Source organism: Amblyraja radiata, chromosome 14 (assembly GCF_010909765.2).
Source record: "Amblyraja radiata isolate CabotCenter1 chromosome 14, sAmbRad1.1.pri, whole genome shotgun sequence".
Taxonomy (NCBI): domain Eukaryota; kingdom Metazoa; phylum Chordata; class Chondrichthyes; order Rajiformes; family Rajidae; genus Amblyraja; species Amblyraja radiata.
This window is the reverse complement of record NC_045969.1, coordinates 21586234-21711627: the sequence shown is the minus strand read 5'-3', so window position 1 is coordinate 21711627 and position 125394 is coordinate 21586234. Positions and strand designations below refer to the sequence as shown.

Here is a 125394-nt window from a genome sequence, read left to right as displayed (position 1 = left end):
CATCCTTTAATTCTGAGGCCACGACCTCTTGTCCTAGACTCCCACTAGTGGAAACATCCTCTCCATATCCACTCTATCCAAGCCTTTCACTATTCTGTACATTTCAGTGAGGTCACTCCTCATTCTAAACTCCAGCAAGTACAGGCCCAGTGCCGTCAAACACTCATCATACTGTTAACTTACTCATTCCTGGGATAATTCTTGTAAACCTCTTCTGGACCCTCTCCAGAGCCAGCACATCCCTCAGATATAGGTGCCCTCAGATGGAAGACACATCATTTATTTATTTCCCTCAGATATGGTGCCCAAAATTGCTCACAATATTCCAAATGCAGCCTGACCAGCGCCTTATAGAGCCTCAGCATTACATCCCTGTTTTGGCCTACACGCCTTCTCGAAATAAATGCTAGCATTGCATTTGTTTTCTATACTCCCGATTCGACTTGAAGATTAACTTTTTGGGAATCCTGCACCAGCACTCCTAAATCCATTGCCACTCCAATTTCTGGATTCACTCCCCATTTAGAAAATAATCTACGCCTTTAGATACTACCAAAATGCATTGCCTCACACTTAGCTACACTACAGAAACACAGAAAATAAGTGCAGGAATAGGCCATTCGGCCCTTTGAACCAGCACCGTCATTCAATATGATCTTGGCTGATCATCCAGAATCAGTGCCCCGTACCTGCTTTCTCCCCATATCCCTTGATTCCGTTAGCCCTAAGAGCTGTATCCAGCTCTCTCTTGACTACATCCAGTGAATTGGCCTCCACTGCCTTCTGTGGCAGAGAATTCCACAGATTCACAACTCTGGGTGAAAAAGGTTTTTCCTCATCTCAGTCCTAAATGGCCTATCCCTTATTCTTAAACTGTGACCCCTGGTTCTGGACTCCCCCAATATAGGGCACATTTTTCCTGCATCTAGCCTGTTCAATCCCTTAATAATTTTATATGTTTCTATAAGATCACCTCTCATCCTTCTAAATTCCAGTGAATATAAGCCCAGTCGATCCATTCTTTCATCATGTCAGTCCCGCCATCCCAGAATCAATCTGGTGAACCTGCGCTGCACTCCCTCAATAGCAAGAATGTCCTTTCTCAAATTAGCAGACCAAAACTCCAAACAGTACTCCAGCTGCAGTCTCACCAGGGCCCTGTACAACTGCAGTGGGATCTCCTTGATCCTATACTCAAATCCTCTCGCTATGAAGGTCAACATGCCATTTGCTTTCTTCACTGCCTGCTGTACCTGCATGTTTACTTTCATTCCATCTGCCACATCTCTGTCCACTCTCCCAACCTATCCAAGTCCTTCCGCAAAGTCCCTGCTGTTTCCTCACTTCCTGCCCCTCCACCTATTTTCGTATCATCCACCAACTTGGCCACAAAGCCTTCAATCCCCTCATCCAAATCATTAATGTACAACGTGAAGATTCGCACCATCAAGTACCTTGGCTTTTCAACCTTCAGGATAACTTTGGCCTTTCAAAGAATTAAAGGATTAATATACTGGTACATTAGGAAAAAGTTTATGATATTAATGAACCAATATATTAATCTTTTCATTTTGGGGAAATCCAAAGTATATTAATAAACCAATAAACCATTTTCGGATAATTTAAGGTTTAAAATAGTATGCCATTTAAAAATATTCAGTTTCATTTGAATCATTTATTGGTTATTAAACTATTGAAAATGAGGAAGACAGTTTGGGCAAAATGTTTTGCAGGCAGGTGGTGAGACTAAAAATATTACCAACCGAACTTCAACCTCTGCTTTGTCTATAATAATAATAATAATAATGGATGGGATTTATATAGCGCCTTTCTAATACTCAAGGCGCTTTACATCGCATTATTCATTCACTCCTCAGTCACACTCGGTGGTGGTAAGCTACTTCTGTAGCCACAGCTGCCCTGGGGCAGACTGACAGAAGCGTGGCTGCCAATCTGCGCCTACGGCCCCCTCCGACCACCACCAATCACTCACACACATTCACACACAGGCAAAGGTGGGTGAAGTGTCTTGCCCAAGGACACAATGACAGTATGCACTCCAAGCGGGATTCGAACCGGCTACCTTCCGGTTGCCAGTCGAACACTTAGCCCATTGTGCCATCTGTCGTCCCATCTGTCTATCTGTATCTTTCATCCGGGGAAGTGATTTTAGCCATCTTTGTTTTAGGTAAGGCATTTGCTCCATCACCTCTCCCTAAAGAACAGTTTTTTCAATTCATGGCTTAAGTCACAAAAAAAATATTTGTTTAAACACATTTAACATTTTTTTCTATAACTTTATGCTCATCATCCACATCTTCCTCTACATTCTCTAAAAATTCAAACTTTCAGTCAACAGAGCAGATTTTAGTGCACATCTGAAATGTCTACGGCACTGTTCTCTGCAGTCTGCGTGATCTGCTCGTGGTATTCCGATGTAGAATTTACATCAGAATTTACTGAATTTAATAAATACACTATTCAACAAATAATCTAATGTGTATAGAAAATCAATGTCTGCTAGAGGTTCTTTAAAGACAATTTACAGACCAAGAATAATTTTTAAATGTGACATTGCCCAATCCTGATCTTTTAGTATAGTTGAGGAACGTTGAGAAATAGTGGAATCACATATGTTAATATGGAACTGGTATTAACAAACATATTGGTCATGCACAACAATCTGATGCCTTCTTCATTTTTCCCCCAAACTAGTATTTTCACTTAAAAAAACCCAATGGAATTCAATTTTTAAAACTGTCGTGGTTAATCTTTAACTCACCCTTTGTATTGTATTGCTCATGCAGGTCGTCAGATTAATGGTCCAATAAGATTCTTATTACACCAACGTAACATCACATTATTTCTGTGATTTTATTCAATGTGCCATTAGGCTATATTGTCGACAGTGAATCAGGGTTGATCTGGTAAGAGGGACACAGGGGAAACTGCAGATGCTGGAATTTGAGCAAAGCAAGAAGTGCTGGAGGAACTCAGCAGATCTGGCTGCATTTAGGGAGGGAATAGACAGGCAAGGTTTTGGGTCGGAACCCTTCTTCGGACAAAAGTTCTTTGATTTATCAATTTGTTGGGATTGGAACTGTACATTAAAAAACAAGAAAAAACAGTAGTGTATTATGCATTGGAGTAGATCAAGTGTATAGCATTTATATGAAAAGCGTGATGGACCGGTTGAGAATAGACCTCAAAGATGTATCTGCGCTTGATCACTAAATAGTTACTGCCTTTAATATGGAAAATCAATTTGCATTATATGGGGAATATGCAAATCAACAATCGCCTTTGCCATGTGCTTTCACTCTGGCACCACTCCTAAATTATAAAGGCCATCTTTCCCCTCTAAATGCATTTTGTTGCTTATTCACATATGAAATTGCATAAGCAATATATTTTTGATATGAATTGGTTTCCAGACAAATTAACATAGAAACTTCAATTCAACCAGAAAAAAGAATGGAAGTTAATATCAATTAAATTTTCAGTTACCGAATAATTATAACTATAAGATAAAAGGAAACTAAAGTATTTATGTCAATTCTATGTAAATCACATACCCTAAGAGAAGGCAGATTTTTCTTGTAACACAACAACGTACGTAACGCGACCAACGTTGCAGCGGCCTCTGCAGTCCGTCTGTCTTTTTTAAATTTTTTGTCCCATAGAATGTATAGTTTTGTTGTGGTTTTTATATTGTTTTTAGTTGAGCATATGTGGGGGGTGGGGGGAACTTTTAAATCTCTTCCCTGTACGGGTGACCCGACCTTTTCCCTGTCGGGTCTCCGTTGTCGTTGGGGCCTAGCACCGTGGAGCGGCCTCCAACCGGAACGACCTGGGGGCTCCAGTCGCGGAGCCTGCGGACTTACCATCGTGGGGCTGGCCGGCTTCGGAGCGAGAGCTGCAGTGGCGCGGCTGTGACCCGACTCCGGAGCTCGGAGGCTCCAGCCGCAGGTCAGGTGGACAGTGACATCGGGAGCTCGCGGGTCCCCTGGTGGGAGACCGCTTTTCGGAGCTCCCGCAACGGCAACTTCTCCTGGAGTTGACCTGGAGCGGGGCTTTGCATCGCCAAGTACGGCTTTAACAGCCGCGGGACTTGCCATCGCTCGCTGGGGGCTCCAACATAAGACCCGGAGCGGGGCCTTACATCGCCCGGCGCGGGACTTGCCATCGCCCGCCGGGGGCTCCAACATTAAAACTCGGAGCGGGGCCTTACATCACCCGGCGCGGCCTTAACGTCTGCGGGACTTGCCATCGCCCGCCGGGGGCTTTAACATCGGGAGAAGAAATGGAACACAGGGGAGAGACAAGACTTTGCCTTCCATCACAGTGAGGAGATTCACTGTGGTGGATGTTTGTGTAAACTATGTTGGCTGCGTGTCTTGGTTCTTTTCTTGTTGTATGACTGCAGAAACCAAATTTTCATTTGAACTTCTTTTGAGGTTCAAATGACAATAAAAATTGTATTGTATTGTATATCTGTAGACATCACACTCCCACGATTAAAATTAAACATATATACAGTATTGAAAACAGGAATGCTTGATATTTTAGTGCAAAAATTTGCATTTTTATAAAGGTGTGTTTTACAAGTTCCATTCAAAAATACATTGTGCTTAGTAAAAATTAACCAATTTCATGCCAATATTCAGTGACAACATTATGATTTAAATTTTACAACATAGTTGTACATACAGATGGGAATCACACCATAAAGGTTCAATATACAAACATATAAATGTTATATAAACAATTTACAAATGCTTTATATCTTGCACCAATTATTTAAAGGGAATAACTGCAACGGCTTAAACAAACAAGAATGCGACTATGTGACATATATGCACATCGCCATACAGAATTCCAAATACAGGACTTTTGAGTTCACTGATAACTGAATTCTTGAAAACATTTGCAGTTTTTCTTTAAAAAAAATCTGCCTAAAATATAATTTAAGTAGTGACTATAGGCATTAAACACTTTAGAGAATTACATATACACCTTAATGCAACTTTTGTTTTCATATTCTTTGTACATCTGGATATTATCTAAACAAAAAAATATTAAATAGCAATTTATGATTATTTGATTTTCCCTATTAATATCATACTCCTGGTAGCAATTTCTAACCCTATACATGTGTACTATTAACGTCTAAGAGATAATACACTTGTGTACACCCATACAAATCTGGTAAGAAGTACTTGGATCTGCATGCATGGAACACATTCTTTCAGAGACAGAAATGTACATATACACTAATTATACTTGCTGGTTTATATTCTGCTGAATTATTTAGACCCTGGGTTAATGCTGCATCAATTACTATTGTATAAAAGCTGTTTTAAAAATGTAGCATAAAAATCTATGCATATTGGTTGTTTTGTGCAAAAACTTTTTTTTAAGTTTTAGCTCTGAAAACTGACCTTTCCATATAACATTTAATATGAAAAAGTGAACAGATGTAAAAAAAATTGTAATGTGATAGCAACAATAATTTTTTTTAAACTTAAAATTCTGCAGAATATAAAAGCGATCTATTTCAAAGGAAATGTCAATTGTATATTTTAACTGTTTGAGATCTTGGTTGTGTAACTCATCTCGTTAATACTGAAAAGGACCAGTAAAAAACTGTATACAGCAACACCTATCCAGGGGCTGGATTTTTCTAAGTTCTATTTAGAAAAGACCAACATTGAAGAATTCATAGTTTCTAGAACATTAAAATAAGCATATTTTAAAATGTGAATTAGTACAAACACTTGTTCACAAGGAACAGGAACCTTTCACCAATGGAATGGCAGAAGCCACTCAATGTTTGAATTACAATGTCTGTACTGTAAATCCTACCTTTTAATACATAAAATATATTCTTAAATTTTAACGGTCTGTGCACAGAAGAAATAGTGAAAGTTAAGCTCAATGAAAACCTGGACTATTTTTCCAACTCATGTAGAAATCAAGTAAAAATCATTACAGAGCAGAAAAGAACATAAATATATGTAGCAATATTGATAAGCCACATATTATTTGATGGCAAACACAAAACAATCACAAATCAATCTTTCCTAGAAAAGGTATTGATTCTGAAGTTGTGGAAATCTTTCAAATAAAAATAAGGCAAGATACCGTTGAAAGAAATCACGCACTGTTGTGCAAATTTAACTGTAAACCAACAAGGCACTATTTTCAAGGAACAGTACATGTGTGAAACGATTAGTTAAACATGTTTCTTGAAGAAAATATCTGGGCAAATTGTGATGCTGCAAATTTTGTGTTTTGCTGTACTGAAGCTTTGGAACACAAATATAAATATTTTAAACCTGAACTACTTAAAAGTAGCTGAAAATATATATATTTAAAAAAAATCTTTATTCTGAGATAAGTTCCAATTGCAAGATAAGGATCAAAATTAAGTTCAAAATTAAGTTTCATTCGCAATTGCCTGTGATTAATATGGCATATCACTATTAGTAATTTCTTGAAAAAAGGATGGTAATGCAATTGGTTCTGACAATGTTTACTTTTGACAGGAATCCATATTTGTTCATTTGTTTAAAGTTTGGTAATTATTTAGGCTTATTGATGAATTATCACTTCTTACCAATGGACGAGTTCAGGAATTATATTATGCTTTTTGATCATCTTGTTATTCATCATGACTAAACAATGAAATCTATGATCTCAAGTGTGCATATGCATGATCCCAAGTTGTAAACATTGGTTTTAGTTCAACAGGTATCTCAACTGTATTAAAGCTTTTGTTTTTGTGCTACTTCTATTAATGCAAATGCTTGATCTTTCAGCTGCATAGACATTTTACATAAGGGCAATGTGCCCTTAAAAAAAAATGTTTGCAAGTTAACTGACCTCGTGGACCAGTGGAAATTTGACATGTTTCCAGCATTTTGTGAATTCAGGAAATAAAAGAAGAAATGGGAATATATAGTGAAGTCTGTAGAAGGGTCTCGATCTGAAACGTCACCCATTCCTTCTCTCCAGAGATGCTGCCTGTCCCGCTGAGTTATTCCAGCATTTTGAGTCTACCTATGTATACAGTGAGTTGGGTAATTTGGAACAAAATTGGTTTGGTCACAGAAGACACGACAGTGGTAGATTTTTTTTTGGCTAGTGTTCTGTGACCAGTGGTGTGCCGCAAGGATAAGTGTAGGACGTCTGTTGTTTGTACAACATGAATTATTTGGATGAAAATGTGTGATCTGATAAATAAGTCTGCAGATGACATGGGAAGTTGTTGGAGTTGTGGATAGCAAGAAAGGTTATCAAAGAATACAAAAGGGTGTTGATCAGTTGGAAATTTGGGCAGAGAAATGGTAGAAGAAGTTTAATGGACAAGAGGTGATGCACTTTGGGAAGTGAATTGATGGGGAAAACTATACTGGAAATAGCAGGACCCAAAGGAGCATTGATGTACAGAAATGGATCTTAGAGTGCATGTTTATATCTCCCTATAAGTGCTTGCCTTGATCAATCAGAGAATTGAGTATTCAAGTTGACAAGTCACATTGCAGCTGTATAAAGATTTGGAGTACTATATGCAGTGCAGGTCATCACACTATCGTAAGGACATGGAGGCTTTGGAGACGGTGCAGAAGAGGTTCACCAGGATCTTGCCTAGATTGGAGACTTGACTACAAGGAAACGTCATATATTATGGAAATTAGGTTTAAGGTGAGAGGGGGAAAGTTTAAAAGAGATTTCCAGGCAATTTTATTTTATCTACACAGAGTGGTAGGTGCCTGGAATGCATTGTCAGCGGAGATGGTGGAAACAGATATGATAGCAACTTATATGAGGCATGAAGACAGACACATGAGCAGACAGTGAATAGAAAGATCTGTACCATTAGGAGACAGATGGGATTCGTTTAAACTGGCAGCATTATCATCGCAGACACTGTGGGCCAAGAAGCTTGTTCCTGTGCAGTTTTTTATACATATACCTTGGACTGTGTTTATATTTACATTTAAAGGCAAGCAGAATATTTTAAACTGAAAAAATGTGAAATGTAAATTGTTAAATTCTGCCTAAGATCAGAATATGATCTTGTGAAAATTACAGAAGAGAACTTTGATAATTTCCTCCTGAACTGCTATTTTTGGATGACTGGTGCTATTTCTCTTTTTGAAAAACTGATGCCAATGTGAAATATTGTGCAAGACCAACATTTTATTTTCAGGAAACACTGAAAATATTTAGCTCATCAAGCAGGATCTTAAAAAGAAAAAGAATATTAACACTTGCCATTCATGACCCATTATCAGAACTGATCTATTGCTTATATCAACCATTTTTTGCTTTAATTTCAAATTTCCAGCATGCATTTTGTTTTTGGTTGATCCATTTACCCATCGCTTTTTACCAAAACACTTTTTGTCCATAGAATCACTGTACAAGAGTTCAACAATGAAAAACAGCAAACACTGGATAAAACATGAACCAAAAAAAATGTAGATGTTTAACATGAAAAATAACATGGATATCTTGGATGTTCCCACATAAGAGAACATAATCTCTAGCATGATCAATTTAAAGGACAATTACAAACTAGAAAATGTACAATTTTGATACTAAACGTTTCATGCCAGGTACGGCCACAAGCTTTTATCGAGTGTGGATTGAAGCCTGCTGGGCTTGTCATCCATTTCCACCACAGTTCACTCGACATTTTTATACTCTGGTGAAGCATCACATCTCCACCATAAAAGTTACTTATTGGTCAACCAGTAAGAAAGCATAATGATCAGAATCAGCATGATACTGAAAAACTACCAAGCAGTAAGAAACTGTTTGTAGAAATTATATTCCCATGAACTCCACAGAAAACCTCAGATGAAAGAAGCCCATACTGAATAGAGGGAAGATGAGCACTTAACATGTTATCCTTTTGGTAGCACAGTAATAATCAACAAAGCGAAATGTACTACTGGAAACGTTGTGTAATTTTGTTACTGGCACATGACCGAATAAAATTATCCAAGACCGTCATCAACAGAACACAATGACACTCAAGTAACTAAAATATGCAATGATAATGTAATTACATCCACATGAGGAAACAAAATATATATTACTGCACTGTTACATAATCAAGAATCAATTATTTGACGATGGGCAGTGCCAAAGCACGTTTTCGCACTTCCCATCGTCAACTAGACAACAAAATTCAAAGTGGTAAAGATAAATGAGCGTTACAAACTTATGTGGGGAAAGAACAGAAGTCAAAATTTCTTTTAAAAAGTTGCAATCTTTTCACTGTAACATTTTTTTTTCATCCATGACCCCAAATCTAGAGATAGGTATGTGGTGAAATTGATTCCAGCTGTATTCTTGCAATTTAGATAATCATTGCAACTTATGCATGATTTTTAAAATTTTATATACAATATATATGTAGTTCACTGTTAAGCACAAAATGTAAAAATTAAAACCTTCATCCAGAAGAGTTTTATTCACCTGGTTCAAGCCAAATGGATTGAAGCTTTTTAACTGTAATCTAAATGAATGAAAATATCATCTCAGTTGCATGATCTGCAAAATAATAGGCTCAATCATCTGTAACACATCATTGGTTGAAATGGTGTTAGTTTTGCATTTTCAGTTTATGAAACTGCAATTTGGAACAATGTAATTTGAGTTAATTCTATATATAATTTTCATAAAGTACTTTGTATAGATTTTAAATTACATACCAAAAATAAAATCCTTTTATCAAACTTTGACAAGCTGCTAATTGCGCACACCAAATATAATTACTAGTATATTTGCTGAAATGCCACTATCCATATGCTGAAATATAATGCAAGTAATGATTGTTATGAGGAAGAATAAGTACCAAATGCCAGGAAACATCAGCAGCTTGTGAATAAACTGTACATTAGTACATTGTAATATTGTGCTCTTGTGAAAACATGGATCCCAAGATATTCTCCAATAATTTCTCCCCAATAATATACAAATATATTTGCTATAACTACAAATTGTTTAACTGATACCCAATAATTGCAACACCATATGAATTATGAGCATTGTTAGAAATCATTATATACACATCATTTTTACACAGCTGATTAGTAGTTTCTTGAAAAACTTCAATTTAAAATAATTCTGCTCATCACTGGTACATTGGTTGGGAGTATTTTTACTTTATTACAGATTATTCATCTAAAATAATACTATGCACCTTTTTTTTGGAACAAGAACTACAGTGCTGTTTCTTTTAAATCATTGAGATTTGGCATTCTGGGACGTGCTGTTCTAGTTATATGTATAGAATGACCATTCTGACTTGTCTTGGAGATTATCTGGTCAGAGTTAATAGCTCCATCAATACCAGTCCTGCCACTTGGTATCACATGCCAAATTGGCTCCATTTGGCCAGGTAGTTGGAAATTTGGCCTAGTTTTTGCCTGGGAATCTTGTCTTATAGTGCTGTTATGAGTCTGTCCTGTTGCACGGTGGCGACCCTCACTGCGAGTCGATTTGGCTGGCTGACTTGGCAAAGCTTGAAATCGCACGTCTGAGGAAGTAGAGTGACTTAATGAAGTTGGGAGCTGCAAGAACTTTCGCAGAGATTTCAAGGGGTGTTTCTGTTGAAGATTAAAAAAACACGTTGATGAATAACTAACCCAACATTTTTTCCACCAAGCATAAAATCATGGCCTACAAAGTAGCTGCAATGTGGCATAGTTAAGAGACAACCAAACAGTCCATCACTGAGGCAATAATTACACTCAGTCAGTTCACATGCTGACAGCAGATTTCTGAAACAGGCATTCTACTCCAAGAACTGTCATATGAGGCGAATATCCAATGAACAGAAGATTCAAAAATATTTTCAAAGCCACCTTGAAAAGATGCACCATCCCCACAGATTCCTGATCCAAAGTCGAGAAAAATAATTTGAAATAGTATTGAAAGCCTTGAGTCCATTCATTGGGAGTAGACATAATCCCAGTTTAAATGCACAAGAACCACATCTTCTCAAACTACCCATTCACTCACCCGAAGATAGACACAAAATGCTGGAGTAACTCAACAGGACAGGCAGCATCTCTGGAGAAAATGGACATTCGACATTTTAAGTTGGGACCCTTCCTCAAAGCAGGATTCTGACCAGAAACGCATTCTCCAGCATTTTGCGTCTATCTCTGGTATAAACCAGCATCTGCAGCTCCTTTTTATTTCACTCCCCCATCCTGTCAGGTACCTCTTGCTCTAAATGTGGAGTTCTACAATGACCATTGCAGTCATTTTAGAACCCACAATACAGATACGAAAGCAAGCCAAATACAATGCAAAGTAAAAGTCTAAGAAAGGAATAAGTAACATTAGCACAAAACTACTTTTTAGGAAGAGAACAATTATTTGCATTGGAATTTACGGCAAAAGCTAATTCCATTAGGTTCAAATTACCTCACTGAACAATAGTGATTGCACATCAAAATTATTTAACTGGCTGTGAAACAGTCCAAGACTCCTGAGAAAAATACCTGAGACTGATCATCCACCATTTTGTCCATGGACCAATCCTTGCCTCTGTTTTGACAAGACTGTAGAGCTTTCTGTAATGCCTGCCGATCATGGCCATCACTGCTAGGCATCTAAGAACAAAGAGCTTGCATTACCACAGGAACTTTGCACATAATAAGAACATGTTCTTGGCTTTCAACTTTGCTAATGACATGCATTCTTTAAAGTTTAGCTCGATCACAGCCTGGAAACAGAGTGAATAGGATTTTGGTAATGTAGCAAATATGTATGTAGCCGGAAGTCAAGATGGAATGTCAAAATTAGACTGAATGAAAGATTACATAGCTTTGTCCAAAAAATGTTCCTCTATGGTGCCTATCAGAGGAGTTATTTGTAAGATTTATTGTTTTCTATAATCGCATAATCTAAACTGCTAATTTCAAAAAGAGACTTAACTCAGTTCTTGCAATACTTTGTTCTTCCAAGGTAATATAGAATTAAATATTTTTGTTATGGATGAGTGATCAGAAAATCTGACCCTTTTCTCAAAAGATATTTCAGAACCAAATAGATTACTAAGTAGTTACCCTGTTCTAAAACTCAGATTACATGAGTAAGACTTGTGCTTCAATACCAATAACTGTATTAGATACAGATCAGCAAATAAAGATTTGGGGTAAATTTAATAACTTTTGAAGAAGCTCATTTACAAAAGTGCTAATCTTGACAATAGCATGTCAATTGTGGCATGGATTTCTCCTTTCCTAATTTTATGTTCATTGTGGTACAAGTTACAGGGGATCTTTGGACTCAGGTAAAAACAGGATGAGCAACACTGAAGAATTATTTAATCTTTAATCGATAGTTTGAATTAATTTGCAGAGCACAAAATAAAGATTGGGACATGTGTGGAATTATAGTAAAATCCATCATAAATCAATAATTTTAAAAAGTATTGAATTTTGAAGTATTCTTTGGGGAATTCAGTTAACAATTAATATTTTGGAACAAAATATTCAGTTAACAATTAATATTTTGGAACAAAATATTCAGTAATAATTATTGTTTTAGAGAGGTCTCTAAAAAGTCTAATTTTAATCATTCAACAAGGACCATTTTAAAGATATTTTACAAAAAGCATGATTTCCATAGAGTTCATTTCAAAAAATAATTTGGAGAAAGGTTCATCTGTAAGCTTCAAAACTACAAGCTTTGGAAACGCATGGGATTACTGAGAGCCGTTATCTGGAATTATGCATTTGCCCACAAATGCAGATTTCAAAAATTGATGACAGCTCTACGGTGCAATGGCAGCAAATATGGGTCGTGTGTTATTGCTTTGGAAATTTTTTCCAATTGTGCAGAACATTCACTTATCAAAATCTGTATTCTACTACAAATATTTCAAGAAAATCTATGTTTTTGCTATGAATGAACTTTTATACAAGGGACAGATTAGTAGCAACATGTCTGCTATCTTGTGCAAACAAGCATTATTTCTATCTAAACCATTAGGCTACAATAATATGAACATGGTTAAAAGCACAACGTTCTATGTGGTCTAGTTTCAAATTAAATTTTTTGGTATATTTGTGAAGTGGTCAGAAACTAATCGACTTGAAAAATGTCAGATTGTTTTTCTCTAAGAAGCACCATAGCCAAGACATGTATATAATTCAGCATTTCCCAATTACATGCAGTTGTGTTTTTGTTACTGCTTCCCAAATTTGAAACTTTGATTCTTGAACATGCTATTAGTTCAATGGCAGCAAAAACAAAAAGCTCATTTTCACCGAAAAATTGAAAGTATCCAGTTATTCACAAAAATTAATTTCCTATCTGCATTCCCCGTGTTATTTATGAGAATACAGAGGAATACCCAAGCTTAAATCCATTTCAAATATGTGCATGCTCTAGCTGTTATGCGCTGAGGTATTATAGCTTGTTAGGAATACAGTATTTTAAAATGAATACCATGGGAAGATTGACTACAGGAGGTTGTCTTGAGGAACAGATATTTTTTAAATGGCTCTTTGCACTAAAAAGAGGAAAGAGGGATTTTCTGATACTTGGATTTGCTCCATCGTTGTTTTCCGTCTGTAATATAAGATATAAATATACCAAGTGCACACACATTGTAACACACATATTTCTGTGCTTTGAATGAAGTTCCTATTTTGCCAATAAGCAATAGGTACATACAAAACATTTTTCTTTTAGTGCAATCTATAAAGTAGCAAATTCAAATCACCAATTATAGTTGTGTCTACTTGCACTCATTTAGGGAGATTCAACCTTGAAATAACAAAAGTACCAACTTAGTTACGTAAATTCCTTGAATTCATGAGAACAAACAAAAAAAAAGTGCTGGTGGAACTTAGCAGGCCAGGCAGCATCCGTGGAGAAAAAAAAGGACAATGTTTTGGGTTGGGACCTTTTTTCAGACTGATGGATTAGAGAGAAGGTTGCGAAAGGGGCAAGAACTGGCAAGTCTTCGGTAAATTACGATAAGGAGCAAATTCAGATGATTAATGACATTTAGAACCAGAAGTGCATAGAAGAGAGCAAGGCGTGATGGGGGGGGGGGAGGGGATTAAAAAAAAATGTTGGGAGGGTTGGGTAGGAGATGAGCTGATGGGGGAGGGGAAAAGAACTGGGTGACAGGAATATGGGGAGTGGAAAAAAGGGTGGGGGGGGGGGGGGGTGAGGGGGAAGCTGGGTAGATGAGAAGTGGGGGGCTGTAAACTTCCCAAGTCAAATATGAGGTGCTGTTCTTCCAGTTTGCAACGTGCCTTGACTTTGGCTGTGTAGGATGTGGTGGATGAGGTTGACATGGGAATGGAAAATAAATTAAAATGGCTAGCAGTGAGCCCTGGTAGATGGAGCGTAAGCGTTCAGCTAAATGGTTGACTAGTCTCCACTTGGTCTTGTTGATGGAGGAGGCCATTTCGAGAGCACCAAATGCAATAGTCGAGGTTGGAGGAGGTGCAGGTAAACCTTTGTTTTACCTGCAAGGGCTGTCGCAAGCCCTTTCCGCAGAGACCTCTCTTTCAGCAACTATTTTTGCTCAGCCCTCCCCACCCATCCCTCACTTCACCACATAACTTCCCCTGCAAGGAGATGCATCACCTGTCCCTATACCTCCCTCCGGTGAACAAAACTGAACGCAATACTCCAAATCTCACCTGTCTGCCAATCATCACTCCACAGCTGAATTCACCTGAATTCATCTGAATCACTTGCCGACTCTTGCCTCACTCCTTCCTCCCATCTCTCTCAGTTTTTCCCCTCTACTCCATCAGTTGGAAGTGTCACAATCCAAAATGTTGCCTGTCCTTTTCCCTTCACTGATGCTGCCTGGACTGCTGAGTTCACCTAGCACCTCGTTTGTTGCTCTAGATTCCAGCATCTGTAGTCTTACGTTTTCATCAAGGACAACAAGGAACTAGAACATAGAACAGTATAGCACCAAAACAAACCCTTCAGCTCGTAATGTTTGTGCAGACCATGATGCCAACCAAACTTATCTGCCAGCACAGAATCCATATGTGTTTTTTTAAATACTGGAGAGATTTTGAGGAACACGATTATTACTCAGTTTTTTACACCAATACACTGTTCTTTACAAAAATCTACTCATCATGTAAACCTTATAAATAACATTAATAACTTAGACAACTTCAAGACCAAAATATCAAAAACTTTTTCATAACAGACAAATCTTCATCGTTTTACCACCAATTTGGACACCAAAAATGTGACATTAAAAACGCTGCCACATTTAGTCATGAATATTTAATTCATAAATATACTTCATATGGCCCCTCATACATATACATTTTGATAATGATCTAGGGAAATATCTTCATCAATACCAGGAGAAAAATACAGTAACATAAAGATAATACAGTACAGTAAAGATCCCATAACGGTCGTTGTGCTTGGTGTCCATTGTCACGACCGTTTATCGGGATCGGTACATCCGTAAGTTAAATCATGGAGGGTCCAAACCTCTAATGCTTTTCAAAAGCACAACGAGGTATCCTATAGTAGTAGCGATTTTTGGGCGAGTTAATTCTTTTTTCTTATTTTCCAATTTAATATATCGAAAACATCGTGGTGTCAAAAATGCAACGACCGTTTACGATATATTTTCCGACTTTTCAAAACCAATTTAAAAAAAATTTTGGACAGAAATTGGTCATCAAAACTAAGAAACTGAGCCAATCTTTAATTTGGCAACACACTGTCTCTTGTTTATCTTTCGTACGGACCAAGTCGCTAACTTAATTCCTTCTTGTCAACTTCGGGAAGCTCTGCAACGACCGTTACGGAGACATTTTACTTACAAAAAAATCAGCCCAAATCAAACGATCTGATGAATCATCGGCCATCGATAGATCAAATCCATAAGATAATGTACCGTTTAGATCACATTGGTGAAAATGCTTGGTTCTCGCTAATAATGTAACGTTCATTTTCTGGGACACCAAACCTTTTAGTGTCCACTGTAACGTACGTTTGTGTGTATGATGTGTAACGCGCGTTGCGGTGTCCACTCAGATGAATGCAGTATTCTACTACATGATCAGGTGAATGAAGTGGAAACGGTGTTTGCAATTTTATTGTTCCATGTGGTATTCATAAACATAGAAAGGAATATGAAATACATGCACTTACTGTGCCAACCAGGTCACTGGTGGACACCACGCGACAACCGTTATACAAAATGTATTTGTGTATTCTGATGCCATTTTCGGAAACTTGCCATCAATATGTTATATTTTCTTATATTTTTTTATTGATACTATGTTAGGCATGAACCCAATAAAGTGCTTGTCACTTTTTTTGAAGGGATTTGAAATTTGACCCCCTTTGTCACATTTTTGTGTACAGTAGTGTACAAAGACACATATTCCTCCATTCCATGCAAATCCAAATGCCTATCCAAAAGTCTCTTAAATGCTACTATCATATCTGCCTCAATGACACCCCCTGCATGGTGTTCCAAGCACTCACCCATCTTCTCGGCAATAAACATGTCCCGCACATCTACTTAAAATTTGCCCCTCTCCCTTCTAGTATATGATATTTCCATCTTGGATAAAAGGATTTGACTGCCTATCCTATCTATTCTTCTCATAATTTTACATACTTCTGGTAGGTTTCCCCGCAATCTCTGACATTTCAAAGAGAACAATCCAAGTCTGTCCAGCCTCTCCCAGTAGCTAATACCTCCACATCCAGGCATCATTCTGGATAATTTGGATGAGAACATACACGGCAAGATTAGCAAGTTTGCAGATGATGCAAAAGTGGGTGGTTGCGCAGATAGTGAAGACGGTTGTGAAAAATTGCAGCCGGATCTTGATCAATTGGCCAGGTGGGCTGAGGAATGGTTGATGGAATTTAATAGAGGGAAATGTGACGTGTTGCATTTTGGGAAATCTAACATGGACAGGACCTACACAGTGATGGTACGGTTCTGGGGAGTGTTGTAGAGCAGAGGGATCTAGGAGTGCAGGCGCATAGTTCCTTGAAGGTGGAGTCGCAGGTAGATAAGGTGGTCAAAAAGGCGTTTGGCACATTGGCCTTCATCAATCAAACTATTGAGTATTGAAGTTGGGAGGTCATGGTGCAGTTGTACAAGACATTGGTGAAGCCACATTTATAGTATTGTGTTCATTTATGGCCACCATGTTATAAGAAAGATGTTGTCAAGCTGGAAAGATTTACAAGGATGTTGCCGGGGATAGAGGGTCTGAGGTATAGGGAAAGGTTGAGTAGGCAGGGACTCTATTCCTTGAAGCACAGGAGGATGAGGGGTGATTTTATTGATGAATAAAATCATGAGAGGAATAGAATGGGTAGATGCACAGAGTCTCTTGCTCAGTGTAGGTGAATCGAGGACCAGAGGACATAGGTTTAAGGTGAAGGGGAAAAGACTTAATAGGAATCCAAGAGGTAACTTTTTCCACACAAAGTTTGGTGGGTGTTTGGAACAAACTGCCAGAGGAGGTAGTTGAGGCAGGGACTATCCCAACATTTATGAAGCAGTTAAGACAGGTACATGGATAGGACAGGTTTAGACGGGTATAGACCAAACGCAGGCAGGTGGGACCAGTATAACTGGGACATGTTGGACGGTGTGGGCAAGTTGGGCCGAGGCTGAAACTTTAATCACAGTATAAAAAGATGAAGGGAAGATGTGGGGCAAGAACTGGAAAGTGAAAGGTGAAACATATTATCACATGTTTGATAATACAAAGCAGGTGAGGAGGGGTTGGCTGGCAGACAAAGTCAGGCGAGGTAGGGCAGTGGCAAGAGGCTGGGATGCAGTAGTGAAGAGAACACAGGACTGCAGATTATGGAATCTAATAAGAAGGGGCTCAGCCTGAAAAATCAACTGTTCATTTCCCTCTACAGACACAGCTTGACCTGCTGAGTTCCTCCTGCAGTTTGTTTTTTGCTCCAAATTCCCTGAAATTAGCATCACAAGTGGACAGGGTAGCGAAGAAGCCTTTGGTACACTGGTCGCCATCATTAAGGGCGCTGAGTACAGAAACTGGGAGATTAAATTGCAGCTGTACAAGACATTGATGAAGCCACACTTGGAAGTATTGTGTTCAGTTTTGGTCACCCAGCTACAGGAAAGATGCCATTCTGCTGGAAAGAGTAAAGAAAAGATTTACCAGGATCTTGCCAGGACTCCAGGAACTGAGTTCTAGGGAGAGGTGGGACATGCTAGGATATTATTCCTCTGACTATAGGAGACTGAGGGGTGATCTGAGAGTAGTGTATAATATCATGATGACCAGAAAGAGAGCCTTTTTTTTTTTCGAGAGTAGGAACACAACTAGAGGACATAAGTTTAAGGTGAGAAGAGAAAGATATCATATGAATCAAAAGGGCAATATTTTCCACACATGCGTTTCTGGATGAGCTGCCAGAGTAATTTGTTGGGGCAGGTACAATAACACCATTTAAAAGACATCTGGACAGATTCATGGTCAAACAAGGTTTAGAGGGATTTGGGTCAAACATAGGCAATTGGGACTTGCTTATATGGGCATTGTGGTCAACAGGGACATGTTTGATTGAAAGGCCTTTATCCGTGCTGTAAGACTCTCTATGTCCATCTCACTTTTTTTCTATATGGCTATTTCAGCATCTATACTCTCTTGTGCTCCATAATAAGCAATAAACAGTCTATTTAAAGCACGGAAGAAACACAATGGTGTTTGATCAGAAATGATAATACATTTTCCCATATGGATAGGATAAACATACAAAAAATATTGTGATTCAAGAATAATTCGACTTAAAGTATGTGCATTAAATTACTCTCAGTCACGTACCCAATGTTGTCACATAAAAAGACAAAGGGCTGGAGTAACTCACTGGGTCAGGATAGGCAATAAGCAAACATGGATGGGCGACGCTTGGGACCCTTCTTCAGACTGATGGTAGATGGGGGGGAGGTGATGGGGGCGTGACAAAGCTTGGCAACTAATACAGTCAGGCAGATGGTTGGACAAATGCCACAGATGAAAAGATAAAGTTGGAAATAAGGAGATAAGGATAGAAGAGATGTGATGTGTGAAGCCAGAGTAAGGAATATAAGTGGAAGAGGATGGGGTGGGGGTTCCGGTGGGGCACTTGGAAGAGAGGGGGAAAAGGGGGGAGTTTGTACATTTTTGTTACCTATAATTGAAGAATTTAATGTCCCTACTGTCGTGTTGTATGCGACCCAAGCGGAATATGAGGCACTGTTCCTCCAGTTCACTCAATGGAGGAAGCCCAGGACAGGAATGACAGCATAGGAATGGGAAGGGGAATTAAAATGGTTAGCATCTGGGATCTGGCAGGCCTTGGGCTTGCCAATGTGAAGGAGGCCACATCGGGATCACTAAGTGCAGTAGGTGAGGTTAGAAGAGGTGCATGTGTCTCACCTGGAAGTGCTGTGGGAGTCCCTGGAAGGAGGGAGGAGGGGATTGTTTAGGTGGGAAGGTATGAGTGAACCAAGGAGTTGCTTAGAGTGCAGTCTCTATGGAAATCGGGTAGGAGTGTTCTTGGCGAAACAATCACGTAGTCCTTGTAACATCGGTTATTTGACAAGGGAACTGGCACATTACTTCCAACCTGGCTGGCTAAAGCTAAAGCATTGTCAGCAAATATTTTTTCAAACTGCAGTTTACCACTGGCTTGATGGTTACAAAGGTTTAAAATCAATACCAGACTAATTCATACCATCCTAATACTATTACTCCTAAATACTATGTGTCAATGGAAGACTGTGCAGTTAAGTGTTGTGGGTGCAACACATTTCACAACAGGACTTGGAAGCTGTTATTGGGTCAATCTTCAGGTGTGGGGAATAGTTATGGGGTTGTTTAAGCAAATATGAAATTTCACAAAGTCTTTTCATGAAGTGCAAAAAGATCTATGACAATCAATTCTATAAAAATTCATTACAAAAACACTTATTTGTGCTGAAAAGAAAAAATACATTGATTAAGAACAGTAAAGAAAATGAGAGTAGTTAGGATTTATAAAAATCATACAACTAAAATGGTAGCAAAAAAAAAAAAAAATTCTAATTTGGAAAATGTCTTGCGGCATTTAATTCTGCCCGTTTGTAAAAAAAAAACAGCTTCTTATTTATATATAGGTTGAATAATTGTGTAAGTATTAACATTCAGCGGTAGTGCTAATTATATTCTTACAGGAGAGAAGGGTAGGGAGTCAAAGTCAGAGTTCCACAGATGGCTAAGGCAGAAAGTAAAATAGTATGTAAAAAGATTAGACAGCTACCTAATTATTAACATATGAGAGAACCAGGTTGATTACAGAAAGTTTGGAAACTATCTAGACAAAATGGAATGCTGGAAAAGAGCCTGAGGGAAGACTGGCAGCAAACATTCGGAATCTTAAAACCTTCTGTATGCCTGTGAACAGAAAAAGGGGTGCAAGTTGACATTGGGCTGATCAGCAACCAAAAAGGAAGTCTACTCATACTGAGGGCACTAAATAAGTACACAATGAATAAAAGACACAATGTAAACTGAGGACACAATTCCAAAAAGGGTAAGAATAGAAAAACATGGGGCAATATTGAATATGGCAGGGCAGGTTAAAAAAGTGATTAAAATGCAGCTGGGATTCCAGTCTTTATAAGTAGAGTCACAGCATACAAGAGCAAGGTTGTTGGATAGGACTTTCACTTTAAATGGTAGGGTACTGGGGAATGTCGGAGAACAGAGGAACCTGGGAGTACAAGTATGCAGTTCCTTGAAAGTGGTGACTCAAGTAGACAGCGATAAAGAAAACTTTTGGTGCGCTCGCCTTCATCAGCAAGGGCAGTGAGTGCAGAAGTTACTGTGTTACTTTACAGTTGTAAGATCACATTTGGAATACTGTGTTCAGTTTTGGTCATCCTGTTATAAAAATTGGTGCAGCCACAATTTAGGGTATTGTTTCCAGTTCTGAACATTGCACCTTCGGAAAAATATGAAATCTTTAATGAGGGTGCAGAAAGGATTTACCAAAATGATTTCAAAGAGCGGATTCTTTACTTATGTGGATAGATTGTAAAATTTCACATTGTTCTTCTTGGAACAAAATAAGTTTGCAAAGACCGAGGAGGATCAAGGCTCGGTAACATAGTGTTCTCATTGTCAGAAGGTTCAAGAACCAAATAAAGATGATTGGCAAAAGTTCCAAGAGTAAAGAGAGGAAACATTATTTTACAATATGAGTGGCCTACATTGTGAGTGTCTGGGGGTAACAGCAGAGGCAGATTTAATCATAGTTTAAAAGGGAACTGGATAAGTATTCTACACTGATAGGATGGGGAGTAGGACTAGTTCGATTTCCCTTTAAAATGAGCAAATACTGAAATGAGCAATGACTTGCTAGGCCAAATGGCTTCCTTCCAAATTGTAACCATTCAAGAGTCAAGAGTGTATTATTTTCATATGTCCCAGATAGAACAATGAAATTCTTACTTGCTGCAGCACGACAGAATATGTATACAGAGTACACTGCAAACAATATGATAAACATCTGGGATTTGTCTAAACTTGACTACAAGAAAAAGTGAAAGCGCAAAATTCTGTTTAAAAAGAAAAAAGGTTTTATTTCATATTTCGCTAATATTCATCAATAAGACATAAATCGGCAGTTTGACAGTCTTTCACTTCATACTGAGGAGGAGCTTTTTACTGAGGACAAAACCCTGCGCCACCAACAGTACTTGCACCACAGCAAGGATCCATCACGTTATATATGCCTTCCATTTTCCTCCAAGGAACTAGATTTTAAACATAATTTAATACTTCCAACTCAAAAAGTAGATTTTCTATCATATTAAAATGGAAACTCCTTTCCGATTATAATTTTACAGAATTTTTTAACAAATTCAACCTGGAAAGAAGTTTTACTGAGTCATCTTTGACTGCCAATATAATTCACACGGGATATCTTATTTTCATGTCGATATAATTACTTGGATAACAAAATACATTAATTTTAAAAACCAAGTTTCCTAAAGGACATATCAATATTGCTGTAACCAGATTTTCTTTAGCAAACAACATCATATCTTTACCAAAACATTCTGCCCAAAGGGAGCCCTGAAAATAAATGTAAAATATTTGAGTACCACAACCAGGCACGAAGATCAAGTTATTTGGCGATTATGTATATTAAAATAATCAAATATAACTATTTAACTATAAACTGGTTCTCTGCTAATATATATATATATTTTTTTTTTTTCAATATATTTTTATTAGAAGCAGTGTACAAAAGTATAAACCGCGGCATATGACATAGTACATTTATTGTACAGCTTCCATTTTAATTTTAGCAAAGATGAAATAGAAAAAGAGAGAAAGAGCAAGAAAGAAAGAAAGTGAAAGAGAAAGTGAATGTGTAAGAATAGAACCCCTAAACTACCAAATGGGTGTAGTCAAAGAGTGGCTAAGTGAAAACTTTAAAAAAATTAAAAGACAAAAACGAGAAAAAAACAAAGAGTATTGATATACCTGCTTCATTTCTCACCCAGTCCGTAAATCGGTTTAATTCCGAAGTTGTGTTGCACCATACTATCCTTGTAATGAATCAATGAAAGGAATCCATATCTTTGAAAATTGCTCTGATTTTCCTGCTAAGACAAGTCTCATATCTTCAAGATGTAGCGTCTCAGACATGTTTGTAATCCACATTTTAAGAGTTGGGGGAGATGTATTTTTCCAAAATTTAAGTATACGTTTTTTCGCCATAATCAGGCCATAATTAAGGAAACGTTATTGAAAGCTCAGAGCTGTTCCGAAAATAATCAGTTTCGTATGGGGGGTCCAGTTTTGTTTATAATGATTTTGAGAAAATTTCAAAGATTCCTTTCCAAAATTTATGTAGTTTTATGCAAGAGGCAAAGGAGCGTGTTATAGTTGCTTCTCGAAGGAGACATTTGGCACAAATATGAGATACCTTTGAAAAAATCCTATTCAGTTTAGTCTTTGAGTAGTAGAGTCTGTGCAGTTTTTTGAATTGAATTAAAATGTGTCTAACATTAATCGAACAATTATGTATATATAAGAGATATTTTTCCCATCTGTCTTTGGAAATTTTAGGCCTAATTCCTCTTCCCATTCTCTTCTAATTACATCTGATGATGGAATTTCTATATTTAGAAGGATATTATACAAGTATGATGTTAGATTGTTTGACTGAGTTTCTATTCATACCTTCGTCTAATATATCTGGCAGCAGAGTTTGATAATCGTGGGTATATGTTTTCAAATAGTCTCGAATTTGAAGATATCTAAAATATTGATTACCTTTCAGACTGTATTTCGACTGTAATTTCTGAAATGACAGATTTCCCATCTCGTACAGATCTCCAAGCTTTTTAATTCCTAGTGTTTCCCAATGAATAAACGTTTTATCTATGATAGATGGCTTAAATGACGGGTTATTAGCTATTGGTGAAAGAAGAGATAAATTTCTTAGTTTAAAAGTAGATTTTACCTGTCTCCAAATTCGTAAAGTGCTGTGAATAATCGGATTTTTCTCATATATTGTGTTCTTCAACTTTATTGGGGAGAGAAGAATCGTGCCTATATTAAAAGGCGAGCAATCCTCTCTCTCCATTGCTAACCAGTCTACCTGTTGGCATGCGTTATCCAGCCAGTAAATTGCATTTTTAATATTCGTTGCCCAATAGTAGTATAAGAAATTGGGGAGCGCCAATCCGCCCATTTATTTGGGTTTACATAGATGTCGTTTATGAATTCTATGTGATTTATAATCCCAGATAAAGTTTGTAATCCGGGAATCAAGATTTTAAAAACATTTTTTAGGTAGGTATATCGGTATTGATTGAAATAAATAGAGAATGTTCTCTGCTAATATGTTTGAAGAGCTTGAGGGAAATGCATAAAACAGATAGTTCTACTACATTCACCAGCTTTATCAAGGATGCTATAAAGACCTTAGCATTTAATTTGCCCCCTTGGCTGTGTAATTAATTCTTCTTCTTCAGACCTGCCAGGAAGCAATTAGATCTAGACACACAACATAAACCCAGTAACTATATTTTAAGATTAATCTATAAGCCATCCCAACTTGACAATCCATTATAAATAATCAAACAGAAAGTAAAACTTACAGTTTGTGATTTCTTCTTTTTCTTTTTTATTGCCCTGAAGAAACCCTTCCCCTTCTCCTTAGTTTGCTCTGGGGGGTTAATATTAAGATTTTCTGTACTTTTCCTGAAATTAAGAATAATATCAATTTTCAGCATAACAATTAATTAGAGTTCAGAATAAATGATGGAATCCATTCTGAAGAATTGAATGAGATACAAAATTCTACACATTTATTGACATCAGATTATTCATGTTCTACTTGTCAGCCTCCCTTGTTCTACTCTCTACATTTTTCAAGACACCCATCATTTAATTTTTATCATCGCCAATATGCTAGTAGAGCTACCATGACTCCTAGTCAACCAATAGTTTAATTATAAAAGCCTTATCCTTGTTTTCTAACTCCCTTCTTAGCCCTGTCCTAACCAATCTCTGAAACTCCTTTAGCCCTATAACCTTTTAAGATAAACACTTCTCCAGCATCAACGATTTTATTTCCCCCACCATTGGAAGCAGTGTCACCAGCTCCAAGGACCCCAAGCTCTGGAATTACTTTCCATTTCTTCCAATGACACATCTCTCCTTGAAACCCACATCTCTAGACACATTTTGGGTATCTGCGCTAATATCTCAAGAGGAAGTTGCTTTCAAATTCTGATAAAATTGCCAGGATAGCTTACTACTTTTAATGACACTACACGTATTAATTGTTTTCCTAGTTCATCACATCACTAAATTGTAAACTTTCCTGCCTTAAAATCAACTGACTCCCCATTGATTTGGATACATTTTAGGTCAGTTGATAAGTGGATCACACTGTTGGAGCTTCTTTCCAAAAGTACTCTATTATTTCCTTTCAAAATAATGGTTGCTGGAATTAAATTGATTTGTACATCATACAGCTCAGCATATTGCTTTATTCCCTTTCCCGATGAAGGGAAAGTTTGCACTCACCTGTTTGTATCTAAAATGGATAGAATGTAGTTGTTACCTTTCACTAATCAATGAAATTACAGAAAAATTGTGATTCCAAAAAGAAACAAGGACGTTTACATAAGTTGAAATGCCATAGACAGGTGCAAATTCCAATATAAGGAGGCAGAAGTTAACTCCTTGCATTCCAGGTACAAAGGTTAACATTACAATCCATGGTTAAATAACACTTGTGACATTACCAAGAGCAATTCTGGCCACTTGATCTACACAGGTTTCAGAGGGAGAGCATGGGATATTTACCAAGAGAAAAAAGGCTCAAGTACAGGAAGAATTATTATTAAGATTGTATTCCTTGGAATTGAACGTTAAGTTGATTTGATTGAGATTTCAAAAAAAAACAAAAAAAACTGCTAAAGTGTTTGACTATAGAACAAGGTGACACAAGGGATTCATTTTTTATGCAACTAATGGTCACGATCTGGAATTCACACCCAAATGTGTATAATGGATAATTGAGGGAGTAAAACAATTGCAGTGTTGTAAGAAAGTGATTGATCAGATTTTTCTTTCAGTCAGAATGATCTTGTTTCATTTTGTAATGATTCTACAAATCAAAGTGAAAAGTTATTTTTACATACACAAAGTGGTAGACGTTTAGAACTTCTGTAAAAAATAATTGATGCAAGGTCAAAATAAAATAATTTAAATCTATTGACATTGGTTTATTATTGTCATGTGCACCCAGATACAGTGAAAAACGTTGTTTTGCATACTTTCCAGGCATATCAAACCATACACAAGTACAACTGATAGTGTAAAAGAGAAAATTGTAAAATGTATAAATTAAGATGCATGGGATTAATAGTGACTTGGTCATATGGACTCAGAACTGGCTTATTGAGAGAAGACAGAGTTGTCGTGGAAGGACAATATTCAGGCTGTAGGTTTGTGACCCAGTGGAGCTACAGACTCCAAGATTGCTGGGATCGCGGACTGTGAGAAAGACTGTCAAAGTACACAGCAGAATAAAGATCAGCTATAGAAATGGGTGGAGAAATGACAGACGGAGTTTAGTCCGAGGAAAAGTGGGGTGTTACACTCAGGAGGTCAAATCAAGGGGAAAATAAACAACAAATGGCATGATCCTTAACAGCATTCATGTACAGAAGGATCTTGGGATCCAAGTCCATAGCTCCCTGAAAGTGGCAACATAAGAAGATAGAGTGATATAAAAGGCATATGGTATGTGTGCTTTCATAGCACAGGATATTGACATGAAGTCATGATGCAGCTTTATAGGACTTTGGTTGTGCCACATTTGGAGTATTGTGCATTGCTCTGGTCATCCCATTAAAGGAAGGATGTGGAGGCGTTGCAAAGGATGCAGTGGTTTACAAGAATAATGCCTGGATATGCGGGTAAAAACTACCAAGAGAGTTGGATAGATCTAGATTGTTTTCTCTTGAATGCCAGAAATTACAGGGAGACATGTATAGAAAATTGCATAGAAAATTATGTGAGGCATAGATAGTCAGAATTTTTCCCCAGGATTTGAAAATCTAGAGGGCATACAGTGCCCTCCATAATGTTTGAGACAAAGACCCATCATTTATTTATTTGCCTCTGTACTCCACAATTTGAGATTTGTAATAGAAAAAAAACCACATGTGGTCAAGTGCACATTGTCATTATGGTGCCCTGAAATGGGGGGACTATGTATAAACACTGCTATCATTCCTACATGGTGAAACCAAATTGAATAAAAATGGCCTTTATTAAAATGTGACAATGTACACTTTAACCACATATGATTTTTTCTATTACAAATCTCAAATTATTGAGTACAGAGGCAAATAAATAAATGATGGGTCTTTGTCCCAAACATTACGGAGGGCACTGTATGTCCATGCACACAATGTAATCCTTATCCATGAAATGTTGATTTTTCTGGTACACCAAATCTTTTACATTTGAAGTTAAGATATTTGAATCAGTAAATTTATCAGTGCAACTTTTTGAGGCCTAAAACTATAACAATGGTTAAGTACTTTGTTGTTAATAATAATTTAAATTACTCTTTTAGTAGGCAATGGGTTTTTTCTGTGAAGTTGTTATATACACTCACTTGAAATTTTATTTAATGCAACTTTTTCTATTACAAATCTCAAATTGTGGAGTACAGAGGCAAATAAATAAATGATGGATCTTTGTCCCAAACATTATGGAAGGCACTGTGACTTAAAGATGAGAGGGGCAAGTTTAATGGAGATATATGTGGCAAGTTTTTATTTTACACAGAGGATGGTGAGTACCTGAATTTGCTGCCCAGGTGGTGGTTGAAGCAGATATGTTAGTGGAATATAAAATAATTTAAAATTTAGGATAGGAATTTGGACGTGCAGGGAATGGAGGGATATGTGTTAAATGCAGGTAGATAAGTGATGGGTTGGTATCAGGTTCGTGTTCTTGTGCTCTATTATGTTCTAATAAGTGCAGATAAAAAATAGTGTGAGAGCTGCTACCAGGTAGATTGTAAGATCGGGGTTATAGCCTAAGCACACGAGACGTCTGTTCAAGAGTCGTAAATCTGGCAGCACTGGCTTTCAAGCTTTTGTATCTTTTGCCCAATAGAAGAAGGAAGAAGAGAATATGAATGGGGTTTGAGTGGTATGTTGGTTGCTTTTCTGAAGCACCATGAAGTGTAGACGGAGTTGATGGGCATGGGGGGAGGGGGGGCGAAGAATGGTTTGCATGATGAATTTGACTGCATCCATGACTATCTTCAGCAATATAATATATTGCCAATGTGGTTGGGCAAAATCGAACTGTTGATTATATTTACAACTAGGAACATGAAGCTCTTGACCGTCTCCACTCTAGCACTATTGATGCTGACTGGGGTGTGTAATCCACCCTGCTTCCTGAGGTTGATGCCCAGCTTCTTTGTTTTGCTGACATTGAGGATGAGAATGTTGTCTGCGACGTCGGCGCGACCAACGTCGCAGCGGCCTCTGCAGTCTGTCTGTGTATTATTTTTTTTTTGTCCCGTTGAGGGTATAGTTTGTAGTGGATTTTTAAATGTGCATGTGTAGGGGGTGGGGGAAACTTTTAAATCTCTTCCCTGCATGGAGACCCGACCTTTTCCCTGTCGGGTCTCCGTTGCCGTTGGGGCCGAGCACCGTGGAGCGGCCTCCAACCGGAACGACCTGGAGGCTCAAGTCACGGAGCCTGTGGAGCTGTGGAGCTGTGGAGCTGCGGAGCTGTGGACCTACCTTCGTGGAGCTAGCCAGCTTCGGAGCGTGGAGAGGTGTGGCGGCGCGCTGCTGCGACCCGACTCCGGTGGATGGTGACACCGGGTGGGAGACCGCTTTGCGGGGCACCGGCAATGGCGACTTCTCCCGCTCGAAATGCGGGGTTGAGAGTGACCTGGAGCGGGGCCTTACAACGCCCGGCGCGGCTGTAAATTGCCACGGACTTGCTAGCGCCCGCCGGGGGCTCCAACATCGGGACCCGGGGCAGGGCCTTACATCGCCCGGCGTGGCTTTGAGTGGCCGCGGACTCGCTAGCGCCCGCCGGGGGCTTTGACCTCGACTTCGGGAGAGGAATGGAGAGCAGGGGAGAGACAAGACTTTGCCTTCCATCACAGTGAGGAGGAGACTCACTGTGATGGATGTTTATGTGAATTGTGTTGGTGTGCGTCTTGTTTCTTTTCTTGTATGGCTGCAGAAACCAAATTTCGTTTGAACCTCATGTGAGGTTCAAATGACAAATAAAAGTTATTGTATTGTATTGTATATTGTATGTTACTAAGCTCCCTCGGTCCCTCAAGGTGATAAATGCTATGCCTAATCCTAAATTTATTAAAATAGCCTCAGATTCTCAAAATCTTTACTTAATGTTTATAATATATTTAAATTCATACCTATATTCTAAAAGTAAATATATATATAATCGGCCAATCTTGTAGAAAGATTTTTAATGTGAAAACAAATCTAATTCCAGAACATTGTTATTGAGCATTTTATTTTTAAGACAATAATCCTTTTTGACCCATATCTAAAGTCACATTTAATTTCACAGTGCATATAATATACCTATAGCTAATTCAATATATGCAAATATGTGCTGGGCATAACTGACTTCTGAATTCAGCTGGAGTCCACTTAACTCTCCTCATAAAGACTTCACAAATCCATTATATTTGGTTTTAGGCTACAAATGCGGTTATTTTTGCTCTCTCAGAAACTTCTTTCATAATTATTTTACTGAACCAAGAAAACATAAGAAAAGATGATTGTTTTCTTACCAAAGGTCCATAGCAGTATGTCTTTTTGAATGCTTTGATTGAATGTTACTAGTCATTGGCACATTAATTGGTCCTCTCTCACTGAATGTGCCCTCCAATGAAGAATAATCTAAACAAACAATAAATATTAAATTCTGCTTCATCATACTGCTGTCAACTTCGACAGATCAATGGGTTCTAAACTTACCTTCATAATAACTTCGTACTCGTCTATCTCTGGGCACTGTGTCCGAAAATACACATGTATTTTCTTTTGTGGAAATTCCATCTTCCAAATGTATGTCATGATATCCTCCAGGCTAAAATGTAAACAAGGAACTGCACTTTTAAATCTAGACAAGTGAAAATCCATGTAACATGTAGCTTGTAGCTATGGTAACACGAAGTATTTAAAAAATATTTCTTACAAATCCATTTTAAGATAACTGTATTAGCTATTTAAAAATCATCTAGTCAAGCTTCCCAGGAATGAGTCACAACAGGTGTGAATGCATCTTTAACATTGCACGTCAGGGACATAGTTTCCTAATGAAGTGAATATTCATAATAAACGACATCAATTTGAATGCAGAAGTATCACGTGGAAAGCAAAACAATAGCCTCAAATTGGTACCATATTTATTAAGATTTTCAATAACAAAACATCAGAACTACGAAGTGTACCCTAGGCAAAACAACACTGGTATGCTTATAATATTGTAGTCTTTTCAATTCACATGAATGTAGTTCTTGAAATGATTTCTCTGGAAGCCGCCAATAGAAATATAAGATTTTTGCAAGTAATAAAACTGCAAATGCTGTTAAACTGAACCAAAAACACAAAATGCTGCTAACAACAAAGGAAGGTCCCAAACCTGGGATGTTGGTTGTTTCTCTTCTCATAGGTGATGCCAAGGCATTTCTAGAATTTTCTGGGGTGGTTCTTTTAAGATTATTGGAATTTTCCAGAATATATGAAATGCATACTCCAGGATGTTGCTCAGTGTACTTATTCTAGTTTATAAAGTTCAATTTTATTTGAGAATGTTTTCAAAGCACCCTCTGTTAACTTCTTAGCAGTGAACATGCTATTACTGAGGTCCTACCAATTCAGGCCAATGTCCCAGCACAGACACATCCTGGGTATATCCTAATATTCTGAGTCTTATGTTACCTATTCTACCAGTCAACGGGATATCACTTCTCTCAGTCTTAACATATTTAGGCAACTTAGGCAACTTTATTTATATAGCACATTTCATACACGAGGCAGACTCAAAGTGCTTCACATAAAAACATGTCATACAATAAATGAAATAATAAAATGAAATAAAATAGAAGAACTAAAAGAAAAGAAAAGCAAAATTAAAAATGCATTATAAAAAGTGCAAAAGTTTAAAAAATTTAAGGACTCATAGTCCTAGAAAATTACATACCTCATTAACATCAAGTGTTAGCATTCTGTCGGGACCTCTAGTCACAAGTCCAGGAACTCTCAACACTCAGATCAAGTTACTTCCCACCTTAGGAGGTTCAGGAATATACATCACTAAATACTAAACTAACTATCCTAACGCAAGTAATAAAATTCATAATTTAAAGATTTTCCTCAGTTACTACTGGTGCTACCAAATACCTGTGGGCCATGAGTAGCTTTATCAAGGACGTTTTACGTTTCAACAGTACTAGTGAATATGATTGTCATTCCCCCCCTCATAAACTGTATGAAATATACAAACCTCTATTCTAATATGGTAAATTGCTACTTTTTTCTTGATTAATTAATTACCATTCTTAGTGCTTAAACACAGTTGAGCTTGGCTCAAAGATGGTTGCCACATTATTGAAATGTAGATATTTGAGGGAATTTAAAGTCCACAGGTGGAAAAATTGTCATGAAATTCAGACTCACGATAGCTTTCTTTTTGTTTTTAAAAATGGATTAATGGATCTCCCATGACATTACTAACAGCTTAGTCAGAAAACATTTTTCCCCCCAAAGTATTCTGTCACATAAAATACATTTTAACCATGCTTCGCAGAGAAAGCAGGAAATTGATATTAATTGAAATAAAGCATCACTCCCAAGCTCTGAGTTAAAGTTATGAAAATTAATTTGGTCTAACCTCAATCTGATGTTGATGGCTGTGATATGATACTGTATTATCCATGGTCGAATCTTTGATAGGCGGTCTGCTATGCTTTCCGTCAGTTAAGGACTGCTCCATCTGAAATTATGATACAGAAATGATCTCAACAACAAGAATAGAATTAAGAAGGGCATATGCAAAATTAACTTCATTCAGTTTCTGAAAAAACTGAGCACACTTGAGGAAGATAAAGACCTGTCAATGACTTACAACACATAGTAAGCATTCAGAAATTAAAGCATATTAAAATAGAGAAAAACATATACTGTGTGCAGTTCTGGTCACCCAATGAGAGAAAGGATGTGGATGCTTTGGAGAAGGTGCAGAAAAAGGTTTACCAGAATGCTACCCGGATTAGAGGCTATCAGCTATATTGAGAGGTTGGGCTAACTTGGATTGTTTTCTCTTGAGCATCGGAGGCTGCGGGGAGCCCAGGAAGAAAAATAAATACAATAATGAGAGTCAGAACCTTTGTCTAAGAATGAAAATATCATAGATTAAACGGCATAGCTTTAAGGTGAGAAGGACAAAGTTTAAAGAAGATGAGTGGAGCAAGGTTTTTTTTTTTTACAGAGTTGCAGATGCTTGGAATACACTGCCGTGGGTGTTGGTGGGGATATGATGGCAGCATTCAAGAGGCTTTTGGACAGGCACATGGATTTAAAGAGATCGTTCTGTCAGTAGTGGCCACGGACTCATTGGACTTACTACCCTTTTCCAATACAACAATAATTTTATGATTCTAGTCAAAAGAAGAAATTAATTGCAAATTCAGCAACTGGAATCCCAAGTGTTCAGAGTCCAACAAATGTACTGGGTTGGTATCAACTGTAAGAGAATGAACTGTGCTAGATTTTGCTATTTTGTACATTAAAACAAAAGGTGGACAGCCCTAAATAACAAGATGCAAAAGGACTTCTGATGATCCATCATGGTGGATTTATCCATCATCTTTTCCATAGGTGTGAAATAACACCATACTTTGTAATCTATCTACCAATTTGCCTTATTAGCTTTATTATCTAAGCAAGAAATCAAACAAATATTGTTGATAAACAAGAGGTTGATGTAAACACTGTGAGAATGTTTATGCCACGTTGGGAAATAAAGCAGAACAAAATACCCTAAGCCAAACGCGATTAGAAATGTACAGAATTTTTGTATACCTTTATATTTGTCCAAAGAAAAATGCTATAGAGAAGAAATATGAAGTTTCCAACAACTAATATTGGTGCAAGATACTCAAGTGGAGAAGACAGTAAGGGAAAGAATAAACTAACTATTAGTTTAAAAATAATTAAAAACAATAAAGCAACAGATCAGGTACTTGGTCAGAAACAAAATTATAGACTAGAGAATCAGAATCAGAATCTGATTTCACTGGCCAGGTCAGTCATACAATTAAAAGCAACAGACTCAAAAGTGACTCCTACACATTCCTCATTGTGATGGAAGGTGAAATAAAGTTCAAGTCCTTCCTTTTGTTCTTCCTCAGTCGGGGGCCTCGACAGGACGGTCTTGACTCCCGTAGCCGGCGGCGTTTGGGCCCTCCGCGTTGAGACATTCAGCTCCTGCATTGGGGGGTTGTCAGCTCCCCGGCGTCGGGCGATTGAACCTCGCGTCGGGGCTGGTCGAACCTTCTGTAACGTTGGAGCTCCCGAGACTGCGAGCCCTTGATGGCAAGTCCACAGGCTGCGGTAGGATAGATCCCAGGCAAGTGATCCACTCCAATGTTAAGTCCGCGCCCCGCGGTGGGGCTCACGACAATCCGAGGAGGCCTCCAGATCCAGCAATGGTAGGCCGCAGAGCCCGGAGAATGTGATCCGACAAATTTATCACATCTCCGGAAAAAAAGTTTCCCCCGATCCCCTTCCCCCTCCACCCACATAAAACAAACCAAAGCACATTAAAACAAACTTTTAACAAACACTAAAAATAACAAAAAGATGAAAAAATGAACAGACTGCCGGCAGGACTGCCATCTCCCCGGCGCCCCGCCATTTAGGCACTGAAAAAGTTTAAATCGAGGCAAAAGTTAATAAGCATACAATGAATTCCACGAAGATGGTCTCATCTGTGAAAGGAAACAGGCTCTTCAGCCCACCATGCCGACCCACGATCCCCATACCATCACTATTTACAAACTGGGGATAATTTTACCGAAGCCAATTAACCTATAAATAAACCTGAACATCTTTGAGGGAGAAAACTCCGTCAAGTCAAGTCAAGTCAAGTTTATTCGTCACATACACATACGAGATGTGCAGGTCAAAAGGGAGGACATACAAACTCCTTAAAAAAATAAATATTACGTTGATTCAATTTCAACTCAGAAGTTCCACTGCCCACAAGTGTAACATTCCAGTGACAAAAATGATCACTGTATCCTGAGCGTGCCTGCCTGTTCCACAGTAACTGCCAGTACCAAATATCCCCAATCAGAAAGAACAGCTATCTATCTATCTATCTATCTATCTATCTATCTATCTATCTATCTATCTATCTATCTATCTATCTATGCTATGTATTAAAATAAATGTTTCACAAAAATCACAAAAAGCTCAGTTATCACAATTTCTCAAATGGATATTTTTACTTTTAAAAAACTATTAAAAAAACTTTTAAATCAATGAATTAGCTTCATGAAATCAACCTACTTAACCCAAATTATTATTTTTTAATTCACATCTGACATCAACAATATGCCTTGAGTTGATAACTTCTAATCCAAATAGTCAAATGACCTCTTATGCCCAGTAATGACTCAAATGCTGGAAAAGGAACATCCACATGGCAATTAGCTCATCTAAATTTATGCTTGCTTCAGCAGTCGAGTTACCACAGTTTATATTTGAAATCTAAGCACAGGCCAGAAATTGATAATTTTGGATCAGAACTGTACTTTCTGATCCTATTTCACTCAGCATCAGCTGCTCAATTGTTTCACCTCATCCTTTCATTTTGTCAGAAAGAAAAACTTACTGTCAAGCTGTCTCCTTTCGTCTGAAGAATATATCAATATCTCTGCACATTTCCAAAGCTGTTATTTAATAATTTATGCTTTCTGCTGCATATTGTTTCTATCAGCCAAGAATTATTTCACTAAATTAATACTTCATTTTGTAATTTTGAGAAGAGGCAGATTGTATTAACCATTCACAATATTAAATCAAGTCCAAGTAAAGCAGCAACCAAAGATACCATAAAGTGGGATCTGAAAATAAAATTCCTATATGTCACCAATCTAATTACGGAGCATTGCTATGTTACCAAGTGGTAGCATGTGATTCTTTGGTAAGTAGAATTATAATGAATCTGGAAAACCTGACTGTGTCATTACTTACAATTAAAAATCGATCAAAACAAGTGCTATTTGATTCAAAAGTCAGCAGAGCAAAGTTAACACTGACCCCAGTTGTTTCAGGAAAGTCCTCACGAGAGGAGCCCAAAGAACCTTTATTGAGAGATGTCCGAGCATGTTGCATTTGAGGAGATAACATCTGTAAACTATTTGTCCGAGTCGGCAGTCCTTGCCCCACACTTCCAGAGCTAATTTCAGACACATGTTTTCTTGGAATATACAGAGAATGTCTTTGTGCACGTGATTTGGCATAAGGACTGGGGTAATTTAGATCAAAAGGAAAGGATTCATGTGGAGCAGATGCTGAATGCGAATGGCCCCCTTCAAGATGGCTAGCAGGAACCTTTAGTTCATCATCGTTTGAAGAGTGTCTTATGGATGGTTTGCGAGTTTCCAGACCTTTACTCGTAGCTGGAGGATTCTGTGCTGGCCTGTTCTCATTAGGTCCAGTTGATAGCATGTTGTTTGATGCAGTGAGCTCCAAACAGCTTGAAGGAAAATACCTGGATGCCTGATCCTCCCCATGCACTTTCATTTCATTAAGGTTTCCAACTGACCTTGAATCGCTCAATGTCCTGTAAGATTTGGATGGTGTTAAAACAGGTGTGTTCTTTGACTGTTGCGACATAGAACCTTGTACTGGTTCAATGTAACTGTGACGGGTAGGTTTGTCAGTTGGCAAGGTTCCAGTTTTATTTTGTGGCATTTCTACAAATGAGTGTCGATTCTGTTGTGATTTCGTACTAGGTTTTAAATATTTTGCACCTGGACCTTCTGCAATCTTCTGATCTGCCTGGAAATCAGTTTTAGTCTTTGCATGTGCTTCCTTGGAGGCTAGCCGTGGACTAGGAAGAAGTGGTAAATTAGTGTTGGTAAAATCTTTGCTACCAGAGAGATTTTGTTTTGTATGTTGATAGTCATGTGAAGGAATGAGGGCAGGGCTGCGCGGGGCAGAACTTTCACAGGAAAGGCCATCCGGCTGATTGATGTCATCTCCTCGTTTAATATTGACACTTAGATTTTGCTGATCTCGGCTATCTGATCGAACAGACATTGGTGTACATTTGCTGCCATGATTTCTGAAAAACAAAAATAAAATTTTAATTACTGAAAATAATATTTTAAAGTGTATATATTGGATAATATTTTATCCTATATATAAAAAAACACTGAAGAGGGATCTGAAAAAGGGTCTCAACCCGAAACAGCATCATTTTAGGTCTATCTTTGGCTATCTTTGGTTTAAACCAACATCTGCAGTTCCTTCCTACACATAATATTTTATCTGTTCTTACCCAAGATCTGATTTTAGCAGAACTACCCCAATAATAATATGTATTTATTGTATCCGGAATGCAGCTAAACTTTCCCTAATAGTAGAATTATCCAACCACACACTGTTGCAATGTTAAAATGAAATAACCAGGAAAATAAACTTTTGGTTAAAAAGATAGATGTTAGGGAGAAAGATAGGTAGAGATGCCGAGAAATAATTAGAGTTTTCAATTATTTTTAATTTATTCACAACTAAAATCATACAGGATTCCTAGTAATCATTGGCCTTGCCAGCATTTACTTCCGATTCCTAACTGTCCATAAATTAAAGATAGTGAAGTCAATCAAATCACTGTGGGAAAGGCTACAGACTTTCTGCCAAGAATATTGGTAAACCAGACTGATTTAGATTCGATTAGATAGTTTTATTGTCACATGTGACAAGTGAGATGTTTTGTTTTGTTTTGCATACCTTGGCATACAAAGAGTCATGTAAAGAGTGCCGACAGTTATAAAGTACCCCTTTTTTTTGCCCCAATGGTCCCCCGCTTAGTTCTTGACAGTTTTTTAGTTTTTAGTAAACCAGATTTAATTAACAAGTTAAACATCACAGTTGTTGCAGTGGAATTTGAACCAGCATTTCTATATCAGACCAGTCTCTGGATATTAACTTAACCACTCTACTAAATATCCATCAGTGAGAACTGAAGTTAACGCCACACCTTCCAGTTCTTAAATTGAAAACCAGTTCTGCAATCAAATGCAGTACAGTTCAGAAGGTGCAGGGAAGCTTGAATGTTGAAGAAAGAAGGACCAACTAGATTTCTGAGAAGAAAAAAATGAGTCTGAGGGAATCTGCATTCACGAACTGTTTACAACTGTTGGTTTAATTGGGAAATGTGGGAGTAGGTTGGGATCTGGGAAGAGGGCGATAAACAGCTAGCATTATCTTTGATATTTAAAATAATCCCAACAGTGGCAGGAAACTTTGGCAGAGGAGAACCAAGTGGCAACATTGAGATGATCTAGAAAACATTATTAACAATTAGCATATTAAATGCAAGTTTGCATTTTTAAAACAAAGTATTGCTTTTACCTATTTTCTGCATGATGAGGTTTCCTTTTAGTTACGCGTGTAGGAGAAGTGCCACTAGACCTATCCAAAAGTCTCTGGGTCTGGAAAGCAGTGTGGTTCAAGCACTGTTCTGTTAGGTATCTTTCAGATGGATTCAGTTTCAGCAAATTCTTTGAAGGAAAAAAACAAAACTGACAATACATGTTTGTTCACATGGAATAATCTAGTCAGTTAACATTATTAAGCAGAACTATCAGAAGATGTCTCATTTTAATTGAAAAATACACACTACTCACAAGAGGTCACAGTAGATCATCTTTGGGACCATCCATTGAGAATGGAAAGAAATTATGATAAATGTCTGGGTCAACTTTCTTGGAACCATAATGCTTTTGGATTGGCCAGAACTTTACAAGCTGTCAAAAAGTCAAATGAATGCTATATTATAATTTCATACCTTCATGAGGTCTAGCATAACTCCACTAATAACACCCAGGTATCTTCTTTCCAGAGTTTGTGGGTGGTTAACAGCAGGAAACTATAAGCAGAATGGTTAAATAAATCATATTTTTGCAAGAGAAACATAGGTTACATTAAGATCTAATTAACAATAGTTCATAGTATTTCATATTTTTTTGTTAACATTGATAGTTACACAGTTAATAATTAAAAATCTTTTCTTTTATATTTTGTGTTTAAAACGTCTAACTGCATAATTTGTTTACAGGTCGACCCCAGTTTACTAAAGGGCCTGTCCCACTTTCCCGCATTATTCACGAATTTTCCTGAGTTATTCACGAATACTCCCGAGTTTTCAAACTCGCAGAATGTTCGTAACGAGTCCATAGGAGTCCGTGGATATATCGTAGCGGCTCGTTATGCCAGCCGTAGGTACTCGGGGCTATTTTTTTACTCGTGGACATTTTTCATCAGGCTGGAAAAAACATCCCGATTTACCTGATGCCCCGAGTACCTACGGCTGGCATAACGAGCCGCTACGATATATCCACGGACTCCTACGGATTTGTTAAGAACATTCTGCGAGTTTGAAAACTCGGGAGAATTCGAGAATAACTCGGGAAAGTGGGACAGGCCCTTTACTCTCAACTTATGCACAGCCCGTACATAAGAGCAAGTGTTTGGGACACCAGCAGACAGATTTGCTAACCATTGAGGGGTTGCAGGTGGGTTTTCTTGACAATAGCTGGAACATTTCCACATTGAACCCAAGAGGAATTCTAGTTAACACATTGATAACTATTTGGTGAATCCTATCTAGAGACACACTTTCTGGGTCAGCAGCAGTGTCCTTTTTCAAATTGTAAATAGCATTTAAAATTTAATCTGCAGTATAATCTGTTAAAAGAATATCATCAGTTCCAGATAGATTTGTGTTAAATTTGTTAATATCAGTTTTAATATAAGAATGGCAAAGCAAGATTTTAAATGCTTCTTCAATCCATCTATTCCTTCGAGATAACCCACCTCTGCAGGCATCTTCTTTTACGGGGGATTTTGGTTCACGTCTTGCGAACAGTTCAGGTTACGAACAGTTCTCAGGAACGGAACCATGTGATAACCCAGATGGATCTATAGAGATTCAAACTTAAACATAGTTATACACTGGTCGAAATGTCCTATGTATATACGAGTAGTGGTTGTTTTGCAAACTAAAGACATGTTATATACTCCAGAGTCATTCCAAATCATTTTACCTGAATAATTCGTACCACTGTTTAATCTGGACTTGGCCATACGAGTGAAGTTGTTCAGTTCAATGGAATTACGTAATCATTTAATAACATTTTCTAATGGCATATACACTATAATTTATATTGGGGATATTGAAATATATAATTAATATTACAGCAATAAATGATAACCCCCGTTATGCAGCAACCTCTCATATTTCATAGCAACATTACTGTTGGTAAAACAGAGAGACTGAGATCATTTCCACACTTAATTGCATCTTCAACTGTCATATATATATCGCATCTGGACACGGAATCATGTCTATGTTCGACATGTCAGGGCAAAGGCACAGGACTTCACCGTCAACACAGGCTACTAAATGTTATCTTTAATTTTAAAATTCATTCTTTCCTTATCCGGTGTTCTAGGTGTGGAGGAAACCAAGCGCAGGCTCAGCAATCGTTTAACTGAAAACCTCCGCTCAAACTACCTGCTAAACACTCTCCCATTCCCACACTGACCTTTCTATTCTGGACCTCGTCCACTGTCAGAGTGATGCTCAGCTCAAATTGTAGGAACAGCACATATTTCGCTTGGGCAGCTTACACCCCAGCGGTATGAATATTGACTTATCTATCTTAAAGTTTCCCTTCCTTTCCCTCTCTCTCCATCTCTCCCCAGTTCTCCTACCAGTCTGACTGTCCCCCTGATTACATTGTCTCTGTTTGCTTTGTTGTCATCTTCCCCAAGCTAACAATGGTCTATTCTACATTTTCCTTAAACTTCATCTCTTTTGATCTCTTACACTTCCTTATCTCTGTAACTCCCTCTCCCCTGACGCTCAGTCTGAAGGAGGGACTCGACCCCAAACATCATCCATTTTTTCTCTCCAGAGATGCCGTCTTTCCCACTGAGTTAGTCAAGTATTTTGTTAGTCAGCAAAATCTGATTTTTAATTATATGCCTAATTACCTATATTAACTCCACCGGACCTCATCCCTTTTCTTACCTCTGTCCTTTGTGCTAACAATCACAATGACCTTCGGCTGCTCACCATAACCTTGAGAATTAAAAAAAAAGATTTTGTGTCTATCTTCGCTGAATTCTTTATTTGTTCATGCTTGATGGAAGCTGGTAGCTGGTGTGTCTCTCAAAATAACAGGGCATGCCTTGGTCAGTGAGTTTCATAACTCATTGTTTGCTCAACATGGCTGGATTCTGTGGTATGTACCAAGTACTTTATCACAATGCGAAAAAAAAGGTATATTGTGATTTATTCCATTTGATAGCAGATTGGAATGAAAGCTGTTTAAAGTATGATATACAGAACTGAAATATTTGCTAAAATGGCTTAATAGGTGCTTTGACTGTCACTCCCCACAAAGCAGAACTGTTTTACTGTTTTAAGTATTGGCAACATCTTTAAAACTAGCATTATTATTATTTTTGGTGTTATGCAAATTATTAGGCAGTAAATGACAGTGAGTTCATAATATTTTGCTTGACATGTTAATTGTCAGGCCTACATGGGCTCCTTTCAAAATAAAAACCTGAGTTTTTGGGTTGCGTTGCACTTTCGCCAAGTGGCTTAGGTATTTCGATATTGCAGTATCTGGATATAACAATTTAAAACAATTGTTTCTGATGCTCTCTTCCAGAATAATTTATTTTTTGTGTGGAATATCTTTTTGATGATGACAATATTGGAATCAGCAATTAAAAAAAAACTTGAATGAGATGGTGCAGTAAATGCACCATTTAGTACTTAACTAAAACCAACAGTAATGGAGCAAAAAACATTTAATGGTAGGCCTTGAATCGTAATTTGATTTTTAGAAAATTGAACACTATACCCGTAGTCCGTGAAAACGAGGATTACTGTAAAACAGCTTCATCTGCTCAGATGGCAGAGGTCCTAATACTCTCTGAATTGTGTAAAGTTGATCTATTTCACTCTCTCCTGGAAAAAGTGGTTGTCCATCACTTAGCTCCCCAAGAATGCAGCCCACAGACCACATGTCAACAGCCTTTCCATATGGAGCTCTGCAAAGGTAGAGTGGAAATATAAAGTAACAAAATCATTTATTTTGTGTCACATTACAAAAGCATAGCATTCCCTTTGACTTCTTTGGAAAGATTGGGGTGAAACAATAGGTGGAGCAAAGAGAATGTCTCTGAGCAGGTGCAGAACATTCTCAAGGTGACGGTGTGCCGCGAAGGTCATTGTGCATGTTAGCACAAAGGACAGAGGTAGGAAAGGGGAAGAGGTCCTGTGGAGTTAATATAGGAAATTAGGCAAAAAATTAACAATCAGGAACCCGAAGGGAGTAATATCTGGATTACTCCTGGTGCCACGTGCTAATATGGTTCGGAAAAGGACATAGGACCAATGAATGCCTGGCTCAGGAGGTAGTACAGGGGAAGGGGTTCAGATGTTTAGACCATTGGGAGTGGTGACCTGTACATGAGGGTCAAGTTGGATCTGAATTGGAGGGGAACCAATACCCTTGCTGGGAAATACACAAAGTACTGGAATAACGCAGCATGTCAGACAGTAAGTCAGAAATTGGAAAGAGAGATGGGAAAGTAGAGTTTGGGAATAATGTCTCAAAGGAAGGACAGGCAGGGAGATGTGAAGGATTATGGTGAAGCCGATGTGCTGAATAGTGTTTTTTTCAATCCAAGGAGTATTGTGAAGAAAGCAGATGATGTTAGAGTGTGGATCGGTGCTTGGGACTGTGATGCGGGGCCATTGCGAAAACGTGGTTGCGAAAGGGATATGACTGACAGCTGAATGTTCTGCTTTTTCATTGTCTCAGACGTGATAGAAAGGGAGAGAAAAGAAGTGGAATGACACTACTAATGAAGGAGACAGCCTAATCAAGGAGATGTCACACACACACACACACACACACACACACACACACACACACACACACACACACACACACACACACACACACACACACACACACACACACACACACACACACACACACACACACACACACACACACACACGACTTGGATGTAAATGTAGATGGGTTGATCAGTATGTTTTCAGATAACACCAAGGTTGCTACGGTCGTGGACTGTGAGAAAGACTATCAAAGTAGACAGTGGGATATAGATCATCTGCAGGAATGGAAGGAGAAATGGCAGATGTAGTTTAATCCAAGCAAGTGTGCTGCATTGCACTTTGGAAGGTAGAAAGTAAGGGGAAAATGTGCAATTAATTGCATTACCCATTATAACAATGATGTACAGAAGGATCTTGAAGTCCAAGTCCATAACTCGCTCAAAGTGGCAACACAAGTAGGTAGAGTGGTAAAGAAGGCATATGGTATGCTTGCCTTCATTGGCCGGGGCATTGAATAAAAGACTCAGGAAGTCATGATGGAGCTTTGGTTAGGACTGTGGTTAGGTCACATTTGTAGCTGATGCATTACCATGATTATAACTATATACTGCATTCTTTAACTTCCCTTTTGATCCATCTGTTGTACTGGAGTTTGAACTAATTGTAGCTACAGTATGTATGACATATCTGATCTGCTTGGATAGAATGCAAAACAAAGCTTTTTGCTATATCTTCGTACAGGTGACAGTAATAAACCTAAACTCTAAATTAAATGCAGGGACTCACTAAACCAACTGTAAGACGACTCTTTCATAATTGCCCACTTCTGGGTGTGAAAAATATGGTAAGATACTTCATAAATTGCTGTTGGCTCATGAGACCTCATGAATTAACACCCAGTTGCCATAAAATATCAATGAGCTAGATATAAAATCAGATTTTAATATTCTATCAAACATCTTCCAGGAAAAATGATCAAAGTGAAGAATTAGAGATACCTTTAGAAATTGTCCATCTGTAGATTCATCTATCGAAAGCCTCATGGAGCTTTGCTCCAATATAGAATATTACACTGTTTCTTCATTATGCTTCCATCTTTTGTCAAAATTATTTTAAAAATAGATTTTACCCCAATTACTTGCAAAGTTTACCTGAAGAACTGTATATAGTATGTTATTTTCTTTGAGTACTTGCTTAGCCAGAGCAAAGCAGACAAATCCTGTAAGTGATCACCGTTTCCATCTCACATAGCTGTGTCCATATTACTATTTAGGTACCAAACAAAAATAATTAGCTTTCTGATATACCATTCCTCAAAATATTTCCTACATTAAAATTTTTGGCCGTTTGTACTTAACAAATCCATTGAAACAATACCAATTTGACAATAACCGAGTAAATGATAATTGTACATCAGCTCAACTTACCCAAGCAGTAGCTCAGGTGAACGATACCACCTAGTGGCCACATATTCTGTGTAATTTGCATTGCTGCCCTCTGACAAGTTTCGAGCAAATCCTGTTAGTGCAACAAAATAAAATATAAGCATGTTATATATCAACACATCCTGATAATAATTAAAGAACAAGGAAACATTTCAAGATTAAATATGGATGAGGGAATTGAAGGCAATATCTCCAAGTTTGCGGATGACACTAAGCTGGGGGGCAGTGTTAGCTGTGAGGAGGATGCTAGGAGACTGCAAGGTGACTTGGATAGGCTGGGTGAGTGGTCAAATGTTTGGCAGATGCAGTATAATGTGGATAAATGTGAGGTTATCCACTTTGGTGGCAAAAACAGGAAAGCAGACTATTATCTAAATGGTGGCCGATTAGGAAAAGGGGAGATGCAGCGAGACCTGGGTGTCATGGTACACCAGTCATTGAAAGTAGGCATGCAGGTGCAGCAGGCAGTGAAGAAAGCGAATGGTATGTTAGCTTTCATAGCAAAAGGATTTGAGTATAGGAGCAGGGAGGTTCTACTGCAGTTGTACAGGGTCTTGGTGAGACCACACCTGGAGTATTGCGTACAGTTTTGGTCTCCAAATCTGAGGAAGGACATTATAGCCATAGAGGGAGTGCAGAGAAGGTTCACCAGACTGATTCCTGGGATGTCAGGACTTTCATATGAAGAAAGACTGGATAGACTTGGCTTATACTCGCTAGAATTTAGGAGATTGAGAGGGGATCTTATAGAAATGTACAAAATTCTTATGGGGTTGGACAGGCTAGATGCAGGAAGATTGTTCCCGATGTTGGGGAAGTCCAGGACAAGGGGTCACAGCTTAAGGATAAGGGGGAAATCCTTTAGGACCGAGATGAGAAGAAACTTTTTCACACAGAGAGTGGTGAATCTCTGGAACTCTCTGCCACAGAGGGTAGTTGAGGCCAGTTCATTGGCTATATTTAAGAGGGAGTTAGATGTGGCCCTTGTGGCTAAAGGGATCAGGGGGTATGGAGAGAAGGCAGGTACGGGATACTGAGTTGGATGATCAGCCATGATCATAATGAATGGCGGTGCAGGCTCGAAGGGCCGAATGGCCTACTCCTGCACCTATTTTCTATGTATCTATGTATCTATATACAATTGCAAACCCACAGTGTAAATCTTGAAATAGTTAATTATGTTCACTGGTCTGCAATAAGGGGCTTTTGATTTAAACCACATATGACCAGGGTCCATATTAACTCTGCAAAATAATCGGGCAAATACCTTAATAAAACCTAAAAAAATACAAAGTTGTGGAGTAACTCAGCAGGTTAGGAAGGCAGTGTTTCGGACTAGAATTAGAAACATCACTTATCCATGTTCTCCAGAGATGCTGCCTGACCCGCTGAGTTACTCCAGCACTTTGTGTCTTTATTTGTAAGCCAGCATCTGCGGTTCCTTGTTTTTAATAAAACCTAACATGTGGTTTTAAGTTCAATTCAGGATCAGTTCAACTTGGTTGCAGAGGATACCTGGCCTTTCTGGGATAGACCCAGGTAAAACATCTATTCTTTCAAGGTAAGCAATGAGAGAAAATTGACAAAGAAGTAAGTTACAGCACTTTATGCTTCTTTAAGGACTTCACATTTCTTAGTATTAAAATATTTTGTGAAGAAACCAGGAAAAAATGTGCTTTAGATGAAAACTTAGTAAATTAACCAATCTCTGCTCTCTGTCAGCACTGTATGAATTTCTTACGCACTCATGTTGCCTGGCACAGCATGATATTTTCTTAATAAATTAGCAATTCTACTCTTTCTCTCCTTGGTGAATTCAGGGGTCCAAGTTTCGAGATGTACAGAGTGTATTGAATGGCTTCCTGGATAATGCCTGGGTTAAAAGTCATCTAGAATTCAGTTCAGTTCAGTTCAGTTTTATTTGTCATAGTTAGGTTAACACAGGGTCAACGGTACAATGAAATGTTTTTGACAAGACATCGGGTCACCTCAGCAATGATATTAAAAAGATAAAATTAAGGTAAACCAAGTCTGAATCTGAGTACAGTATTGACACATGCCAAATTAAATGTATTCAGGCAGAGATGAAAACTGAGTGATTGACAAGGAAGAAGTAAATGCACACATTAAGTTACAACAAATATGAGAAATACTATGTCACAAAGAAAACATAGTGAGCCATATCTTCCAATGACCAGCTGACAGTTATTATAAATGCTGATACTACAGCCTTTTTAATCTAGAGTTGTTTATAATAATCACACTTGACTTCAACCATCCCTCATCCAGAGAGTTGTGAATTTGTGGAATTCTCTGCAACAGAAGTCAGTGGATGCCAATTCACTGGATTAATTGAAAAGAGAGTTAGATAGAGCTCTTGGGGCTAGCAGAATCAAGGGGCATGGGGAGAAGGCAGGCACGGATTACTGATTGTGGATGATCAGCCATGATCACAATGAATGGCGGTGCTGGCACGAAGAGCCTAACCGCGTCCTCCTGCACCTATTTTCTAAGTTTCTTTGTTTTTAATCTCCTGAAACATTGTGGTGCTGAAGTTGACATAAAGCACAGTGGGTCAGCAGAAACCATTATCCCTGGGTCTGACAGATGGTAGGGACCATCTACCAAGGAAAGGGCTATGAGTTTCAGTTGCAGGCTAGGCAGCATCAGCACAAGTCAGCACACTTGGTCTGCTGAATTGCAGGGCACATACCCTTGCTTTGTAAAGCCTTGTCATGCAGGTTCTGAAAACAATAATTAACGATTGAATTGTATATAGTTCTGGCTGCAGGTACACATAAGCAAATGGAACTGAATGGTATTTCAGCCGTGTCAGTTGTGATTATCTGCACTCAGGATATACTGATAATCCTTCAATTAAGAGGTGCAAGAAAAACATTATCTCCTTCCCAACTTTCTCGTCCCCCCCCCCCCCCCCCCCCCACCCAGTCTTCCCCTTCTGCCCCTGTGGAAGCAATGCAATAGTCAGAGACTTATGGTCAGATAAGCCAGGAGCCTGCCAGCTGTCAGAAGAGTGATCTCTGTGACATGTAACTGAAGAGCTCTAGCCACTTTCTGGTCATTGGAAGGTCTGTCTCTAAGCTATGCAGCATCTTTCATAACAGCATATTGCTCTGAGAGGCTTGAAAACTTCCGGGACAACAACAAAATTGAATCAAGGTCTCAAATTTATCAGACTTTATACCCAATTCAAAATAAAAGGAATAGTATTTTTCCCTAAATATAACATATGCACCACACCAAAAAGGGAAGTTTGAAAGCACTATTGTGTAATTGGCTTAGTATGAACACACATAATCTAGAACAATGATCTTCTCCCAGTGGTATTAAAATGTATATCCTTTACTTCACTACATATTATTCTGCTACATTGAGATATTTTACCTTTGTACAAGATGGTATAGTTATTTATGTTTGCATAGAAGCACGTAAGTGTTTAATAGCACTATATGCATAAAACATTCATTTAAAATCAAATAAGTGATAGCTTGATACTTATTGCTTGTCTGATCTACTGCATGTTTTGAGCATTTTCTGTTCCTCACATTTCCAATGTCTGCAGTTTTTTTAATTTTAATAATATAGGTCAGTAACAGAGACAACATCTAAAAATAGAGTATATGCTGAAAGCACAAAGACACTGTAAATAAGAGAGAACTTGTAAGTAGGCAAGTATTGCAAAAATCATGTTTTGTCAAAATGAAGCATCCCTTTCAGTCCACTATAATTTAGTAATTGAAACTGTTCTTCAGACTAAAAGACAAATGTATGCTGATATTCATGGCAGCCAGGTTTTGTCAAGAGAAAAGCAAAGTGAATTACTTCACAGAATAAGGTGTGAATAAAATGAAGATTTCTTAAATAGAAATTTGGTGGGTGTGCAAATCAATGCACAAAGAGGAGGAAGAGGTGGTAAATAAACCAAGGAAAATTAAGCAAGAATCATTTATTTAACCACCATTTAATACTCAACTATATTGTACATTCCAAAATTTCTATATTTTAACAAGTGGGAATTTACGTGCGAGACACAAAGATTAAAATAGTTTATGTTCCTTTGGATGGATAAAAATGAAGTAAGCATTTGGAAAAATCAAATTAAATCCTTCATAACTATAATTAAAAATGAATCTGTTAACAGATTAAAAATAAATAGACAAATAGAGATCGCAAAAAAATATTTACATCAAGGATGCTGTCAACAGAACAGGATGTCAGGGACGGGGAACATGGAAATATTCTCTGATTCACAAGACATGGTAAGCTGCATTCCCCAAAGGTCAGTACTGGAGCCAGAGCTTTACTTGTTGTATAACAAAGTCTTGGATGAACCAATGGAAAAAAATATGCGCAAAAATCTGGGTAAATTAGATAAGTTACTCAAGGGAGCAAATCATTTACAAAAGAGACAGAGGCAGATGAAATGATTGGACAAAATTATTACACAATGCAAATTGTGAGATCATCCATTCTGAATCCAAGTAAGACAGATCTTAATAAATTCTTAATAAGAATGGATGTGGAACTGTGCCCAAAGAGTACCAATGCACACAAAAGCTACTACAATCCAGAATATGAAAAAGGAAAATATATTTTAAATGGACTAATGGAATGCTTAGCTTTAATTCAAGGGGGCTGAAATACAAGGGAACGTAATTCAAAATTTTACTGGTACAAATTCTTCTTTCCATCTGGAATACCTCTTGAAATGTACACAAAGACATGGAACAATGCAGCTTAGGAATATGCTCTTTAGGCCAAAAGATCTGTGCTTATCGCAACACCAATTTTTAACAAATCCCTCCATCCCCTGCTTGTTCATGCATCTGTCAAAATATTGCTATAGTTTCAGCTTCTATCACGTCCCCTCACGTCGCATTTCAGGTACCCACCACTGTGTGTAAGAAAAACTTGCCTCCTAAACCTATTTTCCAGATCTCACCTTAAATCTCTACCCATTGATTACAGCTCGGCATTTAACACAATCATCCCCTCCAAGCTGGTTACCAAACTCGCAGAACTGGGTCTCTGCGCTTCCCTCTGCAATTGGATCCTCGACTTCCTCATTCACAGACCGCAGTCTGTTCGTATTGGTGGAAATGTGTCAGCCTCGATAACAATCAGCACGGGAGCACCTCAAGGCTGCTTGCTTTCACTCTATACTCATGACTGCGTAGCCAGATACAGTGCAAACTCCATCATCAAGTTCGCTGACGACACCACTATTGTGGGATGTATCACTGATGGGGATGAGTCAGAGTATAGAAGAGAGATCGAGCAACTATTCATATGGTGCCAGCACAATAACCTGGCCCTCAACACTGGCAAAACCAAGGAACTGATTGTGGACTTTGGAAGGAGTAGGATGGGGACCCACAATCCCGTTTATATCAACGGGTCAATGGTTGAAAGGGTCAAGAGCTTCAAATTCCTGGGGGTGCACATCTCTGAAGATCTTTCCTGGTCCGAGAACACTAATGCAATTATCAAGAAAGCACATCAGCGCCTCTACTTCCTGAGAAGATTACGGAGAGTCGGTTTGTCAAGGAGGACTCTCCGTAACTTCTACAGGTGCACAGTAGAGAGCATGCATGACCTGTTGCATCGTGGCTTGGTTCGGCAGCTTGAGCGCCCTGGAGAGGAAAAGACTACAAAAAGTAGTAAACACTGCCCAGTCCATCATCGGCTCTGACCTTCCTTCCATCGAGGGGATTTATCGCAGTCGCTGCCTCAAAAAGGCTGGCAGTATCATCAAAGACCCACACCATCCTGGCCACACAACCATCTCCCTTCTACCTTCAGGTAGAAGGTACAGGAGCCTGAAGACTGCAACAAACAGGTTCAGGAATAGCTACTTCCCCACAGCCATCAGGCTATTAAACCTGGCTCGGACAAAACTCTGATTATTAATAACCCATTATCTGTTATTTGCACTTTATCAGTTTATTTATTCAGGTGTGTATATATTTATATTATGGAAAATGGACACACTTATCTGTTTGTAGTAAATGCCTACTTTGTTCTGTGTGCTGAAGCAAAGCAAGAATTTCATTGTCCTATCAGGGACACATGACAATAAACTCACTTGAACTTGAACTTATTGCATGCTGGTGTTCAGAGATGGCATTCTGTGCCATCAATTTCCCAATTAAAAAACGCTGACGTGTTTCTTCTCAATTTTTCTTTAAAACTAGAAAGTTTAAAACTAGATTTGCACAATAACACATTTTATTAGCATTGTTGTGTCAATCCCTTTTGAACCTCTGTGGAAATTATGTTAATAGCATGCTCTAATTGTATGAGCCCCAGAATGTGCTGTTAACATGATTGTACTTTTAAATTGGATGCCCAGTAAATAATTGTAACACAGTTGCCTCATCATGCAAGTTACCAAACGCCAATTGTTTGATTATTTACGTAACTTCTTACTGGCAACCTACCCTGAGTGTCCACAAATTGAGGATTTATGCTATTTAAATAAGTTAAACTTGCTACTGAAAATGTTACCAGTTATTTTGTGAATTAAAGATTATAATATGAAAGGATGTTCTGTTATTTAAGGGGATAATGCCCTATAAAATGTGAAAACTCAATATTATTTTAATCTACATCAATTCAATTTATTGAATCTAGGACAAGCAGGCCATCCAATATAAATTATTTTAACTTTGACTAAAATTTCCTCTTAGATTGGTGAATCATATTTGGTTTCAAAGATAGATAATCAAGTATAAATATACAAAATTTACAACTGTCAAATATATAATATATCTAACCTAACCTCTTTCATTCTTTCCTATATAAAAAATGTCTGAACAAGTTTTTAGTCAATTGTTTCATTATCTCAGGACATAACTGGACATCCTTTTTTAATGCAAAGTGCTTTGGCACCTTTTGTCATCTTAGACACACAATGGAAGCTGTGGAGTATTTATGATCCAAAATATCATTACCTGAATAGCGTATGCACTCTTTGAGCCAGAGTTGTAGTTTTATATGGAAATACATTGTACAAAAAAATATTTATGACTTACCAAAATCACACAGCTTCAACATGTCATTGTGGCTGATTAGAAGGTTTTCTGGTTTGATATCTAAAACGAAACAGTTAGTTAACTAGGTCTCCTAAAAGGGTATAATTTGACTGACATTTCTTAAAAAAACACACCAAAACATTGTGCAGGATAATTTGCCCTCTTTTAGATAGAATACATTAAAAAATAGGGCTTGAATTAATCAATTTTAATTTTTGAATTGTGTCAGGGAGATAACTAAAATCAAAAATAAAATAATTGCAAGTCAGTATGGAATTACTGCTTGGAAAACGCAGGTAATTTTGGCTATTAAAAATGATACATTGCAAGTAAATTGATAATGCCAGAGAAACAACTGCAAATTTGAATTGTCCATTGTAACCTACTAAATTTGTAAGAAGGAACTGCAGATGCTGATTTAAACCAAAGATAGATACAAAAAGCTGGAGTAACTCAGCGGGACTGGCAGCATCTCTGGAGAGAAGGAATGGGTGACGTTTCGGGTTGAGACCCTTAATTAAAGTGTCCAGCAACCGTTCGTTTCACGAATACCTTCGCTCAGCCCGCGTGAACCAACCTGATCTCCCGGTTGCTGGACACTTTAATTATCCTTCCCATTCCTACACAGACCTTTCTGTCCTCAGTCGCCTCCATTGTCAGAGTGAGGCTAAACACAAATTGGAGGAACAGCATCTCATATTTCGCTTGGGCAGCTTACTCCAGCTTTTTGTGTCTAACCTACTTAATTATCCGCTTGGAGTTATTCCTATCACATTAATGACAAGTATATTCTATTAGGTATTCACAAACAAATACAATTGGTCTGCAGTCTTGAAAATTAAAAAAAATATTTAAAAAATACAAAATTAAAATAGAGATTTCTGCAAACACTCAGCAAGCCAGGCAGCATATGTGAAAAGTTTAAATTGTAATTGAAGGAAATTAGGAAAAATTTATGGGGCTGAATCCCACATTTTGTCATCAATGGGATGCCTTCTTAATTTTAAGAGCCATTATAACAGTTGATTCAGCTATTTTAATACTTTGCATTAAAATTGAAGGGAGCATAACTAGCACAGAAAATGAAAATGCTGGAAACACACAGCAGATCATATAGCAACCTTGAATGAAAACATTAACCTGTAATGTTAAACCTATGCAAACATTGCTCGTAAATTTTGATTTACCATATAGCATTAAGTTTCAAACTGCCTTAACAAACAGGACTCCAAGGACTAGTCACATTCCCTTGCTTCCTTCTCCAATAATTTTATTAACTAGTTAATACCAACGCTTTGTAATTTTGCACATATGTAATTGGGACAAAGTTTTGATTTAAACCAATAAAATTGCCTTCAAGTATGCATGTCAAATATTTGTTTCTTTATTTGACATTGACAAAACTGTGTTGACAATATATTTCATTTCGTCAACCCTGCACTTCACTTTGAAAGGGGATTCGAAATTGAGACATTGTCCATAGGCTAAAGACTTCAACAAAGACTATTGAATACAATCTGATGAAGAGTCATCACTCATAATTTTAATTGTGTTTCTCTTTCCACAGACCTTGCCTGACCTGCTGAGTGTTTCCAGTATTTTCTGTTTTTATTTCAGATTCCAGCATCTGCAGTTTATTTGATTTCCTTACACAAAAACTCAGTTCACATAAATGTCGAAGAACATACTGAGGAATAAGTGATAAAATACAACTTTAATAAACACTATGTTATTCTCTCAGACATTCATAAAATTGAGTCTTGACCATTAGAGCAGCAACTATATGATTGGAAATTGCCTTGTCCTCATTTCAGGCAAAAGTTTACAAGTGAAAATGGAAATGAAACTAGGGAATTGTGCTTATGTGCACTGATAGTCTTGCTGAGCTGTATGCAAAAAAAAGCATTTCACTGTACCTTGGTACACATGATAATAAAGAAACCATTGAACCATTAGGCATGAAACAAAGTTTACAATGTTTGCTTCAATCTAAAATATCCTTAGAAACATACTGCAATCACTAGCATTAGTATGTTGGTTCCACAGGGACAACAAAAATTGTTCTCTTTTGATTACTGCTGCACTGTACACAGGTGGACAAAATCAAGTTCAGCTGTGATAATTTCTGCAAACCCACTGTAAGATAAATGTTTATCCACTCTTACCATGCGTAAAGGGCCTGTCCCACGAGCATGCGACCTGCATGAGGCAAGCGTGACCAAACCGGAAGCGGGGGCTGCGCGGAGGTCGAGTGATCCCCCTACAGGGCCGGTCCCACCAGCATGCGCCTGCATGCGGCGAGCGCGACCAAACCGGAAGCGGGGGCCGCGCGGAGGTCGAGTGAGTGACGTGAAGTTCGAGCGAAGTCCGGGGGAAGTTCGCGCATGACGTACAGCGTCTAGACGCCGCGCACGCCCGTCGAGGCGGTGCGTACGGCGTCTAGGCGGCTGCGAGCCGGCAGGCCTTTGCCTCGCGGAATTTTTGAACACGGTCAATTTTTCGGAGCCCCGCGCGATGTCGGGACCAGCTCCGCACAACATACGGCTCTGGCGATCGAAGTAGGACCGGCCCGCGAGGCCGTACGGCTCAAACGACCACGTTAGGTCGCGCTTGCTGCATGGAGTCGCATGCTCGTGGGACAGACCCTTTACACATACATGCACAAGGTACAAGATTACACAGGCAACAATAATCCATTCAAGAGAAATATTAAAGTATAAAATGAAAAAAACAGAACAATTAAATCTAATTTCAAACTAAGATTCTCAGCCCAGTATTGTAAACCTATAAAACTATTAATCACTAGAAAATATCCACATGTCAACAAGTTTTAAATATAAAATAAATTTTCAATTTTTAACATGTACTGACATGCAAAATAATAAAAGGAATGTGATGAAACAGTCAGCATTTAATGAGTACATTGCTTTAGAGCAATTCATCAGGGCGTCATGGTGGCGCAGTGGAAGAGTTTCTGTCTTACAACACCAAAGACCAGGGTTCGATCTCGACTATGGCATTGTCAAGATGGGAACAAAATGTAGTTACACTTATTGTTGTTGAAACAAAGGACTCCACAGTTAGAACTACTCAAATCTTTACCTCGATGAACAATATCATTCCTGTGGCACCAGTGAATTGCTTTGATTAGCTGATAGATATAGTTTCGCATCTTTTCAGGTTGAACACCATTTGGCATTTCTTCAAGTAATTCAAGCATATTCTGGAATCCAAAACAGAAAAAACATGTTAATTCTATATCATCATGCAGAATTTTACTTTGCACAACAGATATGCTGCACTGCATATTCTATAAAATATAAAAGCACAAACTTGCATTTTAAAAATAAATATACTTCTTTTTATAAAGTGCTAAAATCAAGCATTAGCACAGAGGTCTCTTCATTCATATTTTCACCAGATTAGACATATTATTTTAAGTAATATTAGTATTCCCAGACAATCATTAAAAATAAAAACTGATGCATTTCACTCAAAGATCACATATTCCAAATATTTTTAGCCTCTTTTTAACCTATTCAAAACTAATATCTTATATTTAGCATTCAATCACTTGGAACAATGAAATACAATGGCTAAGAGGCTGTTTGTTCTGTTGACCTGAACAACAGAGTAAAGGAAGAAGGGTCCCGATCTGAAACATTACCCATCCTTTTTTTCCAGAAATGCTACCTGACCTGTTGAGTTACTCCAGCGCTGTGTGTCTATCTTCAGAGTAAAGGAAGAGTGGGATCACAAAGTAGACCTATGCAATTCTTGTCTCTTTGGCATCCTCAATTTAAATTGCTCCTTCACTCGAGGTTCCACCTCCAGCTGCCTAGACTTAAAAGTTCTGGAATTTATAAGGCTTCTATTTCCTATTTGAGGATTTCTGTCTTACAAGGATTTTTAATACCTAACATATTTGCCAAAGTTTTGGTATATTATGTGGCTTGATAACACTTCTGTGATATTTGTGAATTATTATAATTTATCCAGTTCCTACTTGATGGCACTGATTCTAACAATTTCTAACAATTTTCATTGAGTAGTGAATACATGCACAAGTTAATTTCTTCATCTCAGCTCATAGAAAACAAAAGACGATCTCTATTAGAACTTTGGATGCCATTTTGAATGTTATTTCCAGTAGAGCAAAGAAGAAACCAGGACACTTGGACTGTCTCATTCTACAGAGCTGACAAGAATGTGCTGGTTCTGGAGAGGGTCCAAAGGAGGTTTACAGGAATGATCCCAGGAATGAGTAAGTTAACATATGATAAGTCTTTGATGGCACTGGGCCTGTACTCACTAGAAAAGAATGAGGAGGAACCTCATTGAAATGTACAGAATAGTGAAAGGCTTGGATAGAGTGGATGTGGAGAGGATGTTTTCACTTGTGCGAGAGTCTAGGACTAGAGGTCATAGCCTCAGAATTAAAAGACTTTCTATTATGAAGGAGATGAGGAGGAATGTCTTTAGTCAAAGAGTGGTGAATCTGTGGAATTATTTGCCACAGAATGCTGTAGAGGCCAAGTCAGTGGATATATTTAAGGCAGAGAGAGATAGATTCTTGATTAGGTTATGGGGAGAAGGCAGGAGAATGGGGTTAATAGGGAGAGATCCGTAAATCGGCCGATTAAATGGTAGAGTAGACTTGATGGGCCGAATGACCTAATTCTGCTCCTATCACATGATCTTATGAACCGTGTTAAACAATGTGGGTACATATCGAGCAAATGAGTAAAACTTGAAGGAAGAGTCATCTCTGAAATCAGGCAGAAAATCTCTAGCTCAGAAATTGTTTTCTTATCACTGACCTTTTCTACATATTCAAAGACTAAATATAGTTTTCCTCTTCTTCGAAAAGCTTCCTTAAGTTCAACAATATTTTCTTGCTTTAGAGTACGAAGCATTTTCAGCTCCCTCAATGTCGTTTCCTTAACTTCTTCATTTTCTGGGAATAAACACATTAAATATAATTAAATAATAAATACTTTGTTTCCTTTCAAAAATCTATACAAAATCTCATGTTCGCCATTTGCTTTCAATGAACGATTGTTCATTTGTTCGATGATTGGGCCCCAGTGAATCAGAAGAGAATGATTGTTCATTCATTTAAATGAATTGTTTGCCTAAAAATATTTTTTAAACTGTTGCTTTCTTCCTTTCAAAATTGCACTTCCATTCAAAGTAGAAAGGGAATTCTAAGAAAATCCATTTCCCTTAGTAGTACCAAAATAATGACATTGCTGTTGAATATACAATTTCTTGAATCTATCCACAGTTTGATTAATGAGCCATGAAGTCTGGGTTATTCCTCCTGCCACAACTACTGGTAATGCAACTGATGGGAATGTAAGCTTGTGACAAGAAAATAAAACTGACAAATTAGTTCCTAGAATTGATTTATTTCCAGAATCACAAGAATCCTGGAGAACAGCAAAGGTTGGTGAAGCGTATTGACTGAAGTAGTTGTGAGAAAACAATTACATTTCCTAAAAGAGAAAACAGAGAACAGAGAATACTACAGGAATAGTTGTTCAAGAAGGAGCTGCAAATGCTGGTGAATCGAAGGTAGACAAAATTGCTGGAGAAGCTCAGCGGGTGCGGCAGCATCTATGGAGCGAAGGAAATAGGCAACATTTCGGGCCAAAACCCTCCATACTAGTGAGCTTGTGGATGAACATTGTGTTTCACACATTTGATACCATTCTTCTTCTGTTATTTGAATCTTTAATTCTGCTTCCCATTTTGATTTTATGTAGAGCGTTGATTCTCCCCCTCTTTCCACCAGAGCTTGGGAGAAAGCAGAGATGACCCGAGACCCCTTCTGTTTGTATGCATCCACAATCACCTTGATCACATTATTTGAAGTTTCATCCAGTTCTGGCCTTATCTCTTTTATAAAGTAGTCTCTTAATTGCAAGTATCTAAAAAAATCTTTGTTTTCGAGACCATACTTTGACTTTAAATCTTGGAAGCTCATAAACTCGCCATTTTCTGAAACTGTATACATTGCCGTTATGCCTTTTTGTGCCCATTCTTTGAATTTTGAATCATACACCCCTGGCTTAAACTTTGAGTCATATGCGAACCACTTCAATGCGTGAACCCCTCTTTTTAATTTGTATTTTTCCACGATAACATTCCATATTTCTAACGTAAATGCTACTATTGGATCCATAGCATGTCTCAAAGCTCCTCTCAGATATTTGTCTCCCACCAAAATCTGGGTCTGGTAACCCTGTATCTCCCTTTCCATTTCTTTCCATCGAGATTCATAATCAGGTCTACACCAACAAGCCAGAGGTCTGAGTTAAGCTGCATAAAAGTATTTCTTCAGATTTGGTAAAGCCATTCCACCCTTGCTTTTCGGCAGTTGAAGTGTTGTTAATTTTATTCTTGGTTTTTTGCTATTCCAAATGAATCTAGAGATCATTTTATCCCAGGCTATGAATATATCTCGGGGAACATTAATTGGGAGAGATTGGAATAAATATAGTAGTTTAGGTAGGATATTGATTTTTACCGTTTGTATTCTGGCATTGAAGTCTAGAGGAAGGGTCGACCACCTCTCAACATCCTTTTTGATGTTTTCTTCAATTTTGTTATAATTAGTTTCAAACAAGTTGGAAAGTGTTTTGGTTATAGTTACACCAAGATACTGCATCGTTTTAGAGTTCCATTTCAGATTATATGCATCTCTGATTTGTTGGGATGGAGAATAATTGAATGAAAGAATTTGTGTTTTTGTTATATTCAATTTATACCCTGAGTAGTATCCATATGTTTCAAATAGGTTCATTAGATTTGGGAGACATATATCTAGTCGTTCAAGAAAAATAATGATATCATCAGCGAAAAGACCAATTATATGTTCTTTCCCCCCTATTTTGACCCCCTGCAGGTCTTCTCTCTGCCTTATTGCTTGTGCTAAGGGTTCGATATACAAAACGAAGAGAGTAGGAGAAAGACAGCATCCTTGCCTTGTGCCCCTCTCTAACTGGATCCTTTTTGATATGTTTCCATTTACCTTAATCCTAGCAGTAGGCTCCTGATATATTGTTTTAATACACCGAATTGCATCTTCATTGAAACCAAATCTCCTCAGTACTTCATATAAGAATACCCAACTAACACTATCAAATGCTTTTTCTGCATCTAAACTGACCAGGACCATATTTGTATCCTTTTTTTGAGCATTATCCACAATGTGGAGGGTTCTTCTAATATTATCCTGTGTTTGACGCCCCCGAATAAATCCAGTTTGGTCTTCATTAATCAGATCTGGTACAAAAGTCTCGAGTCTTTTGCAAATGATTGAGGTAAATAGTTTGTAGTCTACATTTAAAATTGAGATTGGCCTGAAATTTTTACATTGCTCTTTGTCTTTGCCTTCCTTGGGTAAAATTGTAATAATTGCTTCCTTCCATGATGGGGGAGCCCTGCCCTCTTTAAGGGTCCAGTTAAAGCAAGACAGGAGCAGAGGTGTTAGCTCTTTCTTAAAGGCCTTGTACCATTCTGGTGGAAACCCATCGCTGCCTGGTGATTTACTAGCCTTGAGTCTACTGATTGCAGCTTCCAGCTCCTTAACCGTAAATTGTGACGTAATGGTATTATTTTGTGTCTCACCAATGGATGGCAGATCAAGTGAGTTAAGAAAACTTCTCATTGTCCTTTCGTCAGCTGATGGTGGTTTAGAATAGAGTTTCTTATAGTATTCTTCAAATATTCTTTCTATCTCATCTGGCTCATGTGATAATTGATTGGTTTCAGGATCTCTTATTTTTTGAATTGTATTAGAGGCCTGCTGTTTACGCAGGCATCTGGCCAGGAGTCCAGTTGCTTTTGGACCTGCTTCATAATAGGTCTGCTTTACGAATCTTGCCCTTTTTTCCATATCTCCACTGAGGATCTCATCTGTCTCCCCCCTTTTTTCCTTAATCTGTTTTAGTACCAACTGATCCTGTATGTTTTTATGTTTTTTCTCCAATTCTTTCAGTTTTTCTACTTTATGTTCATACGTAGCTAGCCGGGCCTTTTTTTGTGATGATGTCAGGGCGATCAGCTTTCCACGTATAACTGCCTTCATAGCATCCCACAGTATTACAGGATCCACATCCCCGTTATCATTCTCTTCTATGTACCTTTTTATCTCTTCCCTTATTTGTTCCACATTTGCCTTATTATTCAAAATACCCACATTGAGCCTCCAAACAGTATTTCTTTTTCTACTATTCAGGTGTACTGTCAAGCTGATCGCACTGTGATCAGATACATCTGCCACCCCGATTTTACACTCTGTGATTCTGTGACCTTCGCCCGTATTCATTAAAAAGTAGTCTATCCTGGAGTAGACTGAGTGAGGTACTGAATAGTGGGTGTAGTCCCTTTCTAAAGGGTGAAGTTCTCTCCAAACATCAATTAGGCCCATTTCCTGTACTGATGTGTTAATAAACTTGGTCAGATGCATCTTGGTTTTTTTTAGGCTAGTTGTATCCAAATTATGATTCATGACCACATTGAAGTCCCCTCCACATATCAAAATACCTTCAGTCTCTAAAGCAATAATGTCAAACAGAGTTTTGAAAAAACATTTGGTACTCTCTGGGGGGGCATATACATTGATCAGTGTCACAACTTTGTTTTCCAACTTTCCTTTAACTAATACATACCTTCCCTCTTTGTCCCTGACTTCTTTATGGCATTCAAATTGGACTGCATTTGTAATAAGGATAGCTACTCCCCTCTTTTGGCTAGTTTTATAGGAACTATAAAATGCATTTCTAAAGCCAAAGCGTTTTAGTTTCTCATGTTCTTGTTGAGGCAGGTGGGTTTCTTGTAAAAATAGTACCTGGGCCTCTTCTTTTTTCAGTTTAGCCAGGACCTTGCTCCTTTTAACTGGATTATTCATCCCATTTACATTGAGTGACACCAATTTGATAGTATTACGTGACATTTAATTTACCTACTCCTGTCTTGCATTCATAAATCTCCAGATAACTTGAAACTGTGCAGGTCTGAACATCTGGACAACATGTGCCAAATAAAAAAAAGAAAAGAAAAGAAAAAACAGTTGACTTCAAAGTAAGGGTGATTCCTTTCCACCCTGAGTCCCCGTTGGCAGGTATAGGGGAAAGCCTCCTCCCAGAGGGCCCCTCACTAGAGGTGAAACACTCCATTTCACGCATCCTAGTATCGTCCAACGTCATCCGATAGCACTTATTTTTTAGTTCAAAAGAATTTGTGACACAATAAAAGCTAGTTGGATGGGGTCTGCTCAGACTCCTGTAGTCGCTCTCTTGCTGTCTCACTCTCATCTTCGCTCCTCTTTCCAACTCTCTGCCATGTCAAAGCCTGGAGTACCAAATCTCTGGGTCCGCCAGCTCCTCAGCGCTGTAATCAGGTGTCTCCACGGAGTAGCCTCTCCTTCTCAATTCCTGCACTGCGTCTTGTGCACTATGATATGTGCATGTTCCTGAGTCCCAGTGAATACGCATCTTGTCCAGCGGTGATTTGTGATTTGTGATTTTTTTATGTAAATGAGATTTGGGATCCCATTGTGATGTCATATGCTGCTAACAGGCAGTGTAGATGGAAGTGATTTTTTTCATTGTTTTTTGTGAAATTTAAAATGTGAATGACTTGTAAAATATACAATCAATCTGAACAAAACTTGATACAGCATACCACAGAACAATGGTAAGGTGGGCCAAAAACTAGCGCTATTGTGTACCATTTTGGTGTAATTTCAGGATCACACTCATCACAGACACGCACACTCACATACAAATAAACAAGATGAGAGTTTTAGTAATATATATATATAAGATATACTTTCCATGATACACAATATGACCACTTGTTATAACTAGATCATGAAACAATAAAGTCAATGTGAATAAACTCAGTTCTTACTTACCTTCACTATCCTTGAACTTCTTGATAGCCACAATTTCATTGGTTTCCTACAATAAATGAACAGTATTACCATAAAATAAAATTACATTATAAATGTTTTAAAAAGCATTACGCCATCATCTAATATTAGAATACTGAGCTTTAAATGTTTTCAAAGAAAATTAAGTCACTTGCTTGGTAAGGTAATGGAAAATACACAAAACTCAAAAATGTTTAAAAAGTTCAAAATACTTGTTCCAAAGAATAGATGTGTACAGTAAGCACTATCCGTGTGTGCCATATAGTATAATAAAAATATAATAGCCAATGACATGTCATAGTGCTTATTACAGGAAGAAGAATGACTCATGGCAAATGGGCGCAAACGATAAGTTTATAAATGGAAACAAATACAAATTTGAAAAAAGGCCTAAAAGCTAATGTAATGGTATAAACAATTAAAAAAATTGTTGAAAGAAAGAAATTGATGAAATAAATCTAAATCTTTTCTAAAAGAAAAAATGCAAGGACTGGAGAAAGTACATAAATAATAGGTCAATGGAATAGTGTGGGAATACAGAGCTATTGATGAACATGAAAAAGCTTGGATCATAGTGTTACCTGGGCAACGTTTTCAGTGATCAAATAATTAAAGACATCAATCAAATTATACAAAATGCATTAAAAAATCTTTCAGAAAAGATTATGGAAGACAGATGGTGAAAAATAGAGGGAGAATAACCACACAATCTAACCCTCCTTTGGCAATACCATCTAATATTTGAAGTAGCATTGCAAATTAAGACTATCAAAAAAAATATTTTTCATTGATATGGTATAGTATAAATAAAAAATTCTATTAATAGTCAATAAGATAAATATTAACATAGGTGACAAAAACCTTTTCCAAATATTTAGATGTTTTAGGGAAGGGTTTAAAGAAGAAAAAGAAGAAATAAAGCAGCTAATTTTGAAGCAATAAAGGCCTTAGGGATGGAGGTAGTTGACGATTTCTGGCAACATCCTCATAAATCTCTGCACTCTTTCCATTTTAATGACTTCCATCCTATAGCAGGACGAAAACAACTGAGCACAATATTCCAAATGCGGCCAAATCAACGTCCTGTACAACTGTTAGATTACAATTGTGCAAGCCTCCACACCAATTCCCTCCACAGATGCTGCCCGAGCCGCTCAAGGGCAGGTTCAGTGTTGAATAACTATGACACCCAGCGCAAATCACATCAAACATGCATTTTGTGGGAATAATTCCCCTGGTTGAACCTTCAAGGACCAGAATGACAAAAAAGAACAGATTTCAAGCACATAGATTGTCCGGCCAAATAGGCTGATGGTGACAGGTGGCTGATGATATTTAATGTAGAAGGGGACATAGTTCTGAGAGTCATGCAGGTTTGGAAAGACCTGCACATGCAAATGCCTAGGTTTCTTGAATGTGGCAGGGCACATTGAGTAAGTGATCAATAAAGCAGATTGGATCTATGAATAAGCAGAGAGTACAGAAGTAAGAATTTACAATGAACCCATACAACACAATTGTTAAGCCACAACTGAAGCAATGCATCCAAGTATTACTTTGATAACAATGATGTGAAGGCCTGTAGGAGAATTCAAAAGGAACTTAGTAGAATGGTTCCAATAGACAATATGTGCAGGAGTAGGCCATTCGGCCCTTCGAGCCAGCACCGCCATTTAATGTGATCATGGCTGATCATCCCCAATCAGTACCCCTCAGGTTCCGATAAGAGATTTCAATATAGTACAAGGTCATGATTAGTTTAGACAGGTAAATAGAAATATGTTGTAAAGTTACCAAATAGTTCAAGGAGGAGGGATACAAGATGGATGTGAGGATATTTGTTTTTTAGAAAAAGGTTAGTAATCATGATGGAAGCTTAATGCTAAAAGAAATAATAGAAACAATCTGTAAAGGCTTTCAAAAAAATTGAAAGACAATTGGCAGGGAATTATGAGAGGACTTTGTTAGAGTAATGGTGGTTATGCAATTAACCGTGCTAGTCTTTGGAGCCAGTATTGCTTTGAAATGTCAAATGGCTTCTTTCTGTGCCTGAGAATTTGACAATTATACACAAGATTAAATTATTTCTATGAATCCAGTCAAAGTCTATAACACTGAACAGTTAATAATTTATTTCCAAGAGATAAGATTACTCAGAAGGTCCAGATGTAGCAAATAGCCATCAGGCTACTAAACACAACAAGAAATAAGCTGTGAGCTCTGAACTGCAAAAGACTATATAATTATTGCACTATATTTGTTATTTATTGAACTTTTCCTTTTTTTTCTCTTCTCCCGTTATGTACTACGTTTACATATTCACATATTCTGTTGTGCTGCAGCCGGGACAATGAAACACTCTTATGACAATAAAACACTCTTGACTCTTGGACAAGAAACAAGTTGTACATTCCCTGAAACCACAGTACTCCAGCTGTGGTCTCCTCAAATCCTTACTTAAGTAGATTGAGGTATGATTAACAGGTAAAACATTGTAAGAATCCTTTTTATGATGGGAAGGAATAACTAATGATATGCAGCATTAAAATCTATTAATAATTTTATGTTAGTGATCCTCATTGATTAGCAAGTGTGGCATATCCTATTTGGTGATGTTACATATTTGATGGCAATGTAAACTGTGAGAAGGCATAGAGGCTGCAAAGAAATGTGGACCAGTTAAATTATTAGGCAATAAAGTGGCATCATCAACCTGTGCACTCTCCACAGATAATGCCTGGCCTGCTGAATATTTCCAGTATTTTCTGTTTTTATTTGTTTTACATGATCTGCAGTTTATTGCTTCTTGAAGACCTAATTATACCCTCCTTATCCAGGAAAGATATCCAGATATCATCCCACGAAGTTTTGTGATAACTGTAATTTCTGGCTCATTATTGAATATTCCGCTATATTTAAGAGGGAGTTAGATGTGGCCCTTGTGGCTAAGGGGATCAGAGGGTATGGAGAGAAGGCAGGTACGGGATACTGAGTTGGATGATCAGCCATGATCATATTGAATGGCGGTGCAGGCTCGAAGGGCCGAATGGCCTACTCCTGCACCTAATTTCTATGTTTCTATGTTTCTATTTGACATCAGTAAATGACAGGAACTGGTCACAAATGAGAGAGCTCTACAGCTTTGCTTTTCATAAGAAAAATCAATCCAAAATGATTTTAATATTTGGTTTTCTACGACAAAAGAAAAGACACAGTAAAGTTTCTTAGTTTGAGGTTGAACATAGCGGTGGGTAATCTTTTGTGCTAATCCCCACAGCCGTACCTTAGTCGATTGTTGAAGTGCTGAGATAAGTACTTACTGCACAGGAAATCTTGTAGTTGCATCTAATCTATCTGTAAAGGTGTAGCAAATAATAATGCTATTGTTCTGGTTCATATGACAAATAAACATTATTGAACCCTTAATTCACGTCTCAAGCCAAACCTTCATGTATTTAAGGTGGTGTACGATGTTGAGGAACATTATAAATTTAATATATTTTATATCATTTGGAATGCTTTATAAGGTTTAGTCATTGTACAGTTTTACAATATTTAAGGATTCTGAAATTCTCATTTTTGAGGTACTTTAAGCATGTGTCTTACTTTTGATTTTCAAATGAGGAAGTGTAGACTCATAATATTCAGTCTCCTGATCAAAGGAAGAAAGTTCTGGAGTAGCAGCAAATAAAAGGTAAAAAAATGAGACAAAAGGGTGTAAGATGAGGAGTAAAGTGGAATGGAATGTTCAGATAGAAAAGAGTATATAGGTAGAAGGAGACAGACAAAGGAGAATGGGGACAGGATAGTGGGGGAGATAGGTGTGCACCCAGGTGGGGCACAGGGAAGTCAGAGGGATTCACCTAAAATTGGATAATTAAACGTTCTTACCATTGGATTGTAAGCTATCCAAGGGCAATACGAGGTGCAGTTTGCATGAGGCCTCGTTCAGGCAATAGAAAAGGCACAGTACAGAACGATCAATATGGGAATGGAACTGAGTTAAAATTATTAGCAACTGGGAGATCCAGGCCTCGATGAACCATGCAAGTGTACGGTGAAACAGTCGCCATGTTAACATTTGGTCTTGTTATAAGAGAGACCACATCGGGGCACCGAATGCAGTAAGCGAGGTTAGAGAAGGTGTATGTGAAATTCTGTCTCACCTGAAAGGGCTGCAGACGTTCCTGGGTGGATGTGATGGGGTTCCTGGATGGATGTTAGGTGCAGGAACAAGAGTTGCATTTCCTGCGGTAACAGGAGAAAGTACTTGGGGAGCGGTTGGTTTGGAAGGGAAGGAATAAGTGAACCAAGGGGATAGAGAGTCATCTCTACGGAAAGCAAAAAGGCGTAGAGATGGGGAGATGTGACTGGTGGTGAGATCACGTTGAAGGTGTCAGAAATGTCGGGAATGATGTGTTGGATGAGGAGGCTGGTGGGATGAAAGTTAAGGACCAGGGGAACTCTGTCCTTCTTTCTTCTCAAGTGGGAGAGGGGGGGGGGGAGGGGGGGAATGGAACAAGAGCAGAACTACGGGTAAGGTATCCATTTACAACAGCAGAGGGAAATAACACATTTACAAAAGAAAGAGGACATCTCAGATGGAGAGCATTCATGGCTGCAGATACGGCAGAGACAGAAATTGACAGCAGGGAATGGCGTCTTTATAAGAGGCAGTGTTTGGAGGAGGTGTGGTCCAGATAACCGTGGGAGTTGGTAGGTTTATAGTAGACATCAGTCAATATTCTATCCAGTGATGGTGACAGAGTTTGAGAAAGGGGAAAAAGGTGTCAAAGTCCAAGTAATTTTGAGGGCAGGGTGGAAGTTATTGTTAAGGGTGTTGAAATCAACCAGTTCTACATGGGTGTAGGAGGGAGCCTCATCACAGCAATGAAAAAATTGGGGGATGGTGCCAGTGTCGTTTGGAACAAGGATATTCAGTGTAACCAACAAAAAGGCAGGCAAAGCTCAGGCCTATGCTTGTCCCCATGGCTATACCTTTAATTTTAAGAAAGTGAGAGTCAAAAGAGAAGTTATTGAGGGTGAGGACAAGTTCTGCCAGGCAAAGGAGTACGTGAGCATAGAGGATCTGATTGGGTCAGTGTTCAGGAAAAGAATCAGAGTGCCCTGAAACTTCCTGGTTGGGAATGAAAGTGTAAAATGTTCTTGGCAAAGATGAGGCATTGGGGGCCTAGGTGAAAGTTACTGAAGTGCTGAAGAGTGTACGAGGAGTGTACGAGGAGTCTCGGATGTAGGTCAGAAGGAACTGAACAAGGGGGAAATTGCAGATACTGGTTTACAAAAAAAAATGCTGGAGTAACTCAGTGGGTCAGGCAGCATCTCTGTGGGAAATGGATAGGCAACAGTTCATCTATCCATGTCTTCAAACTGATTGTAATAAGGGGGAGAAAGCTAGAAAAGTGGTGGGGAGGCGGGACAAAGCCTGGCAGGCTCTCCCACTTTCTTCCCTGTGCCCCACCCTGGTGCACTACCATCTGTCCCAGCCGCTTGCACCTGCTGCCGGCTGATCCGCTGAATTACTCCTGCACTTATTTTTGTAAACCAGCATCTGCTGCTCCTTGTGTCCACATTTTCCTGTTCAAACAATGTTGAGTGGCTGATTACTGACTAGAAGACAACTTAACAACTAACAATCCCTAATGTGCCCCTGCCCACAGAGCTTACATTTGCGCTGGCCATATTGTATGCTGGTGTTTGCACCAATTCTATATATAAATCCATGATGACAAAATAATCACACTTTTCACAGTAAAATGTACTGTTCATCTTGCCAATCAGAAAGAATTCTCACACTTGCTACTGTCTGCTTGTTCAGGCTAAACATACATTTACGGAACCCTGTCATTCTGCTCTTGACGCCCTCCACCCTCAACTCCATATAGGGATCCCAGCAGTCCTTCCAAGTAAGACAGAGGCTCATGTGCACCTCCTGTAACCTCATCTACTGCATCCGGTGTTCCCGATGTGGCTTCAAAGTCAAAGTCAATTTTATTCGTCACATACACCCGAAGGTGCAGTGAAATGAATTTGCCAGCAGTGATACACTTAACAAGAACACACAGTACACAATAAGATTTAACACAACCATCCACCACAGCATTCTTCACTGTGGTGGAAGGCACAAAGTTCAGCCAGTCCTCCTCCCTTGTTCACCCGTGGTCGGGACCATGAACCCTCAGTAGTCGCCGGTAAGGGCGGCTGGATGTGCAGGCCCTCTCGTCGGGACGGTCTAAACTCCGACATCGGAACAATCGAACACACTCCGTGGCATGGAGCGCCTGAATCGGCACTTTCTTATCAGAGACTGTGGCTTCAGGATGTTAAAGGCAACAGGCCGGCAGTCGGAGCTCCTCTCCGGCGATCCTCAGCTAGGGATCCCAGGCTCCGGATGGTAAGTCCACTCTGCGCCCGCGGCTAGAAGCTCCGCAGATCGCGGCTTCAGGATATTATAGGCCGCAGGCCAGCGGTCGGAGCTCTTCTCCGGCAATCCCCGGCAAGGGATCCCAGACTCCGCGATGGAAAGTCCACACCGTGCCCGCGGTTAGAAGGTCCGCAGACCGCGACTTCAGGATGTCGTAGTCCGCGGACCAGCGATCGGAGCACTCATCTCTGGCGACCCCCGGCAAGGGTTCGCCCGCTCCGCGATGGAAAAAGTCCACGCTGCGCCCGCTGCTGATGCTCCGGGCCCGACTCCAGGAAAGGCCGCTTCAATCCATGCTGCGAGAGGGGAGGCAGAGAAACGACATGGAAAAAGTCGCCTCTGTCAAGGGTTACTGAAGAACGGTTTGCCCCTTTCCCACCCCCCCCCCCCATCACCCCCACAGAACACAACGAGAAACACCGAAAACAAACACTTAGACAAAACAAAAAAACCAAAAAAAGTCGAAATAACGGACGCGCTGCTGACAGAGCAGCCGACTCGCAGCGCCCCCACCGACCCGATCCTGTACAGCGTCGACACAAAGAGTAGACTTGGGGACCATTTAGCTGAACACTTGCGATCGGTCTGCCAAGACCTACTGGATCTCCAGATTGCTAACCATTTAAACTCCCTTTCCCATTCCAACATTGATCTTTCTTTCATTTGCCAGAGTGAGGCCAACCGCAAACTGGAGGGACAGCACCTCATATTCCACTTGGGTAGCTTGCAAGCCAATGGTATGAACATTAAATTCTCAAATTTAAGGTAACCTTTAATTAACCAACCCCCTCCCTTCTCCCTACCCTACCCCCCTGGGTCCCAAGCTATCATTCCCATTCAACTCCACCTCATTGCCTGCTACTTTCCTCTCCCTAGCTTCAAAATCTGCAACTCCTCAAACCTGTCTCTCACCTATTGTTCTCATCTCTGGCCTTTGGTCCAACCATCTGCCTATCAAAAAATCAATTTCACCTGAGTTGACCTATTACCTGCCATGCTTTTAACTGCCTCTCTCCTTACAATCAACCTGAAGAAGGATCTCAACCTGTTCTCCAGAGATACTGCCTGGTCTGCTGAGTTACTCCAGCACTTTTTAAAAATACATTTTTACCAATTACAACCAATTCAGAATAGTCCCCAATAGAGAGTGGAAAGAAATACATAATTGGGATGAATATGGTTTGACCAACAGACTAGCTAGTGGAAAATTATATTGACCATTTAATCCAGCAACAGTCATGTCTTATGTATAAAGCAATTATCTCTTGTTTGGCACAGGGGCTGAGATACCTGCTATTCAGGCAAGAACAATCTTGAAACATAGAATATAGATAAATAGGTGCAGCAGTAGGCCATTCGGCCCTTCGAGCCAGCACTGTCATTCAATATGATCATCGCTGATCATCTAATATCAGTACCCCATTCCTGCTTTTTCCTCATATCCCTTGATTCCTTTTAGCCCAAAGAGCTAAACCTAACACTCTCTTGAAAATATCCAGTGAATTGGCCTCCACTGCTTTCTGTGGTAGAGCATTCCACAGATTCACAACTCTCTGGGTACAAAGGTTTTTCCTCATCTCAGTCCTAAATGGTTAGTTATGAACTGTCATTGCCTTCAAAAACATTAGTGGTGCAAAACTGCAGTCTATTCCATCCATGCCACAGCCTAATCTCAGCTTCATAATGATGACATCCTCTCAACCTGTTGCTTACTGAGAAACTGACAAAAGCATTGGCAGAATGGGAAAATTTAACAGATAAGGGAACAGATTGCTGGCTTTTTATTTCATAAGCATTATATGGTGCAATAAAGTCAAAGCAATTGTTAGATAGACCATTTTATAAAGAGCAATACAAGTAACTATTTATTCTTTCAGCTTTGTTTCATAAATCCTTCTCAAAATTTCCTGAGAGTTGTACAGTATAACACAAGTTATACTTGGATGGCACTTCCAAGTTAAACACATGTGGAACAGCAGCTGTCAATACAATCTTCATCATACCACATTCTAATATTTTGAGTCTGCAAAACACTCCAGGAAACCATTTATTTGGTTTTACTATTTACAGTAAATCATACCAGATTTTTCTTCACAACGGAGGCAGACCTTTCACCTTTAGAGCATTGCGATATGGAAATCATATTTAGGTTAGACGAATGCCAAATTTTTGGAATACAATATTAAATATAGAAACATAGAAAACATAGAAAATAGGTGCAGGTGTAGGCCCTTCGAGCCTGCACCGCCATTCAATATGATCATGGCTGATCAATTAAATCAATATCCCATACCTGCCTTCATTAATTAAAACAAAATATAAACTATATTCAATCATCCATGTCGATCATTAAAATTGGATATAATTCATCATGGCACCTATTACCACTCATGTATAGTCTTGCACCTTGCAAGCATGGCAAATTATCTGCATTGGCAATTGTTCTAATAGAAACTGCTCTGGCACATTATGTGGAAGCGGCTGGTTTAAAATATGTCCATTTAGTGTAAAGTTGGCTACAATCAAAGTTGAACAGTGGAAGATAGACACAAACAATCTTGAACACCCTAATGTTTGTTGATAATGAATGGAGAACACATAAAGGATCTGCATTGATACAGAGTCGAATAACCTGAACGTATCCTTAAAGCTAATGAAATAGGTCTGAAATTTATTAATTAATGAAAATTAAAACCAAGACCTGCTAATATGCTCAGTGTACAAACAGAAATGTGGTAGCCATCATATACCTTGTTTTGGTCATTTTAATATGGCCAAGTATTACCAAAGACTCTAAGCTAACTCCCCTTCACATCTTCAGTATAAAAATCAAGTCCATTGTTATATGCACATGTACTGTGAGGTATAGATGCAATGAACAGTTTCCTTGCGGCAGCATCGCAGGCACATAGACTCTAATAAAGATAAATTATACATAAATTACACATAAAAATTCAGGATTTTGTATGTCCACTTGTGAGAGCAATGGGGATTTGGATTAAGGCCTGATCACTGCAGAACACCCTCTGTGTTATTTTAGAGATTCAGGCTATTTTTTTGGCACTGGGGGTTAAAGTTATAGCCAACACAGGTAAGAATGATATGAAATGAATCATGGGTAAGGCACTGAATAAATTCAATTTTAACATTGAACTTGTGTAATAGTCTATGATTTTATTTTAGACTTTTCTGTGTCTGCTCCTTCAATCACTGATAGCAGAGCCTTCACGTCCTAATTCCACATCTAGAACCCTCCAAGTTTTAAAAACTGTAAACAGGTTCAGTAATCACTTTACAGGTTCAGTAATCACTTTAGCAGCCAGACATCTACAGTGCCCTCCATGATGTTTGGGACAAAGACCCATCATTTATTTATTTGCCTCTGTACTCCACAATTTGTGAATTGTAATAGAAAAAAAAAAAATCACATGTGGTTAAAGTGCACATTGTAATATTTTAATAAAGGCCATTTTTATACATTTTGGTTTCATCATGTAGAAATTACAGCTGTGTTTATATATCGTCCCCCCATTTCAGGGCACCATAATGTTTGGGTCACATGGCTTCACATGTGTTTGTAATTGCTCGGGTGTGTTTAATTGCCTCCTTAATGCAGGTTTAAGAGAGCTCTCAGCACCGTATTTCCTCCAGTCTTTTCATCACCTTTGGAAACTTTTATTGCTGTTTATCAACATGGGGACCAAAGTTGTACCAATGAAAGTCAAAGAAGCCATTATGAGACTGAGAAACAAGAATAAAACTGTTAGAGACATCAGCCTAACGTTAGGCTTACCAAAATCAACTGTTTGGAACATCATTAAGAAGAAAGAGGGCACTGGTGAGCTTACTAATCGCAAAGGGACTGGCAGGCCAAGGAAGACCTCCATAGCAGATGACAGAAGAATTCTCTCTAAAATAAAGAAAAATCCCCAAACACCTGACCGACAGATCAGAAACACTCTTCAGGCGTCAGGTGTGGATTTGTCAATGACCACTGTCCGCAGAAGACTTCATGAACAGAAATACAGAGGCTATACTATAAGGTGCAAACCATTGGTTAGCCACAAAAATAGAATGGCCAGGTTACAATTTGCAAAAAAGTACTTAGAAGACCCATCAACCACAGTTCTGGAAAAAAGGTCTTGTGGACAGATGGGATGAAGATTAACTTATATCAGAGAGATAGCAAGAGCAAAGAATGGAGGAGGGAAGGAACTGCCCAAGTTCCAAAGCATACCACCTCATCTGTGAAACATGGTGGTGGGGGTGTTATGGCCTGGGCATGTATGGCTGCTGAAGGTACTGGCTCAGGTATCTTAATTGATGATACAACTGCTGATGGTAGTAGCATAATGAATTCTGGTGTATAGACACATCCTATCTGCTCAAGTTCAAACAAATGCCTCAAAACTCATTGGCCAGCAGTTCATTCTACAGCAAGACAATGATCCCAAAAAGTCCATTCTTGAGTGGCCAAGTCAATCACCTGATCTGAACCCAATTGAGCATGCCTTTTATATGTTGAAGAGAAAACTGAAGGGGACTAGCCCCCCCAAAAAAGCTAAAGATGACTGCAATACAGGCCTGGCAGAGGATCACCAGGGAAGACACCCAGCAACTGGTGATGTCCATGAATCGCAGACTTCAAGCAGTCATTGCATGCAAAGGATATGCAACAAACTACTAAACATTAAGAAAGAACTGCAGAAGTTAGAGCAATCGAAGGTAGACAAAAAATACTGGAGAAACTAAGCGGGTGAGGCAGCATTAATGGAGAGAAGGAAGAGGCGACGTTTCGGGTCTCTACAGCATTTTTTGTTTACAAAATACTAAACATGACTACTTTCATTTACATGACATTGCTGCGTTCCAAACATTATGGTGCCCTGAAATGGGGGGACTATGTATAAACACTGCTGTAATTTCTACATGGTGAAACCAAAATGTATTAAATGGCCTTTATTAAAATCTGACAATGTGCACTTTAACCAAATGTGATTTTTTTCTATTACAAATCTCAAATAGTGGAGTACAGAGGCAAATAAATAAATGATGGGTCTTTGTCCCAAACATTATGGAGGGCACTGTATTCCTACTCATTTATCTGCAATATTTGAGTACATAGATGATATTAATACAAACTATAGCTGGATGAATAAATGCATACCTTAAACATTAGCACCACTAGGCCACAAAATCCTTATGTACAAAGCATTTACACACATAGCATTGAAAAAATCCTCTTTGCCGTTCATAAAGGATCATTACATTGGATCAGTGTTCACAGGAAATAACTCAAAGCTAAAAATAAATCCAACCATTATGGCAACCTCAAATCTACCTCTGGGCCAAATCAGACACCCACTGTCCATCTTAGAATTCTCCAGTTGCTAGGCAGCTTGAATACTTCAAATAACATTCAAAATTAACTGGATATATGCAATTTTTGTACTTAATTTTTGTTTAAAATGCCTGTTTACAAAAACAAAGAAATAGACTGCACTTTGATATGTTATGTAATGTTTAGCAACATCACATTTTAATAAACAAGATTCCCTTGGGAATTCAGTAGAGTTGGACTTGCAGATTTCCTGAATGATTGAATGTTACTCTTGTTAATTCCCAAGTACAGGTACTCATTTACTTTTTGATTAAATTTCCCCTTGTAGTAAAATAATAAATATTCCAGTGAAGCCAGTGAGTTTAAAGGCAGCAGAAAGTTTATAAGCACTCCTGACCATAGCACCGGCCACAAACCTACCCAGTTATGGCGTTCCACAACTCAACCCAGATTCCATTGCAGGCTTGGATCTCAATCTGGATCCCACTCCTGGCTGCATTTAGGCTCTGGCCAGACATCCTGTTCGCACATCGTGAACTAACGAGTGAGTCAGATCATTTGGAATTCCAAACAATATGACACTGTACTATTGGAGTTTTACTCTAATGTGGGAAAATAAATTAGGTAATCAGCTCTGGGAGAAAAAGCTGAAATATTTTTCTTTAAATGGTGAGTGATTAAAATGCATTGGTGTTCAGAGAGACTTAGGTGCACTTTTAAACAATCAATGAAAATTGATAGAGGTACAGCTGGTAAATCGGAAGGCAAGCAGTATGCCAGCATTTATTGCAAAAAGATCAGAGGATAATAATAAAAATCTTATTGGTATTTTATAGGGCCTTGGTGAAGTCTACACCTGGAGTTAAGTACACAGTAAGGAAGGATATATTAATGTTAAAGGGAGGATTCACATTCAATATTCCTAAGATTGTTGGATTTGTGATTGGAGGAGAGATTAAACAGAATGGGCCTATACTCTCTAATTTAGGAAAATGAGAGGTTAAACACATTTTGTATGGGGTTTTGCAGGGTTAGCTCCAAGGATGGTGTTTCCCTGGGTTGGAGACCTAGCTTAAAATAAGGGGTCAGTTGTTCAAAAATGAGTAGCTCTGTAGGGAACTGCTAGCTGAGTGCAGTGCAAGGGTCAGCACATGTTTGGTGTCCAAATCACGGAGAAAAACAGAAAGGTGTATGGCCAGTGCACATTACTTCCTGCCCCACTACAGAATGTGTCAATGATTGAGAAGCAGCATGCATTTCGTATCTAGCCCTTCAGTTTTACACCATCCATGGCTGGCATAAGGATTGAGTATCCGTGCCTTTATTAACAAATAAAAAAATGAGTGCAGGCAAATTTTATATTTAAAAAGTATTTTGATGGACATTTATTTTTTCCAAATTAAAATGTATTATTTATTTATTTTATTTTAGTTAATTAAATACACCATAATAAGGTCTAATATCTGTTGCCTAATTCCTACTCATATCCCACTTCAATATGTGGGATAGCGGTGCCATTGAATCAAAGTCCATCATTCCTACAGACCTAATAAAAGTGCAGCCATGAGACAAGAATGATCTTCCCCATTATTTCTACCGTTTAACCATTTCTTGCTTTCTACTTAGGCACTAAATAATTATTCTAGTCTGACTTTTTGTGCTTTTAGCTGCTCCTTTAATAAGAAAGAGAACAAAGTAAAGTACACTCATCAACACTGACACCTCTACCAGCTCTGACATGTTCCTCTTCTGAAACATTAACACCCTCAGCCCCCCTTCACTCCAGAGCTGCTGCCTAACCCAATTACTTGCCATGTTACCTATTTTTGTTTCACAATTCAAGCTATTGCAAATTCTTTGATGTACCATAAAACTTTATATCTTCATTGATTAAACCCACATAATCATTACAAATCAATCATCATTTGGTTGCAAAAATATGAATTGTTGTCATGATCAGCATGCTGAAAATCTCAGCAGTCAGAATACAGGTTATTGAATGGAGACCAGAGGATCTTGTGTTGAGTAGAGCTAAAGATCCTTCTACCTCCTCAGGGAAATGATGTATGTTGCTAGCAGGCTTACACAACAGCATTGGTGTCATGAAAAACAACCAAGCCATACCACATGCAGCCCACAAAGCAACAGAATTTGTAGCCATAAATTATTTAAATACAAAACAGTGGAAAAGCTTATTTTCCTTTTCATATGTCTCATGAACTACTACGAAACATGACCATATGCATCAAGCAGGTTCAACAGGTTTACATCATGGTGCAAAACACTTACACAACACAATTACATTAACAGACATAATGACTCAGATCCAGTCCCAGATCCCTACCCTATACGGTACGATATCCGGAGGAGGCCTGTCCTGCCGCTGTCCGTTTTTTCCCCTTCTTTTTTATTATTTTTAGTTCGTTAAGTGTACAGTCAGGGGGTCTAAATCTTTTATGTGTGGGGGTGGTGGGGGAAACTGCTTTTCTAAGTCCCTACCTGGTCGGAGGGGTTGCCTTCCTCCGAGCAGCGTCGTCGACCTGTCCTCGCGGCCTACCAGCGGGTCCTGGAGCGACGTTTCCCTGAGGGGACCTGGCCAGAACATCGGCGTTGGCGGCGGCGCAGAACGTCGGCGTTGGCGGCGCAGAACATCGGCTTTGGCGGCAGTGCAGCGCTGGAGCGCTATTGCGGAGCGGGCGATGCCATTCCTGGGTCGCCGCGCTGGGACTCCAGTATGCTTGGTACCGCCGAGGAAAACATCGTGGAGCCGCGGTTCTGCGGAGCGGCCAGCTGCGACGTTGAACTTACATCTCGCCGAGATCACCAGTGTGCGGAGCTCCGTCTGGCGTGGTCTGTTGGCTTGGAAGCCGCAGGCTCCGGTGGGAAGGCAGCCGTTCCTGGCACCCCAAGCCGCTGGGGGTTCTCCCGACGCCGGAGTACCATCACCCGGCGAGAACATCGGGCGCCGTGGCGGCGACTGTGGAGGCCTCAATAGGCCCGACTATGGGTGGACAAGAGGATGGGGACTGGACTTTGTGCCTTCCCCCACAGTGGGAATCACTGTGGGGGGATGTTTTGGTGTTGAATTTCTTTATGAATACTGTGTTGTATTTTTATTAGTGTGCTGCAAGGACATCATAATTTCCCCTGAATAAGGGGATTAATAAAGTAATCAATCAATCAATCAATATACCTCCACATCCCACTTTCTCATCCCAGTGCGAAGAATTCCAAGGTGCTTTATGGCAAGAATAGAACTAGGTAACGGTACACGAGCATGCCGTGCAAATAATTCAATAATTAAGATGAAGATAAAGATTACCAAAAATTAAGAGCTAACCTGTATTGCAACAATTAAAATGAGAGAATCGGGCCTGTATATGCCAAGTACCTTGCTGATACGAACCACGTTTAAAAATAATCCTTCATTTCTGAAATGTATTTACCTTTCCAGAGAAAGGAAAAAGTATATCGAATAACCAATATGCCAGAGATAACTTCCTACACTCCCTCCTTAAATGACACACGTAGACTAAAAATAATCCCTACTTTTTAAGACAAAATGTCAAAAAAGGCAGCATTGAAAACAATAGGTAAATGTAGTCATGATTTCAATATTATTTCTTAGTTTCACAGTTCCCGTACTACCCATGGAACTCTTTGTAGATTTTGTTGTCTGATTTGTTTGTGTATCAAAATTTCGGTTAATGTAGTATAATAAAGTAGATAATCAGATATTAATCCTGTGGAAATTTAATTCATGCTCTTTAAGGAAAGGTATCAATCAACATAATTACATTATTACATGATAGGTACATCAAATACTGGGGTTGAGGAAGGAAACTTGAAATCCATGACATGTTTTATTCTGTTGAGATAGACAAATCTAAAATCCACTGACCTTGTGCCTGCATTTTAGTACCACCCCATAGGCTCCTGCAAAAGAAGAAAAACAATTATGCTTCAAAAGATTCAAATAAATTATCCCAAATATTTATTTCCATCCCTCTCCCTGCTATCCAGGATTCTTCACTCTCAGAACATCTACTCATTGCCAGGATACAATTCCTTTTTTATTGATCATGTTCCAACACTGCCCAAATGAGGAGCAGACTAAACAAGAGAATTTCAGTATAGGAATAGAGAGGTTCTTCTGCAGTTGTATAGGGCTCTGGTAAGACCTCATTTGGAGTATTGCGTACAATTTTGGTCTCCTAATTTGAGGAAGGACATCCTTGTGATTGAGCCAGTGCAGCGTAGGTTCACAAGATTGATCCCTGGGATGGCAGGACTATCATGAGGAAAGATTGAAAAGACTAGGCTTGTATTCACTGGAGTTTAGAAGGGTGAGGGGGATCTTATAGAAACATATAAAACAATAAAAGGACTGGACAAGCTAGATGCAGGAAAAATGTTCCCAATGTTGGGCGAGTCCAGAACCAGGGGGCACAGTCTTAGAATAATGGGGAGGCCATTTAAGACTGAAGTGAGAAAAAACTTTTTCACCCAGAGAGTTGTGAATTTGTGGAATTCCCTGCCACAGAGGGCAGTGGAGGCCAAATCACTGGATGGATTTAAGACAGAGTTAGCTAGAGTTCTAGGGGCTAGTGGAATCAAGGGATATGGGGAGATGGCAGGCACGGGTTATTGATTGGGGACGATCAGCCATGATCACAATGAATGGCGGTGCTGGCTCGAAGGGCCGAATGGCCTCCTCCTGCACCTATTTTCTATGTTTCTATGTTAAACCATGAGCGTCAAATGCAGCCTTTCCAACGAGTGTCAGAACTGGCTTAGATTTGGTGAAAGATCATCAATAAGTAAAGTAAACAGAGTTTTTCTATCTTCAAATACGCTGCTTAATTTTCTAGTTATTTCCAGTAATCCCTTTTATTTCACGTTTCCAGCTACTGCAGTGTTCCCCTTTACACTATCTTCTTTCATTCACCTCAGTTTAGGTCTTCTCTGAACAGATCACTTGCACAAACAAGCCATCATCATCCTCCCTCTGCCAGCATTTAACCCTATTTGCATCACCTTTTCTCAAGAGTTCAATCCTCAGATATTCTCTTTGGTTTCTAAAGCTTTCTACTTTGCAATTTTAAAAATACTATTTCCTCACTTTGCTTAGTTCTGACAAAAGGTAATTGACCCAGATTGTTAACTATGTTTATCTCTCCAGTTAGACATCACATTCTGTTTCATTTTCAATTTTCCAGACGTAATATTTTTTCTGTTATTATAAGGGATCTAGCCCGAGAGGTCACTGATATTGCTTAGATCGCAAGTGAACCGCACAATCAAACTAATCTCAATACACTAGAAATGACTTCTGAAAAAAACTTTTAAAACATTTTACGACCATCGTATTTACTCAATACCAAAATAAAGTTCAAAGTTAATTTTGGATTCAAATATTATATTTCTGAGTACAGTACAGAATTTGACAGAGTGGAGCATCTCAGTGTAACCCGCATTCTCCAACTGCGTGGACTGCAAGCAGTTATTAACACAGGTTTACCATTGATTTTCCGGCATCCTTGGTTCCAGAGACTTGCCGGATGATTAATTTTGCCGGACCAAAAGAGGTCATGTAATAATAAATCAACAATACACTTCTGACCCACTAATTATACCCCTCCTGTGCCTCTAAAGCACCGTGGACCTAGAAACTTAAATAAAGAACAAGCAATTAACAAAAAGTAAGCAATTAACTATTTCAGGACAGAAACAAGTGTCCTGAAAGAGCATGCGCCACACGCAATGCTCTCATAATTTTTTCTGGATTAAAGGAGGTGCTGGTCCATCAGTTGCTAGAAAACTTGTATAGCATATTCAAGGTTGCGACTATGAGACTTTGGAGAGCAGCCTACATCCTTAGCAATGAAGATTAGGAGTAAAGAAAATACTAGAGAAATAGCGTAATGTAATCATTTGAAATGGAATCAAATTACATAAAGAAACATTTAGAGAGGAAAAATGAAGATTGAGTTAAGAAACAACAGGAAAACAAATAAAAACTAGCACAAAATAATAGCTCTGTATATAAAAAAGTTGTCAAAGGACAATTCCTCATTAAGGGCATTTCACAGAGGAAACAGTTTCTCCCCATCTACTCTGTTTATTCTTCTCAGAATCTTAAATAAGAACAGAAAAATCTAGAAATACTCAGCAGGTCAAGAAACATACGAAATAGAGGGTCTCAGATCTCTTTCCACAAATATGCAGGAAGCCGTCTCACCTGATGAATGTTTCCAGCATCCTTTGTTTTTATTTCTGGTCTTTTTGATTTGTTGCTTAGAACCATGTATATCTTGATGAGATCTCTGTCTTTTCAACTCCTAAGGTGTTTGGCCAACATTTCGGAATATGTAAACCTTGCTCATGCGTGGAATCAATCATGTAAATGAATGCCACACGAAGTTGAAGGCCAGTATATCTTTTCTCACATACACCAAAACTTTATACAATACTACGTGCAGACAAATTCAATAAGACTTCCTTATTTTTGCACCTCAATTTTTTTGTAATAAAAAACCAGTACACCTCTATATATTTATGATATACTTCCTGAATAAGTGATACTCCCTATCCTCCGATATTCTTTATTTCAGACTCTGAAAATGAATAGCTGCTGAAAATGAGTAACTGTGCAGAGCAATTGGATAAACCTAGCCAGTCATTAGATGTAGCTTGTGGGTGCTTCGTTCAACAACACAAATACAACATTATCTTGAAGCATAAAATAAAATCCGGATTTTGGGAGCGTTATGGCACAGCTGCATAAATCACCCTGCAACTTGAGATTATGTGTGTCATCGTTCCTCCTTGAAAAAAATGGATCCTTTGTTCTTAAAATACAAGATAATATCTTGATGTTATTTTTGCAGCAAAATCTGGACCAATTGTTTAATCCGGGCAACATAACATCAGATGAACATTTCAGCTGAGGTGCTTCAACTTACCTTCACCTACAATACTAAGGACTTCAAATTTATTCATCACATCACCAATGTCAGGAATCTTCATGAAGACAAATTTCTCTGAAAAATGTGATCCCAAATCACATCATAGTTACGAAAATTAACTTTGCAGGCAGGTTTTGTGACATGTCCATAATGGCAGAAGTTCCAACAAACCAACTTCATAGCCTTCATACTTGTCCAAATCTAGTCACAATGCTGTCCATCTGAAAAATGAATAACGTGTAATTATTAATTTGGAAATTCTTACTGGGACACAAAATTTTTATTATAACGAAAAAGGTTTTTTATCTCTGCTACTCTCCGCTTAAGGCAAGATAATATTTCAAATCATATTGAAACATTGTGAGCTGCCAACAAAATGGAAAATAATATCATTTCATTTGACATCTACATCAAAGTGCTGAGATTACCTGAAATTCTTACATTTTTGACTGAAGATGTGTTCCCGATTCGTAATTAACTGTTATTCTATCGTACAGAATGGAGAAGAGTGAAAATGAATAAATGATACTTTGTCACATGTGACAAGGCACAGAGAGATTCATTGTTTTGCATACCCAAGGTATGCAAAAAGTTGCCACATAAAGGGTGCCGCAATGTTACAAGGTATTCAATTTTAACACAAAGTATTCAATTTGTGGTCCCCCTTAGTTCTTGGCTGTTCCACATGCCAGGTCTCCTTTGTTCTCCTACTCGGCGGATCCCCCACGCCAGGTCGTTTGTTCTGCCTCTCGGCAGTCCCCCCCTCGCTGAGTCCCCCTTTATTCTCGGCCTCCGGCACCCACGTGGCCCGTCTGACCTCCGGCACCCACCGACGACCCATTCTCGACTGCCGGCGCCTGTGGCCTCGACCACCTTTGCCCGCCCTTGACGTCATCCTCGACAGCCGGCGCCATCCTCAACCTTGACCGCCGATCCCTCCCTCAACTTCGACTGGCCTGACCGCGACCGCCGGGGAAGAGTATTTCCAATATCCATCACACAAAATAACTTCCAAAGTACACCAATTTCCAATTGTTTAAGTACAGTATTAAAGCATGATTCACCAGGTTTTGAGTGCAATGGAGGGAAACCCCCAACAGTTTTACCTTAAATTTATAATGTCATTTAAATCTGAATTACTGCCAAACAATATAATGTCTTCCCATTGGGATCTGCCGATTTATGCATTTCAAGTGATATTATGAACAAAATAAAATTCTGCAGATAGCATGACATCTTACAAAATCTCCAATGACAATAGCAACAAAATGTAAGCCATTTGGTAAGCCATAAAAATATATAGCATATAGCTGATGATAACCCAATGCTTTTACTTGCCCTTTTACTACAGATCTTTTCTTGATAAAGTTTGGGAAACTGTCAGTAATATCCAGCACAGGAATTCTAACAGAAATCAAAAATGGGGAAACGACAGTGCCAATCAAGAACCACTATTTTAGAAATGACAGTGTAGATTTTTCCATTTCATAGGATATATTCATTACAATTATATCACTCCCCAGGATAGAAAGAAAAAACAAGCATTAGTTAGGTTTTCTCTAACATGTTCTTTGAGCTTGGAAGTTTGGCTGTTCAATTTTTCTGTGTCATCTAGATTATATGTGTTCCACCATTTATGTTTCCCAAAATATTATATTGGGTGCACCACAGCTATTGTAAAAAGCCTCATTAAACAGTTCATGCCTGCCTACAGTGTAACATCCGGTCAGCCTGGCTTACATAAAATATTGCGGCAATCTGTGAAGAATATTAATAGTTTGCTTTTTTTCACTGCTATTATATCCATCTACTGTCCTTTATAATTATGCTGTAGAACATTTCTAAATAGATGCTTGTGATACCACGGCTGTTATTGTTTCGTGGTTTTGCATGCACAGTTTGGGTGCCTGCAAGTAATATTCTCAAAAGACTGATGGAAATTAACTGGAGGCATATTACGGAACAACATGGCCTCCATTTCTACAGCTCCTTTTTGCAAATAAAATATTCTTAATACACATCTTCTATGGCCCAACCAACAATCAATTTATGTTACAAGGAAATATTCATGAAACAACATTTCTAAATACATTAAAACTCTCTCTGAACACAGAGCATGGAAATTTACTGCAAGATTTTGGATACGGAAGAAAGACATTTTTAAACTTTGGAAGGTAGACAAAAATGCTGGAGAAACTCAGCGGGTGAGGCAGCATCTACGGAGCAAAGGAAATAGGCAACGTTTCGGGTCGAGACCCTTCTTCAGACTGATGTGAGGGTGGGGAGGCGGGAAGAAGGAAAGAAGAGGCAGAGACAGTGGGCTGAGGGAGAGCTGAGAAGAGGAGGAGAAAGCAGGGACGGCATGAAATTAGAGAAGTCAATGTTCATACCTGCTGGGGTGCAAACTGCCCAAGCGAAATATGAGGTGCTGCTCCTCCAATTTACAGTGGTCCTCACTCTGGCCATGGAGGAGGCCCAGGACAGAAAGGTCGGATTCGGAATGGGAGGGGGAGTTGAAATGCTGAGCCACCAGGAGATCAGGTAGGTTAATGCGAACCGAGTGGAGGTGTTGGGTGAAGCGATCGGCAAGCCTATGCTTGGTCTCACCGATGTAGAGCAGCTGACATCTAGAGCAGCGGATGCAATATATGAGGGTGGAGGAGGTGCAGGTGAACCTCTGCCACACCTGGAAAGACTACTTGGGTCCTTGAAAGGAGTCAAGGGGGAAAGTAAAGCGATAAGTGTAGCATTTCCTGCGGTTGCAAGGGAAAATGCCAGGAGAGTGGGTGGTTTGGGTGGGAAGGGATGAATTGACCAGGGAGTTACAGAGGGAGGGGTCTCTGCGGAAAGCAGACATGGAAGGAGATGGGAAAATGTGGCCAGTGGTGGGATCCCTTTGGAGGTGGCAAAAATGACGGAGGATTATTTGTTGTATGTGACGGCTGATAGGGTGGAAGGTGAAGACAAGGGGGACTCTGCCCTTGTACGAGTGGGGGGATGGAGAGTGAGAGCAGTGTTACAGGGTATAGAAGAGACCCTGGTGAGAGCCTCATCTATAGTAGAAGAGGGGAATCCCCTGTTTCCTGAAGAATGAGGACATCTCCGATGCCCTGGTGTGGAACACCTCATCCTGGGTGCAGATGCGACGCAGATGGAGGAATTAGGAGTAGGGGATGGAGTCCTTACAGGAAGCAAGGTGGGAAGAAGTGTAGTCCAGATAGCCATGGGTCAGTGGATGTCGGTCAGTAGTCTATCACCTGCGATGGAGATAGTAAGGTCTAGAAATGGTAGGGAAATGTCGGAAATGGTCCAGGTGTATTTGAGTGCTGGATGGAAGTTATTGGTGAAATGGATGAAGTCAGTCAGTTGTGTGTGGGTGCAGGAGGTAGCACCAATGCAGTCATCCTTGTAGCTGAGGTAGAGTTTGGGGATAGGGCCCCGGTACGCCTCGAACAAAGATTGTTCGACGTACCCTACAAAGAGGAAGGCATAGCTAGGGCCCATGCGCGTGCCCATAGTTATGCCTTATATTTGGAGGAAATGGGAGGAGTCAAACGAATAGTTATTAAGGGTAAGGACCAGCCACCTAGGAGGAGAGTATCAGTAGACGGGGATTGGTTGGTTCTGTGGTCGAGGAAGAAACGGAGGGCTTTTAGACCCTCCTGGTGGGGGATGGAGGTGTAGAGTGACTGAACATCCATGGTGAAGATGAGGGAATGGGGGCCTAGAAAACGGAAGTCCTGGAGTAGACGAAAAGCATGTGAGGTGTTTTGAACATAGGTAGGGAGGGATTTAACCAGGGACGATAGGATGGAGTCGAGGTATGTGGAAATAAGTTCGGTAGGACACGAACAGACAGATTTTAAACTTTGGGATTGCTTTCCAAAGCCTATGAATTGTATTAGTTACCTTGACATTTTATCAAATTTTGTGCATCTGGTATAATTCTGTTTTTCAGCCAAGAAATGTTAGCACATAAGTAGTCTCACAATTTTTGCAGCTGCTTGCACAAAAGTGGCCTAATCTATGTTGACAAATTCTCTTCAGCCTCCCCTTTATTCGAGCAGGGCGGCAGTCAGCACGACCCATCAATTCCAACCCATTTAACAATGTATTATAATATTGCCACAAACAATTCATAGAAAATCCAAAATTATAGCTGAAAGGTTTGGCTTCTATTGCTACTTAAAAATCTTTTAAAAATTGGCGAACAAAAGTTAAACGTGCTTCACACCAGCACATGTTGTGTAATTTGAAGGTAAATTTAAGTACCGTATTTCCCGGCAATTATTTTTTACCCAAAAATAAGGCACAAAAATTTACCTGCGTCTTGGAGGCCGAAGGTTAGGTTGTTAGCCAAGACAGATGGACTTGGCTATCCCTGAGTACAGCAACATCAAGAACGATGTTGCTGTACTGAGGGATAGCCACGTCTATCCCTCATTGCTGGCAGCTGATGGGAAGCAGCTATAAAAGGACAGCGCCGCTAGGGGAGTTCCTTTCACAGCGGGTGGGGAGTCTGGCCCGGGTCAGCACGGGCAGGAGCATTGAGAAGGAGGGGGTCGGAGATCATGCCAGCAACTAACTCACCCCTGTCGCAGCGTTCCGGGCGCGGAGCCACTACATTGTGTCCGGGGAGGGAAGTAGCTCAGGTGGCTGCGAGCGGCCGCCGGGACCGGACAGCGGAACCATTTCTCCACCTGCCGTCACCCTCCACCCTCCACCCCCCACCCCCCACCCATTCAGTCATTCAGAATGGAGGAGATCTGGAAGCCTTGGGCAAATTGAATTGTCACTTTCTTTATTTTTATTTTTTATTTTTTATTTTTATTTCTTATTTTTTTGAGCATGTGAAATTCAATGTGAAATTCAGCGTTTTTTGAAAATATAGCAACTCAAAATGGGGGTTTGTCTTCGACGCAAGTGCATCTTCACTGCCGGGAAATACGGTATTCTTTTTTAAATTTAAAAACATGTATTATATACAAGCTTTGCAATTTCATGTCATGATTAAACTTTTGTTGTGTGCAAACACATACATTTCTTTTTATCATAATCATCATTTATTAGCCAAGTATGTTTTGCAACATACGAGGAATTTGATTTGCCATAGTCATACCAAAAAAGCAACAAGACACACAACTACATAATAATTTGACATAAACATCCACCACAGCAGCTCCTCCACATTTCCCCACTGTGATGGAAGGCAATAAAGTCCTATCTTCTTTCCTCCTTTTCCCCCGCAGTCGGGGGAGTCGAACCATCCGCAATCGGAGTGATCGAAGCTCCCGCAGCTGGCGATAGAAGCTCCCGCGATCGGGGCGGTCGAAACACCTGCAGTTCAAGCTCCCGAGGTCGATCCCTGATAAAGGGACGGACTGCCAGCTCCACGCTGTTAAGTCCGCAGGCTCCCGCGGTTGGAGCTCCCAAAGTCGATCCCCAGCAAGAGGCCGCCAGCTCCTCGATGTTAGGGCGCAGAGCAGAGACAGAGATACCACATGGAAAAAGTTGCATCTCCGTCAATGAAAGAGATAAAAAAGTTTCCCCCACCCCCCCTACCCCCACATAATACAAAACAAAAGGTACACTAAAACATACATTTTACAACAACTAAAAACAAAGGAAAAAGACGAGACAGACCGTTGGCGAGGCAGCCATCGTTCGGCACCACCTGAAGACATCCATTTATTTAGGCCAAAAGACAAATTTGGAACTACTTATTTTCCCTGACTCATACAGTGGTCTGAAAGACAACATTATTCAACAAAACAAAAATGAAGCATCGGACTTTATGTCCTGGATGCAATTAAGTGAATTACTTATGGCCATGCATTTATATTAAGATCTCAATCATCAAATCTTTAGCATCTAAATACGAATATTTTGAGCAATAGAACATTCTGAACAGAAAAAAAATCATCCTAACTGTACTCAAAATGTACTATTCCAAAGTATTTTCATTCGACTTTTGTTTCAGATTGTAGCAACATCATTTAAAATAATTTATAAATGGGAGCATCACAAACCGGGACATTTACTTTCCATCTCAAACTGCCTTTGGGAAGGTGCTGGTGCAGCCCTTAGGGTGAATGCACTCTTCCAGCAATGTTGCATAGGAAGTTCCTGCAATTTGATCCAACAATAATAAAGGACAATATATTTTTAAGGCAGGAAGATGAACGTTTCAAACACAATGTTTGGGTGGCCCCATCTATACATAACTAAAACTCTGATCTTCCGGTTTGGCGGTCATTCTATTTGCGCAAAAACGGTTTGCGATAGCGCTACGATTTTTTGTCAGTTCACTCACCGTTCTATGCTGCGATTGCATCCAGTTTCGTTCCGATCGGTTGAATCGGATTAATCTCTTCCCGTGTCACTCCCTGGGACAGTCCGCCCCTTGAGGCCCAGGAGCGGTTGGTGCAGCATTGCCCACTCTGCAACGTTCCATCACACTTCAAAAGAAGTGGTCTGGAGGAAGCCGCTGATTGGTGTAAGCGGACTAGAGGAAGCAGCTGATTGGGAGTAACCCCAGGTTTATATTTCTGCTTTCTGTTCATACTTTTTAGTTAAGGGTTCAGTGAGTTAAGGGTACAGTGAGTTAAGGGTACAGTGACTTAAGGGTAGAGTGACTTAAGGGTAGAGTGACTTAAGGGTACAGTGAGTTAAGGGTACAGTGCTTTTTAGTAAAGGTATAGTTTAAAGGATTAAGATTTTTATAGTGGGAGTGAATTGATTTAATTTGGGGGTAAGCCATGTCAGTTGAGATCGGCCCCGTGGATTGCTCATCGTGCAACGTGGGAGATCAGGGATATTGTCGGTGTCCCTGGTGACTACGTGTGCAGGAAGTGTGTCCAGCTGCAGCTCCTGGCAGGCCGCATTGAACGGTTGGAGCTGCGGTTGGATTCAAATTGGAGCATCCACGATGCTGAGAAAGTCGTGAATAGCACGTACAGCGAGTTGGCCACACCGCAGGTAAAAGTTAAGCGGACAGAAAGGGAACAGGTGGCCACTAGCCAGCGTAGCAGTAGGCAGGTAGTGCAGGAGTCCCCTGCGGTCATCTCCCTCCTAAACAGATATACCATTTTGGATACTGTTGGGGGAGGGCTCATCAGGGGAAGGCAGCAGCAGCCAAGTTCATGGCACCGTGGGTGGCTCTGCGGCACAGGAGGGGAGGAAAAAGAGTGGAAGGGCTATAGTAATAGGGGATTCAATTGTAAGGGGAATAGATAGTCCTTTCTGCGGCCGCAAACGAGACGACAGGATGGTATGCTGCCTCCCTGGTGCAAGGGTCAGGGATGTCTCTGAGCGGCTGCAGAACATTCTGGAGGGGGAGGGTGAACAGCCAGATGTCGTGGTGCACATTGGCACCAACGATATAGGTAAAAACGGGATGAGGTCCTACAAGGTGAATTTAGGGAGCTAGGAGATAAACTTAAAAGTAGGACCTCAAAGGTAATAATCTTTGGATTACTACCAGTGCCACGTGCTAGTCAGAGTAGAAATAGGAAGATATTTCAGATGAATACGTGGCTTGAAAAATGGTGCAAGGGGGAGGGATTCAAATTTCTAGGGCATTGGAACCAGTTCTGGGGGAGGTGGGACCAGTACAAACATGACGGTCTGCACCTGGGCTGGAATGGAACCAATGTCCTTGGGGGAGTGTTTGCTAGTGCTGTTGGGGAGGATTTAAACTAATGTGGCAGGGGGATGGGAGCATGAGCAGAGACAGAGGGGTGTAAAATGAGGGTAGAAGCAATAGGTAGGAAGGTGAAAAGTAAAAGTGGCAGGCAGACAAATCCAGGGTGAAAATCAAAAAGGGCCACTTTTCAACATAATTGTATAAGGGGTAAGAGTGTTGTAAAAACAAGCCTGAAGGCTTTGTGTCTCAATGCAAGGAGCATTCGTAATAAGGTGGATGAGTTGAATGTGCAGATAGATAATAATGAATATGATATATTTGGGATCACGGAGACGTGGCTCCAGGGTGACCAAGGCTGGGAGTTGAACATCCAGGGATATTAAATATTCAGAAGGGATAGACAGAAAGGAAAAGGAGGTGGGGTAACTTTGCTGGTCAGAGAGGAGATTAACGCAATAGAAAGGAAGGACATTAGCTTGGAGTATGTGGAATCGATATGGGTAGAGCTGCGAAACACTAAGGGGCAGAAAACGCTAGTGGGAGTTGTGTACAGGCCACCGAACAGTAGTAGTGGAGTTGGGGATGGCATCAAACAGCAAAGGTAAAACAGTTATAATGGGTGACTTCAATCTACATATAGATTGGGTGAATCAAATTAGCAGGGGTGCTGAGGAAGAGGATTTCTTGGAATGTATGCGGGATAGTTTTCTAAACCAACATGTAGAGGAACCAACGAGAGAGCAGGCTATTCTAGACTGGGTATTGAGTAATGAGGAAGGGTTAGCTAGCAGTCTTGTTGTGCGTGGCCCCTTGGGCAAGAGTGACCATAATATGGTTGAGTTCTTCATTAGGATGGAGAGTGACATAGTTAATTCAGAAACAAGGGTCCTGAACTTAAAGAAAGGTAACTTTGAGGGTATGAGACGTGAATTGGCCAAGATAGACTGGCAATTGATTCTTAAAGGGTTGACGGTGGATATGCAATGGAAGGCATTTAAAGACCACATGGATGAACTACAACAATTGTTCATCCCAGTTTGGCAAAAGAATAAATCAGGGAAGGTAGTGCATCCGTGGATAACAAGGGAAATCAGGGATAGTATCAAAACAAAAGATGAAGCATACAAATTTGCCAGAAAAAGCAGCCTACCAGAGGACTGGGAGAAATTCAGAGTCCAGCAGAGGAGGACAAAGGGCTTAATTAGGAAAGGGAAAATAGATTATGAAAGAAAACTGGCAGGGAACATAAAAACTGACTGCAAAAGCATTTATAGATATGTGAAGAGAAAAAGATTAGTTAAAACAAATGTAGGCCCTTGCAGTCAGAAACAGGTGAATTGATCATGGGGAACAAGGACTTGGCAGACCAATTGAATAACCACTTTGGTTCTGTCTTCACTAAGGAAGACATAAATAATCTGCCGGAAATAGCAGGGGACCAGGGGTTAAATGAGATGGAGTTACTGAGTGAAATCAAGGTTAGTCGGGAAGTGGTGTCAGGTAAATTGAATGGATTAAAGGCCGATAAATCCCCAGGGCCAGATAGGCTGCATCCCAGAGTGCTTAAGGAAGTAGCCCCAGAAATAGTGGATGCATTAGTGATAATTTTTCAAAATTCTTTAGATTCTGGAATAGTTCCTGCGGATTGGAGGGTAGCTAAAATAGAAGGAGAAACTTGAATGGGTGTGGAGATATAGTTGATGTATTTAACCGATGGATCTAAATTGGTTAACCCTTGATGGTAAAGCGGCTTCTATTATCAAGGTGAAATAAATTGTCCCTTGAATTGGCATTCTTAATTGGATTTATAATGAAATTGACAACATATAGAAATTGATTGTTTAAATTTGAACAGCTGGGAATTCCACAGGAATTGGAATGGAATTGTGTTATCGACCACAATGCTGTGGAATGAGAAGGATGAGATGGACACTGAAATTTAAAATAGTAAATTGAAGGCTGAGACTGAATTTGGTTGAATTGGAACAGTTATCATAGTTTGCTTTAAAAAAGACACGCCTGTTGAGAAATCTGGACTGAACCCAGCTGAAATTTATATGAGAAATCATCACCAGATATACCATATTATAACATTGTGTGAATATGGAGAGGGCTGGTTTGTGTTGATCCTAGGATAGTAAAGAGTATATTATAGAACAGAATAGTAATAGGAGTACAGTGATAGAGTAGAATATAATAGAGCAGAATATTGAAATGGAAAAGGGATGGTATTGCAGAATTACAGTAAATGTATGTGGAAGCATTAGTGCATGAATGGTAACTTGCTTTGTCCCAAGTTTTTCAGGAATTATAGGTTATAGGTTCAACCATGGAAAGGGATGGAAGAATGGGCAACAGCACGGATGGAGGGATCTCGCGCCCACGAAAACTCGGGAGGTGAAGACTCATCAGACGGAAATTGTGAAGCTACATCCACGAAAACTCAGGAAGCTTGACAAGATTCTGGGAAGAAACATCATCATCTTGTGTTGTTGATAGATGGAGAATGTATATCTGGTTATTTGATTATCTGACTACTTAGTTATCATAAATGATGGTTTATCATATATGATAAAAGGAAGGAATGTTAATACTGGCCAAATTGAGTGAGGCTAGGACCCTAAAATTGAGTAAAGACTTCTGGGCTGCTAGGCCATTTGGTCAATTTAAAAGTGCTTTATGTAGAAATGGGACAAGCGGCAGCATGGTGCCAGTTTGTCTGGAACCTAGATCAGAGCTGCAGGAAGAGAATGGGAACATCTGCAGACCCTGACAATTAGGTGCAAAATGCATAGAATGGATTGGATGAATGCAAACCAGACATACACATTGTAAATAATGTTCCAAAACTTTACTTTGCTGAATGTTGATTGGATTAAGTATTGAGCGTTGTCTGGTTTTCTTGCATATCAGGCCACATGTTGCGATGTTCGTTTCCTCTGAGAAACACTGTTTGAATACAATGTATTAGCCACTGTATAATTGGGTTAGGGAAATGTCTGTCATGTATGGGGTTAATCGATATCTATTATTGGATTGTAAAGAGACCACCCCCATGTGGTTCGGCCCCTTGAGGTCTGGGGACCTATAAAGGTCCGCTACCACGTGGTCCTGTGTCAATCTTCTGGGAGAGCGCTTAGGACTGCGTGACCTTCTGGAGTGTCTCTGTTTGAGCGAGGCCAAGACGGCTTGATCAGGCAGATACGAGGATACGGTGGTTAGGTACAGTGGTGGGAACTGTAATTGTGTTTTGTCAAAAAAAGTTTAGATGCGCAAGTGCTTCACTCAGTGATTTTTGACTGAAACTAGACTGGGGGGGGAAAGCTCCTCATAAAGTTGCAATGCAGATATTGTCCATCAAAAGACACAATAGACACGAACGTCACTGTGAGATAAAACCACAAAGAGTGCAGGGAGCAGCACAACGACTGTACATGTCACTTTCAAATCAAGTCACTTTTATTTCTATAGCACATTTAAAAAACAACTCATGTTGGCCAAAGTGCTTTACATTAGTGGAGGTACTAATGTTATACAACATTGGTTCAAAGATTAAGTACATACATACATACATACATACATATAGCCCTCCCTCAGAGGTCGTCAAGAAAGGCTTGAGAGTAAAGATGAGTTTTAAGTCTCGACTTAAAGGAGTCGATGGAGGGGGCAGTTCTGATGGGAAGAGGGATGCTGTTACACAGTCTAGGAGTTGCAACCGCAAAGGCGCGGTCGCCCCTGAGCTTATGCCTAGACCACGGGATGTTCAGTAACCCCAAGTCGGCCGATCTGAGGGACCTGGAGGTGGTGTGGTGGGTAAGCAGACTTTTGATGTAGGTGAGGGCAAGCCCGTTAAGGGCTTTGTAGACATAAAGAAGGATCTTGACATTTATTCGGAACCGCACAGGGAGCCAGTGGAGAGAGGCCAAAATTGGGGTGATGTGGTCCCTTTAAGGTGCCCGTCAGGAGTCTCGCTGCGGCGTTTTGGACCAGTTGCAGGCGGGACAGGGAAGATTGGCTGATGCCAGTTTAAAGGGAGTTGCAGTACTCGAGGCGGGAGGAGATAAATGTGTGGATGATCTTTTCGAGGTCATCAAACTGGAGGAATTGTTTTATTTTAGCTATTGTCCGAAGCTGGAAGAAGCTAGCTTTTACCACGGCATTGACTTGTTTGTCAAATTTCAATGCTGAATCGACTTCCGGTGGCGCTGTGGAGTAGGAGAGACTCGCGCCAACTAGCTCCGTGAAAAAAAACGAAAAAACGGGAGGAAAAGACAGATCCTGCCTGCAGAAAACGGCACCGATTGTTTTGCAGTAAGCCCGTGACGTCATCAGGCGCGCGACACCGGCAGTATGTCGACTCAGCATACTCCCCCCCCACAAGTCAAAAAACGGCAAGACTAAAGAGGTAGGCCCAACTGAAGCCTCGGCCTCAGGTTTAACAGCATCCCGAGAAGACATCTCAAAGAAGAAGAAAAAGACTGAGTTGGAAGAATTAAAAACGTTTCTTAAGGAGGAACTTAAAAATCTTAGACAGAACTTTAAAGAGGAGCTGACATCTTTTAAAAAAGAAATTAAAGAACAAATTAAAGAAGATGTTACAGAGATTGTACACGAAGTCCTTGAAGACTGGAAATTAGATATGGAAAGAAATATGACTCAAAATGTTGAAGAAGTAAATGAAAAACTGAATATGATGGAATCCAGATTTGATTCTAAACTTGAACCTATCTTCTAGACATTAAACCAACACCACAAGATTGTAAAAGAACTTGAGGAACTTGCTGAGACAAGCACCGCAACTACAAAACAACTCATCACTGAGAACCAACGCCTATCAAAGTTATTGCGTCAAATAACCGAAAAATGTAGACTTGGAGGGACGACAGAGGCATCAGAACTTAAGAATCGTGGGCATCCAGGAAGGCAGAGAGGGGACTCGTGACCCCCGTGAATTTGCTGCAGATGTACTGAAAACAATTTTGAACCTGGACCAGGCGCCATTACTTGCCCGAGCGCACAGAGTGCCGAGACGTCCCCCAAAGGTGGGAGACCCTCCAAGAACAATGATAGTAAAGGTCCAATATGACCATGTATTGGATGACATGATGAGGAAAATTGGCAAAAGCAGAAATCTTGTACATGAAGGAGACAAGATTAGCGTATTCAGAGATTATCCTGTGGAAGTTGCTAAGAAAAGAGCATTGTTCACAGAAACAAGAAGAATACTGAAGAACATAAAGAATCTGAGATATGGACTGTTATACCCCGCAACACTAAGAGTTAGTTACGAGAAGAAGGAATACTTCTTCATCAAGTACACGGAAGCATTTGAATTTGCCAAGAACATCAAGGACAAGATCGAAGATTGAAAAATATTCAACACTTAACACCTACCTGGATACTGCTATTTCGCAGAGAAGATATGGAACTCTAAACTTTAAACTATTATATCTAAGAGTTGCCTAAAATTCACAATAAGAATTGGGTAAATATCCTGCAACGGGTATATAATATTTACATTTTAGTACTAACTTCTAACAACTATTAATAATCAAGAATACTAACTAACACTAACTATTGATAATAAGATTATTTAGATTATTTAAGAATTAACTAAAAGTATGAAATATAAGTAAAGTGTGATTCAGGTATTTTATAATGAGAAATGTATGGTGGCTCTCTCTCTGATGTTTTTGTTTTTGATTATTCTTTGATAAATGTTTATATTATACAAAACTAACATTTCAATTTGAGACTACTAATTATACCATTAATGGAATATAATCATTATTTCTTTCCCCCCCACAAATTGTTTGCATCGAATTGGAAACTTTCCTTTCAAGGAAAGTACGGAGCTAGTATTTTTATAAACCAAAAGCTACGGAAGTCCATAGATGCTTAGCCACATTAGGGTGGCTATCAGTTTTTTTGGCTATCAGAAAAGTTTTTTTGGCCTTCCATCACAGCAATGTGATGGATGTTTATGTAAAATATGTTGTGTCTTGGGTCTATTTGTTTGTAATGTATGGCTGCAGAAACGGCATTTCGTTTGGACCTCAAGGGGTCCAAATGACAATAAATTGAATTGTATTGTATTGTATTGTATTGTACTAACTGCACTAATTGTAGTTGTAGTTGCTTTTCTTTTTTACTTTCCACACTTTACTAACCCAATTTGCTATCACTTTTTTTTATCTTATATCATATTATATTTTGTATTTGGAATGGAATTGCATATTTTATTTAAGGAGATATGTTCAGATGGAAAACAGACGTGACCTAAAATTCATCTACCTGATGTTCAAGTATAAGGTAGGGTTGAGTGTGCTGAATCATCTGCTCTACCACTTAATCACAAGATGCAAGACATGAATATAAAAATTGGGGGTGAGGGAATTAAATTCTGTAGTTGGAATGTCAAGGGAATTAATGAACCTATCAAGAGAGGCAAAGTGTTAGCTCATTTAAAATCATTGAAAACAGATATAATATTTCTCCAGGAGACACATCTTAAAAAGGAAGCACAACACAGATTGAAAGTAAAATGGATTGCTAAAGCGTACCACTCTTCATTCTCACATAAATCTAGAGGTGTTGCAATATTAATTCGTAAAGGTATACCCTTTAAACATATATCAACGATAGAAGACATTGAAGGCAGATATATTGTAATAATAGGGGAGTTATACTTAAAAAAAGTGACTCTCCTCAATGTGTATGGACCAAATTTTGATAGCCCTCTGTTTTTTAAGAGAATTCTTAACAATATCCCGGAATGTACACAACAAAACTTAATAATCGGTGGAGATTTAAATTGTACATTGGATATTTGTTTGGATAGATCATCAACTCAAAGAAAAGTAAAATCTCGATCAAGTGAATTTTTAAATTCATACATTAATACTACTAATATTAAGGACGTTTGGAGAATTGAAAATCCATCGGGCCGAGAATATTAATTTTACTCACCAGTACATAAAACTTACTCAAGGATAGACTATTTTTTAGTAGATTCAAAACTTATCCCATTTACCTATAACTCACAATATCATAACATCATAATCTCAGACCACGCTCCATTAACATTTATGATCAAAGTAAACGGAATGGCAGAGACACAGTCACAATGGAGATTTAATCCCCAAATCTTAAAAGATAAGTTATGTAATGAATACCTAGTAAAACAGATTTAAATGTTTTTTTAGGCTAACGGTAGCCCTGAAATCTCTGCTTCCCTTCTTTGGGAAACATTTAAAGCATTTGTACGAGGAGCATTAATTTCTTCCCAATCATTTTTTAATAAAGAGAATAGGGCCAAACAACAGAAACTGGAAATGGAAATAAAGCAATTAGACACAGAAAATGCAGCAGCACCATCCACGATAAAACACAATAAAATTGCAGTATTGAAATATAAATTAAACAAGATATATTCAGACCAAGTTATAAAACTTTATCAACATACAAAACAATTAAATTTTGAATTTGGTGATAAACCACAAAAACTATTAGCGCGTCAACTTTGCAAATTGGATGGAGAAAAAACAATATACAAAATTAGAACAGACAAGGGAGAAACATTAACACTGCCTAAAGATATTAATGATAGATTTCTACAATACTACCAAAAATTGTATTCATCTAAAATAACAGAACAATCAACGGGAATGGAAACATTTTTACAGAATTGTAAGTTTGCGGGTCTAGATCAGAAAGAGAGAGAATTGCTAGGGGCTGAAATTATGGTAAAAGACATCGAAGAGTCAATCAAATCTTTAAAAAACGGAAAGTCTGCAGGACCCGATGGTCTAAATTCTGAATTTTATTAAAAAATTTATGATTTGCTTTCCCCACGCCTACAGACAATGTACAAATACGCTTATACTCAACAGAAACTCCCAGAAACTCTAAATGAATCTACAATCATACTCATACCAAAAACGGACAAGGATCTTGAAGACCCAGGTTCATACAGAGCTATAGCCCTCTTAAATACTGATCAGAAAATATTAACTAAAATTCTATCTAATAGATTGAGCTTAGTGATCAGCAAATTAATACATCCCGACCAAACAGGGTTTATCCCCAAACGGTATTCATTTTATAATCTGAGAAGATTATTTAATATTATATACTCCAATAGAATCCCTAACGCAGAGCTAGCAATTATCTCGTTAGATGCTGAAAAAGCATTTGACCAGGTAGAATGGCCATATTTATTTTCGGTGATGGAAAAATTTCAACTAGGAGAGAAGTACTGTACATGGGTTAAATTGTTATATTCTAATCCAACAGCTAGAATATTAACAAACAAAATGTTATCAACTAAATTTAATCTCTCTAGAGGCTGTAGACAAGGATGCTCACTATCCCCGCTATTATTTGCTCTTGCAATCGAACCCCTAGCAGAAAGCGTTAGAAACCATCCAGGAATATTTGGATACAATACTAGAGACACAAGGAATAAAATCTCCTTATATGCAGATGATGTACTAATATATATTACAAAATTAGAAACTAGTATTCCAAACCTATTAAATCTAATAACTCAATTTGGTCAGTTTTCGGGATATAGAATTAATTGGAATAAAAGCGAAATCATGCCAATAACAAAATTCAATTTACATACAATACAACAATCCCCTTTTAAAATAGTTAAAGATAAATTGAAATACTTAGGAATCTATGTAACTAAGACTTATACCTCTTTATTTAAACTAAATTTCCCACCCTTACTGAATAAACTACATAAGAATATTCAATACTGGAAAACACTCCCCATTTCTATGCTTGGGAGAATTAATGCTATAAAAATGATTTTTTTTTACCGCAACTGCTGTACCTACTTCAATTAATTCCGATATATATCCCAAAAACTTTTTTCAAAAAAGTCGACTCCATCGTTACAAGTTTTGTCTGGGATTATAAGAATCATAGAATAAGTAAAAAACATTTATGCAAGTCAAAGATAAATGGAGGTTTGGCTTTGCCAAATTTCTTATTTTATTTTTGGGCAGTCCATATTAAAAACATGAATTTCTGGCTGGAAGAAATGGATCAACAACCAGATTGTTTAATGATGGAAAAGGAAGACTGTCTACCTTTTGAAATTGGACCGATCATATTTGCCCCCACAAAACTGCACAAAAAAACCTATAAAGAAAACCCCATAATACATAGTGGAATACGAATTTGGAAACAAATAAAAAAAGATTTAAAATTGAATAATATACCACTCTGCCTTCCCATTGTAAATAATCCTTTATTCAAATCATCCTTTATGGACAAAGGTTTCACACAATGGAAAAATTATGGAATCAAAAATATAGGACATCTTTATGGGAAAGGTACTTTTCTTTCATTTCAAGAGTTACAACAGAATTATGGACTGCACTCAAATAATTTCTTCAGATATCTACAAATTAGAGATTATGTTAAATCTAATATACAAGTCTACAGGAATAGGGAATCAGAAATTCTTGATGAATGTTTGAGCAAGCATCCTAATACAGGTGCACAACCTTTTATCCGAAGATCCAAATAACGAAAACCTCCGAATAGCGGACATTTTTTCGGTCCTTGAAGAAAGGTCCTTGAAAACGTTCACCGAGGGCGGCCCGCAGAGGTGACAGCGGAACCTCCGGTCGGTCCTCGAAGAAAAGGGAACTAAATCCCCATTCATAAAAGAGAAGGTGAGGGTATATTGCGCGGGAGGGTTAATAATTGACAATATGCTGCTGCCTGCCCGCTGAGTTAAAAAGTTCCCACGGTAGACTCACGATACACAGTGTATCGTGAGTCTTGCGTGGGAGCTTTTTAACTCAGCGGGCAGGCAGCAGCAGATTGTCGCTCCCTTCAGTTTCACCCCACCTACACCCCTCTGCTTCCCGGCCATGTGTGTGACCCCTTCCCTCCCCTCTCCAGCTCCCCGCCCATTGCACCGGCGCGGGGGCTTTGCACTGTCTTCACGTCGGCAATGCCAGCAGGTCAGTGCCAGTCACCGATGACGTCAGGACCAACGGGACACCGACCCCCAGGCCCACTGCAAGCACGGAGATCCCAGAGACCCACAGCCAGCAGCAGCCCAGCCCCGTTCCAACTCCAGAGGAAAACTGCAAACTGGCCGGAGACGTCAGGACCACCAGAAGCCGCTCCCCGATGGGCCGCTATGGCAACAAGTGGCAGTTCGCCCACAGCCCGAGCTGTGCCCCCTCATCGGGCCACCGACCCCCAGGCCCACTGCAAGCACGGAGATCCCAGATCAGCAACTCCAGCCCAGCCCCGCTCCAGCTCCAGAGGAACACGCTCCCCGTATGGGCAGAAGCTGATGGTGTGCAAGGTACGCCTTGTTCTTGGGGTCGCGCAGCTCGGGCTGTGGGCGAACTGCCACTTGTCGCCGTAGCGGCCCATCGGGGAGCGGATTCCTCTGGAGTTGGAGGGGGAGAGGGGTATTGTGCTGTTTGATCACCCCCTACTATCCCAGGGACAGGGAGACAGGACGTTCACCGAGGGCGGCCCGCAGAGGTGACAGCGGAACCTCCGGTCGGTCCTCGAAGAAAGGGGAACTAAATCCCCATTCATAAAAGAGAAGGTGAGGGTACATTGCGCGGGAGAGTAGGAATCCCAAGACAAAGTTGAGTGAGCGTTCACCGAGGGTGGCCCGCAGAGGTGACAGCGGAACCTCCGGTCGGTCCTGGAAGAAAGGGGAACTAAATCCCCTTCATAAAAGAGAAGTGGAGGGTATATTGCCCGGGAGGGTATATCGCCTACCTGGAAGAAACCGGACATTTTTTCCAGGATGTCGTCTGCACACCAAAGCTCACCAAAGCTCACGTTTGGCGCTAAACATGGCACGCCAAAGCTCACGTTTGGCGCCAAACGCACGTCGCCTCTGCTGCACACGGATGTCACCTAAGGGCATGTAGCCCCGCTAGGGTGACATGAGTGCGAGAGGTGATTCAATGCTGCGGTCACATTTACAAATTCAGGAATTCATTCAACACACTGCATTTCATACAGACATTTATTCTGCAAGAAAAAACTACATTGAAGACTCAAACTCGCGACCGAGGAACTGCCGGGATCAAGGCGCAAACACGCGACCTTGCGGATATGAGCCGAGCACTCTACCACTGAGCCAGCCATTAAAATCTACGCTAAAAAATTTCCATTCCGAAGGCCGACAAATTCCGAATTACGAAAAGTGTCTGGTCCCAAGGCTTTCGGATAAAAGGTTGTGCACCTGTACTGAAAAACTAATAGTTTATATTTATAACACCCTACTAAACAACGAGGTACCATCGACCGGACCATATAGATACAAATGGGAAAATGAAATAGGTCACCCTATCACGAAAGATATATGGGACGAAAGTTTACAACAAATACATCAATGTTCATTAAATGCCAGACATACTTTAATACAATTCAAGGTCTTACATAGACTACACTACTCTAAAATAAAACTAAGTAGAATCTTCCCACAAATCTCTCCTATTTGTGATAAATGTCTACATCTAGAGGCTAATTTAACACATACGTTTGCAAACTGTATAAAACTTAAACATTTCTGGACTGATATTTTTGAAATAACTTCAGAAGTTATTAATACAAAACTGGACCCAGACACAAAATTAATAATACTTGGAATATCAGAACAAAGCTTAACACTCACAACAAACCAAAGAAATTTCCTCAACTACAGTATAATAACCGGGAAAAAATTAATATTAAAATTTTGGAAAGGCCCTACAACCCCCACAATTAAAATGTGGATTACGGAAATGTCGGAGACCCTATACTTAGAAAGAATTAGACTGGTCTTAATGGACAAACAAGATATTTTCCATAAAATTTGGGCTCCATTCATTAACTATCTGAAGGGATAGATTGGCACAGCACGAGGACCCAACTGAAACTTGAACTCAGGACCAGATGAAAAGCTATACTTTATAACCTACGAACCTATCTCCATTGACGTATTACAGGTAACCCATTCCACCTCCCTTGTTTTTCTGTTGTGTTTTTTTATTTTTATTTTTTCTTTGTAACTTTCTACCCTTTCTTTCTCCCTCTTTCTATAAAAAATAAAAACACTAGAAGCAGAAGTAATTGATAATGGAAAATTGTAATAATGTATGACTGATGTATATGTAAAGTTTTTTTACTATAATATGTAACTACATTTTATAATATGTCTACTTCTAATAAATAAATTTAAAAAAAAAAAAAATTTCAATGCCGAATCAAATATCATGCCAAGGTTTTTGATGTGAGGTTTGAGTAATGGGGTAAGGCTTCCAAGGCCGCCTGCTATCATTTTGATTGAGTCCGAGGGGCCAAGAAGGATGACCTCAGACTTACTCTCGTTTAGTTGGAGGAAGTTCTGGGCCATCCAACACTTTATATCCTCGAGACAGTGCATACGGTTAAGTAGATTTGATCGTTTTTTGGGCTTCAGGGGGAGATAGAGTTGTGTATCGGCTGCATAGCAATGGAAGAAAATGCCATGCCTTTGAATGACTTCGCCTAAGGGGAGCATATACAGGGAGAAGAGAATGGTGCCAAGGATGGAACCTTGTGGAACCCCGCAGCAGAGGCTAGCTGGGGAGGAGAAAGAGTTTCATATGTTAATAGAGAAACTCCTACCTTTGAGGCAGGAGATGAACCAGCTCAGGGCAGTGCCATCAATACCAACCCCGTACCGGAGACGGTCAATTAGGATGGTGTGGTCGACAGTATCAAATGATGCGCTGAAGCCGAGAAGGAGCAGGATTGCACAGTCGCCGGAGTCAACGGTGGTAGACTCTGCGGTAGGTCATTATGTACCTTCAACAAGGCAGAATCTGTGCTGTGGTGGGACCCTGAAACCTGATTGGAAAACCTCAGAGAACTTACTGGCAGTCGAGGAGTTTATGTAGCGGGAGTAGCAAGCAGGGAGATGGGATTTCTGGAGAGGAATTTATGAATTTTTTTCCTAAAATACTTAAAATAAAATTGGACCCCGACACTGAACTGATCACTTGAGGTATGTCAGAAGCCTGTTCTGAGCTATCATTATTTCAAAGACCTTTCCTTAATTATGGCCTGATAACGGCGAAAAAACGAATACTTAAATTTTGGAAACACACATCAGTCCCTACTGTTAAGATGTGGATTACAAACATGTCCGAGACACTACATCTGGAAAATATTAGAATTGTCTTGGCAGAAAAACCAGATCAATTTTTCAAGACATGGACACCCTTCACCGAGTTCTTACAAGGATAGTATGGCGTAACACAATTTTGGATTTAAATCCAACTATGGGTTGGGTGAGGTGGGTGGGGACGAGAGGCAGGTATATCACCACTTTTTTCTCTCTTTTTCTTCCTTCTTTTTTTCTCCCTTTCTTTTATCCACTCTTTGGCTACACTACTTTGGTAGTCTAGCGGTCCTATCTTTGCACCTCTCACTTTTCTCTCTCTTGTTCTTTCTCTTTTCTTTTCCTTTATTTCCAAGTAAAAAAGTTAAAATTGAAGTTGTACATTAACTGTATAATTTTATATGCTGACTGTTTTATTCTTGTACAATTGCTTCTAATTAAAAAAAAATTAAAAATTAAAAAAGAGAAGTTTTTGGAAATGATTCTTACTTGTACTTGGACAATAATGGGTTAATTATGTATAAATCATCATGGATCAAGTCATACAAATTTGATTTAAAGCTTTTTAGAGGAGCTGGCAGAGGTGATTAATAAGGGTTAGGCAGAGTTTGTGGTCGGCATGAATTTCAGTTAAACATTTTAAAATCCCTCATGGTAAACTAATCCGGAAGATTAAAATGTACGAGATCCATGGTGAATTTGTCATTTAGATTCAGAACTGACTTGCTCATAGAAGATAGAGAGTCCTGGTGGAATGGTGTTATGCCGGCAAGAGGTCTGTGACCAATGGAGTTCCATCATGATCTGTGCTGGGACCTCTGTTGTTTGTGAGATATTTACCTGCCTTGGATGTAATTGTAAATGTTAGTAAGCTCGGAGATGACACCAAAAGTTATAACAGCTGCGGATAGTGAGGAAAGTTGTAAAATAGAGAGTGGGTATAGATCAGTTACAGACATGGCAGATATGCTATAATTGGAGCAAGTGCGAGAATTTTCAGTTTGGGAGCATGCGAGGAGAAAGTATACAGTTAATGGCATGATTTATTTATATAGGGATCTTGGTGTCTAAGTCCATAGCTCTCTGAAAGTGGCAACACTAGTAGATGGACTGGTAAAGAAGGCATATGGCATGCTTGCCTTCTTTGGTCAGGATGTTGAGAGCAAGAATCAGGAAGTGATGTTGCAAATTTATAGGAATTGTGTGAGGCAGCATTTGGAATATTTTATGCAGTTTTAGATGTTTCATTACAGGATGTGGAAGCTTTGGACCAGGTGCAAAGAGGTTTACCGGAATGCTGAGTAGATTAGAGGGCATTGTCCACAAGGAGAGGTTGGACAAAGTTGGTCGGTTTTCTCTGGAGTGTCAGAGGCAGAAGGGAGGCCTGATAGAAGTGTATACAATGATGAGTGGCATAGTTAAGATATAGAGTCAGAACCATTTTCCCAGGGAATAAGTATCTATGGCATAGGTTTAAGCTGAGACAGGCAAAATTTAAAGGAAGTGTGTGTCTGTGGTTTCTTTTTCACAGTTTTGGGTACCTGGAATTTGCTGCCAGGACCAGCGGTGGAGGCAGATATGATAGCGTTATTTAAAAGGTTTTTATATAGGCATATGGATATGCAGGTAATGGAGGGATATGGATCACGTGCAGGCAGAGGTGATTATGTTAACTAGCATCATGTTCGGCACGTACATTGTGGGCTGAAGGGCCTTTTCCTGTGCTGTGCTGTTCTATCTATCTGTCCAAAGTGATCCCTAACCCAGGACCTCTCAAATTGGCAAAAAAATACAAAATCTACTGCACCTCGCAGTTCACCATTTTTTCCTGGTTTCATTTACTAAAAGTACAATTTTTAAGTAAATATTATGGAAGTGAAAATAAAAAGCTTTCATGGATCAATAATTGCAAAAATGATAAACAACCATGGCATGCCTAGAAGTCATTAGAATCAGCAATTTGGCATTTTTCTTGATTCTAATGAAGAGCTGCACTGATTTGGCTGAAAGAATAAACACTTCATATGGTATGTAGGTCAATCTAGTTAGAAACATGGAGCAATTCAAGTCCCTCCAAAGGAATATTAAGTGGTCAAGCACGAGCAGAAGGGGCATGCAAGAACCCAATTGACCCATCCATACTCCTCATCAAATGACCTCACCCATCCTGAGTCAAAGTCTGTTTCTTCTTCAACAGATTTGTCAGTGATCTCAGAACTGACAGAGCGCTCGTGAAAACAAGTTGGCATCAAGCCTGACTGACTGCTTAAGAGAAATCTTTCTAATACACATCAGAACATTAACTATGGTTTCTGCATTTTAACTTTATTTCTAGTTTATCAGTATAAAATCAACTTCAGCTGTACAATAAAGTAACGTGGGCCATTGTCAGGTGTAGGGCAATTCACATTTGCACCCATCCAGACGAATGAAACATACTAATTCAATGTTAGAGATAACTTGTTTGTTGTCAAAAATCAGGAATATCTTTCACTATTAAAATAACACAAACCTGTAAAAAAAACTAACATTTCTTACCTTGCATGTCCAAATCTCCAATATAAATTTACTCTAGCTAATTTAAACTCGTCCGCCTCATACTTAAAGTGCATTTCAGCTCTTTTCCCATTTTATGATTAAAAATTAGAGCATTTAAAAAATATTTAATTGAAACTATTAATTTAAAAATGGTATTTAACATGATTAAGTTTGGGGTCCCAACGGGGCTTAAACAAACTCACACTAACCAATACATTTTTTAGCCATTGAAAATACAACATCAACATTTCACCATTTTTATTATTTACTAGACCAGGTGTGGACCCGTTGGTCCCGTCCCCCCAGGCAATATTCCACCACTGACCCATAGCCCCCAACTGCGCAGGCGCGGCTGAGGGGTTCCCGTTGTGACGCCAGAGATGTCCGTTGTGACGCGAGTCACGGCAAGCCTCCCCCAACTGCGCCTTGCCATCCCTCTTCCTACCCCTATCCTCCTCCATTCCCCCTCATCCCCCAGCATTCCTTCCCCCTCTTCACCCTCCCTCTTCTTTCCCCTCCCCTCCTCCACTCCCTCCCTCAACTCTCCCTCCTTCTCCCCTACCCTCAATCACCCCTTCCCTCCCTCCATAACCCCTCTCCCCTCTGTACCCTTCTCCTCTCCCTCTATCTCCCTGCTCATTGCACTCTGAAAAGCATTTGTAGTCAGTAATGTCCTTGCTCCCAATGAAGAATTACATTCATTTTGGTGAAAGAATACACTTCATATAGTAACTAGGTCAATCTCCTTAGAAAGCAGCTTAAGTAAATAAATCAAAATACTTTTACAAGGGAATGTATTTAGGCTCACCTAACTGAGAGAAATAACCTTTGGTACCAGATTCTATTTTTAAATTGCAATAACTCAAAATATCATTTATGTCAATAGACTCCTTATTCTTTTTTAACATTATATAATGTTACGCGTCGTGACGCGTAAATGATGTTGCATGACACGCAAATGACGCCCAAGTGGGACAGGCCCTCAAGTCACTTAGACACATATTGTAACAGACAAACTTTATAGTTTCCTCTACATAGTTTCTTTCAAAACATGAAATTTAAGTATTGTCTTAATAAGATATTGTTTTTAAAGGCTGGTGCACAAAAAATATGAATTGGGAAAATTAACATCAGTTCTCTGATTTAGGTATAGTGGGTTGTAATGTTCTCTGGAGGATGTTAGTGGTAGCATTAAATTTCAATCACATGACAATTTTATATTTTCCTTAAGAAATACTTCTTTTTAAAAACACTTTAAATCTTAAGATATTCTGAAGTAAACAATCCCAAAATTGTCTAAAGTTTTTCTCTCAGATGAACAGATTTTGTTGTTGTGCAAGGACAGCAAGAGAAATGGAACAATGCTGAGCAAATGCAGGCAACATATCAGAGAGGATCTTTGAGCCAAATGAATGAACAGGCAACAATGGCCTAGTTTATTTTTATATGCAGCTGGTGACCTTAGTTAACAAAATATTTGACAATGAACTTCCTTCTTCATCTATGAAGGGTCTGATTACTAATATCTATAAGGAAATTGATACATATTTCCATTCTAGTCACATCGCCAGAAAAGGTGCAAAGGTCTTTGAAAGAAATGATGCAGAAACTTACCAGAATGGTTGCAGGGATGAGAGATTTTAGCTACAATGGTACTGCGGAGAAACTGGAGTTGTTCTCCTTGGAGAGGTGCGGCAGCAAGGGACACAGAGGTGACAGGCAAGCTGATTCAGTGCGATGCTTGCAGTATGTGGGAGGTCAAGGACACCGCTGGTGCCTCTGGTGGCTACAAGTGTGAGAAATGCATCCAGGTACAGCTCCTGAAGGACCATGTTGGGGAACTGGAGAAGCAAGTGGATGACCTCAGGTTCGTCCGAGAGGCTGAGTCGTTCCTCGACGGTTACTACAGCAAGATTGTTACACAGAAGGTACTGGAAGAGGGAAGGTGGGTGACAGTGAGAAACGGAAGTAAACATGGAATGCACAGGTCACCGGGTGTTGTACTTCTTGTAAACAGGTTCACCCGCTTAAAAGCTGTTGGGACAGAAGACGTTGACGCACTGAGCGATGCACTGGCTTGCGAGCCAAAACCAAGGAGGCCGACGTCAGGCAACGCAGTGGTGGTTGGAGACTCCATTGTGAGAGGTACGGACAGGGGTTTCTGCGGCAACAGATGAGATTCGAGGATGGTGTGCTACCTCCCGGGTTCCAGGATCCAGGATGTCACGGACAGAGTGCAGAAAATCCTCAAGGGCGAAGGTGAACAGCCGGAAGTTGTAGTGCATGTTGGCACAACGATGTCGGAAAGAAGGGGATGAATATTCTGAAGCGTGACTTTAGAGAGCTCGGAAAAGTGCTGAAAAGCAGGACCTCCGGGGTGGTTATCTCCGGTTTGCTTCCAGTTCCTCGTGCTGGCAAGAGCAGGAACAGGGAGATACAGGACCTGAATGTGCGGCTGGGGAACTGGTGCAGGGGGCAGCGATTTAGATTCTTAAACCACTGGGATCTGTTTTGGAGTAAGGGGGAACTGTACAAAAGGGATGGATTGCACCTTAACAGGTGGGGGACCAGCATTCTGGCAGGCAGGTTTGCCACTGCGACACAGATGGGTTTAAACTAAATAGAGGGCGGGGGGGTGTGTCAAATGGGATAGTCAAGGACGGAGTTAAAGAGAAAGGGAGTAAAGGGATAGTTAATGACCCCAGAATTAACGGAAAAGAAAGCTCACATAGGGATAGGAGAGTATGGCCAAGTGTAGTAGGGATCGATGTGAATGGTGAGATGCGTAAGGAATTAAAAGTACTATATTTGAATGCGCAAAGTATAAGAAGTAAAGTAGATGAGCTTGAGGCTCAGATAGAGGTTGGTAGATATGACATTGTGGGGATTACCGAGACGTGGCTGCAGGAGGATCGGGTCTGGGAACTTAATATTCAGGGTTATACATCGTATAGAAAGGACAGGCGGGGGGTGGGGGGGGTAGCTCTTCTGGTGAGGAGTGGAATTCAGTCCCTTGAGAGGGAAGACATAGGCACTGATGAGGTAGAGTAACTGTGGATTGAGTTGAGGAATTGCAAAGGCAAGAAGACACTGATTGGTGTTATCTACAGACCCCCAATGTAAGGTGTAAGTTGCAGCAGGAGTTAAAACTGGCATGTAACAAAGGTAATGCCACTGTGGTGATGGGGGAATTCAATATGCAGGTAGACTGGGAAAATCAGGTTGGTTCAGGACCCCAAGAAAGAGAGTTTGTAGAGTGCCTCCGAGATGGATTCTTAGAGCAGCTTGTAATGGAGCCGACCAGAGAAAAGGCAATTCTGGATTTAGTGTTGTCCAATGAACCAAATTTGATAAGAGAACTCGAGGTAAAGGAACCGCTTGGAGGTACTGATCATAATATGATTAGTTTTAATCTGCAATTTGAGAAGGAGAAAGTTAAATCGGAAGTGTCAGTGATGCAGTTGAACAAAGGGTATTATGAAGGCATGAGAGAGGAGCTGGCCAAGGTAGACTGGAAAGGGATATTAGCAGGAATGACGGTGGAACAGCAATGGCAGGAATTTCTGGGCATAATCCGGAAGACACAGGATAATTTCATTCCAAAATGGAAGAAAGATTCTAAGGGGAGTAGGAGGCAACCGTGGCTGACAAGAGAAGTTAGGGATAGAATAAAATGAAAAGAAAATATGTAAAACACAGCAAAGAGTAGCCGGAAGCCAGAGGATTGGGAAACTTTCATAGGACACCAGAAGGAAACAAAACGGGCAATACGGGCTGAAAAGATGAAGTACAAAGGGAAGCTGACCAGGAATATAAAGAAGAACAGTAAAAGCTTTTTTAGATATGTTAAGGGTAAAAGAGTAGCAAAGTCAAATGTGGGTCCCTTGAAGGCAGACACGGGTGAATTTATTATGGGGAACAAGGCAATGGCAGAAGAGTTGAACAGGTACTTCGGATCTGTCTTCACTAAGGAAGACACAAACAATCTCCCAGAAGTACTGGAGGACAGAGGATCTAAGGGGGTCGAGGAACTGAAAGAAATTTCCATTAGGCGAGAAATAGTATTGGGTAGGCTAATGGAACTGAAGGATGATAAATCCCCGGGGCATGATGGACTGCATCTCAGGGTCCTCAGGGAGGTGGCTCTAGAAATAGTGGACACATTGGTGATCATTTTACAATGTTCAATAGATTCAGGATCAGTTCCTGTGGATTGGAGGATAGCTAATGTTATCCCACTTTTCAAGAAAGGCGCGAGAGAGAAAACGGGGAATTACAGACCAGTTAGCCTGACTTTGGTGGTGGGAAAGATGCTGGAGTCAATTATTAAAGAGGTAATAATGGGGCATTTGGATAGCAGTAAAAGGATAAGCCAAGTCAGCATGGATTTATGAAAGGAAAATCATGCTTGACTAATCTTCTGGAATTTTCTGAGGATGTGACAAGTAAAATGGATGAAGAGGAGCCAATGGATGTAGTGTAGACTTTCAGAAAGCCTTTGATAAGGTCCCGCACGGGAGACTGGTGACTAAAATTAGAGCACATGGTATTGACGTGGATAGAAAATTGGTTGGCAGACAGGAAGCAAAGAGTAGGAGCGAACGTGTCCTTTTCAGAATGGCAGGCAGCGGCGAGTGGAGTGCCGCAAGGCTCGGTGTTGGGGCCTCAACTGTTTACCATATATATTAATGATTCGGAAGAGGGAATTAGGAGCAACACTAGCAAGTTTGCGGATGACACAAAGCTGGGTGGCAGTGTGAACTGTGAAGAGGATGCTAGGAGGTTGCAGGGTGACCTGGACAGGTTGAGTGAGTGGGCAGATGCATGGTAGATGCAGTATAATATAGATACATGTGAAGTTATCCACTTTGGTGGCAAAAACAAGGGGGCAGATTATTATCTCAATGGGGTTAGGTTAGGTAAGGGGGAGGTACAGCGAGACCTGGGTGTCCTTGTGCACCGGTCACTGAATGTTGGCGTGCAGGTACAGCAGGCGGCGAAGACAGCTAATGGAATGTTGGCCTTCATAACAAGAGGATTTCAGTATAGGAGTAGAGAGGTTCTTCTGCAGTTGTACAGGGCTCTGGTAAGACCACATCTGGAGTATTGTGTACAGTTTTGGTCTCCTAATTTGAAGAAGGACATCGTTGTGATTGAGGCAGTGCAGCGTAGGTTTGCGAGATTGATCAATGGGATGGCGGGACTGTCATATGAGGACAGATTGAAAAGACTAGGCTTGTATTCACTGGAGTTTAGAAGGATGAAGGGATGTCTTATAGAAACATATAAAATTATAAAAGGACTGAACAAGCTAGATGCAGGAAAAATGTTCCCAATGTTGGGCGAGTCCAGAACCAGGGCCCACAGTCTTAGAATAAAGGGGATGCCATTTAAGACTGGGTGAGAAAAAACTTTTTCACCCAGAGATTTGTGAATTTGTGGAATTCCCTGCCACAAAGGGCAGTGGAGGCCAAATCACTGGATGAATTTAAGACTGAGTTAGATAGAGCTCTAGGGGCTATTGGAATCAAGGGATATGGGGAGAAGGCAGGCACGGGTTATTGATTGGGGACGATCAGCCATGATCACAATGAATGGTGGTGCTGGCTCGAAGGGTCGAATGGCCTCCTGCACCTATTTTCTATGTTTCTATTGGGAAGAACATGTTTTTATGCAGAGGATGATCAGGGATCAAGCACAGGAGATCAAGAGTTACAAAATGACATTAGTTACAGGTCGACTGGAATAGAGCAGGTAAATGGGATTAACTGGATATATTGGCAGATTCTTAAGATGTAATAATTAAATGTTCTAATAAACAGAACCAGCATAATCTACAATTAAACCATGTGGCAAAGTGTTGGAGTAACTCAGTGGTCAGGCAGCATCTGTGGAGCAAATGGGTAGGCCCTGGACATGTTTCATGTGCAATCCTTCCTCAGATTGATTGTAGATTATGGGTGGGGAAAGGTGGAAAAGAGGCAGCTTTCTCCCCCCATTACAATCAATCTGAAAATGAATCCCACCCCGAAAAGTTACCTATCCATTGCCTCCACAGTTGCTGCCAGATCTGCTGAATTCCTCCAGCACTTAGTTTTACTCAAGATTCCAGCATCTACAATTCCTTGTGACTCTAAAATATAATTAAATGCAGTCACCAAGCTCAAAAACTGTAAATCCAATATTATATCAATCTACCGGATATTGTTTAGATGCATTTTTTTCTTATAAAAATGTTATTGGAGGGGGGTCAATCTTACATGACTGTGATTGAAGGACACATTCGCTCTTCTCTGTACATTTTGAGTTGGTTCACCATACCATCACTCTCCAATCCTCTTTGTTGTTATCTTATTGTCCAGTCACAAGCAAGATGAACGTTTGACGGCACTGGGCCTGCACTTGCTGGAGTTTAGAAGAATCAGGGGGGACCTCATTGAAATGTACAGAATAGTGAAAGGCTTGGATAGTTAATGTTGTGATGATGTTTCCACTAGTGGGAGAGTCTAGAGGTCACAGTCTCAGAATTAAAGGACATTCCTTTAGGAAGGAAATGAGGAGGAATTTCTTTAGTCAGAGGGAATCTGTGGAATTTGCCACGGAAGGCTGTGGAGGTCAAGTCAATGGATATTTTTAATGCAATGATAGATTCTTGATTAGTATGGGTGTCAGGGGTTATGAGGAGAAGGCAGGAGGGAGAGATACATCAGCCATGATTGAATGGCGGAGTACATTTGATGGGTTGAATGGCCAAATTCTGTTCTATCACTTATAACATATCAGCCTTTGTCAGAGAATGCCTGCAATGGTTTCTCCTCCTTTCAACCCCTTCTTGGGAATATCATAATTTAAGCATTGTCCCACAACCAAGAAATAAATGTTTGATCACTCTAATTTCTTAATCGTTTCTGCCTGCACAACATCCAACGACAATGTTGGGATCCACTATACATTGACAACTGTGCCTCATTTCAAATTTTACAAATCGCACAGAACAATCAAGCTGCACAGGATATTTTAAGGAATCCCAATGAAGACAAAAAATGATTATAAATTTAAAAAAATCTGACAATTTTTGTTCCAAAGATTTGAACAATAAATGAAAGCACTGGTATCAAAAATGCAGCACATATTTTGACAAAGTTTCACAAGTCAAATGCAACTGTTTCTAGGCAACTACAGTACCATGCTCTGCACCTTCTCTCTTGCTATTGAGGGAGTGCAGAGTAGGTTCACCAGGTAAATTCCCGGGATGGCGGGACTGTCATATGTTAATCGAATGGAGCAGCTGGGCTTGTATACTCTGGAATTTAGAAGGATGAGAGGATATCTTATTGAAACATATAAGATTATTAAGGGTTTGGACACACTGGAGGCAGGAAACATGTTCCCGATGTTGGGGGATTCCAGTATCAGGGGCCAGTTTAAGAATAAGGGGTAAGCCATTTAGAACGAAGATGAGGAAACACTTTTTCACACAGAGAGTTGTGAGTCTGTGGAATTCTCTACTTCAGAAGGCGGTGGAGGCCGGTTTTCTGGATGCTTTCAAGAGAGAGTTAGATGGAGCTCTTAAGGATAGCGGACTCAGGAGATATGGGAAGAAGGCAGGAACGGGGTACTGATTGTGGATAATCAGCAATGATCACATTGAATGGCGGTGCTGGCTCGAAGGGCCGAATGGCCTACTCCTGCACCTATTGTTTATCCCTGGCCCGAACCCAATCTACATCCATCAATTTGGTTGATTTAAATATTAAACATTGGGTGCAAAACATATTAGTCATGATTAGGTGTGACAACATATTTGAATTACTGTGTCCCTTGGCAGCCAAAATTAGATAATTTCATCATAACCTCAGCATTTTACAACCACCTTCAATTAAAATATACACATCTGTAATATTTTCAATTCAAAAGTACACTGGAAGTTATCAATATAAAACAAATACAAACACAACTGTATGTGAAATGCTTGCAGATATTTCAGCAATTTTCTTAAGGAGCATCATATATTCTGAGTTACAAATTGTATCATTTGTTGGAGGGGAGAAAGATTACAAAAATGATGAAAACTATTAATTTCAACCTTTTAACATTTTGAAAGATATTCAATTTTATTTTGAAACAAAAGAACTGAACCTAGTTGTACATATTTCTATCATATTAATCATAAGCATGGCTTCACTAGTCACCACCTCCAATACCATGTTCAACTGTTCTCATTTGTCAAAACTTACCACCACATGAAGTCATAATTGTGCAGCTGTAAGAATCACTGGATAGGTTAGCTATTTTGTTTCAAACAACTGTGCAAATTCAACATTCTACATGTTAATTATCTCTTGAGACTTCTACTAACATCCACCTCTCCAGCTTCTGTTTCAATGAGTGGGTTTATGCAGCTACTTAATTCAATTTAAATTAACATAACATATTCAGAAAAAAATGCATGTTAACTGTTCCCTACTTCCCCAAATCAAGTACCCTACCTTAAAATCACACAGGTTCCCAAGTCAGTCTCTCCAAATAAATATAAAGTTTTATTCCAAACAAAGAGAACTGAATCTTCTATACCTCTGTCAAAAATCACTTTCAATGGTCATCAATCAAATGCGAATTTTTGTTCTTCTCTGCAGAAATGCACTCTAACCTGCTGTCTAAATCCAGGTGTTCTGTTTGTAGCAGGCACATGCCGTCAGGGTAGGCAAGGTAGGCACTGCCTACCCCGACTAAAATTATAACATGGTAATTACTAAATATAAATAGTCAAGGCATGGGAGAATTATGCCTATGTAACAGATCGAGCTCTAAGGTAGGCATAATTCTCCGTGCCTTTCATCCGCAGCGCTTGATGGTCTGTGCAGCCCACGTGCCGTCAGCGCTGCTGGAAGCCGTCAATTTCAAGCAGGCTGAAGGCAGCTGAAATTCTACCTTTGCAGCACTGCGCAAGCGCAGCAGTCTACTGCACATGCGCAGCGCTAGTTTCTTGGCCGGGATTTCAAATATAGATTGGCATTATTTTAAGTCTATCTTAGGAAACAGAGAGAGAAGAATGGAGCTCGTGTACCAATGATGTGGTAAGTATATTTCTTGGTGATGTTTTTAAATACCGTATTTCCCGGGGTGTGGGGGTGGGGGGAGAGCTCCTTTCACAGCGTTTGGGGAGTCTGGCCCGAGGTAAAGTTGCGGGGAGGGTAGGAGCGTTGTGAAGGAGGGGATCTGGATCATACCAATAACCCACTTGCGACGCTCCTTGCACGGAGCCACCGCATTGTGGCCTGGGGGGGGGAGAAGTAGCTCAGGTGGCTGCGAGCGGCCGCCGAGCCGGGCAGTGGAACCGGCCACCACCTCAGCGCCTTCTGCCGGTCCCCGCTCACCTCTGGCAGCTCTCCATCTAAAAACCTCTCTCCTGCCGCTGTGGGAATTTAAGGATTTGCAGGAAGCGGCAGACATGAGCGAGCGGCAGGTGAGAGGTGTTCAGACGGAGAGCACTGCCAGAGGTGAGCGGGCCGGCAGAAGGCGTTGAAGTGGTGGCCAGTTCTGCTGTTGGGTCCCAGTGGCCGCTCGCAGCTACCCGAGCTGCTTCTATCCCCGGCTACAATGCGGTGGCTTCGCGCCTGGAGCTGCGGCAGCGGTGAGTAAGTGAGTTACTGGCATTATCTCCGACCCCCTCCTTCTCAACACTCCTGCCCTCCCCACTTTACCCCTGGCACAGACTCTCCACATGCTGTGAAAGGAACTGTCCCCCCAATTGGTCCCTTGAACAAGTGTTGTCATTCAATTAGATGACAACTGATTCAACCTGTCCCTGTGCTCCCGTTTTTCCCCACCATCTCTCCACCTGCCATCACCCTTCACCCACCCACCTCCCATTCACTAATTCAGAATAATAGAGACTAGGAAGCCTCGGGAAAATTGAATTGTTACTGTTTTTATTTTTATTTTTTATTTTTATGGAGAGAACAATCTGCGCATGCGCGGTTTAATTTTTTTTAACCCGACTGACTGCCTACCCTGAGTAATTACTCACGGCACGTGCCTGGTTTGTAGGTCAAAGACTCTCTGCAGGCCACGCTAATAGCCGAAAAATATAGAAACAGAAGTAGGACACTTGTGTGACTGGGATGGCGCACTGACTAGTTTAACAGCATCATATAAAATAGGACACCGCAGTGGACTCATCACACCCCTGCCACGGTCTGTTTCAACTACTTCCCTCCGGCAGACGTTACAAGGCCTTCTATGCCTGAACCTCCAGACTCAGGAACAGTTTCATCCCAAGAGCTATAGCGGCTCTGAACCGGCCCTAATGAGTGCCCCCCACCCACCCCCTTTGGACAGTCTCCCTCAGATGGTCACGTCAATCAATTCAGCTTGTTTATTTATGTATTGTATTTATTTACCTTTCTTGTACATCAGTGGAGCTGCACACTAAATCTCGTTGCACTGACGTGCAATGACAATAAAAGATATATTATATTATTATTATTATCACTAAATATGAAATTTCAGTTCATCTGATAACAAAATAAGACCCAAAGAAGGGAAAAAAACAACATATGCTTCAAACACGTTATTTTTGCAGGTTACAACAATTTTGCATTCCCATTTTATTACTAATTTTCACTTAAAATTGGCAGGGATCATTTGCTATATTTATTCACATATTCAAGTAACAATTAACATCCAACCTAAAATCATCAAAATATACATCAATGAGTTAATACCTTCATGACAAATCAATGGGGTCCCTAACTAGAAAAAAGGTAAACAGCTTTTCAACTAACACAAATTAAATGCACAATTTAATGGATTAAGATGTGTGATTTCAGGGTAGTTTTGGAAACTAGGCCAAATTACCAAATAAACGTTAACATTACCCACTAAAACAATTTATACAAATATAAGATTCTTAATAAACCAAAATTGGAAATATTTAAAGGGCAAATTCCCAAATGCTTAAATGCAGAATCATTAAAATAGATGCATTTTTCAAACACGCGTCAACAGGTGAAAGGTTAAAAGTCACAATATGATTGCCTATGGCATATTGCTATTGTAAATGAATCGAGAGATATCATTACAAATCTGCGAGTGGGGGGAAATACAATTCACTGCGATTACCCGGCCGCAGCCAGGGCAGCACCTCAGTTCACATCTTGCAACTGCAGCCGTTGTGCTGAGCGAAAATCAATCCCGGACTCTTGCGCGATCTGCAGCCACCGAAGTCAACAGGTGAGCCGAGGGCGCGAGGTTGCACGTTGCCCCCGCAAGAAGGGGGCGCGAGTCTGAGGTTCGGACTGGTGGCTGCGCCGGTTCCCTTCCCTTCGCTCCGGGGAAAGCGCGAGACGTCGCCGCGGCGGTTGGACCTCGCGATGCGAAGTCAGGGCATGAATCTGCTCGCGCGCAGAGCCCGAGTGACGGCGCGGGACCTGGCAACACTCGCGCATCGAGCGAGCGACCAACTCGCTCCCAACTTGGCTCCCAGCTCACGCCCTCGCCCCTTCTCCCTCTCCTTCTTACCCGCAATGTGAGGCGCTCAGCTCCGCAGCAGCCACCTCTCTACCAAACCGCCATGTTCCAATGCGTAACCGCAACGTCAGGACCAAAGACCATCGCGTGCATGGATGACTCACAGCGCTGGGCGGCTCTCGGAAGATGCCCACATGTTGCACGGCGCTGAAACAGGACGGTGATCCACCCTCGAGAGAGAGAGCGGGATGGAAATTCACCGTTCATACGGAGACCGGGTGGTCATCCACCATTGGAGATAGCGATCCACCGAGAGCGGGGCGGTGACCCACTGTCGACACTGAGAGTAGGTGTGTGATCCACTATCAATGCTGGTGGTCATCCATCGTTTGCGCTGAGACTGGGTAACGAACGATACACTGTCGACGACCAGGGCAGTGATCTACTATTGGCACTGAAAACGGAGAATGAATGAATGAACAAGTTTATTGACCAAGTATGTACACATACAAGGAATTTGCCTTGGTGCTCCGCTCGCAAGTAACACAACATATAGTAAACAATTAAGAATAAAACATTATAGTTTAAACATGTGAATGAAATAAAATACCAGAGCAAAAGGAGGCTACAGACTTTTGGTTTAATGAGTAGAGCTACTGCTCGTGGATAAAAGCTGTTTTTACGTCTGGCTGTGGCGACTTTGACAGTCCGGAGTCGCCTTCCAGAGGGAAGTGCTTCAAAGAGTTTGTGGCCAGGGTGAGAGGGGTCAGAGATGATCTTACCCGCTCGCTTCCTGGCCCTTGCAGTGTACAGTTCGCCCACTATTGGCACCAAGATCGAGATGGTGATCCATCACAAGCTTGACAGTGATCCTCCAGTGGTGCAAACATTGGGATAGCAATCCGCTGTCGGCGCTGGGGCCAAGTGGTGATCCACTATTTGTGCCAATAGTGAGGTGGCGATCTAGTGTCAGCATCCAGAGTGGGGCGGTGATCCACTGTCAGCACTGAGACCGTGTTGATCGCCTGTCAGCATGGACTGTGATCCGCCTTTGGTACTGAGAGTGGGTTGTGATCCACTATTGGCACCAACACCGAGGTGGTGACTACCATTGTCACCAAGAGTGGGTGGTGTTCCACTGTTGGAATTCGATTGAGTAATGATCCACTGTCAGCAAAGGTGCTGATTTGTCATCGGCATCAACAGCATTAGGCAGTGATCCACCACTGGTACCAAGAGTAAGATGGTAATCTGCTGCCGAGGTCAGGATGCTGATCCACTATTGGTGCTGGGAGTGGCGGCGGTGATCCACTATTGGCATCAAGTACGGGGTGATATTTCACAGCATCTAGAGAGAGGCAATGATTCACCGGTGGTGCCAACATTCATATGGCGATCATTGTTGATGACAAGAATGCGAACGCTGTCAGCTCCGAGTGTGGGGTCAGCAATCTACCATTGGTGCCGAGATTGAATACTGATCCACTGGTGGCCTCAAAACAGGACAGCGATCCACTGCTCGTACGAAAACAAAGGCATTGGCCTTTCTCATCTTTTGCCAAGGCATTTACTATGCCATCTTCTCAGCCTCTCCTATTTCCTTAATGAGCAATGTAGTGCTTAAGGTTTTATGTTTTGATTGATATTTTGAAGCTGACTTGGCTTTTAATGATTTGCCCATTTGCTCTCCAAAATCTCCCAGTTTCTTGCCATTTAAAAAAAACAATAATACAACATTTTTGTAACCAAACAATTTAACTGCAATTTACTAATTCATTTAATCTGTTCCTGTCTACTTTCAACTTGATATTATTAAACTTCCTATTTATTTAAGCACTTTCAACAAATTTGAATATATGGTTATATTGTTCATCCCAGTCAATTTTAAATCTGGAGAAAAATGATGGCCAGGCCATATCACCCACAACGTGCAGATAAACACATCAGTACTGAGGTACAGTAATAGCTTAGTTCTGACCATCAATAATGATTGTAAAGAAAGCAACAAACTGCAACTTAAAGCATGATTCTTGGACATACTAAATGTAATGTCAACAAATATGCCATAGAACCATTATTTTTTTTTCCATTCTGCTGATAAAATGACTATAGTCTGTCATAACCCCCAGGGGGTTTTAATTGGCAGATGGGTGGAGAAAGTGCAAAAGGCAACAATGAAATGGAGACAGAAGGGTGTCAGATAAGCAGGAAGAGGAGTGAAATGTAAAGCCAGAGGGTGGGATAAAGGGGGGAGGGAAAGGAGGGGAACAGAAGGAAAATTAGGGATTTAAGAATGGGAGATGAGTGATGAGAAAGGAGCAGTGTGACTAGGGGTGGGTGGGTGGGAGAAATGGTTGTGCATTGGGGTTGGGGATGGCATAGGGAAGATAGAGTCATTTAGGTGATATTGAAATTGGAGAATTCAATTATCCTACCATTGGGTTGTAAGTTACTAAAGCAGAATATAAAGTGTGGTTCCTCCAGTTTGTGTGTGGCCTCATTCTGGCAATAGAGGAGGCCAAAGACAGAATGTTTGGTGGGGAATGGTGTTAAACTGAGTTATTTTGTCAATCTAAATTCAAGAAAACTTGATTCAAACACTTGCTGCTGTTGAGATTGAGTCTTTATTCAGCGCTGAGACCAGTCTCTGAACCTTCCAACACAGAGCTGAAAGCTCCAGGGCAGGTCCAAAGAATTAGTGACTCTGGTACAAACTAGTAACCAATCATCTGAGTCCTTCTGGTGATTTACAACAGCAGTCACATGATCCCCCCTTCTCTGGCCACATTTTACAACCTTCATTTGCCTGTGGTTTAACTTTGTTTAGAATTATTTTATTTCAACAAAGCAAAACCCCAGAAGGCTCAATTGTTAATGACCACTCCTCAAAATATAAGATATACATATAATACAATGATCACACGTCATACAAACAAAACACATTTTCCATACCAAGAAGAAAGATATTTCTATAAATCTAAACAAGGTTAATGTTTACAATCCTACTTAGACACATACATTTCATAAATTGTTTCACTGCAATTTTACACAGTTTAAAATACTATTACCTATGCATTAAAAACATTAATTATATGAGTTCATCGAATTACACAGCTTCTAAATTAAATTCAAAACCCACACCCACCTCCCAACTCCAAGCATACATGGGTCGTAAATCTGTCAACTTAATTGATGATAAGTGTTTTATGCAGGGATACAGCTTCATTCTAACTTACAGCCTCCCCTGTTCCTGCTATCTCTGGGAGATGGATTTTCAATCTCATCTGCAAGGCCTTTTACAAATATTACAGAACAAGGGTAGATTTACAACTTCAGACCATTACCTCAAAAGTACAGCCGCTTATTCGACTTTCTATAAACAGAAGGAAGGTCACAAAACCATCAATCTGATTATTTCCTCTCCAAGCATCCAATCCCTTATCTCAACCTCATTATAATTTAACATAGCCCAAGCTAAACTACAGAGTCTATTATCTCTCAGCCTTGAATTCTGTCTCGAATTCAGCATAAACAGCCATAACCCTTCATCTATATGTCACACTCAGAGCTCAGGAATGTGCCATAGAGAAAGAGAAGATGGCCTCTGGCCTAAGAAGAGGCCCTGTTCAGCAATCCATTCTTCAACACTAAATTATATCAAATACAATTTCCTCCAGCGTTATAATTGCCTCAAAGCAATAACCAAAGATATGCAGGTTCATATTAGCACTTCTGGTTTTGATTCATCTGTTCCCTGTATGTGTTTCTTTGTACTTTATTTCTTTAAGAGATAAGTGTTTCTGAAAACCTTAAGCTTTTCTCTGGCAAATTACCTAGCTTATATAAAAGTCACTATCCAAGCAGTTCTATTATATAATATTTCCTCAAGGGGTCAAAATCGTCAGTACTCAGGAGATCTAGTAGCCCTTGGTGGTCAGAGCGCAAGTGCATGGCGAAACGATCGCCCAATCTACACTTGGTCTCACGGATGTAAAGCAGGCTACATCAGGAGCACTGAATGCAGTAGATAATATTTGAAGAGGTGCATGTCACTGGAAAGGCTGCTGGAGTCTCTGGATAGTGGTGACGAAGCAGGTGAAGTGACAGGTGTCACATCACCTGCGGTTGCAGGGGAAAGCACCTAGGAAGTGGGCAGATTGGGTGGGAAGGGATCCATGCACCAAGGAGTTGCGGAAGGAGTGATCTCTGCAGAATGGGGTGGGGATGAGAAGATGGTGGTGCAATCAAGTTGAAGGCGACAGAAATATCAGCAAATTATGTTTTGGACCTGGAAGCTGGAGGGGTGAAATGTAAGGAGCAGGGAGCTCTCTCGTTTCATTTGGGGAAGAGGGTGCAAGAGCAGAACTGCAGGATACAAATGCTATAAAAATGTTCAACAGAGTATATCTGAGCAAAGGGATATGCAGTTCAAGAGTAACAAAATATTGTATTTTTATCAATTTATACGAAGTACTGGTTACTGTCACAGATTACTGCCATGGTATGGTTACAGTGTTGTCTTTTGTGTTCACCGTATAGATGTAATTTACGTCTTCAGATACATACAGTGTACTGTATGTTCATTATGATGATGCAAGAGCTGGGAAGCTCTGGATATGCAGAGAGATTTGAAGACTGAAGATATTGGGAGCATTTTCATTTAAATAGTGATATACAGTGGGGATTTAATAAAACTATTATGAAATCTTGAAGAGTTTTAAGATTGCATAGGGAAGGCTATTTTCTCTGGTTGGAGTTAAGATAATTAAAATAGTGATTACCAATAGCTTGTCCAACCAAGGCTGTTTTACCACGGTGAATGATTGCGGCAGTTATCAATGCATATTTTAAAAGAATAATAGATGTATTTGAGAGGACAATACAAAAGCAAGAGAAGAAGGACAAGATCATTTTTTGATTGCTCTTGCAAAGTTTTAGCAAGGATGTAATCAGTCTTCTATGTTCTAAACTTCTGTGGTTCCAGAGGTGATACATTTAATATTATCTTATATCTGACTAAACACTTTTTGAACTCCCACTCTTCACACATTGCAGTTTTATAAACTATATTCACAGATTTCATTACACTTTTCAAGACTAGTTTTTTTTCCAACCTTTTTATTTGGGTGTCAATAGCAGAATTATTTTTTACACTCATCTCACTTTTCTCCATCTCTTTGATACCTGACTAATCAAACAATTTATTATAAAGATTTGCTTCAGGTGTCAATTGCCTTAAATAGACAAATACCAATTTATAATGACTACTTTTTATTTTTATGATAAAAGCCTGAATTGCTTGTGAGCTGTAGAACACTCAAGGAATTGCAGATGTCAGTTCATAAAAAAAGACAAAAGGATGTCACTTTTATAATTTCACATGCAATTTTTGTTGAAATTTAAAATCATGCAAGTGAAAAGAGTAAGCAGCTTACAAGCAAAAAAGACACAATGTGCTGGAGTAACTCAACGGTTCAGGCAGAATCTCTGGATAGTTGACGTTTGAGATCGGGACCCTTCTTCTGACATGCGTTTCAGGTCAGGACCCTTCTTCAGACTGATGAAGGGTCCTGACCCGAAATGTCACTTATCCATGTTCTCCAGAGATGCTGCCTGACCCACTGAGTTACTCAGCACATAGCACCTTTTTTGCTTGTAAGCTGGTTACTCTTTTCACTTTAATGAATCCAATTTTACTTGCAGATGGTCCATATCCCTCTATTCCCTGCCAGTTCACGTGTCAGCTTACTTGCTTTTAAATGTTACTATCGTACATCTAAAACCACCTCCCCTGTCAGTGTATTCCAGGCATCTACTACTTCTTGTGTAAAATCAAAAATTGTATCACAAATCTCCTTTACACCTTCTCCCTCCTTAAATCAATGCCTTGTAATATTTTATATTTCTATGCTGCAAAAAAGACTCTAACTATTCCCTATCTATGCCTCTCATAATTTTATATACAACTACCAGGTTGTCCCCTTACCCTCAATCCAAATTTATCCAATCTCTCTTAATCGCAAATGGACTCCGATTCAGGAAATAATCTGGTGAAGCTTTTCTACACCCTCTTCAAAGCCTGCACATCCTTCCTAAAGTGTGTGAACTGGAACTATTCACATAATCCAAATATGGCATAAACCAAAGTTTTATACAATTGCTATGTGACTTTTATACTCAGTACCCTGATCGGTGAAGACAAGCATGCCATACATCTTCCTTTCTACTTATGTTACCAAGATCCCTTAACATACAATAATGTTGCCGAATTTAAAGTAATGCCTCCCGGCATGCCGCAGAGAAGCTGAGGCTGGAGCCTCGTGGTTCGGAGCTTGCAGCCGATGGGGAGCCCGCGGCCAACAGGGTCATAGCCCACGGCTGACGGAGTCCACGGAGCCGGGGTCATTGGAACCCGCGGTGGCCCCCGGCTCAACAGAGTCTGCGGGTCAGAGCCCGCTTCCGACATTAAGCTCGCAGACAAGTCGAGGCCAGAGTCTCGCGGATCGGAATCCAGAGCTTGCGATTGGGGCCTGGGTTGGCACTACGGAGCTGTCCAGAAAGGACCCGGCGGTGATAGTGGATAATTCCGTGCGGCGGTCAATGATGGCGCCGACGGACGGACGAGGATGGACCATGTGGAAGTAAAGACGCTGTTTCCGGGGGAAGGAACAAATGAGGACCTGCATGGGGGGGGGACTGCCGTTAGGGAGGGGGAAGAACAATGGAGGATCCAGCTCAGGGGGACCACCGTGAGGTAGGGGGAAGAGCAATGGGAACCCAGCGTGGGGGAACCACTGAAGGAGGGTTAGAACATTGAACAATGGAGGACCCGGTGTGGGGGTACTTTGTAACTTTGTAAGCGCCCGCTATTTGGCAACTATTTGCATACCTTAGGTATGCAAACAAATAATTTCATTGTGACTTGTCACATGTGACAAAGCATTCAATCATTCATTCATTCAAATTTCTGCCATTTATTGTGTACCCTTCTCTTGCATTTGACCTCCAAAATGTATCTCTTCATACTTATCTAGATCAAACTCTATCTACATTTTCCATTCCAATATTCAACTGATCTATACTGCAGTATCCTTTGTAAACCTTCCTTGCTCTCAAACTTCCCAGTTTTCATGTCATCTGCAAACTTACTAATTGGACAGTCTATATTTTTGTCCAGATCATTAATTAATATTACAAACAACTGAGGTCACAACATTGATCCTCATAAAATACTGTAAATATGGAACGTAGAACAGTAGAGCACAGAAAGGGTCCCTTCGACCCACAATGTTTATGCCGAACATGATGCCTAGCTGAACTGATCTCATCTGCCGCCACATAATCTATATACCTCTATTCACAGCATTTCTATGTGCCTATCTAAAAGCCTCTGACGCACCACTATCGTCTCTGCCTCCACTGCCACTCCTGGCAATGCGTTCCAGACCCCACCACCCTCTATGTAAAAACACATCCCGCACATCTGCATTAAAATTTACCCCTCCCACCTTATAGTATGTCATCCAGTGATAGGCATTTCATCCTGGGAAAAAGGTTCAGACTTTCTACCATATCTATACATCTCATCATTTTATATACTTATATCAAGTCTCCCCTCAATGTCCAACATACTAGAGAAATCAATCCAACTCAATCTCCCGTGTAGGTGAAACCCTCTAATCCAAGCTGCATTCCAGTAAACCTCTCTGCGCCCTCTTCAAAGCCTCCATATCTTTCCTTATAATGGGGCAAGCAGAACTGCATGCAATATTCCAAATGCTGCCGAACCAAAGTCCTGTAGAGCTGCATCATGACTTCCTGACACTTATATTCCTTGAAAGTGGACACAGATGCAGGTAGATAGGTGGTCAAAACGGCTTTCACCCTTCATTGGTCAAAATATTGAGTATAGATGTTGGGAGCTCATGTTACAGTCATATAAGGCATAGGTGAGGCTACATTTAGAGTATTGTGTTCAGTTTTGATCGCTGTGTTAAAGGAAAGAAGTTGTCAAGCTGGAAAGGGTGCAGAGAAGATTTACAAGGATGTTGCCAGGGCTCGAGAGCCTGAGCTATAGGGAGAGGTTGAGAAGGCTAGGAGGATGAGGGGTGATCTGAAAGAGGTGTACAAAATCATGAGAGGAATAAATCGGGTAAATGCACAGAGTCTTTTGCCCAGAGTAGGGGAACCATCGATGTCGGTGGGGGCGCTGCTTGCCGGCAGCCCTGTCAGCAGCGTGTCCATTTTTTGTTTTTTTAGTATGTTTTGATGTATGTTTTTAATGTTCCTCTGTGTGTTTTGTGTGGGGGTTGGTGTGGGGGGGTAAGGGGGAAACCACTTCGGTCGCCTCCTCCACGGAGAGGCGACTTTTTCCATGGCACCTTCCCCCGTGGTCTAACATCGAGGATCGGGCGGCCTTTCCTGGAGACGCGCCTGGGGCTTCAGCGGCAGGCGCAGCGCGGACTCTCGGCGTGGAGTGGGCGAGCCCTCGCCGGAGGGGAGCGCTCTATTTCGCTGGCCCGCGGCAGCCTGAAGCCGCGGTCTGCAGAGCTCCGGCCGGCGCGGCGTCCACAGCATGGGATCCCTCGTGGGGGACCCGGGGGAAGAAGAGCTCCAACTGCCGGCCCGCGGCCTACTTCTACCGCGGGCGCGGCGGGGACTTACTTACTATCAGGAGCGGGATCCCTCGCCAGGGATCCCTGGAGGGGAGCTTCGATTGCCGGCCCTGCAGTCTGCGGTGCTTCTGGCTGCGGCGTGAACTTTAAATCTCTGACCGCCAGCCTGCGACCTACACCAACCTGAAGCCGCAGTCTCCGGTGGGGAGGCACCGATTCAGGACTTACCCGGACTTTGCCTTGTCTGCACATCTGGATGCCTGCAGCAACGGCTGCGGAGGGTTGAGGTCCCGACCACGGGGGAAAATGGAGGAGGACTGGCCAATTTTTGTGCCTTCCACCACAGTGATGAATGCTGTGGTGGATGTTTGTGTTAAATTTTTTTGTGTGTTCTTTATCATTGTACCGCTGCTGGCAAATTCATTTCACTTGCACTTTATGTGCAACGTGATGAATAAAACTGATTGTATAAGACATAGATTTAAGGTGAGGGAGGAAAGATTTAATAAGAAACTTAGGGGTAACCTATTCGAGGCAGGTACTATCACAACATTTAGACATGTAACATGGAATGACAACATCCACCTTCATCAATCTTCTTTGTCATATCCTCAATAAACTCAATCAAACTAGTTGGACGCGACCTGCCATGTACAAAGCCATGCAGGCTGTCCCTGATTAGTCTAATCTCTTCCAAATGGGAGGAAATCCTATCTCGAAGTATTCTCTCTAATAGTTTCCCTACCCCTGACATGAGACTCACTGACCTATAGACAATAGACAATAGGTGCAGGAGTAGGCCATTCGGTCCTTTGAGCCAGCACTGCCAATTCACTGTGATCATGGCTGATCATCCACAATTAGTACCCCGTTCCTGCCTTCTCCCCATATCCCTTCACTCCTCTATCTTTAAGAGATCTTAAGGGCCTGTCCCACTTGGCCGTCATTTACACGACAGGCCGGTAGTGACTGACGCGCAACAGTCGCGCAACGGTCGCGCTCGTCATCATGCGTCCGCACAGCCGTCTGGAGTGCGTGACGTCATTTGAATACCCAGTTTATGATATTTATGGTGATTTTCTAAAATGTTCCAGTTTCTTGAGTGGTGCTAGCAATTGGAAAAACTGCAGATGTAATGCCCCTATTCAAAAAAAAGGTGAATGAAAAGTAGCAAGCTGCAGATCAAATTAATCTGTGGATAGGAACTGCAGATGCTGGTTTAAATTGAAGATAGACACAAAATGCAGGAGTAACTCAGCGGGACCGGCAGCATCTCTGGAGAGAAGGAATGGATGATGTTTCAGTCTGAAGAAGAGTCTCGACCCGAAACGTCACCCATTCGACCCGAAGTGTCACCCTGTCCCACTTGGCCATCATTTACGCGACAGGCCGGTGGCATGCGAAGATTTCATGCAGCACGAAATCCCGGCGTGCTGCATGATACCACACGCAACTCCACACTCCTCCACGCCACTCCATGCGCCCGTCCCGTGCTACCCACATGCTACCCGCACGCTACCAGGTTGCGTAAATGGCACGCAAATGACGACCAAGTGGGACAGGCCCTTAACTCTCTCTTGAAAGCTCCCTGAGAATTGGCCTCCACTGCCCTCTGAGGCAGAGAATTCCACAGATTCACAACTCTCTGTGTGAAAAAGTTTTTCCTGATCTCCATTCTAAATGGCTTACCCCTTATTCTTAAACTGTGGCCGCTGGTTCTGGATTCCCCCAACATCAGGAACATGTTTCCTGCATCTAGCATGTCCAAACCCTTAATAATCTTATATGTTTCAATGATCCCCTCTCCTAAATTCCAGAGTATACAAACCCAGCTGCTCCATTCTATCAACATATGACAGTCCCGCCATCCCGGGAATTAACCTCGTGAACCTACGCTGCACTCCCTCAATAGCAAGAATGCCCTTCCTCAAATTTGGAGACCAAAAATGCACACAATTCTCCAGGTGTGGTCTCACTAGGGCCCTGTACAATGCAGAAGGACCTCTTTGCTCCTATACTCCTCCTCGTGTTATGAAGGCCAACATGTACTGACACTTTTGAAAAATATAAAAGTGGATAAGTCTCCAGGTCCTGACAGGATATTCCCTAGGACATTGAGGGAAGTTAGTGTGGAAATAGCCGGGGCTATGACAGAAATATTTCAAATGTCATTAGAAACGGGAATAGTCCCCGAGGATTGGCGTACTGCGCATGTTGTTCCATTGTTTAAAAAGGGTTCTAAGAGTAAACCTAGCAATTATAGACCTGTTAGTTTGACTTCAGTGGTGGGCAAATTAATGGAAAAGATACTTAGAGATAATATATATAAGCATCTGGATAAACAGGGTCTGATTAGGAACAGTCAACATGGATTTGTGCCTGGAAGGTCATGTTTGACTAATCTTCTTGAATTTTTTGAAGAGGTTACTAGGGAAATTGACGAGGGTAAAGCAGTGGATGTTGTCTATATGGACTTTAGTAAGGCCTTTGACAAGGTTCCTCATGGAAGGTTGGTTAAGAAGGTTAAACTGTTGGGTATAAATGCAGGAATAGCAAGATGGATTCAGCAGTGGCTGAATGGGAGAAGCCAGAGGGTAATGGTGGATGGCTGTTTGTCGGGTTGGAGGCAGGTGACTAGTGGGGTGCCTCAGGGATCTGTGTTGGGTCCTTTGTTGTTTGTCATGTACATCAATGATCTGGATGAAGGTGTGGTAAATTGGATTAGTAAGTATGCAGATGATACCAAGATAGGGGGTGTTGTGGATAATGAAGAGGATTTCCAAAGTCTACAGAGTGATTTAGGCCATTTGGAAAAATGGGCTGAAAGATGGCAGGTGGAGTTTAATGCTGATAAATGTGAGGTGTTACATCTTGGCAGGACAAATCAAAATAGGACGTACATGATAAATACAATACAATACAATACAATTCAATTTATTGTCATTTGGACCCCTTGAGGTCCAAACGAAATGCCGTTTCTGCAGCCAT

General features: G+C 40.1%; 1 protein-coding gene across 2 annotated transcripts; it reads right to left on the bottom strand.

The window, feature by feature from the left end:
- Positions 1-4561: 4561 nt before the first annotated feature.
- On the bottom strand, positions 4562-113949 carry cdkl5 (cyclin dependent kinase like 5). Of its 2 annotated transcripts, XM_033032759.1 has the most exons (19): positions 113843-113949; positions 78990-79213; positions 75926-75960; positions 60224-60269; positions 55119-55255; positions 53401-53521; positions 50299-50358; positions 43226-43316; positions 40792-40981; positions 37701-37781; positions 37265-37413; positions 34943-35972; positions 31509-31610; positions 29591-29702; positions 29404-29512; positions 24182-24284; positions 13483-13605; positions 11529-11639; positions 4562-10625 (listed from the first exon to the last, which is right to left on the bottom strand). In XM_033032759.1, exons 2-19 carry the CDS (start codon positions 79051-79053, stop codon positions 10239-10241), a joined length of 3051 nt encoding a protein of 1016 aa, XP_032888650.1. In that variant the 5' UTR covers positions 79054-79213; positions 113843-113949; the 3' UTR covers positions 4562-10238. The 2 variants fall into 2 exon arrangements, with proteins under 2 accessions (XP_032888650.1, XP_032888651.1); XM_033032760.1 differs by lacking the exon at positions 13483-13605.
- Positions 113950-125394: the final 11445 nt, after the last annotated feature.

What these genes read in the sequence shown, in the direction of transcription:
- cdkl5 (XM_033032759.1), bottom strand. Translation starts at nt 79,053, where the DNA reads ATGAAGATTCCTGACATTGGTGATGTGATGAATAAATTTGAAGTCCTT. An exon ending in TCACCTGAGCTACTGCTTGG is followed by an intron (nt 40,982 to 43,225) that starts GTAAGTTGAGCT and finishes CTACCTTTGCAG; the next exon opens with AGCTCCATATGGAAAGGCTG. An exon ending in TTATGCTAGACCTCATGAAG is followed by an intron (nt 37,414 to 37,700) that starts GTATGAAATTAT and finishes TTTCCTTCAAAG; the next exon opens with AATTTGCTGAAACTGAATCC.